General features: G+C 44.7%; 5 protein-coding genes across 23 annotated transcripts in view; 3 read left to right on the forward strand and 2 right to left on the reverse strand.

The window, feature by feature from the left end:
• PPFIBP2 (PPFIA binding protein 2) overlaps positions 1 to 27,601 on the forward strand; it is a 144,948-nt gene extending 117,347 nt beyond the window's left edge. For 8 of the 14 annotated variants that reach the window (XM_045038896.1, XM_045038898.1, XM_045038897.1 and 5 more), the window contains 18 exons: positions 450 to 525; positions 1,561 to 1,664; positions 3,632 to 3,699; positions 5,291 to 5,348; positions 6,255 to 6,296; positions 9,710 to 9,848; positions 11,048 to 11,080; positions 11,505 to 11,646; positions 12,292 to 12,420; positions 18,675 to 18,825; positions 19,089 to 19,200; positions 19,443 to 19,531; positions 19,839 to 19,961; positions 21,117 to 21,242; positions 21,904 to 22,092; positions 23,420 to 23,596; positions 25,809 to 25,874; positions 27,139 to 27,601. In XM_045038896.1, the coding sequence (XP_044894831.1) occupies positions 450 to 525; positions 1,561 to 1,664; positions 3,632 to 3,699; positions 5,291 to 5,348; positions 6,255 to 6,296; positions 9,710 to 9,848; positions 11,048 to 11,080; positions 11,505 to 11,646; positions 12,292 to 12,420; positions 18,675 to 18,825; positions 19,089 to 19,200; positions 19,443 to 19,531; positions 19,839 to 19,961; positions 21,117 to 21,242; positions 21,904 to 22,092; positions 23,420 to 23,596; positions 25,809 to 25,874; positions 27,139 to 27,210 (1,896 nt within the window). In that variant the 3' untranslated portion in view covers positions 27,211 to 27,601. Of the gene's footprint in view, positions 1 to 449; positions 526 to 1,560; positions 1,665 to 3,631; positions 3,700 to 5,290; positions 5,349 to 6,254; positions 6,297 to 9,709; positions 9,849 to 11,047; positions 11,081 to 11,504; positions 11,647 to 12,291; positions 12,421 to 18,674; positions 18,826 to 19,088; positions 19,201 to 19,442; positions 19,532 to 19,838; positions 19,962 to 21,116; positions 21,243 to 21,903; positions 22,093 to 23,419; positions 24,157 to 25,808; positions 25,875 to 27,138 lie in introns of those variants that run through there. The other 6 variants (XM_006937067.5, XM_045038893.1, XM_019811980.3 and 3 more) reach the window with 3 other exon arrangements.
• Positions 27,602 to 30,654: 3,053 nt separating this feature from the next.
• On the reverse strand, positions 30,655 to 39,113 carry CYB5R2 (cytochrome b5 reductase 2). Of its 2 annotated transcripts, none has more exons than XM_023239530.2 (9): positions 38,958 to 39,113; positions 37,973 to 38,113; positions 37,633 to 37,705; positions 34,975 to 35,081; positions 34,569 to 34,698; positions 33,887 to 33,970; positions 33,071 to 33,156; positions 31,838 to 31,937; positions 30,655 to 30,934 (listed from the first exon to the last, which is right to left on the reverse strand). In XM_023239530.2, the coding sequence occupies exons 2-9, from the start codon at positions 38,045 to 38,047 to the stop codon at positions 30,762 to 30,764; spliced, it is 828 nt and encodes a 275-aa protein (XP_023095298.1). In that variant the 5' UTR covers positions 38,048 to 38,113; positions 38,958 to 39,113; the 3' UTR covers positions 30,655 to 30,761. The 2 variants fall into 2 exon arrangements, with proteins under 2 accessions (XP_023095298.1, XP_003993020.1); XM_003992971.5 differs by lacking the exon at positions 38,958 to 39,113 and adding an exon at positions 38,614 to 38,771.
• A 336-nt stretch (positions 39,114 to 39,449) lies between these two features.
• On the forward strand, positions 39,450 to 90,114 carry LOC101087868 (olfactory receptor 481). 4 transcript variants are annotated; one of them, XM_045038906.1, is made up of 10 exons: positions 39,450 to 39,702; positions 42,198 to 43,407; positions 64,218 to 64,429; positions 67,285 to 67,387; positions 68,343 to 68,509; positions 69,254 to 69,417; positions 69,593 to 69,743; positions 78,162 to 78,256; positions 85,001 to 85,051; positions 86,045 to 90,114. In XM_045038906.1, exon 10 carries the CDS (start codon positions 86,554 to 86,556, stop codon positions 87,484 to 87,486), a length of 933 nt encoding a protein of 310 aa, XP_044894841.1. In that variant the 5' UTR covers positions 39,450 to 39,702; positions 42,198 to 43,407; positions 64,218 to 64,429; positions 67,285 to 67,387; positions 68,343 to 68,509; positions 69,254 to 69,417; positions 69,593 to 69,743; positions 78,162 to 78,256; positions 85,001 to 85,051; positions 86,045 to 86,553; the 3' UTR covers positions 87,487 to 90,114. The 4 variants fall into 4 exon arrangements, with proteins under 4 accessions (XP_044894841.1, XP_044894842.1, XP_044894844.1 ...); XM_045038907.1 differs by having other exon boundaries at positions 43,185 to 43,407; positions 85,001 to 90,114; XM_045038909.1 differs by lacking the exon at positions 42,198 to 43,407 and having other exon boundaries at positions 85,001 to 90,114.
• On the reverse strand, positions 58,616 to 71,009 carry OVCH2 (ovochymase 2). 2 transcript variants are annotated; one of them, XM_019812007.3, is made up of 11 exons: positions 70,799 to 71,009; positions 68,613 to 68,722; positions 66,863 to 66,954; positions 64,739 to 64,911; positions 64,263 to 64,358; positions 63,869 to 64,020; positions 63,051 to 63,240; positions 61,931 to 61,954; positions 59,736 to 59,826; positions 59,498 to 59,622; positions 58,616 to 58,749 (listed from the first exon to the last, which is right to left on the reverse strand). In XM_019812007.3, exons 1-10 carry the CDS (start codon positions 70,884 to 70,886, stop codon positions 59,520 to 59,522), a joined length of 1,119 nt encoding a protein of 372 aa, XP_019667566.2. In that variant the 5' UTR covers positions 70,887 to 71,009; the 3' UTR covers positions 58,616 to 58,749; positions 59,498 to 59,519. The 2 variants fall into 2 exon arrangements, with proteins under 2 accessions (XP_019667566.2, XP_044894840.1); XM_045038905.1 differs by lacking the exon at positions 61,931 to 61,954.
• On the forward strand, positions 72,483 to 75,459 carry LOC101087605 (olfactory receptor 508-like). The gene is made up of 2 exons (XM_045038093.1): positions 72,483 to 72,506; positions 74,705 to 75,459. The coding sequence occupies exons 1-2, from the start codon at positions 72,483 to 72,485 to the stop codon at positions 75,332 to 75,334; spliced, it is 654 nt and encodes a 217-aa protein (XP_044894028.1). The 3' UTR covers positions 75,335 to 75,459.
• Positions 90,115 to 103,401: the final 13,287 nt, after the last annotated feature.

A 103,401-nucleotide genomic window follows, 5' to 3' on the forward strand; every position in this document is an offset into this window, starting at 1 on the left:
TCCTAAGGAACAGGTTGAGGGTATTGGAGATAAATAGGGCGGCTTTATTTTAATCTTTCTTTGTATGTAGCTCCAGAGGACAGCATTCGATCCAGGAGACAGATTCCAAAAGCTACCTCAGGAGGGTAGGGAGATAGTACGTTTCCTGCCTCTGAAATGTTTAAGCCCCTCGAAGGCTGTGTCTGGAAGGGATTGTTTTACGGCTAGGGATTGGACTCCTAGCCTTTGGGTAGAGGCAAGAATGTTTGCAGCTGCCTAGGGGGCAGACCACTGGGAACCCAGGCTCTGTGGAAAGGAGGCTGGACACTGAACTTCCCGTCGAAGTGTCCCTTAGTTTCCACATAGCATCTCTTCTCAGTGTGCCCAGAATGTAGTCTGGGCCCCCAAATGAAATCCTCCGTGGGGCCAGTGGTGGTGTTTACATATAGTCTGCTCTCCCACCGTGACAGGACCGTCGGATAGAGGAGCTCACAGGGCTGTTAAACCAGTATCGGAGGGTGAAGGAGATCGTGATGGCAACTCAAGGTGAGGGAAAGGAGGATTCTGCTGTTTTCTCCCAAAGGTATTCCATCTATTGTGTTAAATCCAGGGGCATTTCGCTAGAAGGTTCTTAACCTTCATTTGGAGAAGATCCTCTGCTGGATAATGGAGCTGGTTAGACTGTCCTGGACAGTGGGAAACTGGCAGCTATTGGTTTCTAGAAACTATGTCTAATGATAGTCCAGAGCTCCTGTGGACTAAGCACATTATCAAGAAAATAGAGCCTTTAACATGAGCCCTTAGGAATCCCCATCCTTGGGGATCTCCTGTGTGTTTTTCCAGGATACCTTTTAGAGGCAGTGAATGCAGTCAAACCTGGACCAAAAACCAGTTCGATAACCCTCATTGGGGATTAGAGCTTGTCCACCTCCTGACAGCTCCCCCAGCAGATTTCCAGGATACTTTGGGGGCCGCCTTTGAGTCTCTGGGTACCTGGGTTCCTGTAGGAAGTCACAGGGCAGGGAGGACTATCTGTGTTTCATATTTGCTGCGCAGGCTGAACATACCATGCGGGCAGCGTTAGTGTTCGTGTGAGCACAGTGGGGCCTGGGCCAGGCTGCCCGCCTTACCGTTCATGTCATTGACCCGGGCTCCTGTCACAGATCCCTGGAAAGCAGCTGCTTCACAGGAGAGGGCCGCCTTGAAGGTGTTCAGGGACCTCATTCTGGTTGAGCTTCCGCTGGCCCTGCACATGTATCACAGCCCTATTTTCCCTCCTCCTTCAGTATTTGGGGTCGAGTCAGAGCATCATGACCCATGGCCAAGGAATGAGAAGGTTAGGGAGGAATAGTAAGGGCTGCCTTCTCTCTGTTCCTCCCATGAGCTTTGACCTTGAGATGACCCTCATGACAGTCCTTTCTCAGATTCCCCGAAGAATCTTATGAATTACACCTGTAATGTCCCTTTATATATGTCTTAGTTTTTCTTGATGAAGAAGCACTGTTAGAAATCTGTGGTGTAATCACAGGTTTCAGATGAATCCCACAGGAATGACCCCTCCTTCTGCGTTAATGCTTCTAGGGCCTGCAGACAGAACTCTCTCAATCAATGAAGAAGAACTCGAGGGAAGTTTCCGAAAGTGGAACAGTGCAAACAAAGGCCCTGACGAATTACTTAAGCCAGAGGTGCTGTGTTTCCATCCGTGATGTGGGGTTTCAGCAGGCCCTAGGAGCTTGCGCTGAGCTTGGGGGAGGATCAAATCAGGTACCTGTCAGGTAGAAATCTTGACAGGTGAGAAATTAAATGGATGGAGTGGCCCCCGAGGCCTGGGGGAAAGCATCGAGGGTGGAGAGGGGCCCAGGCACAGGTCTGTGTCCTAAAAGCTCCCCTGGCAGATTTCCGGGGCACATTGGGAGCCTTCTTTGAGTCTCTGGGTACATGGGCTCCTGTAGGAGGTCACAGGGCAGGTTGGGCTGTCTGTCGTATTTGCAGCATAGGCTGAATGCAACATGCAGACAGCGTTAGTATTTGTATGAGCACTCGAGGGGTGGCATAGTGGATACTGGACTTTTCAAGGGTAGGACTTTTCTTTTCAATCCAGTTCCTTGTTTCTTTTGGTCCTTCCTCTCTGGGATGTAAGCAGAGACCATAGGTGGTTTCATTTTATTTCTCCCTGTTTCTCCAGTGTCTGTAATAATGTCTGACGCCCAGGAGAATGCAAATATTTGTTGAGTGAAAGTGTCTTGCTCGTTGAGGGGAATAAACACACCTATTGCTGTGACACGTTCTTATTCCGCAGACCTCCCCTCCAGCCTCTGTAACCAGCATACAGATTCCTTTCCCTTTTGCTTGTTTAAAGTCTGGTCCTCTTATACAAACCTCTCTGCATTTAGACGAGATACAAATAAGCAAAAAACTCATAGATCTAGATCTCGAGTGGAGAAGGGGCTTTGGCCCAGGATGTAAAAGTTTCGTGAAACTCTAGAATGGCCACACCGAAAAGGGTCTCAGAGGTCTAGCTCAACCCTTTTAATTAAGGGAGGAGCAAAGTGTCATCGAATGACCCAGTTACTAAGTCAGACAAACATCCCAACATGAGCTTATAATGAGCTTATTCCAGATTGCTGACAGTAATAAAATAGCAGTGATTGACACTTAGTACCTCAGTGTGGTCCCTGTGATGAGCCCTGTACATAGGGCTCACCTCGTTTCTCCTCTGACACCCCACTGGGATTCTTATTTTATTATGGTGAAGCTGAGGCTCAGAGAGGGTCAATAATCTGCTTTAGGTCACACAGCAGGTAGATGGCAGAACCTGGAATTGGATCCACATCTATCTGGCCAAAAAGCTCAGGCTTTTAATAGCCCTATAGAATGCCAGGGTTCTCCCTATAGTAGACCAAAAAGGTACTTCCTGGGCTCTAGAGAAAAGGCCATCTTTACACTTAGTACAGTACTGAAGACATCAGACTGTGTTGTCCTTAGTCACCGCCATTAGCTCATGTTTGGTCCACCTGCAATGCTCTTCCCTTTTTGCCTTCTCACTAGGCCCATTCTTGTTTCTCAGGTGTTCTCCCCTCCGAAACCCTCTTCTGTGGTATCCCCTCCCTCCCCTCTACCCCCATATTGCAGTAGGTATCAGGACCATAAGGACATGCACGCTGATCTTTATCGTGATGGCGTGTCTGATGAGGGGAGCGCTTCCCCCACACCCCCATGGGGCCTGGCCGGCAGTAGATGTTGCTCATAACAACTGTAGTGCTTCTCACTGCAAGCGACAGAAATCGACCCCGGCTAGCCTACGCCACAGAGGCACGTTTTTGAAAGGGTGTGTGGTGGCTCCTTGAATGAAAGGAAAAGCTGAAGAACCGAGCTCAGCAAGGGCAGGAACAGCAGGATCCCCAGGGGTTCAGGTGTCAGGACGCTACTGCAGGGATGTGGACGTAGGCCCGAGAAGGAGGGACAGGTTGGCCTAGGTTTTCGATACTCCTTTCTCCTTGGCATCTTGAAAGAGCAAGGCATCCGTATTGACACAGCCACCGTGGCTGTGCCCAAGGGAGGAAGTGCAACTCCCCAAGGGGAATTGTCCAAAGAAGGCGAAAGGTCTCTAGATAGTAACCGTCCTCTATGGTGACTTCTGTTTCTGGTGCAGATGCCTCCAAGATGTAGCTCTCCCACCGTGGGGCCACCTCCACTCCCGCAGAAATCACTGGAAACCAGGTAGGAGGCCTGATCATTTCTCCAGAGCTGCTGTGCCCTCACACCCTCTTGGGGCTCCTGCATGGCAGGGACTGGCCATGTGTGGTGGTGAGCACGGCCACCATGTCGTGGGCACGCCTGCCCTCTCACTGTCAGAGAAGCATGCCAGGCCCCAGAAGCGGCCACAATGTGGCCCAAGCCGTGGAGCAGTCGTGAACTGTGCCTACCTCCTCTGGCCACAGAGGGGCTTTCCTTCCCGTGGGCTAAGGGTCTGGGCCATTGTGACTAAGAAAAGACCTGGCCGGGGGTTGGATTCTCAAAGGAGAGCTGGCTGCAGGTCATCTGTGCCCTCCAGCAGCTCCTCAGGGCTGGGAGCATCCCATCACGTGTGTCTCATTTTTATCAGGCCCTCTTGAAAGTCCTTCCTGCTCTCAGGAGCCCTAGAGCCCTGTGACAGTCCAGGCTCCCCAGGGAGAGCCATTTCTCCTATAGGGAGGTTGGTCCAGTTGCTTTGGGGAAGCTTCACATGGCAATGAGCTTAAAATGCACTGGCCTGTGGGGTTACCTGGCTGCCATCTGCCTGGTTCACTCCAAAATGAACCTATTTCTAGTTCCCTATGTCAACAATTTAGAACATGTCCAAGTTGGGCCCCCTGTGATGGAGATCTAGAGGCTCTACTGTCAAGAGCAGGCTGTCTTTCAGCCAAGGTGTCTGGAGACATTGGCCTTAAGTATGACGGAAGCTTCTCTAGAATGCTGCTAATTCTCCAGAATGTATGTGTTCAGGACCCCACTTTCTAGAGAGCCACTGTTTCCCTCAGCCTTTAGCCCTAGAGAAAAATGTCAGTGTCAGCGACGGCAGTTGGCCAGTCAGTTTATGAGTTCACTCAAGAGGAAGTCAACACCGATTAACTCACACTGACCAGACTCACAAGAAACCAATGTACCAAGAGATTCTGCTTTATTCGCCTAAACAGAGAACTATCATTGCTGAGGAGACTTATCACAAGGTAACCCTTGTGACCACCAGTGGCATTGCCTCTTCTCTGTATAATTAGTGCCCTTTGCTGCAAAATAACCTCTGAGAAAGCAAATTCCCCTGAGCAGACTAGTCAGGGCATACAGAGCCAGAGCAAAGGGTGAGAAGATCCTAGCAGGTGGTGCTCTGGAGCTGTGGCTGGCTAATGTGCTCATCTTTAATGTGGCACAGCACCCTCCTCCCTGGATTCCATCTTAGACTCACAGACAAGACAGTACTGGCACCTTTCCTCTCTTTTGACCCTGCAGGTTGTCTTTTATGACTACGTAACAGTTAGCTCCCATTGATGTAATAGAACTGAGTGTATTCTAGATTTTTCAGAAATGCCAAGGCCTTTTGATTTGGATTTAAATGATGCTCTCATGCCCTCAGCAACATGTTGTCTGACCAGGCTTTCCTCTGAAATGGGCCAGTCTCCTATGTAATGGTTATGATTAGAGGGTGGTTTTTTTCTGAACTTGACCCGAAACCCACTTGACATTGGTAAGACACTTGGAATGTCCTCTGTATGACTGACACCATGCACCTCCTTCTCCAGTAACTGTTTCTTTGTTCCCTTTGTGTTTTTTCCAGGGCTCAGAAAAAGCTCTCATGTAGTCTAGAAGACCTGAGAAGTGAACCTGTGGACAAGGTCAGCCCGTCAGCCTCTCCGTAAAGACTCCTGAGTCACTTCTTACCCAGCAGTGCTGGGACATACAGGTCCCACTTTATAGAGGCTTTTCTAAAGCTGATGGGGAGACAGGAATTACATGAACATTTTGAGAAAACCGGTCAAGTGTGGCCCAAGGCATTGTAGAGGCAGGGCAGGAAATGCTTCCTGGAGTTGATGGAGATGTTGAGGTGTAGGGAGCAGGAAGATGTCAGTTTAGAGCCATGAGTCAGATCAAACCATGGAAGGTCTTGAATCCTGACTCTATATCCCCAGAGCCACTTGGGAGCATTGCAGAGATTTTGAATGAGGAAGTAATGTGAATAAAGTTGATGAGCCCAGGAGTGGGTTATGGGATAATTTAGAAGACTGGAGAGGAAGCTTTTTTGAGAGTCTAGAAAGATATGAGGAGAGCTTTGTGGCCCCATATATGAGGGTGGCCCTTGACCATGTGGGTGACCCCTATGCTGGTTCTTGAGCAAGGTCACTGGAGACCAGGGGGGTCCTTCCCTGACGGAGCACCTTAATGGAGCCCTGCTGCCTACAGTCCCTTGGTCTGATCAGTGTACCAGTGCTGGTAATTACAGTGGAAACCCATGAAGGCTGGAGCTGGCAGGGGCCACTGGGCCCATTCAGTGGCTCTGTTCCTGTGGTCCTGTGCCTCTTGCTCCTCCTGGTCAGATTGCTGGCAGCTGTCCAGAACATCTGTCTGTGACTTGGACAGTGGCCTGTGTTTCCATCATGGCTGGTGATTACCTGACATAAAGATGGGGAGGGAGGGAATGAGCCCTGCAGATATAAGCAGGCAGCTGGTCCTGAGTTGTTGTTTGCGACTAACACTGGTCTCTCTTTCTCCACATGTGTGAAATCCTTCCTGCCACTGCACAGTGTGTCGATGGGAACCAGCTCTCCCCAGTGATAGAACCCAAGGTATATTAACTGCATGCCCCCTGTCATGCATCTGTGGTCACATGTCTGCTGGTGTGTTTTCATTTAGCAGGTTACAGCTTTTGGAACTGTAAAGTATGTTAATCATAACGGGTAAGAGTGTGGGAGGAAAGACAAAGCTTCCTCTACCATTTTCTGTTTATGTGCACCCCGCTGTGTAATGTGATTTCACCTCACTGACTGTGGATAGGATTTATTATTATCTCCTCCGTTTTACAGGCTCAGAAAAAACCCATCTTTAACAAGGCATTGTAGATCTGATTGCTAGGAAGGGGGAATGTTATGACTTCCACATATAATCAGAGGAGTGTGGCAGCTCTCATCCTTTGTGTGCTGATGTGTCATGGTTAAACACAGGGGCGCACTCAGCCACCGGTGCAAGAATCTTCCTATGACATCCCCTAATGTTGCTGTCTGGCACTTGCTTGCTGTGACTGAGAGCTCATCACATCAGAAGACACATCCTGTGTTTTTTCCCAGCTCTATTAGATACATCTTCTGGACTTCCCTAGAACGTGCGTTTGCTGATCCCAGCTCTCCCCCTGGAGCCCATGGAAGGAACCAGTGTCCCCTGCTGCTGACTGCTCCAGAATCAAAGTCCCTCAGGCCCTCTCTGACTTGAACACCCTCTCATGTGCACAGATCACAAGCCTTCCGAGTTTCTATTCCGTCTCCTTAGGGTCAGCACTAGCTTCTCTAGCTTGTGGCCTGGTCCACTCTTGAGCACGATATTCTAGATGGTGTCTAATTGGTGCCTTCCTTGAGCTGGGGACTGCTCTTATAGTTCCTGCTGTCAGTCCAGACCCTGGGGAATGTGATAGTTTCTGTACCTTTGTTTATGTACTGTCCTGGTGTGCTCAGCCTGAGGCAGGAATTGTTCCCTATTTAGAAGCAACGAAACAGTTTCTGGGAGGAGACAGAGAGAGAGAGAGAGAGAGAGAGAGAGAGAGAGAGAGAGAGAGAGAGAGATGGATGGAGATGCCTGAGTCCTGTCTGATGTGAAGCCTGTGTTGTGTCACTCTGGTGTGCTACCCTCTCTGTTCTAACTTAAGGCAGCTGAGCAATTATACACTGCCCCCTGTCTGGGATTTCCATTACCCCCACAACCAGTCTTACTCTTCTGTTCCTTCTGTGGCCTATCCTGACTTTGACCTTCTCTGGCAGCGAGCACTTCCTTCCCAGGTTTCCTTCTTGGGTGAACAGAGCTGAGAGCCCTTTCTGTTACCCTTGATGCCTTTGTTGTCTTTCTTACAGGTCTGCATGGCCCATCCTTGAGTTAGGTTCTGTCCCTTTCCTCCCAGGTCCCCATCAAGCACCCAGGGCAGCTCACATCTGCGGCCATGGTCGTCTTTGCCCTGTCTTCGGGGAGCATATGTGATGGTGCAACCAGAAATCTGGTTTTGAGAGCCCTTCCTTGCTCCATATTTCCTGTGTGATGGGAACCTGGAGTCACAGTTGGTGAAACCTTTTGAACATTGCCTTCCCCACAGTCTGTGGTTCTAGGTCTGACTGTGCATCAGAGTAATCTCAAACGCTAGTTTAAAAATACTGACATTTGGGGTACAGTCCCACAGGGGCAGATTCCCAGGACCGGGTACACCCGAGATCTCTGGTGTTTTCATTAGTGTCCCAGCTAACTGTGGAGCAGTTGGTGCACAGACTAGCATTTGGAAACTGTTGGTCTTGCCAGTGTATGATCAAGTCCAATCTCTACCTTGTGGGTCATCGTGAATGTAAAAAGCATGCATTGTCCCTCTCTTAAGGCTCTGGTTATTTCCACCTCACGAGCCAGTTCTTGAACAGTTCCTTGGAAAGAAGCACCTGGGTGGCTCAGTCAGTTAAGCATCCACCTGACTCTTGGTTTCAGCTAAGGTCATGATTTCACAGTTTCATGAATTCAAGTCCTGCATCAGGCTTCATGCTGAGTGTGGAGCCTACTTGGGATTCTCTGTCTCCCTCTCTCTCTGCCCCTCTCCCACTTTCACTGTCTCTGTCTCTCTCAAAATAAATAAATAAACTTAAAAACAACAACAAAAAGAATACCTTGGAAATATAGTCTACTTTTTTCACATGTCTCCTTTCTGAGTTTATTTATAAGGGGTTACCACTCCATGTTCAGTGAGGGAATCAGACTTCAAACAGTTTCTAGGATGATGTATTTATAAGCACGCTGAATTCAGAAATTCATTGGACATTTGGTTTCTAACTGAATGAAACTTCAAAAGATGTCTCAGCCATTAAACCCTCCATTACTTTTCTGACTTGTCAGTTGTGAAATCCAAACTTTGCGTATTACTTTTCTTCTGGGCCCGATCGAGTAATCCACAGTTGATTTCCTTGGTAATGTTGCTTCATTTTCTGTTCTTACTGACATGCATTCGACTGGGTTTCCCTTAGGTTTGTGGGTTTAGGGGGCATTATGCCCTTCTTTTAAAAAAAATTCTAGTATAATTAACGTACAGTGTTATGTTAGTTTCAGGCAGACAATATAGTGATTCAGCACTTCTGTGTGATACTCAGTGCTCACCATGATGACAGGACTCTTAATCCCCATCCCTATTTCACCCATCCCCCCACCCACCTCCCCTCTCATCACCATCAGTTTGTTGGCTATAGTTACGAGTCTGTTTCTTTTGTCTCTTTTTTACTTTGTTCATTTGTTTTATTAAATTCCACGTATGAGTGAAATTATATGGTGCTTGTCTTTCTCTGACTGCCTTCTGTCCTTCCTAACCAAATAAGTACACTTCTTTCCCTTTACATTATCTTGTTTCTTTGGGACCCTTTCTATGGCCAGGGTGCATGCGTAAGCCCATTGCACCGGGGCTGAACCTCGGGCAAACTATCATCCTAAGTTTCTAAGGGAATTGTTGGCATGGAGCCCCCTGGTCTGTTTTCTCTCCCGAGTTGTGTGTACCTTCTCACTTTGCCTTAATCTGCTATTTTTCAAGATAACTTATTGTAATATATAGATATAATTAATATATATGATCTGTATTATCAATATATGTAATAGGTATACTTTTATTAGAATTTGGGTTTGTATATTCAAAACACCCAAAAGATAATTCGTGGCTGTAATTCGTTGAGCCTCCGAGCATTAGGCCAAATGGCAAAGGCCTCCTTTGCAAGATGCTTCCACTTCCTGTTTGGAGTCAGCTGCAGTCGGCCCTGGATTTGGGCTTGACTCTGTCCCTGTCTCATTGCATGGCCCTTTCTCAGAACTTTGGTCCCCTTTGCGGGACTGACTGATCTTTGAAAGGTCTCTGAGTTGACCTGAGTGAAAAATGGCCCTTAGAAAGCCAAGTGGTGCCTGTATCCAGAGATTTCCTAACTGGGTTTGATTTTGAGCCTGATAAGCTGACTCAACATGTCTCTTTCTCTCCTTCCAATAGGACGGCCCTTTCCTGGCAGAGCACAAATACCCCACATTACCTGGGAAGCTTTCGGGAGCTACGCCCAATGGAGAGGCTGCCAAGTCAACTCCCATGGCCTCACAGCCCGACCCCACAGGGGGCAGCCTGCTCAGGCTGAGTGAGTGTCCAAGCCCTGGGGTTGGTGGCCCCTGGAGCAGTGGCCTTGGCACATTCCGTTATTGCCCAAGGTCCCTGCACCCACGGTTGGAGAATGTGGGAGCGGGGGTTGGGTGGACGAGATAAGTTGTCCCTCTGGGTGGCGTCACTTGCTGAGACAATGACTCCTTGTCTGGGCACACTATTTCCTTTGGTAAACACTGTAGAGTGCCAGAAACCCAGGCTGGGAGTCCACCCATTCTTTCCAGCCGCAAGCACTCCACCCCACCCCCATTTTCCCTCTTCCAATCTTCCTTTCTTGGCCCTTCTTATCCCATCATTCCTCTGTTCCCTCCCTCCTAGACCCCTTCTGCACCCTTCCTGTCCCTCACTCCACCCCTCCTCCTCTGTCATCCTGATCTTTGCTCTCCTGTCTCCGCCTTCTTCTTGCAGCCTCCCTATTACCATTAGGATGATATTATGTGCTCTTCCAAGGGAGAGTGTTTCCTTAGGGAAATGGAGTCAGTGGCCAATGGGCAAGGATTTCCATCCACAGGTACCGTTTTGGTGCTTAGGGCCTGGAACCATGGAGGTCTTTGCTGCTTTTCATGCAGAGTAGGCCATCTTTCCTCAACAGCAACAGATCAGTGGAGCCCAGGAGGGAACGTTCTGGTCCCTGCAGAGCTCTCCCTACCCGACCTCTCCTTCCTGGTTGTTCCCTGAGCCAGCCCATGTGTCAGCTTCTGCCCTTGGCCAGTTCTGCCTCTGGCTGTAGGAACTCCAAATAAGCTCTTGAATGAGTGTGTCCTAGTAATACGGAGACTCTGGACTTGGAAAGGCTTTGGACCATTCTAGTCTGATCTAAGTGACCAGACTGGCACCCACACAAGAGAAGAGGTGCATGTGGCCTAGTATATCAGCCCCTGCCACTGTCCCCCCCTCCCTGTGTGTGTGTGGATACCTCAGCCTGCCAGGAAGTGGCCCCAGGAGTATTTGGCCCCTCATGTGAGGCCTCCGTTCACTGCACTGACCCTGTGGGCCAAGTTCAGCCCCTGTTCCCCCCTTCTTTTCTCATGGGATTGTTTTTCTTTCTGTTTGAGTTTTTCTCTCTTGCTCGATGACTCTTTTGTTTATTTCTTTGCTTCCCTATAACTCTGTTGGGCTGGACTTTGGCCTCTCTTGCTTCTTCATGTGGCTTCTCTACTTCTTGATTGGCTGGAGATCGTGGCCGGAGTGTCAGTGCCCCCGTATTAGGTACTGTACCCTTCCAGGTGAGGTGAAGAGTGAGATGCCCTAATTTCCCTACCCTAACACCCTCCCCTTCTGGAACATTCAGCCACGTCCCCCTCCTGCCTGCATTCCCGCATCTCCCCCTGGAAAAAGAGGAAGCTCCTTGTTGGAGTTATCCATAAGTCTTGGACCCCCAAAACCTTTAGCACTTGAAGACATTAGCTCACCCAAATTTGAAACGTTAACTTCGCCAGTCCTCAGAGAACCTGGAGTGTGCCTGATCCCCCTGCTGTTCTCTGAGATCTGGATGTAAAGTGCTTCCCTGAAGGCAGAGCAGGGCAGACTCTTCCCCACTCCCACTGAAGGATGGCCCAGGCCTGGGGAGGAGGTCTCCAGAGGACCCGTTCCTTCCTCTCGTTGATACACTATTCTGTTCTTCCCATCTCAGGAGACACAGAAAGTGGTTGGGACGACACTGCTGTGGCCAATGACCTCTCATCCACATCATCGGGCACTGACTCAAGCCCCCAGTCTCCCCTGACGCCAGATGGTAAACGGAGCCCCAAAGGCATCAGGAAATTCTGGGGAAAGTAAGTTGGTGGTGGTGATTATAATTACATTGCTTAGAATCAGCATTCTTCTTGAATGGGCAAAGAACTGCATAACCCCCTGTTTAATCAGATGTTGAAACAGCAGTAAAAACAGAATGGTCATTAGAAGGATTTGAGTTATCTTGTAGGCCCCGGAGGAGGAGAACTATGAAAGCACTCATTAAATGTAGCAGTTGCCTTACATGTCCTTCATTCCAGGCATCTGTCTGTCCCACAAACCCTGAGTGCATTCTCTGTAGTTTATGCTACAATGTACTTTGGGAGAGACACTTGGATGAGACCAATTTCTTTTTTCTGAGGGGTCAGTCTGTGTCTTAAGAAAGATTTGCCGTCCCAGTTGACTCAGTCTGTGAAATGAGGCAGAAACTGGGTCCTCCTACCAAGCATCATTCCTCACTTTGACTCCACATGGTGTGCCCTGAAACCCAGAGGCAGAATTAAAATGGAGGTTGGGTCTGGGGAGCTGTCACAAGTCATGATCCTTAACCTCTGGGGAGGCACTGGGGACAAGTGCTGTGGAGAGTCCTGGGTCCAGCTGCTGTGGTCCTGTGTAGGGGACTGGTACACTGGCTGCATGCTCTCAGGCCGTCCCCTGACAGTCTCCATGGATTCCTCTCCACATAGAATCCGAAGAACTCAGTCAGGAAATTTCAACACTGATGCTCCGGGGATGGCAGAGTTTCGACGCGGTGGGCTCCGGGCAACCGCAGGGCCAAGGCTTTCTAGGACCAGAGACTCCAAGGGCCAGAAAAGGTAAACCTCCCTCCAGGGTGGAGTGGGAAGGGGGTGCTGAATGCTCCAGAGGTGGAAGGCAGGAGTTTCTAGTGCAAAACTTCTCAACCTTTCCCACTTGGCACGAGTAGACATTGCTCATGTTTTACAGGTACACTAAGGTAAAGGCAAAAGGCTCCCTACAAACCAAGGTGGCCGGTGGGGGCTCTCCGGGATCCCTGAGGACCTCAGCAGCTCTGTGCCTTGCACGCTGGTGCAGCCATTGAGAGCACAGATTCTGGAATTATAGACCCGAGTTGGAATGTGCTCAACCACTTCCTAGCTGTGAGCCTTCAACCAGGTTATATAACCTCTCTCTGCCTCATTTTCCTCATTTGTGAAGTGAGAGGTAAAAAGAAGTATTTTCTTAAAGTTCTTGTGAGGATCACATGCACCACTGCCCATCTAACCCAAGCATCAGTGGTCTGCCATTCAATGGGTCCACTTTTTCTAGGAAATCTGAGAAAGGGCGTTGTCTTCCACCCCTCTCTGGGTCAGTCCCCCTCCCACACAGACCTCCACAGGAGGGTGTTGGCTGGTCCATTATCCCTCCTAAGACAAAGCACCGCAGTTTGCTGAAGGGTGTTAGCTAAAGGGGGTTGCAGAGGGGATGGGGCACTGGAATCAAAATGGGAACTTTCACATGACTCTTCCATCGTGCCCAAATGAAAAAGCATTAAAAGAAGTTACACTTTTCCTGGACTGCCCTAGTAGATACCCTCCAGTTACTAGCTTTACCCCCTTTCCTTAGGTCACCCTATTCTGAGAAAGCATGCCCCCCTTCAGATCTGCCCAGGCAAATCTTTACTCCTGTGTTTTCGGAAAATCCCTTCCCATATCCTCTGTTCCCAGCAGACAATTTCTACAGTGTATTGTCTCCAGCAATGTTCTCCTAAAGTCTGAGTTATTTGGCCAAGATCAGGCTTCTGGGGGCCTTCCTCAAGACTGGATTGTGCCATTTTAAATCTGACCAGTGAAAAGTAGCATTAACTCTCATATTTAATCCCTCTGAGATTGCCACACACCAATGCCGAGTGCAGGTGGTAAGATGTGCACAACTCAGATATCAATTCTCAGAAACAATACAGCCTAGATCCCAACGATGAGCAAAGAACGTTTCCCTAAAGCATCATGTTGTTGGCAGACCTGTACCCCCAAGGAAGGGAACCCACCAATGCACACTCCCCCCACCCTGCCACCCTCAGGCTTCTATAGGCTTTGCAGGTGCACACGGGGCCTTTCCACATCCACTCGCACTTTGGTGGCATCCTCAGACGTCTTCTCCAGGTGCCTTGCAGAGAAGTGTGAGGGTGTGTAGACTTCTGTTTCTGCTCTCTGAGGATCAGGGTGTTGGTGTTTACCCTTCTAATCAAATGTAAATGCTCAGTAAATGCTAGCTTTCCAAGGCAGGAGAATCTAAGGACATGGTTTGAGAAGGCAGAGACCAATTCACAGCCCTTAAAAAGTGAGCCAGAGAAAGCTTATACGTTCCAAGAGCATTCCAGGGTACTAGCAATTTTTAAATGTAGACTTCAACATCTTTGATTCTTCAGAGATGAAAAAACAATCTGCAGTAAGGTTGAATGATGAACCTTGGCTCCAAATCTGGCAACTTCTTTAGGGTTGATTCTTGAAGGGAAATCACTGGCAGGGGTAGAAGAAATTTTCTAAGACCCTTCGGCCCTTTTTTCTTAACACAGGACTGCATAGTTAGGGGGCCCATTTTGCCATTCTGGGCAACCATTTTGGGATGGGGTAACCGAAGTCAGGAACTTTCTCTGCTGAAGGAAAAATGGCATTTCCACCCACAGAGCTGCTTTGTTTGAATGTCTTTGTGCTTTGTTAACCGGAACAGTGATGACGAAGGGAAAGAAAATGACGTCCTGAGGAGATTGCTGCATTTATGCTACCAGTGCTGGTGGTAACAACGTGTGTTGGCCGGTAGAAAAGAAAGAACTTTATTACTCGGAAGCAGAAACTTGATAGAAGCTAAGGTCCGCTGGTATTTATAGATGTCTCGGTATAGCCTTATAAAATATCGCCAACAATATCCCTGTAGGAAAAACACTTTGTTACAGCAAGTCTCCAGCCCCAATCTCTTTCTTTTCCTAATGAAATATTTCTTTTTTAAGTATCATATTTGATAGTGACACTTTATAGGACTCCTCTCTGAGGTTATAGAAGAAGGAATTTTATTGTCTTTTTTCCTCTGGTATCAGGTTTTACTGATTTGCATCCCAGGAGGCACTGCTATAGAGGGTGCCTGTCACACCCACAAAATACTACATTTTTATTGTTAATTTCGTTTGCATGTGTTTGTCATTTTTCTTGAGCTGTCTGCATTTTTTTGCCCATTTTTGTTAGTGTCTGTCTGACAAATTTCTGTCTGCTCTCTCTCTATTAAGATATTAAGCTATGTCTCATTGTGATAAATTATTTTTTAGGCTTCTCGCAGAATTTTACTTTATTCTCTGACAGTTTGATATATGGAATTTTTATGTTTAAACTGAGGCTCATGAACTTTTCCTTTGTGCTTTCTTCCATGTTAAATGTTTTTGACGATTTGTTTTTCAAGTTTATTTATTTATTTTGAGTGAGAGAGAAAAAGGGTAAGTCAGGAAGGGCAGAGAGAGAGAGAGAGGGAGAGAGAAAAAATCCCAAGCAGGCTCCATGCTGTCAACCTACGAACCGAGATCATGACCTGGGCTGAAGTCAGATGCTTAACTGAGCAAAAAACTGTGTTCACATCTTCTCTTAGGGATTTATTTTGGTATGTGGTGAAAGGTAATTTTATTTTTCCAAGAAAAAGCAGCAGTGTGTAATGTATAAGTCAGGCAGACTCCATCACATGGTTGGATCTCATCTTTGTGCAGGGATTTTCTGAGTTGGTCTCCTGAGTCTACTGCCCTTTGAAACTGTAGCTTTATGAGGGTTTCTAATCAGACTATTTTATTGCCTTTCTCCTGTATTCATGGTCAGTGTCAGGTTTATCCTGAATGTGAGAAAGCCTTAGCTTCAAGGTCCTTTACTTGCACCTGAGTGTCTTCCAGTATCTAGAGAGAGTCTAGTCAATGTGCTGGTGTTGCCATGGGTTTCGCAAAATTTTCCTAAGGTATTTTAACACGTCCAGTTTGGGACTGCCAACTCAACTCCAACCTTCCCATTGTCTACATATTGCCTTCTGTCAAATGACGTTGGAGCAGCATGGGCATTTTGGGGACCTGGCTAAGGGGAAGTTGAGTTTTGGGTATCCATTTAGTTTGGATTTGTTGGGATGTGCGTATGTGGTTTGCACTCACTTCATGTTTAGTTGACTAGCAGTCCAATATAAAAATGGCTCCAGGATTACTGCTACTTCCCAATGTGCCAGTTTGCCCAGCACTCTGATACAAAGATGCACAGTTGGAGATCATGTCCCAGTATGAACGTGCACTCTGATATAAAAAGGCAGAGTTGGAGATTGAGTCCCAGTATAAATGTGTCCTTTGGCACTCAGTATCAGAAGTATGGGGTGGTGGAAAAGAAACATTTCAGATGTATAAAACCAGAAGCTATTCTGTGAAAACTTTTTCCAGTTGTTAGATCTGCAAAATCCCAGGCAAGGGATTCAGTTCTCTTGGACACTTAGGGAAAAGAGAAGTTCTGTCTAGGCAGAAATGCACTAACGAAGCTTATACTTCATATGTTCTCCCTCTTTCACCGGGAAGGCATATCTGGTAACTTGTTACATCGTTTTAACTGCGATTTGGAAAGATGTTTTGGAACATGTCAGTAAAGCAAGGGATTTGGCTGTGTCTGAAAGGTACCTTCTCTGTCCTCTCTAAATGACTTAAAAGTTTGTTCAGCTAAGGCCCTGGGCGACCCCGGAACTGAGAGAACCTGGGGTGGGGGCAGGGCTGGGAAGGGAGAAGAAGGTGAAGAAGAATCAGGGTCTGCTACTGTGAGAACAACCCAGGGGTGGGAGGGTGGAGACTATTTACAAAGAGGGACATGGGAATTCTGCTGAAGACAAGCACCAGATTTTTAGAAGGTTCTGAACATGTGTACAAGACCGAGATTTTCAAATTATCTCAAAAACACTTATTTTTCCTTCAGAGCTGAAATATTCCTCTGGTATATCGAATACCCATTTTTACCAATTTCCAGAAACCAGAAAAGGAATGCAATAAAAAACTAATAGAATGTGAAATAAAAGTGATAAAATGGACATTTGAAATTGAAAGTATTCTCACATTAACAATAAACAACAACAAAATTCCAGATCATACCAAAAGCGGTAATTCGTTGAAAGCAAAAGATAAATTCCAAACAAAATCCGTGAATAGTTTCCTAGATTATTGTTCCTATAAAGTGAGTCATATGAGCACACTGGAAAACTGAAAATTTCTTGATTTTTATGGGATGGAATATATCGACAAAGGTAACAAACTCATAAAGGAATTAATAAAAATATGTCTAGATTTCATAATGGTTTTCAGTTTCATTAAATTTATAATTTTTCTGTGATTTCTCATCCTAAATGAGAATTGGTCCCCAATTCCATACTCAAATTTTGTACTTTTCTTAGAGGGCCCCCAAATTTTGTAAGTTCTAGGTCTCACAAAACCTGGATCTATACCTACTCGTGTCCCATTACAATCCAGGTTCCAGACTCCCAGTTGTCTGGCATTTACCCCAAGGCACCTAGAATCACATTTTCTTGCCATTCTGGTCTTCTAACTCTTTCACTTTAAGAATAACTCAGCCAGGCATTCATATATATATATATATATATATATATATATATTTTTTTTTTTTTTTTTTTTTTTTTTTTTTAACCAGTGTGTTGGGGGTACTTTTCTGGAAGGAACCTTACAGGCTCTCCGGTTTTCTACATTCCATAAATCCTGCTTCGTTTTTTCCCAATGAACATAAGAGTCGCTTTGTCAACCTCCCTCGCCCCAGACTCCATTGAGGTTTTGAGTGTACCATTATAGTCACACTTTAAATGAAAAATTAATGTCTTTAAGAACTGATGGCTTTGTAATACCCAGTCATCCTGTCTAGGAACACGAGCTAGCTCTTCATTTATTCATGACTCGATGCTGCTCAGTTGAGTGTTACAGTCGCCACCTCTCCCTGCACTGCCCCCCCCCCCCCGCCCCCCCGCCCCCCACCAGCACACAACACATACACATTGCTTGTAAAAGCAACTCCTGGACATTTTAGCATTCTGGTTGCTATAAGTGGGACTTTTAAATTACCTTAAGAGAAATGTTAGTATCTGTGCTATGGATTTTGTAAGTCCCATAAATACTATGTATGTGTCTTATAAGTAGCCACCTTACTGAGTTCTCTTAGATTTTCCAGGTAGGCAGTTACCTCATCTGAGAAGAGTGGCTTGCTTTTCCTTCTACTTTGTATCCTCCTTTCTCTCTCTTCCTGAACTGGCTGCACTCTCAGACCAGTGTGATTAGTCCTGATTAAAAACATTATTTTTCTTTTTTTTTTTTTTTTATATAAGTTTTCAACGTTTATTTATTTTTGGGACAGAGAGAGACAGAGCATGAACGGGGGAGGGGCAGAGAGAGAGGGAGACACAGAATCAGAAACAGGCTCCAGGCTCTGAGCCATCAGCCCAGAGCCCGACACGGGGCTCGAACTCACGGACCGCGAGATCGTGACCTGGCTGAAGTAGGACGCTTAACCGACTGCGCCACCCAGGCGCCCCTAAAAACATTATTTTTATTGACTTTAATGTGAATGTCCCTAGTGTTTCATTAAGAAAGGATTAGTTGTTTAGAAGTTGTTTTTAATGTTTTTTTTTTTTTAATGTTAGAGAACTGACTGACCCCCTTCTCCTAGTTTTCTATACATTTCCCTAAAAACACTGTTGATGCACAAAAATCTTGTCAATAACATGATTGGTTGTAGATCATCCTCCAAATGGAGCGTGACTCTGGGCTTGTGGCACACGGTGCACAGTAAGTGGACGGATGGCGTGTAAACACAGCCTCCCAGGGATCGCAGAACTGGCCCCTGCTGACAGTCACTGCAGATTCGAAATTCAGACCAGGTGTTATCAAAGGAAACTCTAGAGTCTACCGCAAATGAGAATTATAGTGGAATTTTGTACAACTAGACCCCATGTTGGGATGGTTTAAAACCTAGTTCCCTTTTTTATGTGGCTCCATTGTGTTCAGATGCAGCCTCCGGCTCTCCCACTAACAGGGACATGTTGTCTTCCTGCTTCCCAGTGACGCCGGTGCCCCCTTTGCCCAGTGGAGCACAGAGCGTGTGTGTGCGTGGCTGGAGGACTTCGGCCTGGGTCAGTACGTGATCTTTGCCAGGCAGTGGGTGACTTCTGGCCACACTTTACTGTCAGCTACCCCTCAGGACATGGAAAAGGTAAGGGCTGAGCCCTGGGAAGGAGGTTCCCATTTCTCCTCAAACCAATGTCTGGGGAGGTGAGGCCCCCACTTCTCTATCCCCTGCCCTTACACACACACACACACACACACGAGGGTGGGTGGAAGAGGCTGAGATTTCCTCTGTCACTGTAGGTTGATCCCCTGCACTGTGCAGGGGTCCCCAGGTGGACTTCCATGACGCCCTCTGAGGGTCAAACTGCCAGCTGGAATTTCATATCTGTCTTCATCTTTCAATTTCAGGAGTTAGGAATTAAGCAACCTCTGCACCGGAAGAAGCTGGTTTTAGCAGTGAAAGCCATCAACACCAAGCAGGAGGAGAAGTCCGCGCTGCTCGACCACATCTGGGTGACACGTAAGGACAGGCAGTATATGTAATATGTTTCCAGCAGCTCCTAAGGGTAAAAAAGCATTTCCCTGGGAGTATGTGGCTCACAGACTGCAGTCTACTTGGGAAAGGCACGTAGATTACTAAACCTTATGGGGAATACAGCTGCACTTCAAGATGATGATTTGTTGCTTTTTATTTATTTATTTGCATGTATAGTCTCCCATTCTTAGGAGCCCTAACACACCCATTTCTTCTGGTTTCTGTAGGTTGGCTTGATGATATTGGCTTACCCCAATACAAAGATCAATTTCATGAATCCAGAGTTGATGGGCGAATGCTACAATATCTGACTGTGGTGAGGATTTTCCCTTTCAGTGTTTCAGTTGTCCCTGCAAGCACTCAGCGCAGGTATCCCCACAGCAGTTATTTTAAACCTGATTCCACCTCCTCCCTCATATTCTTAGGGTCTTTAAATAGTATTGTTCATCACAGAAGAGGTCGGAAGTAGCAGAGTATGAACACCATGCTACGAAAAGCTGCTGTGTCCACATGCCCCTTCCGGAGATGTGGTAGACTTGTCTGTGTGTGGTCTGGGAAGGAAACTGAAGGATCTTAGTCACTTTGGAAACTCGGGTTTATTAACCAAAACATTGCTCTTCCAGAATGATCTCCTCTTCTTAAAAGTCACGAGCCAACTACATCATCTCAGCATCAAGTGTGCCATTCATGTGCTACATGTCAATAAGTTCAACCCCCACTGCCTACACCGGCGGCCAGCTGACGAGGTAAGGGCAGGACAGTACCTATCCCGGTAACCCTGAGTCAGGACACGTGCACGATTGGGTGTGAGAAAACAAGAATGACCTCAGCGCAACATGGCTGCCTTTCAGACCAGGGCGCTTAGGATTCTTCCCTTTGCTAGTGCCACATGGTGCCCCAAACACCCGTTGCTTGCATTTTGTGTCCCACAACGGACATTAGACCTCCAAGCTCCCACCGCTCTTGTGGGGACACATGCTCAGGGCCAGAGGCGATAACAGCAAGTCTTTCAAAGCCATTGCAGTGATCAAAGATGATGAGCAAGTGGAGCAAAGGAGAAGGAGGGGAAAGCAAAACAGACAGATGGGGTCAAAGTAGACGGAGGAGAAAAGGAACCAGACGTTTCAGAACAGATCCCCCTACTTGCAGATATGAAATTAACTGACCTCCAGTCCAGGTGCACAGGGGATCCCTGCGCAGGTTTTGCTAGAGCAGAAGTCACGTAGGTAAACACAGCAACCCTCATTCTGGAGAAGTGCCTGGTAATGTTCTATGTACCTCAGAGCGCTTGTTGGGCCCTGTCTGCTATATTCCTAGGATCTAGTATAACCCTGCTGTAAGATTAACTCTGCTTCCTGAGGGATTAGAAACTCCTTCCCCTACCGTCCATTTCATTTTTGTCGGATACAAATATGTTTTGGATGCCTTCTGTGTGTCAGGCACGGTGCTGGACATTCTGAAGACCAAGATGCCACTTAGGTATAAGCGTCTTAATGTGTGTTCCCCTAAAACATTTGGCCACGCCATGGAGATCTTTTGTCTGTAAAACACTTGGCTCGTAAATGATAGTCCTCTTTAAAGTTTTGTTGAATTACTGAATGAATGACTCCATGCCTTCATTTACTGGTCCCAGTGTTAACCAGATGATTAGGGAGTTTCAGGATTCTGGGTCATCAGATATTTCAGTGTATAAGAGCTTGCAAGATTCTGTGACAGCTCTACTACTTGGAAACTGGGAAGGCTCTCGGATGGCTGGGATGGCTGCCTGGGTCTCTGGGCATGAGGGCTGCCTTCTGGTCAGGCATCTGAGGCAGGCTTATTCGCAGGGGCTGGCCCCCAGAGAAGACCACAGGTAGGACCTATTAGACCTAACTTTTTCATTCTCCTTCTCCCTCTCACAGAGTAACCTTTCTCCTTCAGAAGTTGTACAGTGGTCTAACCACAGGGTGATGGAGTGGTTGCGATCTGTGGACCTGGCGGAGTATGCGCCCAATCTTCGTGGGAGTGGTGTCCATGGAGGCCTCATTGTGAGTGGCTCTTTAGCCTGCTTTGGCATAAACTGGGCTATTCAGAAACTTCTTTCTCAATGGCCAGACATACATCCTAGTAAAAAATATTGGTAGTTCATCTGAAGCCCTTGCTTGCATCAATTGAAATCTCAAAATATTTGATAATTTGCAACTGGGAATTAACATACCTCATGGAAACAGGATGGTTTCTGGAAGAACTTCCATAGCAATAGACCCAGAGGATTCCCAGGACAAATGGGTTGCATGTCAGACTGTACCTAGAGTGATGCGGTGGCTGGGGAAGTGAGGGGCTGGCCACCGAAATGTAACTTCCTGCTTGCCATGAGATGATCATGATGGTCACTCAGATCTGTCAAGTGGTAAAGCCAGTGGGGAAATGAAGGGATGGTTCGGACATCAGAGTGGACCCTGGGAGACCATCTTATCCAAAGAGTCACAGCTCTCTGCTGGCCTGTGAAAATGAGGTTGTCAGTCAACAAATGTGGTAGCCAGGCCCTGTGCCAGGAAAAGAGAGGGGAGTGGGATACAGGACAGGTGGATAAGCTTCAGCCCTTGCTCTGGAGGCACCCCTGGGCCCACGGAGGCCTGTTTCTCACTGTCACCACCTGGAGCCATCTGTGGTCATCACTGCGTGGCTCTGTCTGTGCTTTCTTCTTAGATCCTGGAGCCCCGCTTCACTGGGGACACCCTGGCTATGCTTCTCAATATTCCACCACAGAAGACGCTCCTCAGACGTCACCTAACCACCAAATTCAATGCCCTGATTGGTCCTGAGGCTGAACAGGAAAAGCGAGAGAAAATGGCCTCCCCGGCTTACACACCACTGACCACCACAGCCAAAGTCCGGGTGAGTTGCCAGACCCTCTCTGGGGTGGTCACAGGGGCCCGCCTTCTAGCACCCATGTTGTACTGAGTTTGGCCCAGTGCCTGGAGCCAGACCAGCGTGTGCCGTCTGGACAAGGAGGCTCTCTCGGGTCCTGCCCCGAGAGCTCGGTGTCCTTGTCCGTGTTTGTTAGGCCAGTTCCCTGCCATACCCGGGTCCAAGGAAGAGAGTACAGTTTTCTTTGCACAGACACCATGTCCAGGAAGCATCTCTTCTCAAGCAGCTGGCACTTGTCCTCTACCCCAATGCCACCTTGACTCATCTTGCAAGTAGATGAGTTCATGATTCTGAGTTCCCTTCAGTCAGGCTCATCTGTGTGCCATGGGGTCTGAGAACTGTCCTGGGGCACCTGGATGGCTCCGTCAGTTAAGCATCTGACTTCGGCTCGGGTCATGATCTGACAGTTCATGGGTTTGAGCCCCGTATCGGGCTCTCTGCTGTCAGCACAGAGCCTGCTTCAGATCCTCTGTCCCCTTCCCTCTCTTCCCCTCCCCGCCACCAAATAAATAAAAACATTAAAAAAGAAGAACAGCTGTCCTGCCAACACAGGGAGCGCTCCTGTTCACAACTGGCCATGATTGCCTGTGCTGTGGAGGTGGCCAACACACAGCGGTCGAGGGGGCCGGAGATTATACAGGCACCAGCACCACTCACTGGGGGTCTCTGAATCTCACAAAGCCCGTTAGAAACTGCCTGAGCCGCACTGTCCTCAGACCGTGTCCTTCTTAGACTGCAGACCCACAGACAGAATCTCTGGAGGCCTGGCTGGCCCTGTCCCCAGCAGCACAGTGATGCCTAGGTTTAGCTACAAGTCATGCACAGACCTCCTTCCCCAAGGGAGCAGGACCAGAAGTGTGTCTGGGGGATACCAGCAGAAGTAGCGCTGGGTGAAGCTAGAGCAAGCAGGAAGGGCCACTGGGGCTCTCCAGCATGGCCTCCCCAGGGCAGGGGGCGCTGCGAGCAGCTGATGTAGCAGCTGTGTGAGACGGGTCCTCCACCTCAGCACCCTCTAGAAGCTCCTAGGCGCCTCCCCACCCCTGGGAGGGAAGTAGAATGTCACTCATGGGACAGCAGGACCTGGGTTTGTCGCACACAGTCTTGAAGGAGCAAGATTCTCCTTCCTCGTTCGAGATTATTTATCTGTTGCCTGTCCCTAGCCGGGAGCTCTATTTTGTTGAGAATTTTCCTAGAAGTAGTTTGCCTCATTCCTTTCCTCATGGGCCAGCTCTTAACCATATTGTGAGTCCTGTCTGCACACTGACTTGATAATCTCGCATTTGTTGTGTTTTAGCCAAGGAAACTGGGATTTTCACATTTTGGAAACATAAGAAAAAAGAAATTCGATGAATCGACAGACTACATTTGCCCAATGGAGCCCAGCGACAGTGCTGGTGACAGTCACAGGGTCTACAGTGGCTACCGGGCCCTCAGCCCCCTTGATGCCCCTGAACTGGATGGGCTGGACCAGGTGGGACAGATTAGCTGATGGCCTTGTTACCTGTCTTCTCTGTGCACCCGAGAACTTCACAGTAACACTGTGTGTGTCACCATATAACTGCACCTCACCCCCTGCACCTGTGCATGCCTCGCAGAGAACATTCCAGCTGTTGTGTACCCCAGGCCAGTGTCTTTGAACTCTGAGGGTGGCCAGGGAGTTGCACTTTTGCTAAGGGGCCAGGCTTTGGGGACTGTTGCCAGAGGTGGACTCGGGAGGAAAGACACAAAGATGCTTGTATATTTTTGTAATTCTTAATGGCCATGTTCAGCACCGGTGGAAACACACGAACTTGGACACTGGTCCAGAGGTCACGGATGATACCCAGAGGCTTGGCTCTCTGGCCCTCCACTGTGCTTCCAGTTGAGGGGCGATCTCAAGTGCCTTAGGCCTGTGGCCACAGAGTCTTGGCTGAGATCCAAGGGACAGCGGCAGGGATTTCTGCCACAGTGGTGGTGTAACTGTGTTGTGCCTTAATACAGAGGTGGTCGCTTCTTTCTGGTAATAAAAACAATATTTATGTAGAAAGCAAACAGGGCCGTGTAGCTCTAACCTCACTGGGGGATCAGAGCTGGGCACAGCTGGAGAGGGAGTGCTGTGTACGGCATGGCCTGAGAGCTGGTGGCACCGTGCCAGTCCTTGGCCAGGTGCACTCGGCCTTTGCCAAGTGTCATGGACAAGGGGGCTGGAGCAAGGAGGGACCCCGTATTCTTCAGAGGGGTCCGTGGCCTCTTCACTTCAGGCTCCACCCACCTCCCTCTATGAAGCCATGGAAAGCCTTGTGCTGACTGTAGGTCACATCTGTCATGCAGACCCCAAAGTTGGTTTCTGTTTCAGAGGCATGAGCCACCTGGGGGGAGTGGGGGGAGACAAGAAAGTGGCCTCGCTGATAACAGCCTCTTTTCTTTTGTGTGGTTTGTCAGCTTCTCTGTTATTGGCCTGGCTGGGCCCATAACCAGCGTGGGGGTTGGTCTGTCTGTTGGCAGAAATGGAACAGCCCTGTCCTCCTGATTTAGAGTCTGGCTAACTGATAATGGCTCTTCCAGATGGGCCTTGTCTGGATGGGGACTGAGGGAAAGACACATCTTGCCAGTCTGGATTCCTGCTCATGAGATTCCAGTTTGCCCTGGGGCAGGTTTTGGCCCTGCCGGGTCCCCTGGACCTCGTCTGCAGAATAACAGTGGCATCGTAACTGTCTGGCGGCAGGGGCAGGACTTGATGGCCCCACTGAGGGCACTCTGCTTCTGTCCCAGATGGAGACAATGCCAAGATTTGCTTCTGAAACTACCAGCAGCCCCAGGGATGGCTGATGACCACATGCCGCCGTCCCCCCGCCCCCCTCACTGAAGTCAACCAGTGAGAACTGGACAAACTCTCCAGCTGGCATGGCTGGTGCTTGATCCCAGTACCCAGGACACTAAATGACAGGTGCTCCTTAGGACGGGTACTTGGACCTTGCTGTCATAGAGCCCCAGGGCAGGCTTGGGTCCTTTTTTCCTGTAGTCTTCTGGTGAGAGAATCTCTGCATGTGCCTGTTTGCAAACCCCACATAGAATTAGATCATTAGATCTCTGTGCAGCCTCAGGCAAGGCCTGTATCCCTTTGTGGGCCTCAATTTTCCCACCTAGAAAATGAAGGGTTGTACTTAAATCCCTCAGAGGATGCTTCTAGATCTACGGTGTCTAACTAGGCTTAAGGAAGGAGCAGACCAGCATTACCTGAGGAGGAGGGGTCGAGGGAGGCCCCTGGTAGTGAGGAAGGTCTATGAGCAGCTCCCTGAAGGTGCCCACCTGTACCTGTCCAGGGTCCTATTGGCACCGGAAATTGTGGTTGTATTCGGCATCCCGAGGCCTTCATCCCTGCCGCTCCCTGCTCCTGGAGCTAGCTGGAGCACTGAGCGTGTGCGGAAGGGAAGGGCTGCTTCTCACAGGCCATCTGTGCCCTCTTCCCGTGTGCCCCCAGTGCCGGTGCTGGCGTGGCCCAAAGGAGTGTGTGCGCACGGCTGTGTGGGAGACCAGAAGCCCTGCCCTTCCCAGGGACAGAAACAGCATGTGCTCTGCCCACCTGCCACTCCTCAGGCCTGGCCCCCTCCTCGCCCACTCCCCCAGGACAGGACTTGCATGCCATCTCTGTGAATCACAAGCTGAGTCCACGTGTGTTGACCAGGCTGCCGCCCGTTTTACAGATGGCGCCTTCGGAAGGCACTGTGACGCAGATAGGGCTCCTCTCCCAAGACATTCACCGTCTCACGGTAGGATTCTGACCCCTCTCTCCACAGCAGGACAGGTGCCGGGGTGGCCCCGTGAGTTTGGTACAGTGGTGCACAAGGCCTGAGACCCCCACCCCACCCTGAACCTGTGTCATCAGTGCCTCTGCCAGGAATCCGCAGGGTGGTGCTAGGCATGGTGGCCTGAGCTGGAGCCAGCTCTGTGGTAGAAAGCAGCCCAGAAGCTTCTCCATGGGCCTGCTGCTGGGCCTTGAGCTGGGCCTTGAGTTGCTAGGGGCACTGAGACAGGTCCTGGGCCCTGAGCTGAAACCAGCTGAAGTGTGCCGGGTCTCAGTCGTCTTCCCAGGCTCAGGGCTGGTGAGGAAACCACAGTGCTCGGCAGTTCTGGGTCACCTGCCTATCAGCCTGGTGCCCGGGCCGCATCTCAGACCTGCTGGACACTGTTCTGCCCTCTCCACCCTCGACACATGTATTTCCTGTCAGGCTTCTGACTTTGTGGATATCATGGGCATGTGGACATGTCCTGATGTGCCTCATGAGCACAAGCTGTATCACAGGGAGGCAGCATGGTGTTGGGGAGGAGCGAGCCACTTTGGAGTGAGGCCAATCTGGTTCAGGGCCCTGCTTTGCCTCCTACTAACTCTGGAACCTCAGGCAAGGCATTCTCTCTCCACACCCCAGCTTAGTTATCTGTAAAGCAGAGCTCATAATATCCTCTTTGTAGGCAGGCTAGAGCTGGCAGTAAAAGACCATCCACAGCGAAGATTCACATTTTTGAGGCCCTGTGCCTTCAACTGCCCATTAGTCCCTGGATGGTCCCATCACTGAGCCCACTAGTGTATCATCTGTCCATGTTGAGGCTCCTGTCACTGTCCTTCACTTATCTATCGAGGCACATTAAGAAGGCTGTATCCAAGGGCAAGACTGAAGTAGAGGGGGAGGCAGGGTGATCTCCCTGAATCCAAATGGGACCATTTTTATTTAACTTTTTTTTTTTTTTTTGGCTCATACGCTGAAATGAATGCACCCAACCTTGCCCTCATTACCACTAGTAGGCCTTTGGTGGTCTTGAAATAGCAATTTTACCTCTAAGGTATGAGCAACGCATATTCTTGATAGTGCTGTCTGTTCTGATTCAATATGTGGGGGTCCTGGATCTCATGAACTTAGAGGGTGCTGGTGTCAGATGGGACCACACCAATGTGTCCCACTGCTTCCCATGTAGCTGCCACAGGGCAGCCCTGACCAAAACCCTGTTCAACTACCCCTTGGGCCCGTGTCCTTTCAGACTATGCTGAGCCAGGACCAGCTGCTGAACGACTCTCGCCTGGCGGCTCCCAACCCTGAGGACTGGAGATGACTTTCTTCATGGCCAAGAGGCCAGAGAGGCACGTGTGGGGGCCCCAAGTCTCTGCTTCAAGGGGGGGCTGGCACAGCCACCCGCAGAGTCCAGACGGGCTGGCAGGACATCTTGGAACGTGGGTGCTGACAGGAGCGAGCAGAGTGGTGAACAGATGTCAGGGGGTGGGCCCAGGGGGCCCCGTGTTTTCAACTGTACTGTGCTCTTCACCACAGCTTTAATACCTTTTGTACTTTTATACGTGGACTGCACCCCACTTCTGTGGGGAGGGCAGTGAGACATCAGCACAGACTCGATTCAGTGGCTCACGCTCTTCCCTGAGACAGTTGGGAGGTTCTTAACACCAAAGGGAAAGGGCAATGAGTCCATAAAAGCTCTGCTGTTAAGAAAATCCTGAAGACAATGTTCTGGCTGTACTGGAGTGGCTGGAATGAAAGGGGGCCCCTCCTGGGCTGCTTCCACACACAGGGAGTACTTCATCCACAGGAACCTGGCCAGGGCGTTGGTGTTCAGGGTGACTGCAGGGAAGGAGCGATGGGCCTCTCTTCCCACTGCCCCAACTGCCCTCATCCTACCCTCCTCTGCAACAGAGGTTGTCAGTGCTGGGCCTCCTCCAGAGCAGAGGCCGCTCTAACATGTGCAGGCACTCAAGCTCACCCTAGCTGACAGGCAGGCCAGGCTCCAAAGTGCGGTTGTCTGATCAAATGGCTCCCCCCAGTGGACAGTGCTTGCTTACCCCAAACCAACGGTTCCACCGCCACTCGCCATCTTCCCAGAGCAGCCTGTTCCCCTGGGGTGTCTCCTACCTCACCCCACGTGCCCCAGCCATACTGTCCCACCCAAACGGTCTCCCCATTTGGCAGAGCCCCATCCTCTTCCTCCCTGTGGTGGCTTGGGCCTCCTCTCTCCTCTGATTTCCAAAGCTGGTCTCCTCCTTGGTCCATCACCTTCCCAATTGGTCCCTCCAAAGGTTCTCTACCTTACCCCAGAGTGGCCTTCCCAAAGCACTGTTTTGATCCTGTTACCTTTACGCTAAGAACGCCTCAGTTCCAGAAGCCAGAGTAGAGTTCAAAAGCCTTTGCTAGCACCCAAGGCCATTCAGAAGCCACTCTGTAGCCTGTGTCTCTGCGTTTCCCCCACCGTGGGACCTACTTTTCCCCCGTGGTCCCCTTCACAAGACCCAGCATGACACCACTTCTTTCAGGAAACCTTCACTGATGTGTTGGTTAGAGGTCCCTGTGTCCCACTGTGTAGTCTGCCCTTGAGCCCGAGCCCTTCCTGGCTCACCCTGAAGTACTGTGTCTTCCTTTCCATAGCCTCTCAGCACAAACTCACCAAGCAACCTGCCATGCGTGGGCTCCTGTACAGACCGGAATAAGAGCCAATGCTGGTCCTTAGACTGCTTAGGGGCTCCATGCTGCCACATTCCCCATCCACCCACCCCTTCATATGTGCGGGTTAAGCATGTTCCATGCCAGGCTAAGAAGGGCTACAGATACAGACAGGCATGAATGTCAAGGTCCTTGTCTGAGGGTGCTGATGGTCTAGTGGGGGGTGTACATCTGTTTCAAACAGGCATGTGCTGAAAGTTACAGAGGCTCCAGTAGAAGTCTCTACAGCCTGAAAGAACAAGGTGTCCTTTTTAATGGAGAGCTGGGGGAGGGGACTGAAAACGACTTGGATTTCAGAGATGAATCAGGTTCCCCAAGGGTGCCAGAGGGGAAAGGCATTCCAGGCAGATGGACATGGAACATGCCATCACATCCCAGGAAGTGCCCAAAGTTGCTAAAACCAGAGAACAGTTTCTCAACCTCTGCGCTGCTGTCACTTAGGGCTGAATAATTTGTCGTGATGGGGGCTGGTTTGTGTGTTGTAGGAGGTTTCGCGGCATCCTCTACCCCTGTCTGGCAACAGCATGCCACCTCTGGTTGTGACAACCGAAAATGTCTCCAGACTTTGCCAAATGTTCTGGGGGGGGAGGGGGCAAAACTGCCCCCTAGCTGAGAACCACTGGGCCACAGAATGGGGTAAAAGTGGGAGGCCCAGGGAAGGAAAAATCTGGTGAAGTCAGCTGGAGTCAGATCAGGAAAGGCCCTGTGAGCCAGGTCCCTGTGATTTATCTTGGAGACACAGGTGGCCAGATGGGGACTAGTGAAAGCAGGGACAAGCATGGGAAGATGTGTGTTAGAGAAAAATATCTGTGAGTAGGCTCTTCCTCACCCTATAGCGCCTGGCAGAGTATCTTTCCCCAAGTAGGGGATTCGCTGAGGGGGCGCTGAACACACAAATGAGTGAAGGCTCACCGCCCCCAGCCCCGCCACCACCGTGGCGCCCCTACTGGCCCTCAGGGGATCATCCCTGTAGGCAGGGCATAGCTGCACTTCAGTGAGATCTCTAGAGCCGTTTTCCTTTGTCCTGTACCCACCCCCACCCTCCCCCCGCCCCCCCCACCCCCCCCCCCCCCCCACACACACATGGTGACACCAGGTTGCAGCAACACTACCATCCAGTTTCTGTAGAAAGGCAATGTCTTGGATTAAACACAGCCGGGTCTGAAGCCCACCCCTGCCACCTCCTGTTGGAATGACCTGGGGGCAATAACTTCACCTTGGAGCCTCAGTTTTCTCCTCTGTAACTTGGAGAATAACTCCCCCCGTAGAATCTCTGGCTTGTTATGAGAATGATGAGAAGTAAAGTGCAGAAAGGTTCTACCCACTCACAGTAACAGAGAAGCATATCAGCCTGGCCAGGAACAGCAGAGGCCATCGTGGTCACTTGTATGATTTGGGTTTAGCAACGTGAAGGATTTAAGGAATAGCTCCTGGAGCCTACTCTTGTTTGCAAATTCAGAAGCTGCTATATTAACCACCCTGGGCACCATACTGGGATGCTAGGAAAACCACAGCCCTGGCCTGTATTTGTTGCATAAAGCCCAGGAGTCCAGCATTCCTGGAGCCTGCCTACCCTGTGGATTTACTACTACCCTAATACATTTGAACATCATTCCCACTTCAAGGGTCTGCCACAAAGGAAGGAAGGATGCACGTGGAGGGTGCCTAGGCCCTCCAGTAGGTCTGGCCTTAAACACAGAACACTCTGAAGAGGGGTGTTCAGGAGACAGATTGGAAGCTGACGTGACCCCACTTGGATTCTTCTGGAATTCTGCTTCTGCACTTTTGCCAGTCCTGACCTCCTTGGGACAGAGAACAGTTCAGATGTAGGGCTGGCCAAGGCCTTCTAACCTTCTAAAACTGCCTAGCAGGTGTCCCACAAGCCCCATCTCATGAGCTGTCTGCTTTGGACTGAAGCTTATTTCACTAAACTATGGGAAAAGCTACGAATTGAGCCTCCCAAGCAAGGCGGTCTCAGAAACCAGTTTATCTCCAACCCTGTGAATGCTGCTTCGTAGGCCCACACCCAGAAAAGGAGCGATGTGCTCAAGGGTGCATTACAGGCGCTTGTGAACACACGCCACTTTAATGTGCTGAGGCAGAGCTCACTCTGAAACAGAGGAAAGGGACCAGGCAGATTTGCTAAAAGCAAGGGAGGTATTAGTAAGTGAAAATCATGTCCTTGGTATAACCCAGTTTCTCCAGATTAGGGTGAGCGGCTGTCTGGATCAGGGGCAGGGGTCCACACACCAGGATGAACGTGGACTGGCCGGGAGGAGGGAGGTGCTCCTTGATCATGTTGGCGGTGATGTAGCCTGAGCTGTACTTCCAGCCTGAGATGAAGCAGAAGTAGAAAAAAGCTGTGGGGGTGCCAGGTGGAGTCCCTGACCCCAAGCCTCCTGCCTGGCCTCCCTAGAGAAGGAACCCAGGCTACTCTCCAAGACTTAGAAGCCTGCATTGCTGTTCTCTGCAGAGAAGCCGCAAAGTCAAGGACCTGGCAGGCTCAGGCAGCCTTCAGAAGTGTCTACCCCCAGATCCCAGGCTCACTGCTGGGACTCTGAGGCCCCCAGCAGGTGTCTGATGCTGCCTGCACTGTCAGGGATGGAGAACACAATAGTGGGGTGTGGTCTGAGTCGGCAGAGATCTGGGGCCGTACAGACTGAGGTTTACGGCTCAGTTGGGGGCGCCCTCTGCTGGGCAGTGAGCTATATGACAAGGCAGGTGCAGTTCAGCGCAGCAGGAGAGTGACAGCCACGGATGGTGGGCTGTGCCTGGTGGTAGCCACGTGCTGGCAGCCACGTGCTGGCTAGGGTCGCAGCAGCTGGCTGGGGCTTAGCACGTGATGACTGCTATCCAGGAGAGGCCAGGTGGTAAGGGAGAAGGGGTCACTGGCCATATTAGATGCCACGTGTGTGCTATCTCTGTGGGATGCTGTATCAAGTGTAGCATGGAGTGGGTGTTCAGACTGACCCAGTGACTCAGTGTCCCTCTGAGTCCTTCCTGAGGTTCAGCGCGTGTATGGACTGCTGCTGAGATATCACACACATGTCCTTGAGTGCTCTCACAAACAGGTCATCCCAAATCCTCTCTCCCTCAAATCCCTCCATTTCCCATGCAGAGACAGAGCTGAAGGTCTCAGCCCTCGAGCACAGATCCAAAAACCAAACCCAGGGACCAGTTCCTGAGGTGGGTCAAGGGTTGGAGCTAACCCACAGTGGGGACAATGGGGATCGTACCAACAGGAGGCCTGTCCAGGGTGTACCACAGGCTGAACTGTTCCGGGTGAGTTCTGGCAACTTCTTCAAGCTCTTTTCTCACCAAGATATCCTCCTCTGTCTAGAAAATAAGGAATGTGAGCAAAGCCCCTCCAGGGACATCCTGCTTGTCCCCCACACTGGGCACACGGGTCAGCACACGTCTGCCCAAGCTGCCACTGCTCTAGTTGGATGCTGTCACCACGGCTCCTGGGGCAAATGAAGGTTCTGCGGCACTTCCTGCACTACCAACCCTCTCTCGTGGGTGGAGGAGGTGGGCTGTGCGGCAGAGGCGGTGACTGTCCTCAGCTGGAAGGACACAGCTGAGCACAGGTGCACAGGCTGGGTGGCCTCATTCTGATGGCCCAGACCCCCACCCCCATCCACACTGAGCACCAGGCTATCCTGCCGGGCTGGACCGAGCTTAGTGTGGGCCCAGGACCTCTCACAGGGAGTGCAAGGGGCGAAGGCCATAATATGGAAAGAAGATCGCACCTAGCACCACAGCACTGGAGAGCTACGGGACAGGAAAGCAAAGGCTGGAGCTTCATCTGGGGAAAGGGAGCCAAAGCCACGAGAAACCTGTGCCAGGCCCAGAGGTACCACACAGAGGACCTGGACCTCAAGACTCTTCACAGTTCCTGCACCAGCAATCCTACTCCTGGGATTCTGTTTAAGAAAATAATCTAAAAGGCATCAAGCCTAGGCTATATTGTTCATCACTATATACTTGACAACTGGGAAAACTGAAAACAATCTGAAGGCAGAAGATGTAGTAAATTATGGTGCAACTTGGTACAGACTGATGAAAATATGTACAAAGAGTTTTGACGAGAAGAAAGTGCCTGTGTGGTAATGCTGGGTGAAAAAACAAAACTGTGTTATAGATGTAATTGCAAATATATGGCATGTATAGAAAAAAAAAAGTCATTTTTGTATTTTTCTGAAATTTCTACTGAGGGCATCTATGACTTTATACTCAGAAAACCAGAATTACATACTAAGAAAGGAAGGAAAGCTTAGTACGTAAAGTGGCTGGGGGAACAGTTAAAAACAAAAACAAAAAAACAACCGAAAAACCAGGCCCTCCCCCAAGGCCGCAGGCACCCCAGCAGCGAGAGAGCTCAGTCGGGGGGAGGTATGAAAGCAGAGGCCCCGCTCAGCAAACATTCCAGCCCACCCCTGCAAGCTCAGGGCTGATTCGGCAGAGCTGACCTGGTTGGCAAAGAGGAGGGACATCCTGGTCCTGTCGTCGGGGTTCTTGGTGATGTGGCGAATGAGCTGCAGCATGGGCGTAATCCCTGGAATAGTAGCAGGTGGGACACAGCTAGCCGCTCTCTCTCCCTCTCTGCTGCCCACAGTCCCTGGTCTGCAGCCCCTTAACAGTCTTCCTTAGCCGCAATCCTGCTTTTCTCATGTCTGCCCCCAAAACTCAAAGAGGAAGACCACCCCTCCTTTTGGTTTCCCCTTCCAATGCAACAATAAATCGAAAGGCCCTTTCTTGTTTTCCTGTGGCAAGATGGAAGGAGACTGGCTTGGAACTGAAAGTGGGCTGCACACCCAGCTCCCTCACTTGCTGTCTGACCGTGGTCAGTCACGTGCCTGGCTGCGTGTCCCCATTTGTAAAAGAGAACGACAAGTAAATGTGTTCATTTTACGAGTGCCTGTTGTGGTGCCTGGCACAGTGTAGGTGTTCCCACGTTCCATTCTTTCAGGCATTCATTTTCAAGGGATGGGGAGCATCGGGCTTGACCTGGATCCAGGAGCCCTTGGGGGACCATGTGTGGGCCTACTCAGCTCGGTCCCCAGACCTTTCTATGGTCCCCAGCATGACTTCCTGGGGCAGCCACCATGTTGAGTAAGGGGAGCAGGGCACACGAGGTTGGTTTCCAGGCCTATCATCAACCTTGCACTTCCATCTAAAACAGCTAGGAAAGGGTCTCCCACGCCACCCCTTCTGGCATCAAATGAGTCCAAAGTTAAAAAGGTCTGGGGACCCACTCTGTGGCTGAAGCCCCAGAAGCCTCTTACCTGTGCCCCCAGCAATCATTCCCAGGTGACTGACCACCTTTTCTTCAGGGTCACTTGTTTTGTATGGTTTGATTGAAAACGTTCCTGGAAACACAGAGGATACTTCTGACTTCTGCAGCTCTTGCCTGAGAGCTTACAAAAGATCCCAGATGCTCCTTGGGACCCCCAGGAGGAAAGTCCACCTGAGGAAGTGGCCACACCATTCTAAACCAGAAAAGCAAGTCGGTGTGCCCCGTTCCACCAGTCCCCGTGCCCTGGTGCACAAAGTGGAAACAGAGGCTGGGCTTCTTTGAGGACTCACTAGACCTTTTCTTCTGAGGAAGGAGAGGGGCACAGTGAAATTAAATGGAGCCTCGCAGAGCACTGAGCCACAGCAGTGAAAGAGTGAGTCAGTGGTGAACATGTGAGTAAGTGAGCGAGTGTGGATGGCATCCATCTATCCATTCTTCAGCATTAGCGGGCACCTCTTATGTATCAGGCGTTGTGCTGGACAGACAGTGATGAGGAAAAACCCCAGCACTCCCCTACCATAACAAAGCTTACAATCTCAAAAAGTGTGTGTGTTGAATGAATGTATGAAGACTTTAAGGACAAGTGCACATGACCCAAACATGAGATGTTTTCTAGAACAACCACAGGAATCTTCCTCCCAGCCGGAAGTCCAGCATAAACCCCCTAGTACCTGGCTCATGATAGAACAGGCGACCGGTGGGCCCTCGAAAAAGGACGGTGTCCCCAATTTTCATGTTCTCCAAGTACTGAGTCATCTTCCCCCCTTCTGGATAATTGGGGTGTACATTTTTGCAGTAGATCTGAAAAAATAAAGCAGCCTGTTTTTCACACACGCAGACCTGAGGTCACAGCTGCATACAACTGAAAATTCCATTTGCCACTGGAAACCTTGCAGAGAAAATCCTCTGTGCTCACAGTTGCTCTAAGCACCCCCTGAAGACTTGGCCAAATCAACAGCTTCACTGTTAAATGACAGGGCTGGAAAGCCCTTCCCAGGACCCGAGTCCCCTCTCCACCCTACCACCTTTAATAGGCTTGTGAGGGTGAGGCAGGTGGACCCAGTAGGCACCATTTACCTTTATAATCAAGTCCACAAAGCCTTGGTCATCATCACTGGACACAGGCGTGTAAGCCCTGACCACCAGAGCACCATCAATTCTGGCCAAGAGATGGATATAGTTACCTGCAGAAAAAGCATCCAGTGTTAAATGTGAGCACAGCCAACCTAAACAGGACCCAGGATTCCCATAAAGGACTTGGCTTCAGGGAAGTGGGTGCATGTGGCAGGGTGCATGGGAGCACGGCCAAGCAGAGGAGGAGCCCAGATCCAGGAGGCCTGGGTCCTAGGCCTACCCTTGTCACGCTGCATGCTACCCTGGGCAAGTCACTTCACCTCTCTGGGTGAGTGGGGACGATATGCCTGCCCTGCCCCCATCCCAGGGGAGCTGTGAGCTTCGTGTGAATGCACCTCACTCATTAAAATATTCTGTGGAACAGGAAGACCTCATTAAAGTTGGAGGCTGAGTATTAAAAGTAATAGGAGTATTTCCCTTTTAAATATTTTTTGATGTTTATTTTTGAGAGGGGGGGGGTGGGGAAGGGCCAGAGAGAGAGGGAGACACAGAATCCGAAGCAGGCTCTAGGCTCTGAGCTGTTGGCACAGAATCCGATGCAGGGCTCAAACTCACTAACCAAGAGATCATGACCTGAGCTGAAGTCGGACGCTTAACCGACTGAGCCACCCAGGCATCCCAGGAGTGTTTCCCTTTTAAAGCAAAATATGTTGCCTTCACAAAGTCATTTCTTCTTTGAGTGGATCAGTGGGGTCTGTGAATGAATCACGACCCCCTCATCTGTCTCTTGCTGCTTGAGCCGCCCTAGACTCACAGGCATGCTGGGCCCCGGGATTTGGATACTGCAGACCAGGAGTTCTAGAAAGAGTGTTGTGTCTTTCTGGCCAATGGCTCTGCTCGAGGGGCAGCAGTGAAGTTTTGAGCCATGGAATTCTGCCCCTCCTGGGTAGAACCGAATGGACCAGGTGTGGCCAGAGACTTACATATGGTGACAACCCAGTGTCACATAGTGGGTATGGCGACTCAGATGGTTGCTGGATCTAAAGTGGGAGCTTCAGTGACTAAGACAAGCAGTGGTGAGGGCAGGAGCTGCCATCAAGAGATGCTAAGAGACAGAGGCAAAATGAAGCTTTGTGCCATCCAAGGGAGTAGAAACTATGCACAGGAAAGATGGAGCAGAGGTGCAGACAGAAGCGGAGACCTGGGGAGACACAGAAAGGAGGAAGAGAAGGAGGAGAGGAGGAAGCCTTGAAAGTCCTCAGGGTCTGTGAGGAGGCCCTGAAGCCTGAGGTGCAAACACTCGGGGTTAAAAAAGGACAAGCGCTATACGGGAATTCAAATGAAGAGCAGAGAAAGGAAGGGAAGAAAGAAAAGACAGGCTCAATGACTCTGGCTGCGGCCTGGCTGGGCATCAGGGATGTGCAGAAATACATGCCTGAGGCAGTTTCCTTCAGAGAACAAATCTGAACCTGGAGACCTCAGATAGGCTCTTTCAGATGCAGCCAACCTGGGCCTGGCCTGGCAGTGTCTGTCCCCGGGGAAAACGGGGCTGCCTAGCTGGCCCCATTTCTAAGCTGCTGCATTTCCTCTGACCTGGAAAGCATCAGTGATTGCCGAGTCCTCATGGCAGACTCTCCCAGAAGCCTCTAAACTACCTGTCACACTAACTTTGCACCGCCTACACCAGGGCAGAGGAGAGGGTGGGTCATGGCAGATTCTAAGAAATGTCTATTCCTCGAAGTTTTTCATTCTTTTAGCCTTCTTGGCAACAGGACTCACCCCACAGACTAGGCAGAGGGCTGGAAGGCAGGCGGACACTGAGCTCTTGTGGATGGGGACAGAGAGAGGAAGCAGTGAGGAGGCTCAGGAGCCAGGCTGGCTGCCTGGTCACCTGAGGAGAGGTCAAGGTTTTGTAGGACAAGTAGGTCATGGATTAGGATCTCCACCAGGTTGGCAAGCAGCACTAGCAATTTGTACAAAGCTCTGAATCCCCAGGCTGTGGACCCAGCAGAGGATTTCTACCTCACCAACATGAAATTGGGTGTCTGGTGGCGGTACAGACCAGAAAGGGGGTAACTCGGAACTCTAAGACCTCTAGGGCTGGTATTCACAATGGGTCCCTCCTTGTGTGGATCTGAGGTCCCTGCTGAAAAGCCACACTATGTGGGGAAGACACACTTGACTCCCTCCTGCCTCTCCACACATTCTGGGCCTTTCTCCTGACTTCAGGGGAACATCAGTTCCTCCTACCCCTCACATGTACACAGCACTTGGCACTTTCTGAATTTTCTCATCCATCGGTCACTTTACCTTCACAACAACCCAAGCGGCAGACAGGCCTGGGAAACCCCATTTCATAGACTGAGGCTCAGAGAGGTTGAAGGACTTGACTCAGGTTGCCCAGCAAGGAGCCTGTGATGAGATCCCAGACCTTCTGATTCTAGATTCACTTCTTTTCAATGCTGAGATATCACTTCTGTGTCAGCCCAAATCAAACAGTGAGAAAAGAAATGGACTGTCCCCAAGCCCATCTCCCTATCTCTCTTGAGCTCACGTGTCAGGAAAGATAACAAGAAGACCGCTACACCCCAGCTGAGTTTCTGAGAGGAGCCAGAGTGCCTGCAAGGCCCAGTCCTGGCGATGATACTAAACCCCACTCACCTACAGGAAGCCCCAAGACATGGTCCGGTGAGGGCAGTCCAAAGCGGAACCTCCGGGTGTTGTGGCTGATGTGCTATAAAATAGAAAACAGAGGCAGACTGTCAGCTTTCTAGAAGCCTTTCTGGGCAACTAAGATGCCTGGGAAAGGAGCTCTATTTGGGACTACCCCGGAACACACAGATGTACACACACACACACACACACACGCAGTGGGGAGCAAACTGGAGGCCCTGAAACTCCTGTCCCATTGCCCTGCCTTCCCAGCCAGCACATCCCCCACCACTCTCGTGCTCTTCTCTTTCACAGGCTGACAGCAGAAAGGGTGGGCTGACTCCATTACCTCTTTCTCAATCAAAGGCAGTGGGTACTTGGTTTCAGAGTCCTGTAGGGTGATACATCTCTTCCTTGAGTTCATGTTCCTCAGGGCCAGCAGGAGCACTGTGACTCCAAGGACAGTGATGACAAGGAGCAGGGTTGGGTCCTAGCAGACAGTGTGAACAGGGCACCTCAGGTTCCGCCGGCCCCGGGGGAAGGACTGTGCTCAGGCACAGCAGTGCCCTCCCACACCAAAGGCACAGAAGAAACCAGACAGAGGGAAAGGTTAATAAAACAATGCAGGCTGAGCCTACAGTGGACCCGGAGGGTAGGGAGGGGTCAGCTGCACATCAGACCACGCCAAGCAGATGGCTAGGGAGTGCTAATGTCACCAGGCCAGCCCTTCCTGCCCATCTGCCTCCATCCTGGTTACATTCGAGGGTGCAAGTCCTGGGAGTCCCCTCCTTGAGGTGATGACACTGCTTCTAACCCACAATCTGGAACATGGTCCCAGTCCCCAACGGCAGAACTAGACGGGGATAAGCGCTGACTCCTCCAAGGAGGTGGCTGCGGCTAGGCAGGGATGGGGCTCACTTCCCCGCTACTCCCCTATCCAGGCGGGGTTGGGGTGGGGTGAGTACCTTCGATCTGGGGTGGGGGGCTTACCTTAGCGCCTCGGGACACGCCAGCACCCACCAAGGCAGGTGAAGGAGGCCTGGACTCTCACCTGCAGCCACTCCGCGGGGCTCCCGCCCCCGCCCCCGCCGCCAGCACTGCCAGCCTGGCCATCGCCCAGCCAGCCGTCGCGGGACCGGGGAAGGGCCGCGGGCTCCCTCTCTCGCCTGACGCCCCGCTCCCCGCCGCGCCACGCCTGCCCCGGCGCCGCTCGGGCCCGCCCCGCTCCCCGCCCCGCGCGGCGCCGACCGGCCCACGCCCTCGGCCGCCAGGCCCGCCCGGGGCCCCGTTGGACTCCCACGACCTCGCCCCGCTGCCGTGCCCTGGGCACCCACCCGGAACGAGACGCCGAACAGGTCGTCGAAGTGGGGCTGGTTGCGAGGCCGCGGCGAGTCTGGCGCCCGCAGCTCCGCCTGGCGGACGCGGAGGCCTCGAAGCCGCGGCCAGCGACGCGCGCCCGGCCACTCCCGCTTACCCCCACACCACGCGCCCCACCGTGGAGCACCCCGCGCGCCCCCCGTGGAACCCCCCGCGTACCCCACCTCTCACCGTCCCCCGCGCGACCCCGCCGTGGAGCCCCTCGCGTAGCCCCCCACGCACCCCTCCCCACTAACCACCCCCCCGCGCGCCTCCCCGTGGACCCCCCCCCCCCGCGTCCCCCGTGGAAACCCCCTGCTTCCCCTCCTACACCCCCTACCGCTCCCCGTCCCCCGCGCGAACCCCCGGGGAGCCTCTCGCGTACCCCCGCACCCCTCCCCGCTACCCCGCCCGCGCGCCCCCCCAGGACCCCCCTCCCCTGCACCCCCCACCGCTCACCCACCCCCCACCCCCTTGGCGCCCTAGGAGTTCCCTGTCGCGTGACTCTCTCTCTGCCCCGCCCTGCCCCTAGGGGCTGCACGCGACTAGGGGCTGCCATTGCTGCGGGGTCCCCGTTCCCAGGGGCCATCCCTTGTTTATTCGTGGCCCCCTCTCCACCCTGCCCTCCTTCCTGCACCCTCTGAGCAGCGCGGACGGAGAACCTCCTCTCTGCACCTTGTGGAAACTTTGCCAAGGCTGGAGGAAAGGAGGGGCGTCTGAGTGGTAAGAAGGGGATGCTGATAAAGGAAAGGGGAATTCAGGCCAATTCAAAGAGCACAGGAATATATCCGTTTGACGCGGGTAAAGAGCTCCTACTCTGAGCCTGGTCTAGTGCTGGGTGTTTCCCCGAGGCGGAGATGTAACGGAGTTAAGACATTCGTTGCAACGTTCATTCATTCATTCATTCATTCTCCATTGGGAAAGAGACAGATAATAGGTACCCAACTTGACCAGACCAATAGGAGACAGAATGGCAGGCATGGATTATGGGGGTTCTCCGCGGCACATTTCAGAACATTGGTAACCCTTCTCCCCCAATCAGTTCTCCCGTTGCCGGTAGCAAAGGTAAATCCCTGCCTCCTGGACCTGAAGGGAGACAGGGAAACTGAGAAAGTAGATTCCCACCCCAACCCCAGCCCCCAAACACGCACCGGCACGGGCACGTACATGGTGGACGCTTCTAACATCTGCAGGTACTGAGATATTATCGCAGGATATCTTATTATTGATATTATTATTATATCTTAATAATTAATATATCTTATTATTGATGAAAATGATAACTTGTGAACCAAATATCATAGCTGAGGAGGTTGAACATTCTTCATATTTTTTTTCCCCATGGCAGTTCTTTTTCTGGAAAATAAAAATGCCTACTCATGACCTTGGCCCATTCTTCTCTTGAGTTGTTCTTTTTCTTACTAATTTTTAGGAGTCTTTTATATATATTTTAGAGACCACGTCTTTGCCAGTTATATCAGTTACAAATATTTTCTCCTGTTGTACAACTTTCTTCTCTTTTGTTTCCTTTCTTTTGTCTTCTTTTCTTTATTTCTTTTCTTTTTCTCCTGCCTCCCTCCTCTCTTTCTTCTCTCTCCGTCTTTTGATGAATAGAAATTTGTAATTGCAGTGTAGTCCAATGTATCAATCTTTTGCCTTTATGGCTAGTGCTTTGTATGACCTGTCTATTCCTACCCAAGATCCTAAAGATAGTCTCTATTTTCTCTGACACACTTAAAGTGTTTCCTTTCACATTTGAGTCTCTCAACCACCTGGAAATGATTTCTGTATATGATGTGAAGCAGGGATCCAATTTAATTTTTTCCATGTGGGTTATGTGTTGTCTCAGTAATATTTGTTGAATTGCTCATACCTGGTCACTAACCCGCAACGCCACCCCTGTCGTATATCAGCTTTCCCTTTGATCTCATTGCCCAGCCCCTCTGCCAATACCATGCTGCTCTAATTACAATAGTTTATTACAACTGTTTATATCTTTCACTTATACTTTCATTGGGTCTCAGTTCAAATATCAGTTCTTTAGAGATGCCTGATCCAACCCCCCAATTTAAGTAGGTGTACACATTACATGCTATTCATGGCTTTTACCTCAGCTCGTAATATACATCCTGACTATTTAATTGTAAATGGCTGACTCTCACATTCGTCTAGAAGTTCCATTATGGCAGAGACCTTGTTTCTCCAGGGCTGAGCACAGTGACTGTCACATGGATGAATATACATAGCAAATGAATGAATGAATTCCTCTCTGCCCTGTAACATTTAGCACCCTGCCTGGCACATGGTAGTGAGCCCCATAATGCTTAAGAGAACAGTCCTTCCTGTCAGTGCCCCTTTTTCGCTTACTTTGTCTCCGTAAGACATGTCCTCAGATGACATTCTACATATCTTACCTACTTGCTTACTCTTTCTCTCCCTCTACTACCATGTAAGCTCCATGAGGACAGGACTTGCTCTGTTTTAATTCCTGCTGTTTCCCAGGCCTCAGAACAGTGCCTGGCAAGTGGTGGATGCTCAGTAAATATGTATTGGATGAATGAATGAATGAATGAATGAACTTAATTTTCTCCATCTGATTCAATCAACTATTTTGGGGGGGGGGGAGGGCTTTGGAATCATTTTTCCTGTTGCTCTCTTAGTAGTTGCCTCTACCCTCCGTTCTCCCTTCTCATTTTCCCTCCCTATTACCAGAGAGGCAGCCCCCTTTGTTAATCTTGGAGCAGAATAAAGGCAGGCGTTTGTCTGGGCTTCCAGTAACTCTTAGAAGGCAATGCCTCCCCTCTCTCCTCAGCACCCCTGCGCACTCTAGATGCACCCTTTGCATTCACGTTCTGCTTGGTTTGGCTCCTCTTTTACTACTCTCCCGAAACACACCATGAGCACACGTCTCACTCTCTAAATCCACAGTGTGGTCCTAAGGCCTGACAACGAGTATGGGTTCACAAAATGCTGAAAAAAAGAAAGAGTGAACGTCTGTCACTGTTTTGGCCTGTATGAGGCTCTGCCTCCACAAAACACCTTCTCCGGTGAGGGGACCAGCCACCTCCACTGCCGAGATTCCCCTGGGGAGGACTGATGCTGTGGCCAAATCAAAGCTTGAGGAGCCTATGCTCTCTAAACAATTTCCAGGCTGTTGTGGGCTTTTTGATTGCTTTTTGACCTTGAAAATGATTTAGTTCCATTTTATTCCTGAACAGATGGCCACTTCTGAGGTCCTAGCTGTTAAGGCTAAATTGTGGTAGGTTGAACAATGAACTTCTCCGAATAGACTCACATCCTAAATCGTAGAACCTGTGAACACTGCCTTATGTGGCAAAAGCAGCTTTGTTACTATGATTAACTTCAAGATCTTGAGATGGGGACACTGTCCTGGATTGTCCAGTGGGCCTGACATGATCACAGTATTCCTTATACGACAGAAGCAGGAAGAAATAGAGAAGGCAGTGTGATGCCAGAAGCAGCAGCTGGAGTGACCAGTTTTGAAGATGGAAGAAGGGTCCACAGACCAAGGAATGCAGGCAGGCTCTGGAATCGGAAAAACGCAAGAGAAAGGATTTCCCCCCGAGAGCCTTTGGAAGCGACCAGCCCTGCTGATACCTTGACTTTAACCCAGTGAAACTGATTTTATACTTCTGGCTTCTAGAACTGTAAGAGAATACATTTGTGCTGTTCAAAGATAGCAAAGTTGTGGCAATTCGTTGTAGCAACAATGGGAAACTAATATACTAAATGAACCATTGTTTTGTCTCATAGGGCTTGTTTGTTTATACTTGGCTTTATTCCAGAAATATATTTCCTGTGATTTGGATCAGAAAAGTCAGGAAGTGCTCCTCCCCTCTGGTGCTGATGCTCTTGTTGCTCTAACGCTGGGACTCTTCTCCCGTGAACCACCTCCCTCAGCAGCCTCCTGCTGCTACTCACGTCTTCAGCTTGTTTTCTCTGCCAGACCATATGAGCGGCCCACCCACTCCATCCCTTCCTCCTCACCCTGGCTCTGGCCTGTCCTTTGTGCATTGTGCAAAAATGTCATCCTGAACAAAGGGTCTCAGCAGACAAACCTAGTTGACTGGGGTGAGCTTTATGAGACAACACTGATGGAGCACCTCACCCATTCCAAGCACCCAATGCCATGACCAGTGTAAAACATTGCTTGAATTGGAGTTTCCTTGGTTTTCCTGTTTCAGGATTTCAAACTCAAGTGTCGTGATACCACCTGATCAGAATTCCCCACCCTGCAGAATCAGAATTCTGCACCCTGCAGGTGGGCAGAGAACGATAGCAGCACCTTGCTTTCTGGACCATCTTCAGCCTCGACTTGTAGAACCGAAGAAATGTGGCATGGAAAACCTTGTATTTACCTGGTGATCTGGGGCTGACGTGGGCCTGGCGGAGTAAGATGGTAGAAAGGTAAGAGTGTCCAGACGCTGGGAATGAGCAGAATTTGCCAGACACAGTGTGTTTGGGAAGAGGCAAAAACTAGGTTGCAGAGTGCTATGCCCACTGTCCCGCCCACCCCCAGAGGAGTCCCACCTGAGCAGCTACATCTGCAGAGCTACCCCAGCAATGCCAGTCAAGCCCCCCTCCAGTGTTTACAGCAATTGTTTCAACTCTTCCCCAACAGCATCTGTTCTGGCGGGGGCTGGGCTAGTGTGTCCAGACGGTAGCAATTCGTTGAGTTCACAGCTTGGACTGTGGGGGCAACAGGGAGAAAATGGGGCAGCAGATGCAGTTTCCAGGGCAGATGGGTGGGGCTGGGAGCCTCAGATCTATAATTGGAGAAAGGCTGGCCTTTAGGAAGAGGGGGAAGGGAAAACGTCCAAAAGAGAGAAATGAAGGGAAGCATGCCCTTCTCCTCCTTGAACACAACCAGGACTTTGTTGGCTTACTAACTTCCAGAGACACACAGGGTCTACTACTACGTGCAGACACTGGGTGGGCCTCAGTACCACCCAGGGCATTGTTTATAAATGCACGATTGAGGATAGTAGGGAACACTGGAGTCTGATCACATTGTTTAGGGTGCAGTATTCTGTGGATGGCTGTACCATGTGGCTATGGTTAGGAAAACTATGGTCTGAGCCATTGTATTATAGTCTGTCCTAAAGATAGAGTTAACATGATATACGTATGCATGCAGCCTGAAAGAAGGGAAATCAGAGAGCGGGCCGTCACTACTTATTTGGGCCAAAGGACTTGGTCACTGAGCTCCAGTTTTTTCCTCTGCAAAATTAGGGTTAATAATAGTACCTATTTCTCAGATTTACTGAGAGGATTGTAGGAGATAACGCATAGAAAGGATTTGGCCTAGAGTAAATAAGAATTAGCTTTTATCTATGCAATCATTAGAGTTAGGTGGGAGTCATGTTTTAAGATTATTTGTTTATTTTGAGAGAGAGAGTGAGTGGAGGAGGGAAGAGGGAGGGGGAAGAGAGAAAATCCCACGCAGGCTCCACCCTGTCAGCTCAGAGCCTGATATGGGACTTGAACTCACAGAACCTTGAGATCAAGACCTGAGCCGATACCAGGTGCTTAACCGACTGAGCCACCCAGGTGCCCTGGTGGGAATCATTTTTGTGTGATTTTTTTCTTTCCTCCATTTTATTTATTTTTATTTTTATTTTTTTATTTTTTTTTTTCAACGTTTATTTATTTTTGGGACAGAGAGAGACAGAGCATGAACGGGGGAGGGGCAGAGACAGAGGGAGACACAGAATCGGAAACAGGCTCCAGGCTCTGAGCCATCAGCCCAGAGCCCGACGCGGGGCTCGAACTCACAGACCGCGAGATCGTGACCTGGCTGAAGTCGGACGCTTAACCGACTGCGCCACCCAGGCGCCCCACTTTCCTCCATTTTAAACATAAGTGGTCACCTGGTCTTGTTGATTCCATGAACACAGTGTTTCTTGAACCTGTTTTTCCCTCCTGTCACTCTTGTAGTCCCCATCATATTTTATCTGGGCTCTTAATCTGTGCATCTCCTCAACTGTTTCCGGCCTCCACTCTCTCCTTCTCCATCCATCCTGTTGACTTCTTCTTTAGTCAGGTCTGATTTTGTTCTCCTCTACACTGAAATGGCAATCACTCCCTTCATCTGACTACAAGATAGAGTCCCACCTCCTTTCTACCAAAAGAAATCCCTTCACAACTGAGACCTAGGCTGTAATTTTAAACAATCTCCCCAGTTCCCCCTGTCAAAGCACTGGCCACACAGAACGGCACCTTTTGCTGTAAATATCCCTCTGCTTAGCCTTTCTGATCCTTCATTCATATCAGTTCCCCTGAATGGAATGTGTTCCCTTTTCTGTTTACCTGAACATCATATGATTCTTTTAAGACCCAGCATAAATGTCTAATCCTTAGCTAAGCCTTCCCTGATACTCCTAGGAAATCACTCCCTACTCTCTGCTCCCTCTACACTAGCGCCCACATCTGTTACAGCATTTATCCCCTTGTACTGGGGCAGCTGAACATGGCTCTCAAATCCTATTCGAGAAATCAGGGATTGCCTTCTATTTGCTTTCGCATCCCCAGAGCCTAATTGCAAGTCTGGCAAGAAGATGGTGCTCCTTGAAGACTTGCATGTGACCATTTAAAAGAAAAAATGATCATTCGCTAGGGAAGGGCGGCTTAGCACCAGAATGGTGTCGAATTAGCCACTGCTTCTCTAAGACAGGCAGTGTAGGGGCAGGGGAAAAAATCACTAGGCTTTTCTGAACTAGGTGTGGGCTCTGTCTCACTTAGCACTTGTGTCACTCTGTCACTTCAATTTTATACGCCTCAGTTTCTTTTTATTTTTCTGGGTGTGGGGTAAGTGTCCTCACCTTTCACAGCACATTGGCCGTGTGAGAAGCAACTGACAGAAGGTGCATGAGGAAGGAGTCTGTGAAATACTGCAGAGAGGTAAAGTTCCAAGGACCCTAGTGTGAGGGCTCATCCCAGACCTGGATGATGGCCCCCATTCTGTGACTGTGCATAGTCTCTCTCAGGCAGGCAGTTGGGATGAACATATTCATTGAACTGAAGCAGATTGGCCAGCTACAGTAGTGCCAAATCCTATTCCAAGGTGGTGCTGTAGGAGGCAGGGTGGAGTGAGTACCACGTGCTTGATGGAAGTTTTCTGATAAGAGAAAAGGAGCCTTAAATAGACCCAGTGAAGAAGGGAGGTGCATGGAGCTTGGGTGCTTCAACTCCCCTAAAGGAGGAAACAACCTAAAGTTCAGGTAGTGGTCACCCTGTGGGATGGTGTCTGACTCACCCTTGTGTTGCAAGTGCCCAATATGGCACCAGGTGGACATGGGCCTCAGGGAGCATTTCCTAAGTAACTATTGTTCATTCTACAGTCTTGTTGGGGCTGGAAACAAGGAAAGGTTGGCCTACAGACAAATCTTCGGCAGTAGGCTTCCAGGAAAAGAAGAGGGCCTCCATTGTGAAGCTAGACCCGGTTGACAAACTTGGCACTGACTCTTGAATCCTCCCCTATGGCTCTTACCTGAGGGGAGTCTTTGGCCAGATCATGGATTCTTCCATTCACCACTCAGGCAGCTTCATGCTGCTCCTTGGAAAATAAGAGGAAAAAGAATCTCAGATATGGCTTCATTAAAATATGTGGGGTTATGAAGCACCTGGGTAGCTCAGTCCATTAAGCGAATGACTCTTGATTTCAGCTCAGGTCATGATCCAACAGCTCATAGGTTCGAGCCCCACATTGGGGTCTGCACTGACTGCACAGAACCTGCTCGGGATTCTCTTTTTCCCTCTCTCTCTCTGCCCCTCCCTCACTCATGCTCTCTCTCTCTCAATAAATAAATAAATACTAAAAAAATAAATACAATATGTGGGATTAGGAGGTGGTTCCCTTAGGAGCCCTGCAATCAAAGAGATAGCAAGGCCACCATTTTGGCCATCGCAATGAAAGCAACAGCCAACCCTTCCAGTCTCAGGGCAAGGCTCCAGAGAATGTTCTCTCTTCCTTGTATGTAAAAGATTCTAGGGCTCAGAAACATGAAGCAATCTCTCTGACATCACTCGATGAGTTAAGAGCTCTAATGAGAACATAATCAAGTCTTGCAGCTTCATTGTAATATCAGCATGGATTATAGCTGTGCCCATCAGTCATCTGCAGGAACTATCTCAGAGGCACGGTCCCCTGCCCCTGTTCAGCTTGCCTATCTAGGTCAGCTAAAATGATTCAGTAGGGTACAGAGGACAAGGGTTCAGAAGAAAAAAAAAAAAAAACATCTTTCTTCTAAAATAAAAAGAAAATCTCTGTAAAATGACCGAACAGTAGATAGTCTAATTTTTTTAAATTATTATTTGAGAGAGAGAGAAAGAGAGAGAGAAGGTGAGGGGCAGAGAGAGAGGGAGAGAAAGAATCCCAAACAGGGTATCTGTCAGCACAGAGCCCAACATGGGGCTCAGTCTTACAACTCAGTCTCACAAACTGTGAGATCATAACCCAAGCTGAAATCAAGAGTTAGGCATTTAACTGACTGAGCCACCCAGGTGCCGCTAGATAGTCTAATATTTTTTAAAAGATTTATATAATATACGAAATTAGGAAAGTAGAAAATCATGCAAACACAGAGGTATTAATTATAAGGAAATGGTTTGTACAACTCAAAGTAAGTAGTAGGAAAATCTGAATATTATAGGTATTAGTAGGAGATTATAAGTTATCAAAATTGCCTGAAGGAGGGGCACCCGGGTGGCGCAGTCGGTTAAGCGTCCGACTTCAGCCAGGTCACGATCTCGCGGTCCGTGAGTTCGAGCCCCGCGTCAGGCTCTGGGCTGACGGCTCGGAGCCTGGAGCCTGTTTCCGATTCTGTGTCTCTCTCTCTCTCTGCCCCTCCCCCGTTCATGCTCTGTCTCTCTCTGTCCCAAAAATAAATAAACGTTGAAAAAAAAAATTGCCTGAAGGAGAAATTTTTAAACCTAAGAGACAGTAAGAATGAAGGAAATTGAGAAAGTTACCTTTAAGGCTTCAAGAAATAGATGTTTAATATATGTAATTACATGACATCATTATTTTTCATTCTTATATTATACATTATATGCAAAGTATAGAGCAAGAAGGAAATTTCTCCAGTTCTTTTCATGAAGAACACTGATATCAAAGTCTGACAAAGGCAGACAAAAAGAAAGCTATAGGTCAGCAGTTCTTTTTTTTTTTTTTTAATTTTTTTTCAACGTTTTTTATTTATTTTTGGGACAGAGAGAGACAGAGCATGAACGGGGGAGGGGCAGAGACAGAGGGAGACACAGAATCTGAAACAGGCTCCAGGCTCCGAGCGGTCAGCCCAGAGCCTGACGCGGGGCTCGAACTCACGGACCGCGAGATCGTGACCCGGCTGAAGTCGGATGCTTAACTGACTGCGCCACCCAGGCGCCCCAGGTCAGCAGTTCTTAAACTTGTTGGTCGCAGGACACTTTTACACTTTAAAAAAAAATCACTGAGAATCCTAAAGATATTTGTTTATACAAGTTATATTTATCAGTAGTTAAATGTTAGAAATTAAAGCAGAAGCTTAAAAAATTATGTATTTGCTAATTTATTTAAGATAACCACAATAAAACCATTAAGTATTAGCATAAATAACATGTTTATTTAAATAACTACATGTTTGTTCAGACACTACTCCCCTAAAGGGTAACTGCTATCCTGACATCTAATACTATATATTAGTTTTGAGGGATTTTCCTTTTATGTAAATGGAAGTAATACAGTATCTATTTGCATGCCTAGTTTGTACACATAATTTTCATTATTAGGATATAAATTACTTGAAGAAAGGTACCATATTTTGTTCCTTTCTGAACCTCTTATTTTATTTTATTCTAACAAAAAACATAAAATTTAAATAAGACTGACGTTTCACATATTTTTATTTTTTAAGGTTTTTTTATGTATTTTTGAGAGAGAGATAGCACAAGCTGGGGAGGGGCTGGAGAGGGGCAGAGAGAGAGAAGGAGACACAGAATCTGAAGCAGGCTTCAGGCTCCAGGCCGTCAGCACAGAGCCTGACAGGGGGCTCAAACTAGTGAACTGGGAGATCATGACCGGGGCTGAAGTCAGACGCTCAACTGACTGAGCCACCCAGTTGCCTCAGTTTCACATATTTTTAAAACTGTTTAATGTCTGGCTAAATAGAAGACAGGATGTCCTACCTGTTATTTTTTTTTTAACTTCATTTATTTTGAGAGAGAGAGAGAGAGAGAGAGAGAGAGCAAGCAAGCAGGGGAGGGACAGAGAGAGAGGGAGACAGAGAATCCCAAGCAGGCTCTGCACTGGCAGTGCAGCACCTGATGCGGGGCTCGAACCCATGAACCATGAGATCATGGCCTGAGCTGAAATCAAGAGTCAGATGCTTACCCAACTGAGCCACCCAGGGACCCCTGTCCTACCTGCTAGCATGTGGTATGTAGCCCCTGGAAAACACTGCACGCTGTGAGAGAATGAGAGTAGACGGAGAATAATGTCTCAGTTTTGACCTCACAGACCCCCTAAAAGGATCTTGGAGGTCGCCAGTCATCTCGAGGCCACATTTTAAGAGCCTCTGCTATCAGTCAATTTCAATTCTGGATGTTGATGCAAACAACTAAGTGGAACTAAGTGGAACCCAGCAGTATATTGGAGATGAATGCACCACGCCCAAGTGGGATTCGTTTCAGGAATGCAGGAATTTTAGGAAATCTATTAATTAAGGATTTGATATATTGATAAATCAAAGGAGGAATCACTTCATGACTGCAAAAGATGCTAAAAAGTATTTCACAAAATGTAATACTTTTTCTGATTAAAAAAGTCCTAGGGAGGAACTTGATAAAATAAATACGTCTCTAATTGCCAGCCTCATGTTTAACTGAAATAAACTAGGAGCACAGTGTGAAAGGACAGAGCTTTCCTGAGCACTCAGGAGCTCAGGTTCTGCTGGGGAGGTGGAATGTCCACAGTGGTGGTGAATGGGGAAGTGGTGTCAGACTGATGGATATCAGAGGTGGTGGCTGAAGAATTAATGATCAACCAACTTAAACCATTAGCTCCCATGTTCCACTCTCTAGGTGTACTTACATCCTGGTGAAGCAGTGGGCAGCAGTGACTACCCAGGTCTTCCCAAAGATGGTTCCTTCGCACAGATGCCTGGTGGCAATCTGCAGGCTGACCTGCCTCCTTACCTCCTACCATCTGGCTGGAAAGGAACCTGGAAGGGTCCGGGGGTTGGGGGGGGGGGGCGGGGGGAGTGGCTCTGCAGAGACCACCTGGGAAGGGACTAAGAAAATTCATCTTTATTACCCACGGATCCTCCTCACCATCAAGCCCAGATCATATTCTCTGAACATCTCTTTTGTGCCAGGCACTTTAGTAGACACTTGGGAATGATGAAAAATGCTTATTGTATTCCAGACAGAGCAAAATAAATACAGTACTGGAAGTGGGTGTTTCACACAAGAGTAAAATATCAAGCTCACCTTGACCCTTCCCCCCCCCTTTTTTTGCTCCAATTATCTGGTCTCCAAACCAGATAATTGGACCCTAAATCCACAACATATCTCATATCCATCTCCTAACTTTGAGTTTGAGTCCTCCATAGTGCTCACCAGGATTACTCCCCCTGCAGGTAATGTTTCCCTAGCTTCCACACATTCCAAATCAACCACCAGAAAGTGCTCTTTGACCATGTGATTCCTCTGATCAAAACCATCCAAGGGCTCCCCACAGGGTATAGAATAATGGCGACATTATTCTTGTAGGCCCAAATCAAATGCCAGTTTTCTTTTCTTTTTTTTTTTCAAATGCCAGTTTTCTAATTGTCTTCTCCAGAAGTCCAGTATATTTTGTATTAAGTTTTTCTGTACACTTTGTTTTCTTTTGTTGAGAATTTTATTGACATACAACGCACACAGAAAAACACTCAAGTGATAAAGTACTTTGAATTTTCAAACAGTAACTCCAGAACTCAGATCAGGAAACAGACTAGCAGAATCCCACCAGCAGCTGCTCTAGACCCTTCTCCCTGGAAGGGTAACTGCTATCCTGACACCTAATACCATCTATTAGTTTTGAGTAATTTTCATTTTATGTAAATAGAAGTAACACAGTATCTTTTTGCATGTCTGGTTTGTACACATAATTTTGATTATTAAGATGTAAATCACTGGGGCGCCTGGGTGGCTCAGTCGGTTGAGCGCCGACTTCGGCTCAGGTCACGATCTCACGGTCTGTGAGTTCGAGCCCCGCATTGGGCCCCTGTGCTGACAGCTCAGAGCCCGGAGCCTGTTTCAGATTCTGTGTCTCCCTCTCTCTGACCCTCCCCCATTCATGCTCTGTCTCTCTCTGTCTCAAAAATAAATAAACGTTAAAAAAAAAATTTTTTAAAAAAAGATGTAAATCACTTGAAGAAAGGTACGGTATCTTGTTCCTTTTTGTACCTCCCTCCCCATGCCCTGGGCTCTTGCATGGAGGTTTGTACAAAGAAGGTATCAAATGAGAATTAAGCCAGTGTGACAGGATGTCAATAACTAATGAATTTAAATGAAGGATAAACAGATGTTCATTGTTTTGTTCTTATAAAACACCTGTTCTATAGATTTGCAAAATTTCAAAAGAAAAAGTGAAGGACAAAATTGCTTATTGAATGATTTAAGTAACCCAGGTTAGGCATGCCAATTTTAAAACAGGGCACCTGTAGGGGCGCCTGGGTGGCTCAGTCAGTTAAGTGTCCGACTTTGGCTCAGATCATGATCTCGAGGTTTGTGGGTTCATGCCCCACGTCTGGCTCTGCACTGACAGCATGGACGGAGGCTGCTTGGGATTCTCTCTCTCTCTCTCTCTCTCTGTCTCTCTCTGTCCCTCCCCCACTCTCTCTCTTACTCTCAAAAATAAATAAACATTAAAAAAAAAGCAGGGCACATGTAAACTCTTTTTCTCTTACTTCTTACATTTTTATGGGTATTTATATAAAGGAAAAGGGCCCTCAAGTGTGAGTTCTATGAGAGAAAGGCAGGAAGGATTTTTTCATGGAGGTTTTATATCAGGGGCTATTTGTGGATTATATGGTTTTATTCACTAAATATTTATTTGTCATCTACCGTGTTCTGGGCACTGCACTAGGTACTGTGGATAAAAGATGAATAAATCTTTGCTGTGCATTGTAATGAGACTCCTTGGAAAATCTTGTACTTGGTTTAGGCTGGGAAAAATGGCTTTGCTGAATGCACCCCCATGGTGGTCAAGAGAAGGAGCCAGTGCAGCCACACTTTACAAGGGTTTTCTACCTAAGGTATCTATGCATCATGAGGTCCAAGAAAACAGAACAAAAAGACTCAGATTACTTCTACTTCTCATTAAAGGAATATATTGTCTCCACACTCTATATTATGTTCTGTGTCAGACAGATTATAAAACTAAAAAAATAAATAAAAATAAGGTGCTTGCATTTTCTCTTGACAAACTATCAAATTGGCAAACCATAAAAGCTGCCCTACTCCCTCCTCTGCCTGCTCCGCTCACCTGGTTTTCCACATGGACCAGGATGTGGCACATGTGTGTCATTGGGTGCCACAGAGCAAACAAGGACAAGAGAAAGTCCAGCACTTCTCAATGCTCATTGGCATTAAAACGTAGTGGTGGACTCACTTTTTTTTAGTGCACAGATCTTGTGAGTCAGACCCCAGTTTGACACACTGTTTACCCATTTCCACGAAATGAATCTATTTAGATGGGAATTTTGTTTCTTGTGACTAGAAAGATTTCAGTGTTGCTTTGAGCAAAATGGACAATGACTACATCCCATATAGCTCTGTGTGGTGGCTTTTTTGATGTGTGGACTTTGCTAAGCCACAGCCTCCAGTTATTCAATGAAACAATAATCTAGGTGTTGCTGTAAAGGTATTTTGCAGATGTAATAAAAATCCCCGATCAGTGAACTTGAGGTAAAGAAGATCATCCTGGATAATCTGGGTGGGCCTGACCTAATTAGTTGCAAAGGCCTTAAGAACAGAGCTGAGGCTTCCCCGAAAAAGAGAAGAAATTTTGCCTTTGGAGAATACCTTCAGCCCATGCCTGTGGAATTCCAGTGTCCTGTGAACTTCTCTTTTCTTTTTCAAATGTTTATTTATTTTGAGAGGCGGGAAGGGGAGAGAGAATCCCAGGTAGGCTCCGCCCAATGCAGTGCCGGAAGAAAGTCTCCATCCCACAGAAAGGGTAAGATCATGACCTGAGCCTAAGTCAGGAGTCGGACGCTTAACCGACTGAGCCACCCAGGTGCCCCCTGTGATCTTCTCTTTCTGACCGCCTGCCAGATAGGTTTAATTGCTTGGTCATCCCCTGCAACCATGTTAGCCAATTCCTGGTGTATTAGCTTGCTTGGCCTGCTGTAACAAAATATCATAAACGGGCTGGCTTAGAAGGACAGAAATTTATTGTGTCATAGTTCTGGAGGCTACAAGCCCGAGACCAAGGTGTTAGTGTGGTTGGATCCTTCTGTGGGTGGTGATGGTGCCTCTCCCACAGCCTGCAGTGGTTTGCTAGCGATCACCCGTGTTCCTTGGCTTGTAGATGGTACATCACCCCAGTCTCCACCTTCATGTCCATGTGACGTTCTCCCTGTGCGGGTGTCTCTTTCCACGTCCAAATTTCTCCTTTTATAAGGACAGCAGTCATATTGGGTTAAGGCCCACACTAATGACCTCACTTTAACATGATTACCTCAGTAAAGACTTTCGCACTAAATAAGGTCACATTCTGGAGGTTAGGACTCCAACATATCTTTTTGAGATTCTCTGGTTGAACCCTGGCTGATACACTCTGTGGGTATCCCTTGGTCACATTCCCCAGAACAGCTTACCAGAAGCATTGTGATCTTCAGGTAGTACGTTCCATGTCTCCAAAAACAATGACTTGTCCTCTGATCTGGAGATGTTTAAATCTGAGTGTAAGCATATACAACCTCTCAGATCACACACACAGGGCCAGTGTTTGGAACTTACCAGAAAATTACTACTGTTAGAATTCTGGAGCATCTCAGTTGGCTGGACCATGGGTGTTTTAATTGAAAAGTGGAGTATTTGAACTATAACCTGGGTTTGCCATAAAGAACTGCTTGTCTAACAAGAATGAACAACTTGAGAAGCCAACAGATGGCTTTGTAGGATTTGGGCAGAATGCTCATGGGTGTGAGGACTTGGAGGGGAGTTGTGTTGCTCGCGTATCTAGGGGCTGAGAGCTGGTGAAGACATTTCACATTTCCGAGCCTCTGTTATGTGTTACACACTTGCTCATGGCCAAGGGTGATCTGATTTAATTCTACTTTCTTACTAGGCATGTATTATTCTTCCATGGTGAGGCTGAAGTAAATGAGTCTCAGATGACTCTTAGATCACACATATAGTAAGGACAGGCCATGATTCAGGCATAGAGTTGATCCTCATTCTTCATGGATTCCACATTTGCAAAGTCACCTACACCCTAACATTTATTTGTAACTCAGAACGAATGGTGCTTTCATGATCATTCAAGGACACCTGCAGAACAGTGACCAATTTGAGTCACCTGATGCACGTATTCCTAGCTGAGGTCTAATGAGGCGGCACTCTGCCTTCTTGTTTTAGCTCTTATACTATAAACAAGTGTCCTTTCCATGGTCCCTCGAATGCCATGGGGTTTTTGCATTTTTGTGCCTTTTGTTGGTGATTTTGCTGTTTGAAATGGCCCTAGACATTGTGCTGCAGTGCCATCTAGTGTTCGTAAGGGCAAGGAGGCCGTGATGTGCCTTATGGAGAAAACACATGTGATAGATGAGCTTTGCTGAGGCACAGGCTATAGGCACAGGCACAGGCTCACTGGCTGTGAGCTCCGTGTTAATGAACCAACAATATGTAAGGTGACTTTAAACAGAAACACCCATAAAACCAGAGGCTCCCAGGAACCCAACTCCTCGGAGCAGAGGTTCAGTAATCACTAATTTGGTGTTCAGGGTGACTTTATAGGACAGAGATGCTGCAAATGCTGAGGACCAACTGCATCCATGTTGGGCTGCAAAGGCTTCCCATTCTTACTGCATTACGAGGATGGGAATCGGGACCCAAGATGTTGATGCCTCTGTCTTCTTACCTGTTCCAGGGATGAAAGAGACTGTAGCTTGAAAGCCTCTGTAGGTCACATTTTTATCTGACTGGAAACTGATGAGCATTACACCAGAGGAGCTCAGCACAGGGGCAGGAGCCACGAAACCACAAAACCTTGCTGGTTAAAGCCCAGCCCAGGCAAGACGCGGTCAAGGACCCAGCAAATAGACATGGCATTGGATAGGGAAAAAAAATTAACCTTTAGGCAATTGTTGAGAAATAAACTTTTTTGGTGGTGTCACAGTTCATTTTCAGAATAGAAAGACTCCCACTGCGAATGCCCCTGAGGGAACTAGTTTGAGTCAATGGGCTTATTTCATTGGCACTTCCCCTTCTGACCCTTAGATCACTGGGGGCCTTCCACACCTTCTGTCCAAATAGCTCTTTGGTTCTCCCTCTGGCCCTTCCTGCCCCTGACCTGGGAGAAGGGGTGGTGGTAGTGACCACTTAGGGAGGAGGGAAGGAGGGGGTGTAGGGGAATGAAGGAAGCTTGAACCAGACCCTTTTTACTCCCAAGAACAATTCCCCCCAAAGGACTGGGTCCAAAGGCAAACCAGGGGAGCCGAGGCTCCAGGGGCACAGACCTATTTCCTCCTGTCCTTCCACATCCCTGTGCACCGCCACATAGTCAGAAGAACAATCTCCATTCTCTTCTATTTCCAGACTCTGAAAGGAAAGCTGACAAGACTCCACATTACAGCCACAGCAAATCAAATGAACCATTGACCTGATTTTGAGTAAGCAGAGAAATGTGGAGTGCTCAGCTTGTTCTGGGGTGTGACCATAAGAGGAAAGTGAATGGGGCATTCATGAGCAGGTTAAATTACTTAGGAGAAGATGCTATACCACAGACTCCTAAACTCTAGACGCATCTAAGCTACCAAACAGGGACCAAATGTAAAGGTATAAATATTTGAGCTCCCTGGTGCCCTCCTAGGAAGACCAAAGAAACAGCAAAGAACAATCTGAGCAATTTGATAGTTCCGGCCTTCAATTGACTTTGAAGAGCAGAGCAGTGGGAAATAGGGCTGATGAGGTGGGAATTTATGCTTTAAACACACAGATGATGGGGATTAAATGGAGCCTGAACACTCCGCAAAAGACACAGGGCTGCATGGATGGGACAAAGCGGAGGTAAGTGATCACTAATGGTGAATGTAGGCACAGGGAAAAGGAGAGTATCAGAAGTAGGATCCATTCAAACATTTCTACATCCTTACTACAATACTTTCCAGTAGCAAACCCTTTTCTCTCCGAGTCAAATGATATGCACATAGTTCTGACTTGTAATCCTAATCTCCAAATTTCTATCTTGAATGGGTCCTGCACACTGGTGCTGTCACTGACTACAGGGTGTGAAATCATCATTTCACTGATGCATGGCACTCAGTACGCGTTTATTGAATAGGCGTGTTTTTGAATCACTTCTAGCTCTGACACGTTCAGATTTTCAACTAAATTTTGTCTTCCTCCTTCCAGAAATCCTCTCATACTTAAACTTTTATCCTCCATTACTCATAACCAATCTTCCCTTAGTGCTGCTTCCTCCTGAAATTTCTCTTTTGAATGTTTGGGTTCCAGAAGCTTTTAGAAAGAGAAATTCTCTACTTATTTCCTCTGTGTTTTCTTCTCCCGTCGTGTGTAAAACCTGCGTGATCTTTTTTCTTTTCCGAGCATCAGACTTGCTATTTCAGGTGCCCCCCCCCACTCCCACCTGCTCTCTATTGTTCATCTGTCAGTCCAATTATTTTACCTTTTTGCTGGGAGATGAGCTGAGGGCTGGATGGCTGAAATTCTCAGTCCTCCTTTTTAAACCCTAACTTTGTGGTAAATCCAAACTCAGCCACAACTTTTTGTTTGCTTGCTTTGTGTTTTAAATTAAAGGCTCTGTTCTCTGGACTGTTGTAACTCCACACTTCCTCCTGAGTCTCAGACTTCTTTTTGCCTCTTAAATATATGAGAACCTGGGGCGCCTGGGTGACTCAGTCAGTTAAGCGTCTGACTTTGGCTGCAGTAATGATCTTGTGGTTCATGAGTTTGAGCCCTGTGTCAGGCTCTGTGCTGAGAGCTTGGAGCCTGGAGTCTGCTTTGGATCCTGTGTCTCCCTCTTTCTCTGCTCCTTCCCCACTCAAACTCTGTCTCTCTGTCTCTCTCTCTCTCTCAAAAAAAAAAAAAATATATATATATATACATATATATAGGAGCCTGGAGGTCATATCCATCCTTACTCCTCCCCCTTTGTTTTCTAGTCTACTTTCTCTCCTTCATATCCTCTCTCGCTTTCAATTATTATTTTAAGAGAAGGACTTCTAAACAAATGCCTCTTTCCAACCTCATTCTGGCTGCAGTCTTATCTTCAACTCTCTGGTGGCATCTCTCCGCAGATGGCCTACTAGTGTTTACCGAACCACAAAAGCTACGAATAAAATGCTGAATAAACTCCGTATCCTGATATTCAAAAACCTCTGTACTTTTAACTCAGCTCCTCTTCCACTACCCTTCCCAATACAGCTCTGACTCGAGGCCAGCCAGTCCCTCAGCCTGTTCTATGCTAGCTCCTCCGTGCTTGCTCTGTTCCCTCTGCACGGAAGGCTTGATGTTTGAGATCTTATTGGCATTGACTTTTGTTAGCCATTACTTACAAAGTGTTTTGTTAGCAGTTTAATTAATAAGGAAGAAATGCTTGTTTCTAGAAGGGACCAGGAACTAATTAAACCAGTTACCAGATCCAGATGGAGACAGCCCTTCAACAGAGTAAAGTGCACAGCTGCCATCTAGTGGTATATGTGGGTAGTTACAGGGAAAATAGGCTAGTCTTAACACGTATATATCGAAGAACTTTGTATGCTGGGTACCAGGGAATAGATCTGATTAAAACAAAACAAAACACAAAACCTCTCCCCTCATGGTGTTTATGTTAGCTCTTCTGTGGAGATACCAGAGCAAAGTTGAGGGTAACCAAGGTCAGTACCTTTATTAGGTAGTGTTTGGGGGCTTGAAAAACCCACTCACAGTTGGCCATGTTGCTATAGTATTCAGGATAGTGAAGACTCTGTATGAGGCCTCCTTCAAAAAGGACAGTAAAGGAACTGCAACCTGAATCTGAAACACAAGGGAAAACGTCCTAACAATGGCATCGCTCAAGCCAAGAGGAATCAATCCTCTGTGTGCTTCCACCTGTCTCCCACAAATGGCTCATCAGCTGACTCCTGAGGCAGAGCTAATAAGAAGGAAGACGTCTGTGCACTGATTCTCCAGAACTCGTTCAGCCCTCTCAGCTCACTTGGGTACTCAGCTCACTCTCAGCACGAGTCAGCAGGACGGGAGAAGGAGCACCTTCATGGCCTCTCACCTGCCTTGTGGCCCCCTCCATGATGGAACCAAACAGACCCTGTTGGGGAGCTCCCTGCCCCTCACTTCATCCCTGCGGGGCCTCAACTTCTCTAAAAGGCCTGGGTAGTACGTGATATGAGCAAATGGTTTTACCAGGAAGGTAGTTTGGTTTTAGAGCTTTATAGGTGAGATTAAACCCAGCTGCATGATCTGTGGCATCAGAGACGAAATTCAGCTGTACAGAGTTGGAGCCAATAAGAACTGATGAAGGGAGGCTTTCTCCACAGAACTTCCCTGGAATGTAAGAATCAAGAGTCTTTGTTCAGAGTCTAGAAAACAGCATCCATTAAGAGACTTCAGGAGAACTGGCCTTGAACTGGATTTGTCAAGACAGTATAGGGTTATCTAAACCAGGGTTTCTCAACCTCGGTACTGCTGATATTTTTTAACTGGAACATTCTTTGTGTTCAGGCTGTCCTGTGCATTTATCGGATGTTTTCTGGCATCTCTGGCCATACTCATCAGATGCCAGTAATACTGTCTCTAGTCATGACAACGAAAAATGCTTGAGACATTGCCAAATATCTCCTGGGGGCAAAATCTCCTATTAAGAACCACAGAAATGCTCCCCTGTTTTTGTTTCTTGCCTAAATAACCTTTGTTTCCTGCTCATGGTTATCCATTGGTATTTTCCTTCTTAGCTGGATGATGCAGTAAAGGTCATTTTCATGCCTACGAAAGCAGCATTCTGCCTGAGAGGTCCTGCAGTATGTCTATATTTTACCCCTGACGGGCCCCAGACCCGGCAAATAAATCTAGGAAGTCTGGTTCCATGGGAAGCAGATGGAGCCAATGAAGTGTTCTGTGGCCTTGCAACCACCACACAGGCTCACATCAGTTCCTTTCCTGTCAATTCTGAGTCTGAAACTTGCAGACAGAAAGTGTGGTATTTACAGATGCCTCAGTGCCAGACAGCCTGCAGCCCGGCCCCATTAAGTCCTCGCAGCACGACATCCATTTGACAATGTCAGCATCCACTCACCAAGAAGTCTGTCTTCTAAGGACTATATCGAGAGGTAAGTGTGGTGACAAGACTCTGCATCCAAGTGGGAAACATTGAGCAGCACATGCATCTTCTCCGGTGCCAGCAGGATCCAGACACACAGCCTGCAGGCAGATACATTAAGAGGGAGTTATTTCGAGACAGAAAGTGTCCAGTTAGTGGGCACAGCCAGACTGGAGGTGGGGGCTGGGGGAAGAGTGGCAGGGAGGCTACTCACTGCTTGCTCTCATAGTACAGGTAGGGGCTTTCTGGGAAGTGCAGCTCCCCCTGAGACTCACGGAGCACACGATCCTGCTCACTGCATGAGGCTGGGAAAGAGAGCCACGAGAATCAGGGTAACAGTGGTGACTGGCCACAATAGTCCTCTCCTTCTAGAACCTGTACAGAAGTGCCTGGTTCTTCATGATGCATGGTTCCTCTCTTGTCAAATATTTCTCTGGCTTCTGTGATGCCTTACTCTTTTTTGTTCTTTTTAGATCCTGCTTAACCTTGAGATTCAATGATTCCTTCTCCTTCACTCCATCATAACTTGCTCCTATAAATACATGTATTTCCCGGTTCTATCCTTAGCTTTCTTTTTTTTTTTCAAAAAATTTTAATGTTTATTTAATTTGGAGAGGAGAGAGAGAGACAAAGTGCAAGTGGGGGAGGAGCAGAGAGAGAGAGGGAGACACAGAATCCGAAGCAGGCTCCAGGCTCTGAGCTATCAGCACAGAGCCCGATGTGGGGCTCAAATCACAAACTGTGAAATCATGACCTGAGCCAAAGTCAGACACTTAACCGACGGAGCCACCCAGGCGCCCCTCTATCCTGAGCTTTCATCTCTTTTTACACGAGCCCTCTGACTAGTCTCATCCATACTCTGAGTTTCAACTGTTATTCTACACTTCTGAACTTCAGACCTCGTTTTTCAACCATCTCCTAGATATCCCCTTAACATGCTACAGATGGTCTGCAAAAAACTGCTTCCACTTCTGATTCGATTACTTTTAGGTGCCTTTGCTTCGTTTCTCAGGCTCAGAACTTTGGTACCATCCTTGGTTCCTCCCTGTCTCCCCCCCACCCCCACCCCCACCCTTCATCTAAGTGACTGCCAGGTGCCAATTCTTCTTGTTTCCATTCCCATCCTTTCATTCCCCGGCCACTGCCCTAAGCCTCTAGAACTAATGTGTAATCTCATAAGTCCACCTTGAATGATTTCCCCTCCATCCTATCCCCTATGTGCTGTTCTTATACCGCCAGAGTACTGCTCTAATCTATTTAATTAATCAACTTCCAATTACTCAGTAAATCCAAACTTTTTTTTGACAGGCATCCAAAATTTCTACAAATTGGTCTCCACTTATTTTCTAATCTCCCTCACTTCAGCTGCTCTGACTGACACGCTGGTCTCTTACCCCAACATTTTCCTATCTCCGTCTTTTAGCATCCATCTTTCGACAAAGAGGATTCCTTGAGCTGCAGTATTTTTCTTTATCTGTATCCCATTTCCACCTGACAACATTCTACTGGTTCTTTGTGGTTTTGTTGTTTGTTTGTTTGTTTGTTTGTTGTGATTCAGCTTAAAATGCATCTGTGTTCCAAAGCCTCCTCTGGCTTTTTCCCCCCCAGCCACTTACTCCTGCAGCTCTCAAGGTACTCTTTTTCCTGAAACTATCTTTGTATTTAGTTCCACAGACTCACAGACACACTGAATATTTGAGCCAAAGGTGCCTTAGAGACTATCTGATCCAGACATTTTTTTTAACCGTTTATTTATTCTTGAGAGAAAGAGCGCGCACGCAAAGTGGAGGAGGGGCAAAGAGAGAGGGAGACACGAAATCCGAAGCAGGCTCGAGGCTTTGAGCTGTCAGCACAGAGCCTGATGCGGGGCTCGAACTCACAAACTGCAAAACATGACCTGAGCTGAAGTCGGACACTTAACCGACTGTGTCACCCAAGTGCTCCCAGATTCTTTTCTTTATAGACAAGGAAACTGAGGTCCAGAGGTAGGAAGGAGATTTCCCAAAGTCACAGAGCAGCTTCATTGAAGACTTGGCAATGTGGGGGAGAGTCCCCTGTACACATGAGGACACTTTCGGGGTAAGGCGTGTAGCTTAGTGACCATCTGCACCACCTCACCTTCCGCTCCCTCTCGAGTGTCTGATCTAAAGCTAGGATTCGGCAAGTGTTCACTGAGTTGAGATGGAGGGCGTGAAGAAGTGAAATGGGAGAGAATCCAGAGCTCCTTCTGGGTGATGGGCTGCCCTGACTGGCAGGGAATGGCTGTGGGTGCCCCAAGTGTGGGTAGCTTTCTACCTAGTGAACAGAGAGAGCTCTTCCTAAGACTTTCGATTACAAAAGGAACTTATATTCAGAAATACTAGATATTAATTCCTGCTCCCGGTGGAGCAGGCTGTAAGAAATACCCACCTCTGGAGCTCTTCCTCCGCTTCCCTGGGAAAGAAAAAGAAGCGTGCTATTCAAGGTTTGTGGTATCCTGAACAATATTTCAACAAGTTAGCATTTCCCTGGCTCAAAAGTGCAGGGATTTTTAAGTCACTGTGCAACTAATGAAAAATCTGATCTCTGGAAAGAACAGAAGGCATAATTTGACCAAACAGGAACGTGGTCTCGGTGTTTTAATGAAATTTCACTCTCTTTATTAAGTGCACTAATCAGGCCATGATTAGCTGGGAGGTTACACAGAGGAAGAGGTTATCTGGTCTACTTCTCCCATTGTTGATGAGAAGGGATGCTGGAGATGAGAATAAGTGGCCCGCAACCAAAAAAGAGTTACTGGGGTAGCTACCACTTGAGCTGAGGGCTTGGATGCCTGCCGCTGTACACTTGATAACAAACCCAAGTTCTTACCAAATGAATTTTAATTAACTCCTTTGGGACAGAACAGAAGCCCTATTGAAGCTGGAAGCTACTAGTTAGAAGACAATTACGTTGGATGTGGAGGCAGAACCGAAGTTTCAATTAACTCCCTGATCAGTCTAGTAGAAGGTGTTTGTAGACCCTGATCTTTTCAGATGTATGGTACCCAGATCCATGCCTGGCCTTCTCAACCACAGCATCACTCACATTTTGGGTTGGATCATTCTTTGTCATGGGTCTGTTCTGTGCATTATAGGATGCTTAGCAACATCCATACCTCCTTCCCACTAGGTGGGTGGCACCCCCACGTTGTGACAACCAAAAACCAATGTAGACATTGTCCTCTGGGGAGCAAAATTTCTCTATAGCTTAATAAATCTTGCTAGCACAGTTGAGAAGTAAATGGTGAAAATACATCTCTAGCTGATTGTTTCAACTAAAGGCAATTTGACAAAGTCTAGGATGAATGGATTCACGTTTCTTTATATATTTGTATGCTACACTGCACACCATATTTTACTCTTGTTTTAAATTTCATAAATGTCACAATTCTTATGTACTACACTAAAAACAGAAGCAAGCCTGTCTGCTCAGTGGTCCTGTCTTGCCTAGACTCTGCTGACGCTCTCTCTGGCCCTAGCTTCTTGACCTTATGTGCTGGGTTTATTACCAATTTGGATGTGTTTGTGGATCCAGGGAAGCACTTTTCTAAGATCGGTGAAGATCCCAGGGGATCCTTGGTTATCTTCCTGCATGTTGTTTCTCCAGCCTCGGCCACAGCCCAAACCCCAAGAAGTCACACCAGCCAGAGTCCAAGCCCCCTTCTTATTCCGGCACATGAGGGAACCTCCTGAATCTCCCTGCAGGGGGAAAAGCCTCCATTACCATCATTATCAGTGTCTGTGCTCACTCTTCCCCCCCAAGAATATGCTAAAGGAGGATCAATGATATTTCTTCACTTCTAATAACTTGGACTCGGTGGCCAGGAGAACAGCCAAGCACAATTCACATTAAATCTTCAAATATCATTAGGGCCTATCAATTCCACTTCTTTCTTCCCCATCCTTCCCCTTCCACCCTTTCTTCCATCTCCTATCTCATCCTGCAGACTCAGAGAAGTCTTGCCCAGTAGTGAAACTGATCCCAGATCTTAGTCAACGGGAGGAATGGAAGGAAAGTGATTATCCACTAGATAGAAACTTCTAAGTAGGAAAACCCCAGCCATCCTTCAGCTGTAGAGAACCCTAAGCTCACTGATGGCACTATCTCTGTTAGTTGGTCTTTTGGAAAAAGGAGAAGACCTCCTCTGAATTCACACTCTCCAGTAAAAACTGATTGTAAAAACTGTCACTTTATTTCAACTTGACCTCCCTTGCCACCCCTGACAAGAATCCAGTTTTGCCTGTAGCCTTCTTTCAGCCCCTCACCTGATGGCAAAGCTGAGGGAAGCCCAGCCAGGGACCTTTCAGCCTGACCACTCCCACCTACCTGACATGCATCTCTCCCTCCATCTGGGAAACCTGTGCAGAGAAAGGTCTGCCCACTGATGGGTTTCTTTAGGGTTAACAAAGCTGCCACACACTCTTCCTGGGTCAAAATGGGCAGGTTCACATCCTGTAATACCTGCGAGACAACGCCATCTAGAAAACACAGAGGTGAGAGCCCCAGTGAGGCACTCTCGCACTTCCTCAATTGAAGATGCTACATTCAGGTTTGTGTCCTTTGGAAAGACCTGAATTTCTATGTTCAATGAATATTCTCTTTTGAAATGCTTACACCATTGTTGTTGTTTTTTAAAATAGATTAAAAACAACTGTATTTTCTAATTACCCACCAGGAAGTTCTGACATCTGATTAAGAGAAGTGGCATACAAGTTCTTACCTTCAGCTGAGCGGCCCCAGCCTGCAGTTGTGCAAATAAATCCAGCCTCAAATTCTTCCTTTGGCTCTGGAAGACACACTGGGCCCACAAACTGGCCTGAGGAAAAGAGCAGGACAGGGTTGGTCTCATCCACGGAGGAGAGGACACCCTAAGCCACTCACCATTTGGTATGTAGGTGGTTCCCCAAAGACCTTGTGAGAGTTGTGATATCTATGCCTCGCACCTCCAGGGGCCACTTATCAGACAAAGAAAGACTCTCTCCTGAATCCACATAATCCTATATTTGAAGCCACAAGCAAAATGAGCTTCACATAGGGGACCCTCCACCTCAAATTCCTGTCTCAAAGTGCATGACCCAGAACTGTTGGACATATGCTACATAACATACGCTGTAGGAAATGTGCTATGGAACAGAAGTTATAGAGCACATGGGATAGACAATTCAGAGAACCTCTAATAGAACCTCTAATGTTTACCAAAATGGAAGGCGCCATCCATCTTCAAAAGAGCAATATCATAGTCCATTGGCTTCTTGATGGAGAAGTAGGGGTGTATGATGATGGTTTCAATGGTGAGGGTTTGCTCCCCTGGCTCTATATGACTCAAGTCATACTCTCCAGCAGTAACATTCAAAGTTGATGCGATATTTCTATGAAGAAGAAGCGGTAAAATGGCTGACTTTCATTTAGCCTCTGAGTATACTCGTAATGGTTGACAATCTGGCCTCTTTCAAATCACATGGATGGATGATATGAGTGTGAGGATACTGAACAGAGAAAGCGAGAATGATTCCATCACTACTAGTAAAAATGCAAAAGTTCCTGATTTAAGTGGGGAACTAGTAAAGAGTGGCCTCAAATGGAGCCAATAATATGATAAATTGGATACTTTGCAATGTTATTCATTAAATGTCTAAAAATGCATTTATATTGTAATTCAGAAGTCTGAAGCCATAGTGGACTTTATTCAGCTACCCTAACTGGCTGGCCTGGCTTCAATAGCAGTGAGATTCTTTGAGAATTACTTGTGATTCCCCTAAGTATGCTGCTTTAATATCAGAGATCTAATGCTCAGTGTACATTGTGAAAGACGTAATAACACCAAAACTCTGGTATCTCAGCGAGTATGCACAGTTAAGGCTTTGGGACTGATGAACACAATGGGAAGTGAGGATCTTCTCCTTACATTCTTTATGTTTGTAATTTAGAGACATGGTGTGAGATGGGAAAGACCACTCTATTGCCATTCTTTCTGTAGCAAAGTTATCTAAAAGGAACTCGGTAGAATGCATTGAGTTGTATTAAGAACTTTGGGCTTACAGTCTTTGGGCACCCTTTATTCCCAGAAGTGATTTTTTTTATATAGAACTGAAAAGGTTGTAATTTTCTCCTGGTATACTCCCTCCAGCTCTTGGCTATATTGGGTACCTAACCTAATACACAGCATCTCTTTAGCCTAACCACCTGCCACACTACAGTGAAATTATCAATTAACTTTTCTTTAGACTATCAACTCTCTGTGGGCAGGAATTACATCTTACTTACCTTTGTATCTTGGTACCCACCAAAGTGTCTAATGCCAAGTGAATATCCAGGGGATGTTTGCTGACTTAAAATGAAAGAGGACAAATATGGGACTTGATTGCAGCCTAGTGACTACCCAGAGCACTAAAAACAATAGAACATTTAGAGCACACAGGAAAGTGGATAAAAGATGGAAGTTGTTAGACTGAAGCTCAGAGAGGCATGACCAGTAGAAAAGCGGACATGAGAGACTTCTTTACATTTCACTGGCCTCCCTTTGGTTTCCTCTATCAATTTTGTCTTAATCTTTAAATGCTGTAAGTTGATTTCAAAGGAAAAAAAAATAGAACAACAATGACCTTTGCATTTGGGGGAGAGCTGTTTTTACACTTTTGGAAAAGGAAGAAGAGAAGTTGGATCAAGAAGTGAGTTACTGAAATATAAAGTTGCATTCCAACAGCTGCAGTGAGCCCATGACTAAACATGGACAATGCTGGTCAGGGCCAGGGGCTACCAGGGCATGGCTTTCTATTACTGATGTTTAATGTCAGCTCCTTTACAAGGACAGAAATCACAAATAAATCTTCCAAAAATGGGATCAGTATGATCAGACATGTGTTATAAAAGCAAAATACTGGTAGGAGCAATATTTTCCAGAATACACATTTTGTATATAGACTGTATTGTATGAAACAAAGTCATAATTAGAAGCACTGGGTTCTTTTACCAATTTTTTAGGATGCATAATGAACCAGATTTTTTTTTTCACTGAAATGTAGGAGAGGCTTTTCACAAATGTATCTTTATGATCCTTTGTTTTCACTTGGATGTTATTCTTTAATTACTTCCAGTCATGTTTGAGTAAATAAAATTTTCTACTCCTGCAAAGAAAGTGTTTTCTATCAAGTTAAGTACCCTCTGACAGTGTCACTTAGCCCTTTTTGTGTCATGCATTTAGGATGTTCCCATGCTAATGCATACATCACACATTTCCATGTTGTAATAGAGTTGTTGCTGCTGATTCCAAAGGAGAAGGTGGATAATGTGGCATTCATCCATGAACTAGGCCTTTCCTACCTGTTTGCAATGCAGTGAGCAGCCGTAATCACCCACTGTGCAGAGATGATGGTTCCACCACAGATGTGCTTCTGCCTTTGTTTCAGAGACACCTGGATTACAAAGAGCTCAAGTGGGAGCAAGTCAATGCCCTGTGACCCCCCCCCCCCGACAAAACCTGGAGACTGAGCGTATTCTGAAAAATAGGCCCAGATGTCTTATATACAAATATTAGAAGTTGTGAAGTGTGAAGGAGTAAAATCTGTCCCATTACGTCTCAGAAGGGTAGTGTTGGAACCAGAATACTTCCAACCCTGGTCTACAGAAGAGGTAGTTAATTTGAGATGGTTGGCTGTAAGAGTTTAGTAGAATTGGTAGTAAAATTGGTGGTATTTATTTAATTGTTTGTTTATTTATTTATTTTCATAATACTGTTGGCCCAGACTGTTACCCTAATAATATGAACAATGCCTGTGAGTGAAGAGAAAGAAAGAAAAGTATAAGATATAGCAGAGTCCAGATGAAGAGGTTTGGGAGAAAAACAAGGTGAGGGCTAAGGTAATCTTTCGACACATGCTTCAATTCCTCCAAGCCTCTTAGAGAATAGTGTGTATCTACAATTTCCTCATGCTTTTACCTATTTGCTTTTAACTACCACTGCTTCAAGCCTATTTTTTAATCTGCCTCTACAAATTACTTGCTATCTTTGGTTTATCTTGTTCATGATATTTGATTTGACTCTAAAATGGGTACAAGTATATGCTGTTAATTCCATTGTCAAAATTAGAAAAAAATCAATTTATTAGAACTGTCTCTTTTTGACCAAAAATTATTCAATAAACTATTAAAATGTTTAATACAGTGAAGAATAGTAAGTAAAAGGAAGTAAAACCACTGACTATGACTTGAATATGAACTTCTGAATTGATTAGTCAACCGATTGACCAGATAAGCAACTGATCAAATCGACTCTTCAACCAAGTAATTAATTCATCAGTTAATCAAATGACAATGACTCAGCCGTTTAGTCAACCTACTGAGCACAAATTCAATCAACCAATCATTACTAAATAGCCACTTAGCAAAAATTGATGTGACTGACTTAAAGTAAAAGCAAGGGGCTATTGCTCACAAAATTAAGAGGCAAGAATACAACATGGCTCTCAGGGTAAAGAAAGCTGGGAGAATGTCAAAGACAATAAATGCGAACACTGTAGGCTAGAAACAGAAGCACAAAGGCATTTCTATGGCATGGGAAGATCAGGAAATTAGATTGAGAGAGAATTCTTAGGATATCAGCTTCTAAGGACATCCCTAAGATGTCCTATGGTATAGGTACAAATCTCCAAACAGAAATTAAACCTATGGATATGACAGCTTTGACTTTCCTGAGCATCTTTAACTATAACAATGTAACATATTTATTGACTAAGAAAATTGTTTTTTTTAATTGTAAACTCACGAGGTTGTTTTTTTTTTTTTTTTTTTTTTTTTATTGAAGTGCAATTTTTGTCTTAGGGGCTGAAAGTTTGGGATGGCATTTCCAATTTTTGGAGCAAGCCAATAGTGCATATGATTATTCTGAACACACATTTTCTGGAACTCGATGGATGGACATCTTGAGGGACTTGGATCCTGGCCCACACTCATGAGATATCTGGTTATGAGGTAGGCAGAATGGAGTTCACTGATGAGTAGCATGTGTTTCTGGGAGATCCAGTCCTGAGACAGCTCATAGTCTACCTGCCAGAGAATGTTCCCTGAGACTCACCTGCCAGGGGTAGGAACCCTTTTCCACTTGGCTTCCCCCAACAATGCGACTGAAAATGTTAAGGTAATTCCAAGGCTGTGCCTTCACCAAACTCTGCCCACAAGTGGGAGCTGGGAATGAGAGAAGACAAAAATTTAGTGGTTAGATAGCTCCTGGAAATGAGGGATACAGGAAACTTTACTGAGCAAGCAACTGTAGGACATTGAGCATGTAGAAATATTATAAAATGGCTTTATGTTAATTGTGAGATTTGCTTCAGCTTTTCTCACATAGAACGGGCACATTATGAAGACACCTATTTTTTTTAATATGAAGGTGAAGGGACTCAGAGGTAGATCTCCACTGGGTTAGCAGGACTATAGCCCCCTTGGTTTTGAGCAACCTGCCCTCTTAGAGGCTCCTTACAGCATTCTGTACTTCTATAGGATTTATCACATGCCATTATGGTTAATTTTACATCATTCAACCCAGCTAGGCTGTGGTCTTCTCAAATATAGGAGCTTAACCTTAGAAATATCTAAATTCAAAATATCTAGAACAGTTCATTACGCATAGAAGTTGCTCAGTTAAGTAGTGAAGTGGATGATGCCATATTCTGCCTTGGATTGTAATTGTGTGTACATCTTCTTTGCTCCACCCAGGAAACTGAGTGGAGACCATGGTCTATGCTGCCTGATACATTGTCAGATATTGGATTTAAATCTTTATGCAAGTGGAAAGTGGCAGGTTGTTCGAGAAGAGTGGGGTGGAGAGAAGATGTCCTGATTCACACACCACAGTGGTGTTAGGCTAGAAGAGTTGCCAGGTAATGGCAAAAAGAACTCTTTCCTTTTTGTGGAGAAGACTTTATCCCTGAAAAGGTTTCATTTACTTATTTAACCTCAATGTGTTTTTTGACTTCTCAATTAGCAGATGAGATAGATTAAAGATGTTTAGGACTCCCTGGTAATTCGAGGATGGTAATTCTGTCCCTTCTGCAGGTCATTCTTTTCAGCATGTTTTCAAGGAGAGCCTAGAAAGCCCTGCCTGATGATCACCCTGCTTCTTTACCTGGCTGAACCCTCTAATCCTTATTCCTCAGCTTGGGCAACACCTCAACTGAGACGTCTTCCTTCGTTTTCTCAAGCTGTGGTAAGTATCTCTCCTGTATTGTGTAGTACACTTTCCTCCCCACTTTTATAGACTTTGCCATGCAGTATTGTGATAACGAGTTGTTTGTCTCTCTCATTGGACTATAAACTACATGAGGGAAAAAACCCTATGTTTTATTCATCTCTGTATTTCCAAGGTTTTGCACAATTCCTAGCATACAGTAGACACTTAGAAAAGTTGGATGGATGAACAAATGTTTTTTCTTGAGAGCATATCCTTGAGAGCATAGCTATTTGGATTAACATGGTAAAATATACAAAGTTCTTTCAAATAACTTCTCATTTAATCCCCATTCAATGCCTGTGAATCAAGCACTATCGCCCCTGCATTACAGATGAGAAAGTGAAGAATCAAAGAAAATCACAGCTAATTAACAGCAAAGTATGGCTGTAATACTGAGACTTTTTGGTTCTGAACCCAATGCAGGCATGACATTGAATCAAAAACTTATTTTCTAACTGTTTCAGTTGAATGGATCATAAGTAAATTAGACACGAAGTTGACTATTTCCTGAACTCACTGAAGCAAAGACAGAAAACAGGATGATTCTTGGGGCTGGCACGACTCTGACTATAGAGAAGCCTGCCAAGAACTACTCTCACCTTATGGTACTTGAAGGAAAAAAAGATCATTCATAATGCACCACAGTAAATAGACTTCATATTTCCCAATAGGAGAATTTTCCAAAAGATTTCCAGTGCTTCCCAATAGATGCACCAATAGATGCTGATTTCCAGAATTTGCTCCATGAAAAAAGATGGGATTGTGGGATATGTCCAAATAAGTGAATCATCCCAGTTTTCTCTCCAGATCAATGCATCTTGTTCAAATTGCATCCCGTGAATGTTTTATGCAGTTTTATATGCTGATTACAGGACAGAAGCTCAAAATGATTACATGAAAAACAATTAGATCTCCAAAATTTATATGCTTCTATTTTCCCAAAGGAATATTGAGTTGGGGTTGTGATGTCCATTGCCAGCAAAGGTTATTCCTTCAGACAAAGGCAGTGATAGTGTTTGTTTGGAACTTACCTTTGGGGAGAGAGAGAGTTGCAGATTTACATTGTTCCACACAGAGCATTCCAAGTAGTAAAATCAGCCGATTCTTGCTCAGAGGCATTTTGAGACTCAGAGTTTTTCCTTGAAAATTTAGAGAGATGAAAGAGCACCAAATAGAAAGCCTGTAAGACCAGCAATAAACCAGCTTAAAAGAAAGTTATTTATTAACCAAGACTTGAGTCATTCAACCATGTCCATACAATGTTTCTAAATGTGGTTTCTTGCAAAGATCTTCACAAGATGTGGGGAGTCGACCACAGAAGCATAGTCTTGATCCAGCAATATTACATGTCCCATTACACCCACATCAGTATGTTGCTTCCCCCGGAGTTTATTGGCTAGCCAAGTGGTTGGTGTCTAAGGTTTCATATGCAAACATTACTTGCTCCTTAGTATATAGGTTACCACTTTCTACAAGAGGATTGAATATCAAAGTTGTCCTTATTTGCCAGGTTATACTACATGCTTGCAAACAACCCGTCAGAATATGCTAAAACATTTTTCTTTCTCTTATTTTCCAATTGTAAATGGGTGGTTATAGCTATGTGTTAGAGAAGGAGAGGGGAGGAGAGGAAAGATAATTTGATAGCACACTCAGGAACGAAGTCAAGCTACCAAACAGTCATTTGGGATACTGTCGATTGGGGCATTTGTGAATCTACATTTTTCTCACCGTGTTTTATATTTGTAGAAGGCAAACACTAAATCACTTTCACTTCTACACCTGGTAGATGATGTGGCACAGGAAAGTGGCTCTGATTACACACAAGTCTTCCTCTTCCTTGACTGAGTTCTTGGCACATCGTCAGTGTGTGAGAAACCCTTGTGGATCGGCCAGTGCCATGTGTGCCCACACGGGAATATGAGATTTTTTCTGTCAGCTTTTACAAATTAACTGCCCCAAAGAGCAAATGCCAAATCAGAAGGCTTTAACGTCCTTGTGACAAGTTTTGCCCTTGTACCACACAATTCTATAAAACTACATCACGTGCAAATAATATAAATGCAAAATGAAGGACACTCAAATCCCCAGAGACATTTCCACAAATACGTTAATCCTGAAGCTGGAAAATTTTGGCTGTTGGTATGGGGATTGGTATCAACAATAAGAAGTAGCCAACCCATGTCTAAACTATAATCAAAATCTCAATCTTTTTTTTTTTTTTTGTACAAGTGATCTTTCAGGTCCTGTTATATTTTGTCAATCACTTTCCAGACCAATTTAATTTGACTAGGAATATGGCCTTCCTGACTTTAAATCATTATATTTTGTCTACTTATTGTGTGATACTAGTGTAAAAAATTGCAGGAAGACTTAGCCTGGGATGTGCCTGGGCGGACAGGCCTCAAGTAGGCATGGAGTCCCCATTAAACCATAGAGCGTTTGAGCTTTCAAACTAATGTCAGTTTCTAGTACCACAGAATAAAGAAATTGAAAACAAAAAATGAAATGAAAATGAAAATGAAAAAAGAAATCCAAAATGAAAAATGATGAGATTTCCCTTGCCATGTGAGAGTCGGGTATTTTTGTTGACTGCCACACAGAAATGTGATGGGATCCTGAGTGTTCCTGCAGTTCAGAGGAAGACATTCCCTTTAAGCTCTTGTATCAACACATATCATAATTATCAGTGTTATCAACACAGTCTTTCCCAACATGAAGCTGGTCATTAAAAGTTTGGTAATCTAATCTTTTGAGAGTGTAAACTGTGACTCCTTGCTGTTAAAATCGTTAGGGAGACTGTATCAGGTTCTGGAACACTAAATTTCCATAAGGCCAGGTCCCCAAGCCTCCCAGAATTCCAAGGATTATAATAACTGTACATTGTAGCTGCTTGCAGAAAGGGATATATTGAAGTGTTGTTGCTTGACATGGTAGTATAAAGTCAATTTTTCATCCACCAAACTGTTAAATCTTTTGGAGATAAAAAAATGTCTCTCTTGGGAATTCTGGGGCAAACTCTGTACCAAATATGGGTTTGGGGTTCAAAATACTGTCTTACACTGTCTTCCTCATCTGTAAACCTTCAATTTGAAAAAATGGCATAACAATTTATCCTGAACCAGTGATATAGAAGCAAGTGACAGAAATCAAGAGCAAAACTTATTTGGGAGGACATACTTTTAACCCAGGCTAGACAAGAGTAATGCAGACAAAACCCCACTAAAAAAAGATGTGTTCAAAATTTGAAATTATAAAAGAACAAACCCAAATGCAAACAGTAAAAAACAAGGTATGTTTGCAGACACATCAAAGAACAGATTTAGACCACCAGGTAATAATAGAATGAGCTAGTAGACAGTATAACATATTGGTTAATATTTTCAAAGGAATAAAAGAATAAGAAACCTCAGATGTGTTTTTGTTTTAGAAAAGACCACAATTTGAAAAAACAAACAAACAAACAAACAAAGAGATAGTCTGGAAATAAAAAAATATACCCAGAAAAAATAGGTTAGACGGTAGATTATACATAACTAAAGAGAGAATTAATGAGCTGGAAGATAGATCTTAGGAATTACCCAGAATATCATATACTTATCTATACAAAAAAATGAAAAAAATGAAAAAGTGCCATTTAGCATTATCTATCAGAATTTAAATTGGGAAAAGCTTTTGACCCAATAATTTCACTTCTTAGAGCATACCCAAGAGAACTACTGGTATATAAGCATTGGCAGGGTATAGCTAAATAAATACTGATCAAACACTTAGAATGCTATGAATCATTACAAAGATTGAAGGAGATTAGTGCATGCCTACGGGGAATTATCTAAAAAATATTTTTGAGTAAAAGAAAGCAATTTCAGAGCAATACAAACAGTATCATCACTCATGAAAAACCATATGGAAATCAGGAACAAGGAAGAAATTCTTGGTTATTCAAAGGGAGGACTGGGGTAGAGAAAAACATGGGGCAGGAAAAGGAAGAAGCATCTTCAATAACCGCATCTCTGTCTATTTAAGGAGTTCGAGATTTGGTGGGGGGATCTGTATAATAAGTGGGAAATGCCAATGCTGCATTAAATCATGGGTCACTTTCACATGGAGCATTGTGGCTCTTCTGCAACTCCTCAGGAACTAACTGTGAGTCACAAGATAGTGTTTAAGAAAATAGTTCTAGGCTGCTTCTTAGAAATACCACGGATGACCAAAGGATAGCCCACATTAATTGTGTTGGTCCAAATCAAGTTTCAAAACAAATTTGATGTTTTCCATTGTTATATACAAATAATGAGAAGACTAAACGAAGCCCCTGAGACCTTTATGAACCTCAGACAGCATAATGGTGTAGGCATACATAAACGCACCTAATTTTCTCAGTCTCGTTGGATTTTCTCCCATTGGATTCTCAGTGGGATGTTGACAAACCTGTGCCTCTCTGACCTGAGGTAAAAGTTTTATGTTCTAAATGGTCCTAAATCCTGCATAAATAAACCCTGTCATACAGAGATGACTCCTAGAGTTTGTCTCTGTCATAATATTTGACCAGCAGGTAACAGTCATTCTTTGTTATTGATTTATTAATGTCCGTGCATTTGTAGCAGGAGCTACTAGTTGTTTATTTGAAATAGATTCTCAGTTATGAATTATTTGTTTACTGTTATCTATTGCTAAGTGTGTTAACATACAGCATCTCACTTAACACAGCAACCATGTGAGGCAAATATTATCTTAATTTTAAAAATAAGGATATTGAGTCTCAGAAGGATTATATAATTTTCAAGGTCACCTGCCAGGTGGCAGACCTTAAATTTATCCCCAGAGCTTTTGGCTCTGAAGTCTTCTCTTATTTTCATTGCAGCAATAGTACATCACACTTTTCCATATCATACTGGCACCCACATAGTTCAGCTTGGCTCTGATGTTGTCTTTAGACACACTTTGGACAACACTTTGGCTGTTTCCTGCTGGCTGCCATGGCCTATGATCACTATGTGGCCACCCGCTCTCCACTTCTCTGCTCTACACACATGTCTTCCAGAGTCTGTATCGTCTTATTGGCTGCTTCCTATCTGGGGGTGTGTGTGAATGCTTCATCATTTACTGGCTGTTTATTGAGCTTGACTTTCTGTGGACCAAATAAAATCAACCCTGTCTTCTGTGACCTCCCACCACTAGGGAGGCTTTCTTGTACCCATATTTATGTTGCTGAAGTATCTCCTGCCATCTTAGGTGGGTCAATCATTGTAATCACATTGTTTATCATAGCTGTTTCATATCTATACATCCTGCACTTGGTCCTGAATATGCACCCCACTGAGGGAAGACACAAGGCCTTCTCTTTTTGTACTTCTCACCTCAGTGCAGTCACTTTGTTTTATGGCACAGTCACATTTGTTTATGTCATACCAAAGTCAAGCCACTCATCTGACGATATTAAAGTGGTGTCTGTGTTCTATACGGTGGTGGTCCCCATGCTGAACCCCTTGATCTACAGTCTGAGAAACAAAGAGGTGAAAGAGGCAATGAGAAAATTGATGGCTAGAAAAAATAGGTCACTTTGAAAGAAATTCAGTGTGATTCCAGAAACTGAAAAACTATAGTTTCAGGAACATATGTAATAGATGTTTATGTTGTCCATTAGCCTTATCACTTTATGTGAAGAACTATCTTAAATACACAATGCCAGTATGTTAATTAGTACCAACTTTAATTTATAATTTTCTAGGTCACAAAATATATCATTTCATGAAATTCTGCTGGGTTCGATTTAATGTATACATTTCAGCATTAGGAGACCTAGAGAATATAGTTTTACTTTTTCTCTGCTTTGCTCATTGGTTAGAGTCCATGATTACAGAGTGTTTTATTTTTCTTCTGTTAGCTTATTATTTTTAAAATATCTTCTTGTAAGTTAGTATCTTAGAAAGCATTGTGTACTCAATGGAAATGCAATTGATAGTAGTGTCAGTCCAGGTCACTTTCTCTGGAAGCCTTGGCCTGTCTTATACAGGGTTATCATAACCTTTGAAATGGAGTCTTGAAAATTTTTATTTCCACCTAGAATAAGAGACCAAAATAATTTATTCCATACTTTTGCCACCAAAGCAACTCAATCCAGGTAACACAGAAGAACTCTGAAGGCTGAGCCTTTGAGAGTTCCTTTGAAAATTCCCAGTAGATTTTTCATATTTTTCAAAAGTTTGTCTCCAAAGACTTGTCTTTGAACCTTTGCTAACAAGCTTTTGAATAGTAGGAAAAACTACTGGGGAGTATTGGTGGGAGGAGGCGAAGGTACAGTGGAACTTTCTTTCAGCAAGCCAATTGGTATAAAATTATGGATTAAGACACCCAGGCTGATGCAGGCAAGGACTCTACCTGCGATCCTTCTCCCAAATATCTCCTGAAGTGTTCATTGCCACCACTTCTGTCACGACTTTATTTTAGGTGTTTATGATTGAGCCTGGACAGTTTTCACCCTCCTGAATTACTTCCCTGCCTCCAGAACCTTTTGATTAATCATGCTGAAAGATTAAAATATGGTTTTCCAATTATTACAAAAGTGATGTGTGTTGTATGAATCCTAGAGTAAATGTGGATTCCAATTCTCCCCAATCCACTGTTCCCAGAATATAAATTGGTGAAAGAAGAACTCTTTACAAACAGCCAGGGATAAGAAGACAACTTGCAGAAGGAATAGCTTCAGGAAGTCCTGGTAACTAAAGTCTCCTGTGGATGATGTTATTTATCCACAGTTTTTTAGAAAGATAACACCAGAGAGTCCGAGGCTAGTCACCAGGTTTTACAATGAAGTAATCAGGCGGCGTTCCCCCTCATCGCTCTGGACCTCTTATGTTGAGCATTTTAAAAAAGCATTTGTCAGCCATTTGTATATCTCCTTTCGTGTAATGTCTCTTCAAGTCCTTTGCCAATTTTATGCTCAGATTGTACTTTTCTTATCGATTTGTTCTTACTATAATCTGTCTACAACTCTTTTGTCAGATTTCTGCATTTGGAAGTTATACTCCCATTCCGGTTTGCCTTATCACTCTCTTAATTGTCTCTTGATGAACGGAAGTTTTTAATTTTAATGAAGTCTAATGTAACAACATTTTCCTTATTGTTTTGTGTTCTAGTGACAAGTTCAAGAAATCTTTTCCCAATCCAAGGCTACAAAAATATTCTCTCATGTATTCTAGAGGTTTTATACTTTTGAAACTCAGAGTTGGGCTGTAATTTTACTTTATTTCACGTATGAATTAAAAAGGGTAGAGCCAACACATATATTTACTGAGAGAATGTGTGAAACTATGTGGTTTTGCTTGTATTACCAGCTCCTCCTCCAAGACTGTTTTTTATTTTGTTAATTATTTATTTTTTAATTTGCATCCAAGTTAGTTAGCATATAGTGCAACAAAGATATCAGGAGTAGATTCCTTAATGCCCCTTACCCATTTAGCCCATCCCCTCTCCCACAACCCCTCCAGCAACCCTCAGTTTTTCTCTGTATTTAAGAGTCTCTTATGTTTTGTCCCCCTCCCTGTTTTTATATTCTTTTTGCTTCCCTTATGTTCATCTGTTTTGTATCTTAAAGTTATCATATGAGTGAAGTCATATGATATTTGTCTTTCTCTGACTAATTTCACTTAGCATAATACCCTCTAGTTCCATCCATGCAGTTGCTAATGGCAAGATTTCATTCTTTTTGATTGCCGAGTAATCCTCCATTATATATATATATATGTATATATATATATATATATATATATATATATACATATATATATATATAATGGTATATATATATATATATATATATATATATATATATATATATGGTTTTCCTTCTTTATCCATTCATCCACCGATGGACATTTGGGCTCTTTCCATACTTTGGCTATTGTTGATAGTGCTGCTATAAACATCAGGGTGCGTGTATCCTTTCGAAACAGCACACCTGTATCCCCTGGATAAATACCTAGTAGTGCAATTTCTGGGTCGTAGGGTAGTTCTATTTTTAATCTTTTGAGGAACCTCCATACTGTTTTCCAGAGTGACTGCACCAGTTTGCATTCTCACCAGCAGTACAAAAGAGATCCTCTTTCTCCACATCCTCGCCAACCTCTGTTGTTGCCTGAGTTGTTAATGTTAGCCATTCTGACAGGTGTGAGGTGGTATCTCATTGTGGTTTTGATTTATATTTCCCTGGTGATGAGTGATGTTGAGCATTTTTTCATGTGTCAGTTGGCCATCTGGATGGGTTGTTTGGAGAAGTGTCTTTTCATGCAAGACTGCTTTTTAGATAAACTCCTTGGAGTGTAGGGGAAGGGAATTTTAGGGTGAAATGATTTACTTTTGCACTAGGGTTACTTCTGATTTCTGTCTGTCCAGGCAGTCCACGATGTCGTCTAAGGATTGGCTGATTCCTTCTCATCCCTTCAAGGTCTCTCAGTATAATGCAAGCCAGACTATGCACCTGCCCTCAGGTATGTAACCTGTCACAGTTCTCTGCTCACAGGGAAACAATCCCATTACAAAACACCAAAAAGAATAAAATAATCTAGGAATATATTTAGTGAAGGAGGTGAAACTTCCTTTGTTTACTTTGTAAGCTTGTATAGTGAAAACTATAAAATATTGATAAAAGAAATTAAATAAGACCCAAGCAAATGTAAAAACATCCTGTGTTCTTAGGTTGGAAGACTTAATATTGTTAAAATATCCATACCTCCCAGGCAGATTCAGTGCATCCCTACCAAAATCTCAATATAATTTTTATAGAAATGGAAAAAATTATAAAATTCATATGGAACCACAAAGGGCCCCCAAACAGCCAAAATAATCTTGAGAAGGAACAGCAAAGCTATAGGCATCACATTTCCTGATTCAAAATAATATTGCAAAGCTACATTAATTCAAATAGTATGGTACTGACATAAAGACATACATCTAGGCCAATGAATAGAATAGAGTGCCAGACATATGTTAATGCATATACAGTCAAATAATTTTCAACAAAGGCACCAAGAATACACAGTGAGGAAAGTCTCTTCAATAAATGGTGTTGGGAAAACTGGATATCCATATTCAAAAGAATGAAATTGAACTCTTTTTTTTTTTTTAATTTAAATACAAGTTAGTTAACATATAGTGTAATAATGACTTCAGGAGTAGAATTTAGTGATTCATCACTTATAGATAACACCCAGTACTCATCTCAACAAGCCTTCCTTGATGCCCCTCGCCCATTTAGCCCATCCCCCCACCCAACATCCCTCCAGCAACCCTCAGTTTGTTCTCTGTATTTAAGAGTCTCTTATGGCTTATCTCCCTCTCTGTTTTTATATTATTTTTGCTTCCCTTGAACTCTTATCTTAAAGTAAACAAAAGAATCAATTGAAAATGGATTAAAGACTTAAATGTAAGAAATAAAACTGCAAGAAGAAAACCCCTGGAAGAAAACAGGGGAAAAGTTTCATGTCATTGGTCTTGGCAATAATGTTTTTGGTAGGACATTGAAATCACAGGCAACAAAACCAACGAAATCACAGGCAAACAAAATCACAGGTAACAAAAATAGATAAGTGGGACTACATCAAACTTAAAGCTTCTGCACAGCAATGAAAACCATCACCAATGTGAAAAGGTAACTACAGAATGAGAAATATTTGCAAAAGATATATCTGATAAGGCATTAATTTCCAAAATATATAAGGAACAACTCAGCAAAGACAACTCAATAGCAAAAACAAGAAATGGCCAAGAGGTACCAGGAAAGATACTCAACATCGCTCATCATCATGTAGATGCAAATCAAAACCATGATGAAATATCACCTCATATGTGTCAAGATGGCTATTATCAAAAAAACAAAAGGTAAGTGTAGGTGAAGGGCACCTGGGTGGGTCAGTCAGTTAAGTGTCCAACTTCGGTTCAGGTCATGATCTCACGATCTGTGGGTTTAAGCCCCATGTCAGGCTCTGTGCTGAAAGCTCTGAGCCTGGAGCCTACTTTGGATTCTGTGTCTCCCTCTCTCTGCCCCTGCCTCACTCATGCTCTGTCTCTCTCTCTCTCTCAAAAATAACTAAAAACATTAAAAAAAATTTAAATTTTTTTAAAAAAGGTAATTGTAGGTGAGTATGTGGAGAGAGGGCAAACTTTTATACATTGTTGCTGGGAATGCAAAATGGTACAGCTGCTATGAAAACCAGTATGGAGGTTGCTCAATTAAGAATAGAACTACCGTGGGCGCCTGGGTGGCTCAGTCGGTTAAGCATCCGACTTCGGCTCAGGTCATGATCTCACGGTCCGTGAGTTCAAGCCCCGCATCGGGCTCTGTGCTGACAGCTCTGAGCCTGGAGTCTGTTTCAGATTCTATGTCTCCCTCTCTCTCTGACCCTCCCCCATTCATGCTCTGTCTCTCTCTGTCTCAAAAATAAATAAACATTAAAAAAAAAATTAAAAAAAAAGAATAGAACTACCATATCATTCAGTAATCCCAACTCTAAATATGTATCTAAAAGAACCGTAATCAGTATCTCAGAGATATTAGCACTCACATGTTCACTCCAGCACTATTGACAATAGCCAAGATATGAGAAAGCAACTTAAATGTCTACTCACAGGTAAATGGATAAAGAAAATTTGGTATATATACATACAACGGAATCTTTTTTAGTCTTGAAAAGAGGAAATTCTGCAATATGTGATAACATGGATGAACTTGGAAGACATTATGCTGAGTGAAATAAGCCAGTCACAGAAGGACTAACACTACATGATTCTACTTTATGGCATACCTAAAACAGTCAAAGTCACAGACTCAAGAGTGGAATGATGCTTGTCAGAGGCTGGAATTGGAGTGAGATGGGAAGTTGCTAGCCAACAGGCATAAGGTTGCAGTTAAGCAAGACAAATACGTTCTAAAGATCTGCTGCAGAACATTGTATTGTAGTCAACAAGACCGTATTGTACACCTAAAAGCCTGTCGAGATGTCTCGTGTCAAGTCTGGTACTGCTATGTACCAGGCACTCTGCAATGTCCTAAGCATAAAGTGTGGAACAAAGCAGACATGATCCTTCCCTCATGTAAATGTAGGAAAGTAGTCCAAAAAAAAAAAAAAAAAAAAAAAAACCCGGAGCAATTATTTACACTAGTATCATCATAATTAAAAGTGTAATAGATGCAAAACATATTTTGGGATTCTCTGAAACTATACACCATGAGACTATGACTTAGTCCAGGGTGTCAGAGGAAGTTTGAACGGTGAAATAAATTTAAACCTGAGACCTAAGGTGACTAGGAATTGATCTTCTGTTGAAAGGGGGTGGAGTGATGAATATAACCATAAAATGGTTTTTAGTTGTGGGAGTACCTATTTATCTTTAGGTCCTAGTATAGTATCTGATACACAGAAAGATTTTCTAAAAATTGTTTAACACTAATTCAACAAACGTATTCAGTGCCTCCTACATTCTCAGCATTGCACCATTAAAGGATACAAAAATAGTCATAGACACTGCACTTTCAACCAAGGAAAGAGCAAGATGTTCCAACTATAATGGATACTAATCAAATGGTGTGAACAAAATGTTGAGAGGAGGACAGGAATGAAGGGAATTTAATTCTCGCAGATATGATCTGAGCTATTTTTGTGGAATTGATGGCCACCTATTTCTGTCATTTATCAGCCACAGTTGGGCTTCCTTAAAACCTAAAGGAGATCAAGTGAGATTCATTCCTGGGCTGCAGAGCTGGTTCAACATTCGCAAATCAATCAATGTGATACATCACATTAATAAAAGATAATAACCATATGAACCTGTCAATCGATGCAGAAAAAGCATTTGACAAAATTCAGCATCGTTTCTTAATAAAAACCCTCGAGAAAGTCGGGATAGAAGGAACATACTTAAACATCATAAAAACCATTTATGAAAAGCCCACAGCTAATATCATCCTCAATGGGGAAAAACTGAGAGCTTCCCCCCTGAGGTCAGGAATACCCCAGGGATGTCCACTCTCACCGCTGTTGTTTAACATAGTGTTGGAAGTTGTAGCATCAGCAATCAGACAATAAAAGGAAATCGAAGGCATCAAAATTGGCAAAGATGAAGTCAAGCTTTCACTTTTTGCAAATGACATGATATTATACATGGAAAACCCGATAGACTCCACCAAAAGTCTGCTAGAACTGATACATGAATTCAGCAAAGTTGCAGGATACAAAATCAATGTACAGAAATCAGTTGCATTCTTATACATTAATAATGAAGCAACAGAAAGACAAATAAAGAAACTTATCCCATTCACAATTGCACCAAGAATCACAAAATACCTAGGAATAAATCTAACCAAAGATGTAAAAGATCTGTATGCTGAAAACTATAGAAAGCTTATGAAGGAAATTGAGGAAGATATAAAGAAATGGAAAAACATTCTATGCTCATGGATTGGAAGAATAAATATTGTTAAAAAGTCAATACTACCCAAAGCAATCTACACATTCAATGCAATCCCAATTAAAATTGCACCAGCATTCTTCTCAAAGCTAGAATGAGCAATCCTAAAATTTGTATGGAACCACAGAAGACCCCGAATCGCCAAAGTAATTTTGAAGAAGAAGACCAAACCAGGAGGCATCACAATCTCAGACTTTAGCCTCTACTACAAAGCTGTCATCATCAAGACAGCATGGTATTGGCACAAAAACAGACACATAGACCAATGGAATAGAATAGAGACTCCAGAACTGGACCCACAAAAGTATGGCTAACTAATCTTTGACAAAGCAGGAAAGAATATCCAATGGAAAAAAGACAGTCTCTTTAACAAATGGTGCTGGGAGAATTGGACAGCAACATGCAGAAGAATGAAACTAGACCACTTTCTTACACCATTCAAAAATAAATTCAAAATGGATAAAGGACTGAATGTGAGACAGGAAACCATCAAAACCCTAGAGGAGAAAGCAGGAAAAAAACCTCTCTGACCTCAGCCCCAGCAATTTCTTACTTGACACATCCCCAAGGGCAAGGGAATTAAAAGCAAAAATGAACTATTGGGACCTCATGAAGATAAAAACTTCTGCACAGCAAAGGAAACAATCAACAAAACTAAAAGGCAACTGATGGAATGGGAAAAGATATTTGCAAATGGCATATCGGACAAAGGGCTAGTATCCAAAATCTATAAAGAACCCACCAAACTCCACACCCAAAAAACAAATAATCCAGTGAAGAAATGGGCAGAAAACATGAATAGACACTTCTCTAAAGAAGACATCCAGATGGCCAACAGGCATGTGAAAAGATGCTCAACGTCACTCCTCATCAGGGAAATACAAATCAAAACCACACTCAGATATCACCTCATGCCAGTCAGAGTGACTAAAATGAACAAATCAGTAGATGCTGGAGAGGATGTGGAGAAACGGGAACCCTCTTGCACTGTTAGTGGGAATGCAAACTGGTGCAGCCACTCTGGAAAACAGTGTGGAGGTTCCTCAAAAAATTAAAAATAGACCTACCCCATGACCCAGCAATAGCACTGCTAGGAATTTACCCAAGGGATACAGGAGTGCTGATGCAGAGGGGCACTTGTACCCCAATGTTTATAGCAGCACTCTCAACAATAGCCAAATTATGGAAAGAGCCTAAATGTCCATCAACTGATGAATGGACAAAGAAATTGTGGTTTATATACACAATGGAATACTACTTGGCAATGAGAAAGAATGAAATATGGCCTTTGGTAGCAACATGGGTGGAACTGGAGAGTGTTATGCTAAGTGGAATAAGTCATACAGAGAAAGACAGATACCATATGTTTTCACTCTTATGTGGATCCTGAGAAACTTAACAGACCATGGGGGAGAGGAAGGAGAAAAAAAGTTAGGGAGGGAGGGAGCCAAAGCATAAGAGACTGTTAAAAACTGAGAACAAACTGAGGGTTGATGGGGGGTGGGAGGGAGGGGAGGGTGAGTGATGGGTATTGAGGAGGGCACCTTTTGGGATGAGCACTGGGTGTTGTATGGAAACCAATTTGACAATAAATTTCATATTAAAAAAAAAACCTAAAGGAATAGTATCTTTCTAGGACAGAGGGAGTCCCATAGTATGCCCATTTCCTAATTTGGTGGCTTTGAGGTGTTTGATCTGTTAGAACCTCCTAATATGAATTATCACATTTAGCTTTGTTCTGAAGGTTATTGACTAATGGGCTCTTCAAGCCCAGAATCAAAGGTACCTGACCTTCAACCTTAGAGAATGTTCTGCTATGTGGCCATGGTTCAAGAATACAACCAGAGTTGATTGTGGCCATGTATCTTTGACAATCTGCCAGTCAATGTAGAAGGTGTGGTAGGCAGGGTTCTAAGAAAAATGTTAGTGTGAGATTCATTGTTTTATTAAGAGTTGATGGATTAAGGTTGGCAAAGGGGAGAGGGAATAGCATGTGCGTGAGAATCTCTGCCACCAATAAGCATGGGATGTATGTGAAGTGTCCTAGATCCACATTACATGTAAAAAATACATATGATTTTTTAAAAGTTACATCACTTATGTTGAAAATAATATTGCAATTCCAATGGACTCATGTTTATAAGTTAAACTGTACTAGGAAACCCACATTATCTCTAAACATAGGTGACATGAAAACCTGGGCCAGTGAATATAGCCATACTTCAGAAATGTCACAAATTGTCACAGCCATATTAGTCATGTTGATCTAATAATCAACTTCAATGGTAGTAAAATATTATAATATTTTTCAGTTTATTTAAATTGAAATGTTTAATTATTATATTTAATTAAAAAAATAAAAGGAACCACAGAGTATTAAGAAAGTATTTCATTCACACACTTTTACATAATCAGGTTTACATGCTATTTTTCTGTCCCAGTAGATATGCGCATGTAATTTCTCTATCCCAGTGGATTCTCAGTGTAGTTTTCCAGGACAAATAAAGAAATTAACTTGTAATTACAAGTGACGTAAGTGATTTGGGCCTTATCTCAAATGACATAAGCCTCACTTAAATATGGCACTGCTTTACAGTGACAACTCCTTGGAGCCTATCCCTAGTGTTGTAGTGGATGTGTCCCTAATTTATACTGTTCTTTGTTAAGGGATACTGAAATATTTGATTCTCTTATATGTACCAGAAGTTACAAGTCGATTATTTCAAGTTCATCACTAGTAATTGAGCATCTATTTGTTGTGTGCACAGTGCTTGGTATTTTCATCCACATCATATCATTTAACACAAGAATCACATAAGGTATGTATCATTATTTCCTTTTTATAGGAGAGGAAACAGAAGGTCAACAATGTCTTTCAATGTGCCTATGATTCCATAGATAGTGAGAGGCAGAGCTAGAAACTGATATCAAGTTTGTGTGGCTGCAAAGTCCACGGTCTTTGTGCACATCACTTTGCCTTTCCTCCTGGCACTCATATCCAACTTTGAAAGCTTTTGTGCCTTTCATACACTTATTTTTTCTAAAGTAATTCTTTTCAGGCTGAGGCTTTGTCTTATTAAAAAAAAAAAAACAAAACAAAAGCCAGAATGTGAGAATTCAGACACATAACCCTAGTACTGCTCATATTGTAGGATATCATGGTCATGATTCACACACAACTTTTGGGGAAATGTCCATGCTTGCTGATAGTTATGTATGTATGTTTTCTTAATTCTTCAGATTGAAGTTCTTCAAGAAAAATCAAATTATTCAGAAGAATATGTTGCTCTTTAACCTAGAAAAGCCATGGAAATGGCCAAATGTAACTAACATACTCTCCCCTGTCCTTGATTATGTGCTCTAATTTGAACCAAGGGAATATTATTCTGAAATGATCATTTTTCTTCCAATCCAATTTCCTAGCCTCCCTAGCTGGCTACTTCCATCCATACCTCTCTAACTACTCTCTCCCCCCATCACCATCATATGCCCCCACTTCTTATTTCCCTATAGTTTCATACTACAACCGATGAAACCATCACTTACCAGTGTAGGTCTCCAAATGCTTCAGTTCACTTTCCAATTAATCCCAGTCCATAAAAATACCTGGACTCTCCTCTGCTTCATGTAATCCAAGAAGCATGAAAAAGTATGATGTGAGAGATAAATCTTGGAAGATTTTGCAAAATATACTGGATTTAGCTCATAACAATAAGAAAAATTGTGTTTGGCCCATTCAGCTTGAACATAGACACTTTCCAGCCCTTGGTATCAATGATAACTAAGGATGTGATTTTTTTTTTTCATTCCAGGAAAAGGATCAAGTCAGAAAAACATGTCAAAATCAACTCAATACTTTTTGGTCCAGTCATTGGATAAATGGTGATAGTATTTACTGAAAAGAGAATACTGGTGCAGAGGCACATTTGGGATGAGGGTAGAAAATCAAGAGCTGACCTTTCTATAATCACTTAGGTTATTTACAGTTTATGTTATTACAATCAGTATTGCTGTAACATCATTTTACATATTCTTGTACACATGGGGAAGACTTACTCTACAGTATTTTATACAGTATAGGAGTAAAATAGCTGAATTCTAAGGTAATCGAGTCTCCAATTTTAATATATTCATGGAATTTGAAAAGAAAATTTGTGTGCACAAAGTATTCTAGAAGTGAGGCAAAGTTACCATTTAAAAATTTTAATTGTAGGGTTCTCTACAGGTATCTTCATTAAATTAAGATACCCCATTAATGTGGGGTAATTTCAACCATTTTAATCTCTGGTTCTGATTTCAATAGCCACCATTAAATGAATAGATGGAAAACCACACAGCAGTGACAGAGTTCGTTATTCTGGGATTAACAGATAATCCCACACTATGTGCCATCTTCTTTGTGATTTTTCTGGGAGTTTATGTAGTTACCATAGTGGGAAATATCAGTATAATCATCTTAATCCGAAGCAGCCCACAGCTGCACACCCCAATGTACCTTTTTCTCAGCCATTTGGCCTTTGTGGACATTGGGTATTCCACGTCAGTCACGCCAATCATGCTAATGAGTTTTTTAAGAGAGAAAACAACTATCCCTATCACTGGTTGTATAGCCCAGCTTGGCTCTGATGTCACTTTTGGGACTACAGAATGCTTCCTGCTGGCTACCATGGCCTATGATCGCTATGTGGCCATCTGCTCTCCCTTACTCTACTCCACCCAGATGTCCTCAGTGGTCTGCTTCCTCCTACTGGGGGCTTCCTACCTGGGTGGATGCATGAACGCTTCATCATTTACAGGCTGTCTGATGAATCTATCTTTCTGTGGACCAAATAAAATCAACCATTTTTTCTGTGACCTCTTTCCACTCTTGAAGCTTTCTTGTGGCCATGTTTTTATTGCTGAAATATCTCCCGCCATCTCTTCTGCATCTGTCCTCATAAGCACACTGTTTACCATAATTGTGTCCTACAGCTACATCCTCCACTCAATTCTGAATATGCGCTCTACTGAGGGGAGGAAGAAAGCCTTCTCAACCTGCACTTCCCACCTCACTGCCGTCACTTTGTTTTATGGGACAGTTTTGTTCGTTTATGTGATGCCCAAGTCCAGTTATTCAGCTGATCAGGTCAAAGTGGCCTCTGTCATCTATACAGTGGTGGTCCCCATGTTGAATCCCCTCATCTACAGTCTGAGGAACAAGGAGGTGAAAGGGGCCATGAGAAAACTAATGGCCAGAACACACTGGTTTTCCTGAATCAGATCAGATATAAATCCATAAATAACAAAGCAATGGTTTGGGGAAACATTTGTGCTGGATACTTTAATGATATTTATCACTAACTTCATCACTTTGATAGTGAAGAACTCCTATAAATGTAAAAAGCCAATGTTTACTTCCATATAGAAAGTTAAATGTATAATTTAATGTGGAAATCTGTTTCATTCAAATTAAATATGAACTTTTCAAGGTAAGAATACCTGCTTGCAAAATAGTTTCATTAATCAGTTGTGAGTCCTATATTAAATACAGAGAGCTATTTCCACCAAAGATCAAATTTAATTGAATTCCATCTAGTTAAATAACATTTGGGAAAAAAATTTGTCCCCAACAGATCTGTAATAAAAGATAATATTGACAAGTCAGGACGTTCAGGCCACTTCCTTTAAAGGTACTGCCCTGCCTTTGTCAATGTATATTTAAACATTTGGGAACATTGATGTTCATGTCTCCAGAAAGCCTCTATGTCCACTTTATTGAAGCGAGAGCAAAGATCATGATTCCTCTGCTTGGCCATTAAGAGATCCAACCCAGATAACACAGAAGAGACCTTGTATACACCTGTGCTGACTCTTTTTACAATGTAAGTCTTACCAGATGAGTCTAGGGTAAGATTTCAGAAGCTGAGGTTTCTTTGGAGGGGGCGACTGGGACATGGGGACTTTGTTTCAGCAATAATTTATAGGTAGGAGGCATGAAATTATGGGTCAGGCAAATAATACATCCACACATTTTGTAATGTCTCTCAAGGAGGCGTCCACTGTCCCGGCTTCTTCCACTGACCTTTTGGCGCTTATGATCCCGTCTGGTTATGGCAGTTGCCTCTAAATTGATTCCCTGCCTCCTGTATGCCTTTCACAATGATTTTTGATTAATATTTTAGCTAATATATTTTGTTAGCATATGAATGATGTCAGACAAATTCTGAGACACTTTGGAGGGACCACTTTGCGAGCTGAGCTGGTAAAGCGCCAAAGTCAGCACAGACACAGCCCTTTGCAAAGAGAGGGCTCCCAAAGGTATGACTTCAGTCTTGGAAAAGGGCATGTTTGAGTCACGGTGGGAGATCTGCACTCTGGTGGTTGAAGTTTTTCGCTGAGTGTTTCTGGAAGTCTTTGTCTTCTTCTTTCCTCCTATACTTTGCTTTTCACCAGGATTCATCTTCAGCCCTCTTCCCTCTCCTCCTCCCCATGATCCCCATAGGTAATCTTATCTTCTCCCATGAGCTCAGCTGCCACTGGTGTGGTGAGAGTCCCTACACACCTTCCTTGAAGGACAGATGAACTTCTTCACTGGCCTTTTCCCCCAAGACTCTCAAACTCAGTGTGCCCTGACTGTATTTATCGTATTTCTCACAAAATTATTCCTTTTCCTCTGGTTCTTTCCCAATTAGTGGCAACTCTTTGTAAGGCCTAGTACTGCAAGAGATTTGGGGCAACTCTCACTGCACACCCATCAAAATAGTCTGCCTCCCTCCACCCCATTCCTTCTGTCAGATGGAAGACATGTTGCATACTGGCGTCTCCCATATCTAAGTCTCTTCTGTCTAGGCACGTAAAGACTCCCCAGTTGATTGTGGTAAGTCCATACTGAGATTTTTTCCTTCATATTTCCACTTGAAGAGATTCAATAATCCAATCACCCAGATGTAGGGTGTGTGGCACTGTTACAACATTTAGTGGAGAGGATAGGCGTCGACACTTATCTTTTCCCTCCCAAGTTCTCAATCAACCGAGGAGATGACAAAAAGAGAAGGCATATGGGAGAGCAAAAATATTAACCTATATCAATGAAGGAGCTGATATTAGAGTATGTGACACATATTTGTGGACACGTGCTTTCATGTTCTGAATCCCAGAATCTGACACTCTCCTTCCCTGTCCCTGGTCTCTGCAGTGAGAGTAGGCCTGTCTCCATCCATTTATAGCATGGCCAAGAGCAGCCCAGAGCACTGAGGACAGACTCACTCCCAAGAGAAAGGGGAAGGCAAAAGGCTGGGATTTCTGTTATGGGTTGAAGTGTGTCCCTCAAAAATTCATCCTAACCACCAGTATCTCAGAATGTGATCTTACCTGGAATATGGTTGTTACAGGTGTAGTTAGTTAAGATGAAGTCACATTGGAGGAGGCTGGGCTTCTAATCCAATATTACTGGTATCCTTATTTTTTTTTTAAAAAGAAGAATTTGGATACAGACAGCACACAGGGGGAACCTCATATGAAAATAAAAACAGAGAAGTGGGTTATGCTTCTACAAGCCAAGGATCACCAAAGATTGCCCACAAACCGTCAGAAGCTAAGTGAGAGAGATGGAAGGAATCCCACAGTCCTCAAAAAGAAGCAACCCTGCTGACACCTTGATCTTGGACTCCTGAACTGTGAAAGAAACAATTTTTGTTGTTTAAGCCACTCAGTTTATGGTACTTTGTTAAGGTACCGAGCTAATATTACTATATATCTAGTTTTCCCCTCCAAACTTACCATCAGCTAATTTATTACTTCTAGGGAAGGAAGGAGTGAAGGCTAAGAAAGGTGTGTTATGGGGGTACCTGGGTGGCTCAGTTGGTTAAGTGTCTGACTTTGGCTCAGGCTATAATCTTACGGTTTGTGAGTTTGAGCCCCACATCAGGCTCTGTGCTAACAGCTTAGAGCCTGAAGCCTGCTTTGGATTCTGTGTCTCCTTCTCTCTCTCTGCCCCTCCTCCACTTGTGCTCTCTCTCTGTCTGTCTCTCTTTCTCTCTCTCAAAAATAAACATTAAAAAAATTTTTTTAAGTGTGTTATGCTAGTAGATATCTCTTCCAAAGGGGGATAGAGAATATTAGGAATGGTCAAAAGCATTTTCCCCAAACAGCACATCAAAAAATAAGGATCAAGGATATCTCTGTGGCGGGACACCTGAGTGGCTCAGTCAGTTAAGCATCCAACTTCCGCCCAGGTCATGATCTTGCAGTTCATGAGTTCGAACCCTGCATCAGGCTCTGTGCTGACAGCTCAAAGCCTGGAGCCTGCATCTGATTCTGTGTCTCCTTCTCTCTCTGCCCCTGCCCTGCTCGTGCACTCTCTCTCTCTCTCAAAACTAAAAACAAACATTACAAAAATAATAATTAAAAAAAAAGAATATCCCTGTGGGAATAATCAAAAACTCCTTTTGTAAGAATTTTATTTTTTTAAGTTTCCTGATTACTATTGTAGACTGGGAACAATCAAAAACTCCTTTTGTAAAAAAATGTTTTTGGAAGCTTCTTGATCACTATCGATTGTAGTTTGCTACTTAGAAGGCAGAAATATGAACTGGGCGGGGCGCCTGGCTGGCTCATTTGGAAGAGCATGGGACTCTTGATCTTGGGGTTGTGAGTTGGAGCATGTTGTGTGTAGAGATCACTTAAAAATAATATCTTAAAAAAAAAAAGAAGTATGACCTGGGAAAAAATTTTAAAGATCCAAAACTGTTGTATTGTTAAAATAGTCTATATAAATTTCAGGAAATTTTTCTTCTGCAGTAGATTGGGATTTAGCAAGTCAGTGACATTCCTGCCATTCTGTGAACCTTACCTATAGTGGAGTATTGGAGAAGATTGAAGGCAAAGGGGAAGAGAAGAGATCATTTCTTGGGGGTAAGGAAATCATCATGTACTGTGATTGGGGTGGTGGTTATACAAGTGTTTACATTTGTCAGAAGTCATCAACCTGTAGATTTAAATTGTGTATGTAGATTATTATACTTCAATAAAGTTGCTATTTTGGAAGATTCTACAAGAGAGTACTCAGTTCTTTCTCATTTTAATCTGAGGCTTCAGGCAGTGGAGGTGATAGGATTATCATCTGCCTATTAATGTAGACCAACTCTACTTCTTAATTATTTCCCAAAGCTGTTCCCTCAACTACTGCACCTGCTCGAGTTTCCCAGACATCCATTCTTTCTGTGCCCTTCATTCCTTTCTTCAGCACTATGCCTATACTAGCATTGACTTTCCTTCTTCTTAAAAAACTTTATTTCTTCTTTTAATACAGGTTTGCTGGTGATGAATTTTAACAGTTTCAGGTGGGTTTGGGGTTGGGGGTTTTTTGTTTGCTTGTTTTGGGGGGGGGTTGGTCACAAAAAGTTATTCCACCTTCATTTTTTTCCACTTAATTTTTTTTTTAATTTTGAAATAATTCTAGATTCAAGGAAGCTGCAAAGATAGTACAGAGAGGTCCTGTGAACCCTTTATCTAATTTCACCCAGGGCTTACTACAGTACCACACAAAACCAAGAAACGGACATTGATACAATGTATTGGTAACCTTCTGTGCACCTTCATTCTTGAAGATAACTCTGGGTAGAATTCTAGGTTGTCCGTGAAATATCTTCAAGCACCTTTAAGATGTAATTGTTCTCGTGCTTCTACCATGTCTCTAAAAAGTTTAGCTTTCAGTTTTCCTCCCTCCTTCTCCCCTCCTCTTTTTCAAAGGGAATATGTCTTTCATTTCCCTCTTGTTGGGGAACATCAAAAGTCATCAAAAAAGGATGACTTCACTGACCCTGGAGCTGGACCCGGGCATTCAGGGGCTGCTCGCACCTCCCCTGTCCTTGGAATGTGGGTTCCGCTCTCCTTTCCCGCTCCCAGAGGCTGCTCCAAGGAACACAGCCTTGAGATAGTAACGTGGTATTGAAAACACCTGCATGGTCTGCGTGACTGCACCCATTTAAGGCCTATTTACAAGCTGTTAAAGTTCCGCTGGTGGGTGTGGGGATCCATTTGTCGTCTTGCTGCCGCCAGAGACAAGCCTGGTATGTAAATTCCCCTTGCTTATTACAACTGTCACCTTCTAATCTGGACGTGGCGTCCAATCTTTCTTTGGTTTCTCCCTGCCCTCTGTGTATGGGGCTGGCTTCAAATCTTACCTTGAAAGTTCCCAGGAGGGGGTTGCAAACCAGCACCCTCAAGCTTTTCACACTTTATTTTGCTTTTGGCTTCCTGTCTTATGATTTCCGGAAGTGTGATTGTTCCTACATTTACCATATTTGGAAGATGCAGGATGTCTTGAATTTGTAGCTCATGGTCTTTTGTGTTTGGAATATTATCATTGAATATTTCTTCAGAAATTTCTTCTCCTTTTGGCTTGGACTTCATTGCACATGCGTTAGATCTTTTCACAACTTCCAGTATAGCTCTCACACTTTTTGTATTTTTATTATTATTTTTTCTTCATCCAGTAACATGTATGTTCTCTGCTGACCTCTCAGTTTACTAACCCTCTCTTCTGCTGTATCCAATCTACTATGAATTCATCTGCTGAAGTCCTAATTTATTTTTCATTTCCAAGATTTAAACTTGATTCTTTTTATTTTGTTTTTCTTTAAAAAAAAAGTTTTTGCATTTAGTTCTCTGGTGTGATTCTTCATGTTACTCTTCTGTTTTTCTTAAATATGTTATTAACATTTATTTTGAAATACCTGCTTTTTATTCATTTGGTCCTGGCAAATCACTGGCATACCTTATCGTTTTGTTTTGAATGATAGGCAATATAGATAAAAAATTGTAGAGTTTCTGGATGAGATTATCTTCCTCCAAAGTGTATTCAGTATTCTTCTAGCAGGCAGATAGAGCACTGGATCAATCCCTTTGAAGAAATGGAATTAGAGTCCCCAAATGGGTCATTCACATAATAAAACAACTCTATGTATTCTTATACAACAGCTTCTAAACTTGCATCGTAGTAAAACAGTGGTGGTATTCCCAGTGTAGGTTAGGCGCTGTGCTTTGTTGGGGAGGACCTAATTCTGATTTGACCTTATTTCTAGGATGTAGCAATTACCCCTAAGGTATGGTCTTTTAGGACTCTCAAGTAAAAGCATAAGGTGTTATAGGTCCCCTCCACCTTAAACAGCCTATCAAGCCAGCACTACAAAATGCCAGAATCTCTGGTAAGATCTTCTGCCTCCCACAGTCTGATTTCCACTTGGTGTTTTGATCTCTGGCCAGCCCTTGAGCAACTCGGAAGTAGTCACATTCCTTAAAAAGAAATTACGCAAAGGATTTGGGGCTCACATCTCTTCAGTTTTTCCTCTCCAGGATCTTGGCCTCGAAAGTCTTAGCTGCCTTGGCATCGCTGACCTCAAACTACTTTTTTTTTATTTAAAAAAATTTTTTTAATGTTTATTTATTTTTTGAGAGTGAGACAGAGAGGCAGAGAGAGAGAGAGGGAGACAGAATCCAAAGCAGGTTCCAGGCTCCGAGCTGTCAGCACAGAGCCTGATGCAGGGCTCGAACTCACAAGTTGTGAGATCATTACCTGAGCTGAAGTCAGACGCTCAGCTGACTGAGCCACCCAGGCGCCCCTCTGACCTCAAACTTCTATGTACTCACCCTGCCATGCCGCCTAAAGCCCCAGGCTGTAGCTTTTTGCTCAGTCTCTATCCCTCTTGATATCATTTTGCAAATGCATTTGTTTGTGAGGCTCAAGGAAGGATTTACTGGTGGAATGACATTTAAACTGAGACATACAGAAAGATAGGAGTAGAATGATTATTTCTAGTTGGAAATGCAGTTGCAGAAACCTGGGTGGGTGAAAGTAGTGATGTGGGAGGTTGAATGAATTATCCTTAGCTCAAAGTACAATGTCTGGTACAGAGTGAGCATTTGACAAATATCTGTTGGTTAAACATTAATTCGAATTCAGTGAATATTTATTTAGTCTCTATTCCTGACACTAGATTATGAACTGAGAACACAAAGTTGAGTATGCCATTTGCTTTTCTTTCAAGAAGTTCACAAAGAAATGGTTCTTAAAAATACAATAGTTTCCATTCAAATGATGTGAATAAAGTACGAGTTGCCATTTTTTAATCTGTAAAAATGTTTAATTTTCTTATTAATGTATATATTTAAGGTGTACAAGATGATTTTTGACATATACATAGTGAAATGATTAATGAAGTCAAGCTAATTAACATACCCATTTTCTCACATAGTTACCTTTTTCTGGTGTGGTGAAAATTTACTCTCTCAGCAAATTTCCAGTATTAAATACAGTATTTTTAACTACATTCACCATGCTGTACTTTAGATCGCTAAAACAAATTCATTCTACATAATTGCATTTTGTACTCTTTGACCAACATCTCCCCATGTCTGCCACCTCCCCAATGCTGGCAACTACTATTCTACTCTCTGCTTCTATGAATTTGAATTTCTTAGATTCCATGTCTAAGTGAGATCAGGCAGTACTTTTATTTCTTTGTCTGGCTCGTTTTACTTGGCATAATGTCTACAACACCCATGCTGTTGCAAATGGCAAGATTTCCTTCTTTTTTATGGCTGAATAATATTCCATTGTGTATGTATACCACACCTATTGATAACGTGTGGTTTTTAATCTTTCATTCTGTTTTTTTATTTTTATTTTTTTATATTTTTAATTTATTTTTTAATTTATATCCAAGTTAGTTAGCATATAGTGCTATAATGATTTCAGGGGTAGATGCCAGTGATTCATCCCCTATGTATAACACCCAGTACTCATCCCAACAAGTATCCTCCCTTATGCCTCTTATTCAGCCCATCCCCAAACCCACAACCCCTCCAGCAACCCTCAGTGTGTTCTCTGTATTTAAAAGTCTCTTCTGTTTTGTCCCCCTCCCTGTTTTTATATTCTTTTTGCTTCCCTTCCCTTAGGTTCATCTGTTTTGTATCTTAAAGTCCTCATATGAGTGAAATCCTATGATATTTGTCTTTCTCGGACTGACTAATTTCGCTTAGCATAATACCCTCTAGTTCCATCCACATAGTTGCAAATGGCAAGATTTCGTTCTTTTTGATTGCCAAGTAGTACTCCATTGTGTGTGTGTGTGTGTGTGTGTGTGTGTGTGTGTGTGTGTGTGTGTGTGTATACCACATCCTCTTTATCCATTCATCTGTCGATGGATATATGGGATCTTTCCATAATTTGGCTATTGTTGATAGTGCTGCTATAAACATTGGGGTGCATGTGCCCCTTTGAAACAGCACACCTGTATCCCTTAGATAAATACCTAGTAGTGCAATTGCTGGGTTGTAGGGTAGTTCTGTTTTTAATTTTTTGAGGAATCCATACTGTTTTCCAAAGTGGCTGCACCAGCTTGCATTCCCACCAGCAGTGCAAAAGAGATCCTCTTTCTCTGCATCCTCGGACCTCACCTTATCTTGATGAGGTCCGAGTAGTTCATATAGTCCGAGTGGTTGGCTATCATATCAGTTCATTATTGCCTCTGGAGACGTGTTGAGTAAGAAGTTGCTGCGGCCAAGGTCAAAGAGGTTTTTGCCTGCTTTCTCCTCTAGGATTTTGATGGCTTCCTGTATTATGTGTAGGCCATTCATCCATTTTGAGTTTATTTTTGTATATGGGGTAAGACAGTGGTCCACATTCATTTTTCTGCATGTCGCTGTCCAATTTTCCCAGCACCATTTGCTGAAGAGACTGTCATAATTCCAGAAGATATCCTTTCCTGCTTTGTCAAAGATTAGTTGGCCATACATTTGTGGGTCCATTTCTGGGTTCTCTATTCTGTTACATTGATCTTAGTGTCTGTTTTTGTGCTAGTACCGTACTGTTTTGATGATTACAGCTTTGTAATACAGCTTGAAGTCCAGGATTCTGATGCCTCTAGCTTTGGTTTTCTTTTTCAGGATCCCTTTGGCTATTCGGGATCTTTTCTGGTTACATACACATTTTAGGATTGTTTGTTTTAGCTCTGTGAAGAATTCTGGTATTGTTTTGATAGGGATTGAATTGAATATATATATTGCTTTCAGTAGTATCGACATTTTAACAATATTTGTTCTTCCAATCCAGGAGCATGGAATATTTTTCCATTTTTTGTGTGCGTCTTCTTCAATTTCTTTCATAAGCTTTCTGTAATTTTCAGTATGTAGATTTTACACCTCTTTTGTTGGGTTTATTCCTGGGTATTTCATGATTTTTCATGCAATTGTAAATGGGATCAATTCTCGATTTCTCTTTCTGTTACTTCATTATTGGTGTATAGGAATGCAAACGATTTTTGTGCATTGATTTTTATATCTTGTGACTGCTGAATTCATGAATCAGTTCTAGTTGTTTTTTGGTGGAATCTTTTGGGTTTTCCATATAGAGTATCATGTCATCTGTGAAAAGTGAAAGTTTGACTTCCTCCTTGCTAATTTGGATGCCTTTTATTCCTTTGTATTCTCTGATTGTCCAGTACTATGTTGAATAACAGTGGCAAGAGTGGACTTCCCTGTCATGTTCCTGACCTTAGGGGGAAAGGTCTCAGTTTTTCCTCATTGAGGATAATATTAGTGGTGGGTCTTTCATATATGGCTTCTATGATCTTGAGGTACAATCCTTCTATACCTACATTCTTGAGGGTTTTTATCAAGAAAGGATGCTGTATTTTGTCAAATGTTTTCTCTGTATCTATTGAGAAGATCATGTAGTTCTTGTCCTTTCTTTCATTGATGTGATGAATCACATTAATTGTTTTGTGGATATTGAACCAGCCCTGCATCCCAGGTATAAATTCCACTTGGTCATGGTGAATAATTCTTTTAATGTATTGTTGGATCTCGTTGGCTACTGTCTTGTTGAGGTTTTTTTCATCTATGTTCATCAAGGAAATTGGTCTGTAGTTCTCCTTTTTAGTGGGGTCTTTGTCTGGTTTTGGAATCAAGGTAATGCTGGCTTCATAGAATGAGTTTGGAAGTTTTCCTTCCATTTCTATTTTTTGGAACAGCTTCTTGTTTAAATGTTTGGTAGAATTCCCTTGGAAAGCCATCTGGCCCTAGACTCTTGTTTTTTGGAGATTTTTTACTAATTCAATTTCTTTACTGGTTATGGGTCTGTTCAAATTTTCTATTTCTTCCTGTTTGAGTTTTGGTAGTGTATATGTTTCTAGGAATTTGTCCATTTCCTCCAGATTACCCATTTTATTGGCATATAATTGCTCATAATATTCCCCTATTATTTGTATTTCTGCAGTGTTGGTTGTGACCTCCCCTCTTTCATTCTTGATTTTATTTGGGTCCTTTCCCTTTCCTTTTTGATCAAAGTGGCTAGGGGTTTATCCATTTTGTTCATTCTTTCAAAGAACCGGCTCCAGGTTTCATTGATCTGTTCTACTGGTTTTTTTTGTTTGTTTGTTTCAATAGCATTGATTTCTGCTCTAATCTTTATTATTTTCTGTCTTCTGCTGGTTTGGGGTTTATTTGCTGTTCTTTTTCCAGTTCTTTAAAGGTGTAACGTTAGGTTGTGTATCTGAGACCTTTCTTCCTTCTTTAGGAAGGCCTGAGTTGGTATATACTTCCTCTTATGACTGCCTTTGCTGTGTCCCAAAGGTTTGGGGCTGTGGTGTTGTCATTTTCATTAGCTTCCATGTACTTTTTAATTTCCTCTTTAACTTCTTGGTTATCCCATTCATTCTTTAGTAGAATGTTCTTTAGTCTTCAAGTATTGTTATCTTTCCAAAATTTTTCTTGTGGTTGATTTCGACTTTCATAGCATTGTGGTCTAAAAATTTGCATGGTATGATCTCGATCTTTTTGTACTTGTTGAGGGCTGATTTATGTTCTAGTATGTGATCTATTCTGGAGAATGTTCCATGTGCACCCAAGAAGAGGGTGTATTCTTTTGCTTAAGGATGAAATGTTCTGAATGTATCTGTTAAGTCCATCCAGTCCAGTGTCTCATCCAAAGCCATTGTTTCCTTGTTGATTTTCTGTTTAGATGATCTGTCCATTGCTGTGAGTGGGGTGTTGAAGTCTCCTACTATTATTGTGTTATTATCAATGAGTTTCTGTATGTGTGTGATTAATTGATTTACATATTTGGGTGCTTGCACGTTTGGCGCATAAATATTTACTATTGTTAGATCTTCTTGGTGGCTAGACCCCTAAATTATGATATAATGCCCTTCTTCATTTCTTGTTATAGTTTTTATTTTAAAATCTAGATTGTGTGACACCAGTATGGCTACTCCGTCTTTCTTTTGGTGACTATTAACATGATAGATGATTCTCCATCCCCATACCTTAATCTGAAGGTGTCTTTAGGTCTCAAATGTGTCTCTTATAAACAGCATACAGATTGATCTTGTTTTCTTATCCATTCTCTTACCCTATGTTTTTATTGGAGTGTGTAGTCCATTGACATTTAGAGTGAGTACTGAAAGGTTTGAATTTATTGCCATTATCATGCTTGTAGAGTGGGAGTTTCTGGTGGTATTCTGTGGTCCTTTCTTTTTTTTTTTTTTTTTTTTTAATTTTTTTTTTTTCAACGTTTATTTATTTTTGGGACAGAGAGAGACAGAGCATGAACGGGGGAGGGGCAGAGAGAGAGGGAGACACAGAATCGGAAACAGGCTCCAGGCTCTGAGCCATCAGCTCAGCCTGACGCGGGGCTCGAACTCACGGACCGCAAGATCGTGACCTGGCTGAAGTCGGACGCTTAACCGACTGCGTCACCCAGGCGCCCCTTCTGTGGTCCTTTCTAGACTTTGTGCTTTTGGGGTTTTTTTTTTCATCTTTTCTCCCCTCAGAGAGTCCCCCTTAAAATTTCTTGCAGGGCTTTAGTGGTCACGATGCCCTTTAGTTTTTGTTTGTCTGGAAAAATGTTTATCTCTCCTTCTATTTTGAATGACAGCCTTGGTGGATAAAGAATTCTTGGCTGCATATTTTTCTAATTCGGCACATTGACTATATCCTGCCACTCCTTTCTGGCCTGCCAAGTTTCTGTGGATAGGTCTGCTGAGAACCTGATCTGTCTTCCCTTGTAGGTTAAGGACTTTTTTTCTCTTGCTGCTTTCACGATTGTTTCATTACCTGAGTATTTTGTGAATTTGACTATGATATACCTTGTTGATGGTCTGTTCCTGTTGAATCTAATGGGAGTTCTCTATGCTTCTTAGATTTTGATGTCTGGGTCTTTTGCCAGATTAGGAAAGTTTTCTGCTATGATTTGCTCACATAAACCTTCTACTCCTTTTTCTCTCCATCTCTGGGACCCCTATGATTCAGATGAGTCATTGAGTTCCCTAATTCTTATATCATGCTCTTTTGCCTCAGTCTCCCTCTTTTTTTCTGCTTCATTATTCTCCATGAGTTTGTCCTCTATATCACTGATTTGCTGCTCTGCCTCATCCATCCTTGCTGCCATGGCAATCACTTGAGATTGCAGCTCAGTTATAACATTTTTAATTTCACCTTGACCAGATTTTACTTCTTTTATCTCTACAGAGAGGGATTCTCTGCTTTTTTCAAACCCAGCTGGTATTCTTATTTTCGTGATTTAAAAAAAAAATTTTTTTTAACATTTATTCATTTTTGAGAGACAGAGTGTGAGTGGGGGAGGGGCAGAGAGATAGGGAGACACAGAATCTGAAGTAAGTAGGCTTCAGGCTCTGAGCTGTCAGCAAAGAGCCCAACACAGGGCTTGAACTCATGGACTGCAAGATCATGACCCAAGCTGAAGTTGGACGCTTAACTGACTGAGATACCCAGGTGTCCTTTATCGTGATTCTAAATTCTGGTTCAGACATCTTGCTTGTATCTGTGTTCAGTCCTTGACTGTCATTTTTTCCTGTTCTTTCTTTTGGGGTGAATTCCTTTGTTTCATCATTTTGAAAGAAGAAAAAGAGTTAATAAAATAAATAATAATTTTAAAAAGTTAAAAACAACACAAAAAATAAAATAAAGGATGCTGGCTCCTAGGTGTGTTTTGGTCTGGTTGTTGAAAGAAGCATAATAGAATAGAGAAAAAAAGGGAAATGGGGGGGGGGGGAGGAAAACAATTGAAAATTTAAAAAAAATGAATACAGTAAAATAGAATAAAATGAAATGACGAAAGTAAAATAGAATTTTAAAAATTTCCAAAAAAGTAAAAGATATGGTAGAAAAAATTAGAGAAAAAAATTTTTTATAAAACCAGAAATAAAAATAATTTTTTTCTATTTCTGTATTCAAGAATAAGAAAAGAAAAAAAAACCCTGAATAGATGGACCAGAGAACAGAATGAAATACGATTGAAATTACATCCAGTTTCCCCTAGAAATCAAACTATTAAGAACTTTATAGTCTGTAAACTTAGCAGGCAGAGAGACTTGTGTTCCTCAAGAGAAAGTTTGGCTCAGTTGGGCAGGATTTAGTGTAACAGCTCCATTCTCCACTAGATGGTGCTGCTTAGTGTACTGGGGTGGATCATTCTGGTGTGTGAAGGCATGTATGTGCATGCGTGGAGGGGTGAAAATGGTGTCATCTACTCTCTAGTCTCTGGTATCAGAACTCTGTGCTCTTGCTGACCTGCAATCAAGTATTCCTCCTTTGTCTCTGGCTTCTGCCCACTCCCTGCTTCTATACTGTCCATGATCAAGTCGTTAGTCTGCCAGGCAGTACCTCCCTCCCAAGTTTTATCTCAGATGGGACTGTGTTTCCAAATGCCTCACTTTTGAGGCTTCTGCAGCTTTGACCCGGGCAGACCCTCTCAGGGAGAGATGCGCCAGGCAGTGGCTGGTGCCAGACCGCCCCCTGGAAAGTCTGCACGACCGTGCTGCTGCTGATGCCCAGAGACTGGCCAGGTGCCAGACCGCCCCAGAAAAAGTTTGTGCAATCACGTAGCAGCAGTGTTTCAGAGATTATGGTAAATCCCGACACACATCTGGTGCAGGCTTCAGCGAACCCTTAACGTCCTTGTTCCAACGCCACCAAATGTGGCTGTTCTCCAGGGTCCGCTGGGACCTTCACCTGTGGGGACACCACACAGCCTCTACCAAATGTCATCCCAGCAGGGAAACCACCTCTCCCCGTGGACCCCTCAGATCTCGCTGTCTGCTCCTGGGGATTCGCCCTTCCCACCAGAGCTCCACCAGGTATGAGCTGTGGAGTTTCAGACTCTGCACTCCCCTGTTTATAGCATCTTAATGGAATTTAAACCCTCTCCTTTCTCCTTTCTCTGTTCATTCCCTTGCAGTCCCTTTCTCCTTTCTCCCTTTTTTGTTCAGTCCACTCTCTCTCTTTCTCTCCAGCTGCTTTTGAGGGGGAGTGCTTTTCCTGTACTCTCCCCCCTGTCTCTGTTCTCTCTCCACAAACAAAAACAGCCCCCTACCCTCTGAGCCTTCTCTCTCCCCCAGCTCACCTCTCTGTACTGTACTTGCCAAGTTTTGTGGTTCAAGTTGTGCAGATTGTTATGTTAATCCTCAAATCCGTTTTCTAGGTGTGCAAGGTGATTTGTGTTGATCTAGCTGCATTCAGGGATGAGAGAGGCAAAAAAAAAAAAAAATTCCATGCTGCTCTGCCATCTTTCATTCTGTTAATGTGGTGTATTGCATTGATTGGTTTGCATATGTTAAAACAGCCTTGGGGCACCTGGGTGGCTCAGTCGATTAAGCGTCCAACTCTTGGTTTCTGCTCAGGTCATGATCTCCTAGTTTGTGAGATGAAGCCCTGCATTGGGCTCTGTGCTAACAGCATGGAGCCTGCTTGTGATTCTCTCTCCCTCTCTCTCTGCCCCTCCCCTGCTCATGAGTGTGCGCTCGCTCTCTCTCTCTCTCTCTCTCTCTCTCTCTCAAAATAAACTTTAGTAATAAGAATAATAATAAAAAACCAACCTTGCATCCCAGGAGTAAATCCCTTTTAGTCAGAATTGAGACTTAATGAGATGAAAAAGGTAAAGATGATCGTATGAGGAAACAGAGACTTTCGTGTGAATTAGGGGACATTTGTGAAGATGCAATGGTGAAATTTGTGAAATGGTTGGTCAGAGAACTTCTAGCCAAATTTTAATTCAGTGCTGAACAAAGACTGAGACCTGGAGACCCAATAGGCTGTGACACCACATATAATCAATGAAGCTGTGATTTGAATCTCAGTTTCAAGCCCTGCGGGAACTCTCCTCACCTGTATTCACTGTAGCACAACCTCATGCTTCCTCTCTTGAGATTCTTCTTTCTTTTCAGGGGTTTCTCCCAAGACGTTTTGCTTCCATTCCGAAATCTTCTCTCCACTCTACCCATCGACTTTACACAGAGCTCATTCTCTATCTCTTCATTTTAACTAAACCTTGTTGTCTGAGAAGGGCACAATTACTTCTCAGCTCTGTTGAAGAGAAGTTGCTCACTTCCTTATTCTATAGGCCAGCCACAATTTGGCATTCTCCTAGCTTCTTACTATATTTCTAAATCATTTGTTTGCATATTTATGACAAAACATTTCCCTCATTGGCACCAATCTTACCCAGCTAAGAAATAATATATCGTTGACCTTTGAATAATGCAGAGGTTTAGGGCACTGATCCCCACACAGTCAAAAACTTTTGACTCCCCCAAAACTTAACTACTCATAGCCCACCGTTGACGGGAAGCCTTGCTGATAACATAGAGTTGATTAACACATATTTTGCATGTTATATGTATTATATACTGTATTCTTACAACAAGGTAGGGTAGAGAAAAGAAAATGTTAAGAAAATCGTAAGGAAAGAAAAGACATTTACATTACTACATTGAAAAAATCCACATGTGAGTGGATTAAAACCTATGTTTTTCAAGGGTCAACTGCACTGTTGTCCTCAGAGTCTTTTACTGACCACCCCACTTCTTGTTATTTATTAGCAAATTGCCACCAACCTCTTGATCTTTTCCCATCTCAGACCTTCAGCTTTGGCAACTTCATATCATCTGGCTGTGCCATCAGACAATGTGACTTCAAAATGCCTAGACTTCCTGACATCATCTAACATCTTCCCCAGTCCACATGAGAACCTCACCACAATGAGGTTCTTCAGTTATATATAGATTAGATTCTTCAGTTATATATAGCACCTTCCACCTCTCTGATATTTATAAATTAGAAGCTATTTATCTTTATGCTCTAACTCAAATAGTGTTTGAATTATTTGCTTTTT

This window comes from Felis catus, chromosome D1, assembly GCF_018350175.1.
Source record: "Felis catus isolate Fca126 chromosome D1, F.catus_Fca126_mat1.0, whole genome shotgun sequence".
In the NCBI taxonomy this organism is placed as follows: Eukaryota; Metazoa; Chordata; class Mammalia; order Carnivora; family Felidae; genus Felis; species Felis catus.

What these genes read in the sequence shown, in the direction of transcription:
- LOC101087868 (XM_045038906.1), top strand. Translation starts at nt 86,554, where the DNA reads ATGGAAAACCACACAGCAGTGACAGAGTTCGTTATTCTGGGATTAACA.
- CYB5R2 (XM_023239530.2), bottom strand. Translation starts at nt 38,047, where the DNA reads ATGAACTCAAGGAAGAGATGTATCACCCTACAGGACTCTGAAACCAAG. An exon ending in CCTGTTCTATCATGAGCCAG is followed by an intron (nt 33,971 to 34,568) that starts GTACTAGGGGGT and finishes CTGTGTTTCCAG; the next exon opens with GAACGTTTTCAATCAAACCA. An exon ending in CCCTCCTCTTTGCCAACCAG is followed by an intron (nt 31,938 to 33,070) that starts GTCAGCTCTGCC and finishes CTTATTTTCTAG; the next exon opens with ACAGAGGAGGATATCTTGGT.
- OVCH2 (XM_019812007.3), bottom strand. Translation starts at nt 70,886, where the DNA reads ATGCCTCTGAGCAAGAATCGGCTGATTTTACTACTTGGAATGCTCTGT. An exon ending in GCTCACTGCATTGCAAACAG is followed by an intron (nt 64,912 to 66,862) that starts GTAGGAAAGGCC and finishes TCTTCTTCATAG; the next exon opens with AAATATCGCATCAACTTTGA. An exon ending in CTGTACTATGAGAGCAAGCA is followed by an intron (nt 59,623 to 59,735) that starts GTGAGTAGCCTC and finishes ATCTGCCTGCAG; the next exon opens with GCTGTGTGTCTGGATCCTGC.
- LOC101087605 (XM_045038093.1), top strand. Translation starts at nt 72,483, where the DNA reads ATGAAGCTGGTCATTAAAAGTTTG. An exon ending in AGCTGGTCATTAAAAGTTTG is followed by an intron (nt 72,507 to 74,704) that starts GTAATCTAATCT and finishes TGTTGTCTTTAG; the next exon opens with ACACACTTTGGACAACACTT.